We start from the raw sequence: 144,179 nt of genomic DNA, 5'->3' as shown, positions 1-144,179 counted from the left end.
ACATGCCAGCCCCTGTGAGGAACAGAGAGAAGTCAGGAAGATCTGGTGCTGGGATACAGGGGTCCACATCTGTGCCGGCACCACCGCCTACCACAGTGATATGCTTTCCCCTTAGCTACAAACCTTTTAAAGCCCAGACACCCGAAAGGCACAAAAAAGAAAGACTTTAATAAAGACTTTATGAAGCCAAGAAAGAGTGTGGAAATTTCTAGAAAAGAGCTCCTTCCTATTATTATTTCCACAGTAGTGGCACAGGCAGTAAACTTTCAATACCCATTCATGTTCATTTTATTTGGGGGCCTGGAACTCTATAAGTAACCATTCAGGGGCTGGAGCAATAGCACAGCGGGTAGGGCGTTTGCCTTGTATGCGGCTGACCTGGGTTGATTCCCAGCATTCCATATGGTCCTCTGAGCACTGCCAGGGGTGATTCCTGAGTGCAGAGCCAGGAGTAACCCCTCTGCATTGCCAGGTGTGACCCATAAAGCAAAAAAAAAAAAAAAAGTAACCATTCAAATCTTGGTCTCTCTCCTTACCTCAGAAACAAGGTAGTACGAAGAGAACAGCACAAGAGGACCACTCCACCATCCCCAGTACTGTTCACTGGTGAAAGCTGCTTACCCTTCCCATCTGTCTTTCTTTGGAAGGCTGCTCTGGAAAGAAACTTGGTGAATAGGATAAAAAGCCTTTAAAAAAGGAATTTATACCCTTCCACCTGGCAACGTCCCACTGGCAATCCATTAGCAGGATTAAGTCAGAAACTTGGATTCATTCACAAAGATGTTCATGGAAGTTTTATACAAGGTTGTAAAAAAGTTGGCTCCGCCATCTTTGTCTCACAATATGGGAATGGTTAAATAAATTATAGCAGACCCATAATGTGGAATCAACATTTAGACATCATTTCAAGATAGTGTTTTTCAAGATGACTTAATGATGTGGAAATATATCTACACTATAATATTAAAGGGAAAGCTATGGCTATACAAAATCACACATACAGCAAATTATAAATCTAAGTAAAATCATACATGCATGCATTACTAGAAAAAAATCATACATGCATGTAACTAGAAAATGTATATATAATAAAATATGCTTAGTGTCTATCTTTAAATGGCAAGATTCTGGCTCACTTTTACATTCTCCTTTTTCCCTTCATTATTTTTTATATGTTGCCTTTATTAATTTATTATTTAAAAAAACTATCGCTATCGCTATAGCACAGCAGGTTGGGCATTTGCCTTGCACGAGGCTGACCCAGGTTCGATTCTTCTGTCCCTCTCGGAGAGCCCAGCAAGCTACTGAGAGTATCCCGCCCGCACTGCAGAGCCTGGCAAGCTACACGTGGCATATTCAATATGCCAAAAACAGTAACAATGGAGATATTACTGGTGGCTGCTTGAGCAAATCAATGAGCAATGGAATGAAAGTGACAGAAAAAAAAAAACTATTGAAAAGAGACTTCCATCAAAAAGAGATTCCATGTTATAATTTTTCAAAACTGTTGCTGGATCCAAAGCAATAGTGCAGCAATGAAGGCACTTGTCTTGCATACAGCCAACCGGGTTTGATCCCCAGTACCAACTATGGTTCCCTAGCCCCTGCCAGGAGTCACCCCTGAGCACAGAGTCAGGAGTAAACCCTGAGCACTGCCAAGTGTGGCCAAAACAAGTAAACAAACAAACCAATCCATTGGTAGTGTACACTTGGAGTAAGAGAAAAGCTTTCTCTATATTCAGTGCTTTTCTGATCTGGCCTTGAGTCTGCCGAGCCCAGCCGAGGCATGCAGTGTGGCCTCCTCTCTCTTAGTCCAAGGATGAAGTGGATCCTGACTGATGCTGGCCGAAAAGAACAGCGATGATACCTGATTCTTGCCAAAGCAGGTCTCAGAACTGGGGGTTTGGGGCCTCTTTGACAGTCCAGACTGGAATGACCTGGATTGTACGTCTATGTGGATTGGGCTTAACTTCGGATCCTGTGCTGATAGATTCAACCAATTCAACCAATTATTCATCCACCAACTAGAGCAGGGGGTGGCTTCTGGTAAGCAGGAAGCTGGGAATGAACCAACCCTGTTCAGACATCAAAGGACAACTGCAGTGAAGTTTGTGGGGCATTAAAAGATATGTACAGATTTTCAACTGGTGGAGGTCAGCGTCCCTTACAACCACTGTCCCTCACCCCTGCCCACTGCATTACTCAGGCTCAACTGCCCTTGCTGACACCGGAAGTTTCTCTTTTGAAAGTAAAGGGTCAGGAGCAATAGCACAGCAGGTAGGGCATTTGCCTAGCACTCGGCCAACCGGGGTTCTATTCCCAGCATCCCATAAGGTCCCCTGAGCACCACCAGGAGTGATTCCTGAGTGCAGAGCCAGGAGTAACCCCTGTGCATCACTGGGTGTGACCCAAAAAAAGCCAAAAATAATAATAATTAAATAAATAAAAATTAAAATAAAAAAAAGTAAAGAGTCAGGGATAGGTTTAGGAGCCTGAAGGTGCTGACTGTCTCAATATCCACAGCAGGCCCTGGTGCCCTGGGCCCCCACAGCTCTAGAAAAGGGCAGCTCTGCCTTGCTGCTGATAGAGTGCATGGGAGCCCACTGGCCACACAGAGCACAGTCCGGGGGTTTCTGAAAATGGCAGGCTTGGCATCGAGTGCCAGCCCGAAGTCAGTCCCAGTCCACCCCCGTGCCAATGAGAAGGACCAAGCTGCCTGGAGGAGGTCATTCAGGACTCTCTGATTGCCAAGGCAATGGGGAGGGCCGTGGACCTCTTGAGCCCTGTGGGCTGCCAGCACTACAGTGATTCTGTCTGGTCACTGCCCTTCCGGAGGCGGAGTGAGACAGAAAGAGAAGGGGAGGCGAGGACGGGCAGAGACCATCTGTCCTCCCAGGCTGGCCCCACCAGCTGCCGTGGCCAAATCAGACCCCATCCCTCTGACCAGCCCTGCTTTCTCTGGCCAGGGGCTCCAAGCTCCTGAGTGAAGGAGAGCGTATGAGGGCAGACACAGCTCGTCACCCAGGCCACAGGTCTGAGAAGCAGCACCAATGACTATCCCCTGCATGTAGCCAGGTAACACGGGCAGTGTCTCTTCCTGCATGGGTTGATGAGTCTAGACAGAGGAGAGGGATGCCTTCGGGAATCTCATCCACTGGCTCTCCGTCATTCTGGCTCCAGTTCTCCTCAGCCACTTCACTTTCCCCAGTGCATGATGGATGTGGCCTTCCCAGTGCCAGATGCATGAGGGGACCCACAGAGGCCTTAATCCTCAGAGACGTGCTGCGTCCCCTCCCACTCTCTCCATCCTTGCCTGCGGTTTCCTTTCTATGTGTTTATTCACGAATCAAGCAGCATCTACGTCCTCACATGCACAAACCTTATGGAAGCTGTAGAGATTCGTTCAGAGGCCAGAGCACCCACCTTCTTGCTGGGTTCTTACTTCACTCATCCTGGGAGAGGTTCTGAGGTGTGGGATGCCCACATGCCTGTGACGGCAAAAGCGGGAAAGGATCTTCTCAGGAAGATGGGAAGGCCTGATGGTGGAGGCAGAGGAGAGGGTCCACTGGTGGGAGTGGACAAGGAGCTCCCAACAGGCCTAAGAAGAGGGTGCTAAGAACACGCTGGACTTAGGCCCTCACTGTTCAGGCCTCTGACTCTCGGCCTCCATCACCCACTTAGTGTCTTAGGGATTAATTACCCAGTTGCTCCAGGCAGAATCCAAGAGCTTGAAGAAGGCTGCAGGCAATTTGTGGAAGCCTGCAGAGCAAGAGAAGCAGCGTTTGATGCCAAATATCAGTAAATTCCACAGAGGATAGATCTTGATGTTTTAACATTTACTCGAGTGCTGACTGCATCTGAAGTTACCGATCCTCTGACAGAAGCACTTGGCTAGTAGAGGTTTATCAATAGAGAATAGCTGAGCAAGGAAACTACTTCTAAGGAAGCTGCATTCAGGATAGTTTAATGCCAATCTAATAGGTTGGGGTGTGTGTGTGTGTGTGTGTGTGTGTGTGTGTGTGTGTGTGTCTGTCTGTCTGTCTGTCTGTCTGTCTGTCTGTCTGTCTGTCTGTGTTTTAAGTCAAAGTACTTGAGAATAAGGCACATCACCAGTGGAAAACAAAGAAACCATAGGATAAAAAGAAAAGCATCTGAAAAGAAATGGGAGGGGGAAAAAAATCCTTAGGAAAAAGTCAAGGGAAGGTTCCTCTCACATTCTTTGAATTTATATTGATCTGGATTCTGGCCTCTGCATGTGAAAAGGGTCTCAAAAGTGCTTCACTGTCATGCAAAGAGTGATTTTGTCAAGCAAGACTTGAGTAAGGAAAATAATGGAATCCACCATGATGAAGAAATTAGCAAATAGCAATGATAGGAGGAGAGTTCAGAGCTGAATTAGGGCCATAGAGCAAAGGAGAAATCTGGGTTCAGAACAAATCGTCTTTCCATTTCAGATTCAACAGAAGCATTTAGCATGGGGTGCTTTGTTTTCTGAGGAATCCCCAAAACAGCAAATATTGTCTGCATTATCCAATACATCATGCTTTTAAAAAATCCGAAGCTTCTGGAAAAAGTGACTGCAGAGTAAAAACTTGAAGGTCCCTTTACTCACAGTCTTGTCAATGGCTGTTGAGCAACCTTCCAGAACTTTACCTATATATTTGCATACATTTGTAAGAAAAATTTCCCACATGTATTATTCTGCAATTTGAATCTTTTATTCAACTATCTGTCACCAAGATTTTTTATATAATGAGTATGCAATACATTGAGCCAAGGCAAAAAGCAGTTTCTTTTAAATGCTGACGCCACCCCACTATATCTCTTCCCAGATCACTGGGGGGGAAATCACCATTTGCAGGTGCCAGGAGTGTTGGGGTCCTGTCTGAAAGCTGAGGTCGGTTTAGTTCCCATGTGACCACATCAAGCCAAATTACCCATTGACCCCTTTTCTGACCAGATTTTCTCCAACTCAGGTGAGGTAAAAGCAGAGGCTTCCAGTTAGAACCCACACATTCCTCCCATCACCACCCTCCCCCAACTCACACACACACACACACACACACACACACACACACACACACACACACCCCACCACCCCACACTGAGTAGGTCTGAGTGCACTTCTGCCCTTTCAAAATGGAGACCTCACAGTCCTTCACCTCACCCCACACTCCTGCATCTCACCCCACACCCCTGCACCTAACCCCACTCCACATGCACCTTGGCGTGCACCCCTGCACTTCACCGCACATAAGGCACACCTAGCCCTACCCACTGCACTTTACCCCACACCCCTGCACCTCACTCTTCAGCCCTACACCTTACCCTGCACCCCTCACCCTGTATCCCTGAACCCCTGCGCCTCACTCTAGCCCACGCACACACCTCATCCCACATCCCTGCATCTCACCCCGAGTCCCTGCACCTCACCCTGCACAACTGCATCTCACCTGCATCTATACTTCACCTTGCTCCACACATACCTCATGCCACACCCCTGCACCTCACCCCACACCCCTGCACCTCACCCCACAGCCTTGCACTGCATCTCTTGTTCCTGCACAGGGTGGAAGCGAGTGGACCCCCTGACCGGCAGTCACCAGTTCCCCCCACCAACAAAGCCAGGATCAGCTGAAGCTGGAGAGGCAAGACTGCTTTCCAAATCCACCAATTCATGTCTGAAGGAATCAGCTCAAAGGGCATCTCCTCAAACAACCAAAAGGAGTTTGTCCGGAGCTGAGAGATTTGTGAGGGGCTGTGCTCTTTCCATTCCTGCAGCTATTGTCAGGCAAGAACCTCTACCTCAGGCAGTTGCCTTGGGGTGCCCAAGCAGCTTCCTGGCATGGCTGGCTGGGCGTCTCTGAGGGAGTTCAAAGGCGTACACATTCTCTTTTCTCTCCAGATTTCTCCCTGGCCTTCGAAGGCTGCTGGGCCAGCTCCACCTCCCCACCCAGCACACTCCCCACAAATGACATCACACCCCTCCCGTGACTGACTATGAGACTGACACACCGCCTCCTGCACGAAGGAGGCAACACGCCCTCCTGCTTCTGGATGCAGGGCTCCATCCTGTCTCTGTAACTCTTATAACAATCCTATGAAGCAGAAGTCTTCGTTCCCATTTTCCAGAAAAAAGCACAGAAACCCACAGGCACAGCCCATACTCCCAGCCACACCTGTCCAATACCCAGTACTGAACTTGGTCATATACCTAAAAATCTACCCCCTACAGACACAAAACCTACAAAGTCCTGCCAGCCCTCATCCTGTTAAGAATTATTCTGTGTAGGATAACATTGCCACAGGTAGCTTAGGTTTATTTGGGTTACTCCCATCACAGTGCTCCCATTCCTCTGTGTTTATTGGTAGATTCTTTCTTTGTGCCCTGCTGACTTGTCAATATTGTTTTTCTCTTCTCTTTAAGTCCTTTACATAGTTTATTCAAAGCCATGTCCTTTTATATGGGCACAGGAAGACAGTAGTAAATGCTATGCTTTTGTAACCTGGGAGTCATTTGACTCTCCATGATATTTTCCTCCTGGGCATCTGTTCTCTCCCTAAGCCTCAGCTGCCCCTACTTTCTAGCACCCGCAAAGGCAGGGTCCCGACGAGGGATGAGATGGACTCAGGGCAAGCAGTAAGCTATGTGCTACTCTGGCCAAAGTGCCTAATGCTTAACTGTGAGTTAAGAGTTTGGTCGTGGACAAATGCCGTCATGATCCAAAAAGTAATAACTAGATTCGGACCCTTCTAGGGTTAGGAATGATTAATCTGACCTAAGCGCTATAGTCTGAGTCTATGCCAATATGTTCCCAGGAGAGCTGCTCTACAAAGCCTCATTGTATCTCTTACTGTGCCCATATAAAAATACTACTATTAAGATATTAATTAAGATGCTAGAAGGAGAGGAATGCCCCCAGGTGGTGTTCCTGTTGGGTAGTCAGGAAAGGCTTTCTTTGTTTTTTTTTTAATTTTATTGAATCACCATGAGATAGTTACAAGATTTCATGTTTGGGTTATAATCTCACAATTATAAAACACCCACCCCTCCACCAGTGCACATTCCCCACCACCGATATCCCGGGTATACCCCCCTTTTACACCCTCCCCCTGCCTCCATGGCAGATATATTCTCCATACTCTCTACTTTTGGACATTATAGCTTGCAACACAGATACTGAGAGGTCATCATGTTTGGTCCAGTATCTACTTTTGGAATGCATCTCCCATCCCAAATGGTTCCTCCAGCCATCATTTTCTTAGTGATCCCTTCTCTATTTCATCTGCCTTCTCCTCTCCACTCATGAAGCAGTCTTCCAACTATAGGGCAACCACCCTGGCCCTTGTATATACTGTCCTTGGGTGTCAGCCTCATATACTGTTATTTTATATTCCACAAATGAGTGCAGTCCCTCTATGTCTGTTCCTCTCTTTCTGACTCATTTCACTTAGCATGATACTCTCCATGTTTATACATTTATAAGCAAATTTCATGACTTCATCTCTCCTAACAGCTGCATAGTATTCCATTGTGTAGATGTACCAAAGTTTCTTTAACCACTCATCTGTTTTAGGGCACTCGGGTTGTTTTCATATTTTGGCTATTGTGAACAGTGCTTCAATGAATATATAGGTACAGATGTCATTTATACTATGCTTTTTTTGCATCCTCAGGATATATTCCCAGAAGTGGTATTGCAGGGTCATATGGAAGCTCAATTTCTAGTTTTTTTTTGAAGGACTGTCCATATTGTTTTCCAGAAAGGCTGATCTGAAGACCAGTGGAACAGAGTTGAATATCCTTCACAGACCCCCAAGTATATGGCCACTTAATCTTTGACAAAGGAGCAAGAAATGCAAAGTGGAACAAGAAAAGCCTCTTCAACAAGTAGTGCTGGGAAAACTGGATAGCTACCTGCAAAAAACTAAACTCTGACCTCTGTCTAATGCCAGGCACAAAAGTCAGATCAAAGTGGATTAAAGACCTCAATATCAGACATTAATCTATAAGATTCATAGAAGAAAATGTAGGCAGAACTCTCCATGACATTGAAGCTAAAAGCATCTTTAAGGGGGACTGGAGCGATAGCACAGCGGGTAGGGTGTTTGCCTTGCACGCGGCCGACCCAGGTTTGAATCCCAGCATCCCATATGGTCCCCTGAGCACCGCCAGGAGTAATTTCTGAGTGTAGAACCAGGAGTAACCCCTGTGCATCGCCGGGTGTGACCCAAAAAGAAAAAAAAAACCAAAAGCATCTTTAAGGACAAAACAGCACTGACCATGCAAGTGGAAGCAAACATAAACAAATGGGACTACATCAAACTAAGAAGCTTCTGCACTTCAAAAGAAACATTGACCAATATACAGAAAGAGCCCACAGAATGGGAAAGAATATTTACCCAATACCCATCTGATAAGGGATTAATATCCAGGATATGCAAGATACTTGTAGAATTGTATAAGAAAAATACCTCCAACCCCACCAAAAAATGGCGAGAAGAAATGAACAGAAGTTTCCTCAAAATACAAGTACAAATGGCCAAAAGGCGCATGAAAAAATGCTCCACATCAATAGTCATCAGAGAGATGCAAATCAAAACAATGAGATATCATCTCACACGGCAGAGACTGGCACACATTCAAAAGAACAAAAGCAACCAGTTCTGGCGTGGATGTGGGGAAAAGGGACGCTCCTTCACTGTTGTGGAAATGCCAACTGGTCCAGGAAGGGCTTTCTTATGTTGATTTTGCTACCAGATGGTGTGTCCTGGGCCCAGAGGGAAGGGGTGGAGAGACAAGTGGGGAGAGGCCAAAAAGGGGAGTCAGGGAGTCGTTGGATGAGAAGCAGTCATAGCCAGAACCCAGAGGTCAGGGTCAGAGTCAGAATCCAGAGGTCAGATTCGGAGTCAGAATCTAGAGAAAAGAGAGATGGAGTGCGGAGAGATGGGCAGGAGAGACAGGAGGAGACGGGAATGAGGAGCAGTGTGAGACTAGAATGGGGAGCTCAGAGAGACTGGAACAAGAGTTGAATGGAATGGAATAAACAGCAACTGATCAATCAACCAGCTTGTCCCTCATTTTCTCTTCCATTTGCCCATGGCCTGGGCCGCACTGGCTGAGCAAGTGGCCTGGGACCACCCCCAAACCCAGGCGCCCGTGGAGACTTTTTTTTTTGTAATTTTATTGATTTACCATAAGATATAGTTACAAGCTTTCATGTCTGAGTTACAATCACACAACGATCAAACACCCATCCCTCCACCAGTGCACATTCCCCACCACATTCCAGGGAGACCTTTTACAACTCTGTTCCTTCTGTGGAGTGGGAAGAGACACCATCAAAGACAAACGAGCCGCTGCATTCGCTGAATTCACAGTGGCCAATGCATAACCTCTAGAGACTCACTTATTAAATACTTTACTGACTGGATTGTCAGATTGAATGAGCAGGTGAAAAACAAGACAATAAGTGGGGAGAAAAATGAGTCCACTTAAGTTGAAGAGAAGGTCCCCTGGTCACAGGGCCATTTGGTGGCGATGTGCCTGGCTGATACCCGTGTCACCCATCACTCTCCAACAGCGAAGCCAGAGGGAGGTGCAATCTGTATCCAGATGTCTCACTGGTAGCCAAAAAGTGCCTTTGGGTTCTAGGGGGACACATGGGACCATCCACTATCTCCTGGAGGGCCCCATATTCCAGCATGTGAGGAACCTGCAAGAACAGGAGCTTTTGCTAGACTTTGTGACTTTCTGCCAGTTGGGGTAAACTACTCCTATGTTTCCTCAGCCCCTTCTCCTCCTTTGGTATGGTCAGGTGGGATGGGGGGCCCTCAACTCACTGTGGACTGGCCCCAAGAGAGAGTAACCACAAGAAAGTCGAACTGCTAAAACTGCTGCCATCACAGCTGAGTTCCTGTGCTGTATTCTGCCTGGAGTCCTTCTCTGTGGTCTTGAACAGTAACGCATAAATAGCATCGTATGTGCATGTGTACGTGTATGTGTGTGCATGTGTGTGTGTGTTCATGCATGCATGTGTGACTGTGTGAGAGACCGAGAAGGAGTGAGGATGAGAAGGAAAACACTCCCACAGCAGGTTTCAGGTTACAAAGTTCATGTTACAGTGTTCCCAGGTACTGCATCAATCCGTTGCATGGGTCAACATCATCGCCAGTCATAGATCTCACCTCTGTATGCGTGTTCACACTCTATTGGCAGTGAGGACAAGCAGTAGCATCCAATCACAAACCGATGTAGTTCTTTCCAAATGACAATTTCCATCCACTCCCCACTGATAATATTCTCCTCCATGTGAACTCATCAGTGGCAAGTCAGCCCATTTTCCCCTGAGGGTTAAAAACAGAACCCCCACCGAGGTGGCTCCTGGGAAGGCGCATGTGAGAAGGAGCATTTAGAAGGCGAGCCAGGAGGCAGGCACTTGGAGTCATGGCATGATGCATCATGTTTGCTGCATGCAGACGGCCCTCTAAATCCATGTCATTCCACCCTGTGACATTCATGCCACACCCCATGGCCCGACCACACATTCTTACAGCACCGTCATTAAGAAATGGATGCACCTGTGAGAACGTGGGTAGTCCTTGGGAACTGGCTAATCTGTAGGTGCACAGGTAAGAAAACTGGCGGCATTGCCCGTTCCTCTTCATCTCAGGATGAACTACTCTCAGGCCAGAGTCTGTCTATGAGCTCACCCAGAAATCCTGGTGCGTGACTGCTCCACTCCACTGCAGGCCTCCCCTACCAAGAAGCCCAATCCTCTCTCTCCTCCTCCAATCAACTTCCTTGGATCCCCGACGTGATCTCAGGTCCTCATCATCTTCAGTTCTGGCTGCCCTGTCACAGAACAGCAGACACCTGAAGCTCACTGGCTGAAGACAAGCTCTGTCTCCTCAGCTTAGTTTTTCACACTTTTTTTTGTCTGTTTCAGAATAATTTTAGGAAGACAAGGATTATACTCGAAGGTGAACAGAAAGTCAACTTGGAAGTCAATGAGCAAATAGAAAATGAGATCTCTAGCCCCCTCTCCTCCCCACACCCAACCACATCAAAGATAGAAGGGTCGGGCCTGGGGTGTGGCTAAAAGGGGCAAGAACTTGCATGATGTGTCAAGACCTTGAGTTTGATCCCTGCAACCTCTGGGTCCCCTCAGCAGCTCTGGATGTGACCTCTCAAAAAAAGCAAGGTACATATTCCACCACCAAGAATCACAGTATACCTCCCCCCTCCCCCCCCACCTCCCCAGCCCCCCATCCCTCATGTGTAACTGGTAAATTTCGCTTTACTTTCACTTTACTTTGATTACATTCAATATTTCAACAAAAAACTCACTATTATTGATTTGGAGTTTCTCCCCCCTAAAGTCGACCTGCTGAAAAGAAAGCATTTGATAATTTGTTTTCCATTGCTGAGAATGAAGAGATATGAGGTCGAGAGGCTGCACTAGCAGCCGCATGGTTTTGGATTTCTGTATTTTAGAATATGTGCACTGGTGAAGGGATGGGTGTTCGAGCATTGTATAACTGAGACTTAAACCTGAAAGCTTTGTAACTTTCCACATAGTGATTCAATAAAAGAATAAATTAATAAAAAAAAGCAAGGTAAAAGAATAGTCTCAGCATGGAGTTCCACCACTAAAGCCCCCAAGAATTGCCTCTGGGGGGCAATTGACTCTGCCAAGGCATTTTCCTGGGATGGCATAGAAAGGTCTGGAGTCAACTTTGATCCTTATTTCCAACTTTCAGGTGAAATAGGTCCCCCTTTGTGTATGGTCCCGCCAGCAGGTCAACCTGTACCTGTGGGGCGAGTATATCAGCAGCATGATGGCGTCTTCAAGCTTCGTGATACCCCAAAATTGCTGCTGTGCCTTTGGCCAGATCCCAACAACTTGGAGCCAAAAAAAAAGAAAGAACTGTTTCCCCTTTTTCCACACAGGTTTCTTTCTGTCATTTGTTCCACATCTCTCAGAGGTGTGGAAGGCAGGTAAGCTCTCCATGAGGTCCTTACAGAAAATTCACACCCCTATCCCCTAACAGACATAAAGATGATTAACCTGGAAATTGGAGGGATACCAAGCTTCCGGGTCAAAAATTATCTTACAACTTTGACTCTCCCAAAACATGGTGGCTATTTGGTTGTTATTAGCCAGAACCCTCAGTGGTAGCATAGCCAATGAACACAATGTTTGGTATAAGAACTTTCTGCTACGTCCTAAGGCCAGTGTAACTTAGAAAGTAGGAAGAAAATGGGGACTGAGCAGGTAGGGTATTTGTCTTGTGTGCTGCCAACCTGAATTCTATCCCCAGCATCCCATATGGTCCCCAAAGCATCGCCACTGTCACTGTCACTGTCATCCCATTGCTCATCAATTTGCTGGAGTGGGCACCAGTAACGTCTCCATTGTGAGACTTGTTGTTACTGTTTTTGGCATATCAAATACACCACAGGAAGCTTGTCAGGCTCTGCTGTGCAGGCGAGATACTCTCAATAGTTTGCCGGGCTCTCCAAGAGGAGCAGAGGAATCGAACCCAGGTCAGCTGCGTATGTAAGGCAAATGCCCGACCCACTGTACTATAGCTCCAGCCCCAGAGCACCACCAGGAGTAATTCCTGAGTACAGAGCTAGACATAACTCCTGAGCATCACTGGGTGCTCCCCAAACCCCACCCCACCCCCCAAAAAAAGAAATAGTAAGAGGAAATGCATCATTTGGATACATTTATTTATCAGACTGAATTTATTGATGGTTATTGATAGTGTATGTGGATATAACCTGTCTATAGGAAAGTCCCTTATAGAAGAGACCCAGAGTTGTTCGAAGACAAACTAAAGTTACTTGCATCCTCAATAGGCATGATATGTACTACTCCTGTGGCAAAACTGAGGTGCCTTCAGTGGTGTGCGAATTCCTAAGAGTCTGTGGAAAACAGGTACAGCTAAGCCTCTACACCATACCAGAAAACAGCTCTGCGATGACCAAGCATCTCCTGCTGGATATCAGATGTGAGAATGTGGCTCTCCTTATCCTGAGCCCATACCAAAAGCCAATCATGCCAGCAAGGTCAGAAGTTCTAGATGGTGATGCACACACCAACCTCAATCCTAGTCCTAGTAAGTTCCAAGCCAGGACTTTGTTGCTAGGACACACACTTCATGACTTAAAGGCAATTCATTGGCTGGAAAGCTAGCCCAGGAGGTAAGTCATCTGCCTTGCACACAGATGGCTCCAGTTTGATCCCTGGCACTGCATATAGTCCCCCAAGGCACTTCAAGGAGTGACCCCTGAGCACCAAGCCAGGAGTAAGCCCTGAGCACCAGTAAGTGTGCCTCCCCCCCAAAAAAAGACAAGTTATTGGGAAAAAACAGAAATGAATAAGCAGAGCCCAATGATTGGTTGCACTTGAACTGACAGAAGTCTCCCAGTGTTCCATGAAATACACACGCTGAAAATAGAAATGGGATGAAGGCGAGGAAGTAGGTGAAGTCTCATATATAATCCACAAATCCACAATACTGAGCTCATTTTGTAGATCTGTGTTTCTGCAGAGAGCCTATGACTTTATTTCCTCTCTCAAAACCTCCTTTTAAAATTTTGGAAATTTGGATTCAATTTTTCCTACCTCATCAGTGAGAAAACCCACAGGTTGTCAAGTGAAGCTGGTTCCCAACACCTCTGAAGAAGAGAAATGTAGAATCAGTTAGGGAAGAACACTGACATATGGAGCTAAGTGCTTTAGTATGTTCAGACTGTTCTAGCAAAAACACCGTCAACTGAACCCCTCATACACTTGGTTTCTCACAGCTCTAGACACAGGAGTTTAAGATGGCAGCACTGGCAAGTCTATGTCTAGGGAAGCCCACTTACTAATGCATAGTGGGCCACCTTCTCATCATGCCCTCGCCAGCAGCAATAAGGGATGTCTCTAGGGTCCCCGTTAGGACACGAGAGGCCCCCGAGTGGGCTCAGTGGCTAAGCACATGCTTTGCAAGCATAAGGCCATGAGATCTAGTTCCTGTGCCACCCAAATACCTAAGCACATTCCCAACCACTCCACTGCCGGGTCCATCCTCCCATGTCCCGGTAGTGTGTGATCTCTGTCACACAGCCACGTGTGTGCAAGTACAACCAAGTGTACAACCCCCAGTGGGTGAGCACTGAAATTAAAGATGTACGAGCACTTTATGTATGTGGCCAGGAGTCTGGTATGCAGCGAGCAGGTGTGAGCACCACAACAACCCGCAGCAAGCATAAGCATCAGGACACATGTGCGCACCACAGCTGAAGGACTGGCAAGCACTGCAGCTGAGTGCACATGTGCCCACCAGCAGGAGCTACCACCTCATCAAATCTCGATATGACATCATGATCTCCTCCGCAGACTTCCACTCCTAATACCTAATACCATCACCTCAGAGGTGAGGATTTCAATGCAAATTGAATTTTAAGGTGACGTAAGCATTCTATTTAATGTACCAGGCTAGCATACAAAACTGAGACGCTGTGATACAGTGAAACTGTGATATTTGGGGTAATTTTTTTCAGCCAAACATAAACCATATGCATCTTCTCTTGGCAAAAGTTATTTGTGAATTATTCTCTTTAAGTTCACATGTAACCTCATAGAATCTGAGTCCTCGTGAATAGCAAGCAGAAACAAAGGCAAATTTCCCTTGAAACTTCCATAATCCTTGAGCAAACCTAGTAGACAAGGCTTTGTTATGACATTCAATGGACACAGAATCACTCTCTACCCTTTTCTCCAAGTTCTGGGCAATATTTCTTTGTCCTTTTTAGGCCCACTTATGACAATTTGGGGCAGCTTCCAGCAAGTCGACAATGATGTATGACTTTCAGTCACTGGACCAAAACCTGAAACACTAGCGATTAGCCACCAATGATCAACTTCACACCTCTGTGAAAGTGAATTCCACACAAAAAACTAAGCATAATAGCAAACTATTGGCTCCAACTGGTCATGCACACCTGCTGTAGCCTGGTGTATGTCACACGGTCTGTCATATCCAAGCTTTATTTTGATCTTTCCCACCAAGACCCAAAGAGACACTTTAACCTCCCTCTGACAATCTACCACCTATGTCTTAGTGAGTTGGGTTGAGGTTAAAGGGTGAGAGCTGAGGAGCTAGGGCAAAGTCTGCAGTTATGGAGAAAGGGGCTGGCCTGGAAATGGATCAGATACCAAGAGACTTTTGAAAACTGGTGGTGAAATCGTATTTTGAGCCTGAAAGTGTCACTGAACATGTGACCTCTCCTGCAGTCACCAATCTAAACACCCACCCCCATTTACTTTCCTTTACACTTCTGCCTGATGCCAATCCTGTAGCCATGCTGCATCACCACTAGATATGTTTTCCCAGGCTAGACCCTCCCAACACCACTGACAACTAGTTCATCCACTGCACTCAGAAAATGTTAAATGATTTTCAAATTCCACAACTATTGTTGGTCCTAAGGTAATCAGAAAATAAGACCAAATTCTTTGGTCACACCTATTTCCATTATAGAACTTAACTCTTCTTTCCATAAGAGCAAAGATACAATCAACAAAAGCCGTGTCAAGTGGTGGTAAGTGAAAAAAAGAAATACGCACAGTTATCTAAGGGATAAAGAATGATAGAGGATTCTCTTATTACAAATGCTCACAAAATTTCAGAGAGTAACAACCAACCATAAAATATCCTTGTCACAACCAGGGAATCAGCAAAGCGCATGGACTCCTTCTCTACAGGCAAGTGAAGTCAGTAGCAACAACAAAGTGTTTTAATGCTTGGGTGAGTCCCTAGAACAGAAATATTGGTTAAAAGTTTTTCCTCTATTTTGGCATTTTAATATAGACAATATGATCTGGGAATTATTTCTTTGTTATTAAAAAAAAAGAACAAGCAAGGGGTGGGGTGATGTTTCATGCTGAGCACCCCAGGAAATCTTCCATCAGGGGTCAGAGGGAATGAAGAACTGGCCATGCAGAGAACAGAAGGAAAGGGTCCGGGTAGAGAAAGCAATCAGGTCAGGGACCCTGGGGCAGGGACCAATGGGTGTATTCAGGAAAGTCAAAAAGTCGATAGGGAAGAGAGTGTGAGTCAGAGGAAAAGAGGGAGAGAAAAACAGATCGATGGGAAGGGCTTGGGAGGATGCTCTGTGCGAAATAAAAAGCAATCTGATAGTTTGAGAAAGGGGGTAAAGTGAAATTAGCTGATTTAAAGAGACAAACTGCCATAGAGGCAGGCTGGGGTAGGTTAGGGCGGAGGCAAGAGAGATACAGGGGACATTGGTGGTGGGAAATGTACACTGGTGGAGGGATGAGTGTTGGAACACTGTATGACTGAAACCCGCTCATGAAAGCTTTGTAATTGCATTTCCCATTGATTCAACTTTTAAAAATCAATTAAAAGATAAGTATAAATGAGTAAATAAATAAAAGGAGGGCAAGTGTTCGTGACCTCATGCCCTCCACTCGCCAGGCCTGCCTGGCCTCACACCACTCACCTTCCTAGGAAGATCTCCACACCCCGTTCCACCTGACTCCTCCCCACAATATCTCCCAGACGAGCCACAGTGCCCTGGGGCCCCCACCCGCTACACTGCCCCTTACTGCTCACAATGGGCAGCTCCAGCCTCTCCCTTCACAGTCACGAGACGTGAGTACATACTGTCAGAAAACCAATCAAGAGGCCTGTGCCCCTGGTCCTGGCTTCCTCAAGCTCAACTCTTCCCAGCCAATGGGAACTTTGGTGGACTCCTGTCCCTCGTGCTGGGGCTAGTGAACAGACAAGGAGGAGGGCCACCACAGTGCCCCATGGCTCCTCTGGCTAAGCCCGCATTGTCCAGCACCCAGTTTCCTGCTCCTTATGGATAAGAAGCAGGACCCCCTCTGGCGGTCATCCTCCACTTATCAGCATAGAGAGGGGACACCAGGGGTCTACCTGATCCATCCTGCAGCCCTGTGCCAATCCCCTGGGGCAGTGCCTCCAGATGACAGAGCTGAGCCCTCCTCTAACCGTGGATGACCCTAAATTGTAGAGCCCATTTCATGGTCTCAACACAGAAATTACAGTCATTTTGTAAGGAGACCCCGCCGTTCCTGGCTCCTTCTAACCTACTTATTTCAAAGCAGAAAAACACTGCCTGTCCCTAATTGGCTCCTTCGTTGGGGTGTGTCCAGGAGAGAGGTCCCCTCCTGCCACCACAGACCCTGGGATTCAAGACCAAGCAGTGCAGCTCACCAGCTCCTCAAGGACATCTCAGAGCCAGGTCTCAGGGGAGGAGGGCTGCTCAGAGCACCCCAAGGTGGGCAAGGACTTGTCCTGAGACCCTTGGGGTGACAGGGGAAGCTGATACCTCACCCTCAGGGAGACTTGGCGCTTGCAGGGGTCTTCAGGGCTTCCACACACCAGGACAGGACTCCACAACAACAGGACCCCACATGAACAAGGGCACACATGGACAGAAACCCACAAAGATAAGGGCCCCTGGGGACAGGACCCCACATGAATAAGAGACTATGTGAAGAACCGCACATGGAAAAGGGACCACATGGACAGAACCCCATATGGACAGGGGTAAACATGGACAGGACCCTACACATTCGAAGTCTCCATTACTAAGTTCTATCTATCTATCTATCTATCTATCTATCTATCTATCTATCTATCTATCTACCTATCTACCTACCTATCTGTATGTAAGATAGATAGATAGATAGATAGATAGATAGATAGATAGATAGATAGATAGATAGATAGATAGATACATCTCTGTGCAGTGTGGAAGTGCCTTGGATTCTTGTCTGTGAAATCGAGGCCCTCTCACCCCACACACTCCACCCCAGGCCCTCCCACCCCACACACCCCACCCCAATCTCCCAACCAGGCTCTGTGGTGAGCAGGCCTTCAGCATATAGCTTGCGGTCAAACATTCACATAAACAGGTTGAGAAAGCCATTTTACAAGAACCGGAGGACTGGTACATTTTTACAAGAGCAGGATGGTTAGCCAACAGGAACAGATAGATCAGCCTGCTGGATATCTTTTGTTATCTCCCCTAGTTGCCCCAGGTGCCATTACTTACTTCTAGTTTTACCTTAAGGCCATGACACAAGTAGATTGAAACCTAAGCATACATAGTGCGGTGGAGTTACAATTAAGTAGTTTTTGCTTTCGCTCTCCTCTGTGTGTGTGTGTGTGTGTGTGTGTGTGTGTGTGTGTGTGTGTGTCCCCTCTCCCTATCGCTCTCGCACCCTCTCCTCGTGAACCCCATTATCCAGTTCCAAGGGATGGAACAAGGCACAGAAGAATTCAGAGGGGGTGGGCCTCCTCTAAACTGAGTCTAAACGTGAAGCTCCACAGGTGTGTCCTCCACTGAGGCCAGAATCCCCACAACTAAGTGAACTGGGGGTTCCACATTCACCTCAGCCTTGAAGCTGGTAGCCAAGCAGCTCCAGGGCAGTTCTAGGATACATGACAGAGACCAGAACCTTCCCCAGAGTGAGCAAGGTTTCCGAGTAGTCATCAGGCCTCAAGTAGTCTTGCAAACACACACACACACACACACACACACACACACACACACACACACACACACGCATATACATGACACTAGGGGCCTGCTGGCGGTGCACTCCTTCACACAGACAAGGCCCACTCCCCAAATTGGGGGCGGGGGAGGGGTGCCCACAAAAAAGGTTTTGCACCTTGGAAGTGTTGTAGCCTGGGAACTGGGGCCAGGGCTGCCAAAACCCAGGATGCACCCCCCAGCACGCCCCAGGGCATCTCCGTCTTGACAACCAGGCGAGAAGCTCCAGCCCAAAGCCACAGCATCTGGCCCCCAAGGCTCTGTTTTTAATTGGGAGTCAGTTTTCACCAGGTGCGAGACCCAGAGCTGGTGACCCCCAACCAAACACTGAGCAGAAAGCCTGCTCCGCTCCAGACACTTGTCATCTTGGATTTAAATTTGACCCTGCCTGGCCCCACCACACTCGGATAAAGGTCAGGAAAGCAGCCGCCCAGCAAGTCGTAAAAGTCTGCACGATTAATCACTTCCCACCCCATCTGACAGCCACGGATAGTTCTTCCTTTTGCCTCAGGCATTGTCTGCGCACACACGGGGTGGACCGCAGTGCACATGCAGAACGGGCGTAGGAATGCCACATGCACGCTCGGAGCTGACTTCGGAGCTGGCTCTCTCGCACAGTCAGCCAGCATGGGGTGTGCGCGGCTTTCCTGGGAGCAAACCTCTGCCCAGCACCCAGAGTGCAAAACCAACAGCTCCCATTGGGAGGTGCACAGCCCCCTCCTGCCTCGGACTGAGACCTTTAGTGGCACGTCCAGACAAATAACACTCTGGAAAACCACTACAGAGAGAGACCTGGTGCTGAGAAGTCGGGGGAGGGTTTGAGTAGGGGGGCTGGGAGAGGGTGGTAGCAGAGGTCCTGCTCTATGGCCCCATGTCCTGGACCAAAGTGACCATCTTGCCTCCAAATTGGTTCATCCACCTTAGACAATCATTTGATGGTGTCTGCTAAGGTCAAAGCTATCCAAAGTGTGAGCCAGAAAACCCACTCCTGGGTGTTTGCCCAAGAGATGGAAAACATAAGTTTACTTGCACAGGAAGCTCAAGGCAGCATTAGCCACCCACTCCCCAAAACTCAAATGTCCATCAAATGTTGAAGAAGGTCAGATCATGGCACATTTGTGCCAAGCCACATCACCCCAGCAATAGAAACGACTGAAGAAGGGGGTTAAGTCTCATGTAGACAATGATCATGAAAGGAGCCAGGCATGAAACATACAGTTTGATTCCATTTATAGGCAATTCTAGAAAAGACAAAACTAGCGTGGAAAAGAACAGGGGACTTTATGAAGTGAGCATCATGAGGACTTTAGAGTAGGGAATAACTCTAAAGGGGACTTCTTGGGGTGATAGAGTATTATTTTATCCATGGTTATCCAACTATATATCATTGTCACTGTCATCCCGTTACTCATCAATTTGCTCCAATGAGCACCAGTAACGGCTCCATTGTGAGATTTGTTGTTACTGTTTTGTTACTGCCACTGTTAGCTTGCCAGGCTCTGCTGTGAGGGCAGGATGCTCTCGGTAGCTTGCCAGGCTCTCCGAGAGGGACAGAGTAATAGCACCCAGGTCGGCCGCATGCAAGGCAAATGCCCTACCCGCTGTGCTATTGCTTCAGCCCCAACTTTATATAATTACCAAAATTCATTGACTTTCAATAGTGGATTTCACTTTATGTAGATAATAAGATCCTATCTCTTGCATATCTGTCCCTATTCAATAGGCTGTGTCCTATCTGATAGATTCTGTCCTAATCCAGTAGACTGTGTCCTTATCCAATAAACTGCCCTTATCCAATAGACTGTCCTTATCCAATAGACTCCATTCTTATTTAATAGACTGTTTCTTTATCCAAGAGACTCTCCTCTTATTCAATAGACTCTGTACTGTCCAGTAGACTCTGTCCTTATCCAATAGACACTGTCCTAATTCAATAGACTGTGTCCTTATCCGATAGACTGTGCATTTATCCAATAGACTCTGCCCTAATCATTGGGTTCTGTCCTACCCAAAAGACTGTGTCCTCATCCAATAGACTCTGTCCTGCCCAGTAGACTATACCTTATTCAATAGACTGTATTTTTATACAATAGATTCTGCCCTATAGATCCAGTAGACTGTGTCCTTATCTAATAGGCTGTGTACTTATCAGATAAACTCTGCCCTATCCTTGCTGATCTTACTTTCTGTTCACACCTGCTTCTGCAGAAAACTGTGGTTGTATGAACTGAAGGTGGGGACAATCACCCTGGGGTCTTTTTTCTTCTGAAATAGGCTGATCCATCTCAGGGCAAAGACTCACCTTCAGAAAGCCAGAATGGGTTTCAGAACTGTCCCCTAAGGTACACCAGAAAGATCAAATTGTGATTAATCCCTCTAGCCCATAGCTGATGGGCTCCCTCCCTCAGAAAAGGGACCTCCACAGAAGCGAGTATTCACAGTCATTCCTGGTGCAGTATCACTTAAGGCACTGGCAAAGACAGAATAAGTTTTTTCAGTTTCTTAGTGGCATATCAGCCTCAGAAGTCATCCTTGTGAGTAGTTACCACCATAGAAATCTTACCACACTCCTTAGAAATCTGCTGAGAATAACAAGACAGGACAGAACTTTCGGAGCCCTCTGTGGGCACATCTGTAAATAAAGAGAGTCAGTGAAGCTCAGAGGTGTGGGAACCTGACACATATGGCCTCTGGAAGGTCTGTCCAGATTCTAGAAAACCCAAATTCTTTCTTCCTCACCAGGAAACCGACAATGGAGCTGCTTCTTTTGGTCGCCTGTGATGAAGCTCAATGGTATTATTACTGCAGATTTACAAATACACCAAGCCTGGGAAAATTATTGAGCAAGAATCTGAGGCACCAAACGTGGGAACCTGCAGGTCAGCAAGATGACCACACTGCCCACTGCCACCTCTCTCTCCAGGAGCACGCCGAGCAAGCACACAGGCCAGCATGACCACATGACATGCCCGCCGCTGGCACCCATTCCTGTAAACTAACAGAGAAACCTTCACGGTTTCTCTCGGAGCCAAATCCCAGAATAAAACTGATAATACCACAAGAGCTCCCCAATTAAAGGTCGCAACTACCAGGCATGGAAGGCACCCCTAGCCATGGCCCTGACTACACACCGAAGGCTGCCCACTTTCCCAAGTGCAAAAGCCACAGAAGATGCTGGACTCTTGGCAACCAGACGCTGGTGGGTTTGCCTAAAATAGAGGAGACTTCATGCCCAACTCAGCAAAGAGCCTTTGCCTGTCCTAGGGCTGCCTGACAGTGGGCAGATGCAACTTTCTGCTGTTCTCACTGGAGCTGTGCGCCTCTCACTCCCCTGGGTCTACAGCTCCTCTGGATGAAGAAACAGACCACTGTATTCCAACCATGGCGCTTGAGCAATGACAAGGGAAAGACTTAAGTGGCCGAATAAACCGCGTTAGATCATACAGCTTGGGAGAGTCAGCACGGAATCTGCGTTCAATCAGTCCAGCCTCCCCTGCTTTCAATCCCTGCCCTAAAGCTGAGATGCCAGCTAAGCTGCTCTCCTGCAAAAGGGGCTTCTAAAAGGCCAGCAGTTGCAGCTCAAACTGCAGCCGGAGACACCAGCCAGGGTAAAGGGGATGTGCAGTAGGTAAAAGAGGTGAAAAAGGATCATGTCCTGGACCCTCCGTTCGCCTCCAGCCCCTCCATACATACAACTTCCCTCACTCCTAGTCTCAGGATCCATCTCCCCATCTGTAAAATGAGGTGGCACTACTATCACACAGTCCACCACAAAGTCCAGGATGAAGTGGGCAACGGTGCAGATTTCACCCAATGATTATGGCAATAGCCATGCAAACACTATTGGCAAAGTTCATCAAGCAAAGCTGCAGTTGGAGCTGCAGGGTAGAGCCCACACAGGAAAGGGAACGTGGGCACCCGCAGGTGAAAGCTCTGTGTGCTCTGCCCATGCCTGTCCCAGGACAATCCTAGTTACTGGACAGCTGAGCTGACTTGAGCATCTCTGAACTGTGAACATCTCTAAAGGCATTTCACCTTATGGAAATGTCGCTTCAATGAGAGAAAGTGCTTGTTCACTTGCAGCCACCTTCCTCTGGTCAGTCACCTGGATTTCAAATCTCATCAGACTGTCAGGGGAGAGCACTTCTCTCTTTTCATTTTTTCATTTGTCTGTTTGGGGGCCACACTCAGTGGCACTCAGGGATCAGTCCTGATGGGGCTTAGGGGACCGTATGTGGTACAGGATCAAACCTGGGCCAGCTGTGTGCAAGACAAGTGCCTTCCCCATTGCAGAAGATTTGTACTCTGGGTGCACTGGTATAGAGATTAAAAACGGCCTGGGAGCAAGTTCAAAGGGCTGGAGCACAGACTTTGCATGCAGAAAGAACAGATTTGATCCCAGCACTGCATGGTCCCCAAGATTGACCCCCAGAGCAGAGCCAGTAGTCTGAGAATCACTCAGAGCCTGAGTGTGTCCCTCCGAAAATGAAACAAATAAAAACAGAAAAATAGCCACTATCTTCATCTAAGAAATTGATTCTGTAGAAGCAACTGGCAGTAGAAAAGCTTCTCTCTCTCTCACTCTCTCTCTCTCTCTCTCTCTCTCTCTCTCTCTCTCTCTCTCTCTCTCTCTCTCTCTCTCTCTCTCTTCTCTCACACACACACACACACACACACACACACACACACACACAAGCACACACACTCGGGTGTAAATATCAGATCTGTTTTATTTCACACACTCGAATCCCTGTTTAAGCAACTGGGTTGAGGTGCAAGGTCATTCTAAAGAAGTTTAAGGGGAAAGGGATGTTCCCACCTCCTCCTGGGGTAGGAGTGGACCCACGTCAATAAAAAGTGACAAATGAGGTAAAGAGTGATTCCTCCCACCCCTTCCAAAGGAGCAAAATCTAATAAAGCCATTTCCTGAGCACAGCCCTAAGCTCACAGGACTCAAAATATGCACGATGTGATTTTTTTTTTAAATAACCAAATTGGAATTAGTGTGGCCTCAAGTGAGTGGTTCCCGGCCAAGTCTGAGACTGAGACTGAAAGGCTGGCAGGGCCTCCCCTGGACAGCAGAGCCCTTCTGAGGGAAGCCAGCTCACCCTGATGGTGGCCGCTGCCGTGCAGGTCTGGTCCTGATCTCAGGGCCCAGAGTCAGCCCTGGAGCTCTCAGCCTCTCTCTCTCCATGCTGCACCCAGCACAGTGAGAGGTAAACAGACCTCCCAATGTCACACCCTCGCTTCTCTCATCTCTGCTTGAGTGTGGGTCCCACAACTCTTGTCTGAGCACACCACAACGGAAATGAAGAAGAACCCTCCAGAGCACTAACTAGTTATAGAGAAGCTATTCCAGAATTCTCTCTACTAATCATTAATTAGGTTGTTGAATTCTCCTGTTGGTGGTATCAGCTTCGGTGATAGTATCCGGCCCGTCCTTTTGCCAAGGACCCAGAGTAAGCACTTGGCTGATCTGGGACTTGGGTGTAAGCCTTCTCAGCAACATGCCCACAGACACCCCAGAACTTTGTCCACTGACATGTCTCCCCACTTTTGCTTCCCATCTGCTTCTCATTGGTTTGTGTCTGCACAGAATGCATCACCTAGGAAATGCATAGAAATGTTTGGATACGTTAACCTCAGAATTAAAGGTGACCCACAGTGATACAGGACATGGGATCCCAAGAGACTAATGGAGTATCAAAGTATCAGTACTGTGGACAGACACCACAGCCACTTTTGCTATCAAGTAAAAATGAGTTATCGGGCAAAGAATTAACATCCAAGATATATAAAGCACTCGTAAAACTTAACAAAGACCAAAAAATAATCAATTCCATCCCCCAAAGGCAGGAAGAGCTGGATAGAAACTTCTTTAAAGAAGACATACTGATGGTATGTCTACAGATATATGGAAAAAAATCATCAATTATCATCAGAGAAATGTAAATCAAAACAGTGATGAAATATCACTTCACAACATTGAGACTAGTATTCATTACAAAGAACAAAAACAACCAGTGCTGGCATGGATGTGCAGAAAAAAAGGACCCTCATTCATTTCTAGTGGGAATATTGACTGGTGCAACCTTTCAGGAAAGCAATACAGACACTTCTCAAAAAAAAAAAAATGAGTCTTCCATAGGACCCAGAAATTCTACTTCTGAACATCTACCTTAAGGGCCCAAAAACTCTATTCAGAACAGACATCTGAATTCCTATGCTCATTGCAGCACAAATCACAGCAACCAAATTCCAGAAACAACCCAAGTGTCCAAGAACAGATGAGTGGATAAAGAAACTGTAGTACAAAATTACAATGGAAAACTACCCAGCTATAAGAAAATATGAAAACATGCAATCTGCTACTACATGGATAGAGCTGAGAGTATGATGCTGAGTGAAGTTCAAGGGAGAGGGACAGACACAGAATGATCCCTCTCATGTAGGATATAAAGAAACATAGTAAGGAAATAACAGATGCCCAAAGGCCAAGAGTCCAAGAACTGGCCTACATAACTGAGCTCACAATGGCGAGTCAAGGGGGTGGGAGTGGGGTGTAGGTTGAGAGTGGAAACTCTGGCACAGGGTGTGGAACTGGTAAACTGTATGCATGAAACCCTATCACTAGCAGTATCTTAACTCACAGTGCCTAAAAGAGATAACTAAATGTAAATGGTGCGGTGGGACCTGACAGATAGCTTAGCATACAGTCACCCAGGTTCCATCCCTGGCATCACATAGGCTTCTCTGAGCACCACCAGAAGTGACCCCTGAGCACAGAGCCAGGAGGAAGCCCTGAGCACCACCAGGTGTGGCCACAAAACCAAAACAAACCAAAAAAGTACCTGGACTGGGGCTGGGGAAATTACAAAGCTCCCTGAATGTGACTCTTATTGAAGGGAAAAAAAAAAAAACAGCACATGGGCTAAACTATCGTGTTATTGGGTCTCTCAGGAGTCTTGACAGTCTCTGGCCCTGTCAGTGCTTTCCAAGCCTCCCCTGCCTGACCTAGGGCACTGCTCAAAGAAGAAGAAACTCCCAAGACTCAGCCTGCTCCTGTCCAGAGGCCATGAAGCTACGCGCTCAGAGCAGCAGCCTGTTGACACCAGAGGGGAGTCCGGTGACCTCAGCTTAGCCCAGATGAAACTGCGCCAAAGTGTGTCACTGGGATGGAGGAGCTGGACCAATATGTGTCCACTCACATCTTCCATGCAGAGAACATGTTCTCTTCAGCACAACACCACTCTCCTAAGGTATCTGGGTGGCCCTCCACTTAGGAGAATGTCCTAGGGAAAAAAAAAAAACAACTTCATGTTCACTCATCATACCCATTAGAATGGCAACTATCCAAAAGAAAAGAAAAGGAAAAAAGTGGGTGTGGGCAAGGATGTGGAGAGACTGAAACGTGTGTGTCTCCTGGGAACCTGAAACACAGCAGCCACTCTGGAAAACAACAGGGCAGTTCCTCAAAATATAGTTATCCTGGTACCTAGCAATTTCAGTTCCTGTAGGTCACCCCCCCTCCACCACCACCACCACAAAAAAAAAAAAAAAAGTTGAAAACAAGGTCTTGAGAAAGCCCAGACGGAGAGCACGGTCATTCACATTAGGTCAAATTAGCGTTCACCAGTGGAGAACAGATAACAGAATGTGGTGGCAACTTGGTGGATGAAGGTTTGTACCTTTAAAGGAAGGGAAATCAAAACACCTGCCTTGGTGTGGATGAACCTTGAGGAGACTGTGTTAAGTGTGTGTGGAGGAAGGGCAGGGAGTGAGGGATGGGGACATTTTTTTCTTAAAGGTACAGTACTGGGCTGGTAGGGCAGTTGCCTTGCACATGGCCAACCCCGGTTCAATTCCCAGCATTTCATATGGTCCCCTGAGCACCCCAGGAGTAATTCCTGAGTGTAAAGCCAAGAGTAACCCCTGTGCATTGCCAGGTGTGACCCGAAAAGCAAAAAAAAAAAAAAAAAAAGGACAGTCCTGTATGATTCCACTTAGATGAGGCCCCAAACAGAATTCACAGAGAGAAAAGACTGCAACTTTCAGGTTGGAGGCAGAAAGGAGTAGGAAATTCATATCCAAGGGGTAAAGTTTCTATTTTACGAGAGAAAGAGTTGGGGATTGGACAGTGGAGGTAAGGCTACAGCCGTATTAATGCACTTAAGACCACTACACCATCCTCTACGGAGGGGTTAAGGCGCTGAAAGTGCACCTTGAGTGTGGGCACCACCCAGACCCCGGGGAGAAGCAGCCGATCTTCACTGCCCCATTGTTGAGCTGACTCTGCCGCTGCCTCTGCCGGTCTGTTTCTCCTCTTCAGTTTTACCTCCATCTGGTGCCAATTTTATTAGCTGCAGAATGAGATTCAAATAAACTTTCCTCCAGAGAAAGGATAAACCCAAGAAGCAGGCGACTTGCCAAGGACCAAAGAAAAGGATGAAAAAGTCAAAGTCGGTGCAGAAGGTGGGGTGCCCGGTGGCAGCCTGGCCCTGTGGGGGTCTGGCCTGCTGCCTCGGGAGGCTTTTCAGCTCCCCTAGTCTCTGAGGGAATGGGGAGGGGGGCACGGAAGGGGGGCAGTGAACCAAGGGCCAGGTTAATATCTACAAAACGCATTATCATGACCCTTCCGGGTTCTCAGTGTTTCTTTCGATGACTCACAAAGGTTAACTGCGAGACTCTTAAATTAAAAACCCGCAGGCTTTTCCTTTTATAGTCTGTCCTCAGGAGACCTCTAGAGTGTTCCCTCTGTCCTCATCCCCAACTGGCAGCTGCTCTTAGCATGCGTGTTTACAGAAATACCAGTAGTTATTGCATGTTCTTTTCCATGTGATTAAGCATTGCCATAAAGCCCAGACTGGATTAGAAATAGATCTTTCCCTTCTGAGAAGCCCAAGTTGGCCACGTGCAGCTCCTGCCACCTACTGGCCAGTGCTGGGATCGCAGGCCAAGATCCCCAGCCGGTGGACGCGGCTTTGCCAAATGAACCTGCCAATGAACTGCTCGGACCTCTGCACCAGCACATACCCTGCTAGGTAGGTGGCTGGAAACGCCACCCACCAACTGTTCCAGCCCAGAGCCCAGCCCTGCGCTTGGGATCCCAACCCAACAACCTCTGTCATCTCGGTGATTATGTATGGAAACAGTCGGCTTCCTGGCTCCCAGGAGAAGGGCACGCAAGGACAAGGGGACGTGACGTCACAGCAGCCTTCGACACGGGTTTTTTTGACTCTGAGATGAGCAACAAACACTCCCACTATGAGTCGCAACTTCATGGCACTAGTAAGAGCATTTGGCAAATATTTTCTCTGATCCTCATAACAACTGTGTGATTCTATTATTCTTATTTTAGAACAAGGAAACCAAAACACGAAGTTCAAACATTGGGCGTCAAAGCCTTTTTGATGTACGGGGAGAGCAAAGGGATTATAGGGTGGAAACATAACATGACTGTTCTTTTCCCTTTTTTTTTCTATTTTTTTTGTTTTGTTTTGTTTTGTTCTGTTTTTGCGCCACACCAGTGGTGTTCAGGGCTTACTCCTGCTCTGGGCTAAAGAATCGCTCCTGGTGTGGCTTGGGAAACCCTTTGTGGTACCTGGAACTGAATCTAGGAAGCAATGTGCAAGGCACCTTTCCCACTGTACTTTCTCTTCAGCCCCTGTACGTTTATTTTTCAAACAAAAGTCTCAAAATTAAGACTTCTGAATGCTCTCATAACAGTTTGGGTGATCCTGTTCCAGAGTCGCATGAACAGATGAGCAGCCAGGGAAGGTCACACCAGCCTCATGTCTCGGTCCACTTGAACAAACAGGGATGGCTGGATCTCCTAGGTTCTGGAGAGAGCCACCGGTGGGAGGTAATTTATCACCTTCTTGAAAAGGCACCGTTGAAGCCAATGGATTTCTGGTTCTTTCCCAAGTAAAACTCATCTCAAATAAGGAAAATTCACCCCTGCAGAAGATATTCATAGTTTGAATATTCACAACATGGGTTTTACTGCTCCCAAAGTCTCCCATTTACAAGGGGTTTAGAACAATCATGGCAATAAGCATATGAAATTTCCAAGAATGACCACTTCAAATAAGATTACACCGAAGAATGTGTGTGCCCTGAGATGTGGTTTCTGTGTGTGTGTGTGTGTGTGTGTGTGTATGTGTGTGTGTGTGTGTGTGTGTGTAATTAACCAGAGAGATGCAGGGGAAAAAAGGAAAAGAAAGAGAATATGGAAGAAATAGACTAGTCCCAATGACAAATGGTTTGAGTCAGTGTGGGGGTCTATGGTGGGAAGATCAGAAAGGGCCATCCGTGGAGATGGGGAACCAGCAGTGCATGGTGGCCTCAGAGTCCAGGGACATTATTAGTGTGGTGACAAATAAGAGTAAAAGTGGGGCTGGAGCAATAGCACAGCGGGTAGGGCGTTTGCCTTGCACGCGGCCGACCCAGGTTCGATTCCCAGCATCCCATATGGTCCCCTGAGCACTGCCAGAAGTAATTCCTGAGTGCAGAGCCAGGAGTAACCCCTGTGCACTGCTGGGTGTGACCCAAAAAGCAATAAATAAATAAATAAATAAATAAATAAATAAATAAATAAAATAAGAGTAAAAGTGTCTAGGAGACTTGGAAGGACAGTCATAGCGAACGCGCAGGTGCTCCACCATCGTTTGGCACGACTGGGAAAATGAGCCAACAGGTTGCCCTCCCCCCAGACTGGTCCATCTTTAATCTGTATATTTAACATCAATAAAACTGATGAAAGTGTTTTCTTTTTTTCTATATTGTTATCTGAACTTCTCTATGGTCTCTTATAGAATTATTCTCCTCCACTACAGCTTTCTGAAGACATTCAGCAGTTCACCTTTTCCGGTGGTTTTAGGTGGTTCCAAAATCTGCGTGTGGGTTTGGGGATGTGGCTCAAGGGTGAGTGAATGTGGGAGGTCCCATGTTCAATCCTCAGCACTGCAAAAAAAAAAAGTTTGAGGATTCATATGTATTCATAAACTGTTGGTAGAGGCCTGTGAAGTACCAGGAAGTACTTTAAGCAACAATATCTCAGTGAGCAAAGGGATTGAGATGTTTGTCATTAAAAAGTTTGATCTCCAGACGAGAAAGACAGGCCAGAGAGATTGAATCATGCAGAGTGGAGGTAGCGCTCAGCAGGAGCACTTGTTCTTGGCATGTGTGAGGCCCTGGGTTCTTTTTTTTTTTTTTTTTTTTTGCTTTTTGGGTCACACCTGGCGATGCACAGGGGTTACTCCTGGCTCTGCACTCAGGAATTACCCCTGGCCATGCTCAGGGGACCATATGGGATGCTGGGATTTGAACCCGGGTCGGCCGCGTGCAAGGCAAACGCCCTACCCGCTGTGCTATCTCTCCAGCCCCAAGGCCCTGGGTTCTATCTGGGCCCCACGTGCCTCCACACAACCTCAGTCCCTGGGTGTATGTGGGAGAGAGTCAGGTGGGGTATGTGGGAGAGAGTTGGGGGTTTATATGCAATGGGGAAGGAAAAACATAAAATAGAGAAGGAGATGGGACAGGAAGGGAATTGTGACTTTATTTTGCATAGTGTGGTAGGGGTTGGCTTTAAGAGAAAGTCACAATCGTGCCCACTGACTGTGTGCCAGTTTCTCCTTCCCTCCCTGCAGGGTGCTCAGAGGGAGCTGTACACTGGGAGGCATGGGGGGGGGCACTCAGAAGGTGCCAACCACAAAGCTGGGCGCGAGACTGGAGCAAGGCAGACAGAACCCTGTCCAGGAAGTGAGGACAGCCTGACGATGAGCAAACAAGGCAACTCCCCAGGCCTGCCCAAGGCCCAGCCTCAAGATGTGTCTTCTTGAAGACAGGAAGGATGCCGGGAAAGGTGGCATGAAGTGAAGCCTGTGTGGCTCAGCCCCAGGGACAGGGCTCACAGGACTGCCCCAGGGGAGACAAGGGGAGACCCCTCCTTCCTAGCCCCTTGGACTATTTCTCACAAAGGGCCGGTCCCCTTGCCAACATCACAGCTGCCCTTGTCCCTCCTCAAGGACCCAGAGGGAAAGAAGGGGGGGTGGAGAGTGCAGGTATCGTGGGTCAGGAGCTCACTGCAGCCAGATGCTCACACCCGCTGCTTCCTAGAGAGCCTGAGTCCAGGTCTGCGGGGCTGGGGCTCCCCCTTCACGCTGCTCTGAGGCTCACTCTCTGCAGGGTTTGCTGGAAACTCTCCCAGGTCCTCTTCTCTCACCCATGCCCTGGATGCTCCTCCCCAAACCTGCAGAATCTGCTCGGCTTCCTACCTGTACCCCCCGCCCCCTCCCAACACACACACAGATACAGGAACCTGCCCCAGAGAGCTCCGGGCAGTGGGGGCGGGGGGATGCCTCTGCTCTCCCCTGATCGAGGCTTCCTTCCATATGCCAAGCTTTACAAGAGCCCCTGAAACTTAGGGGTGTTTTTCTTCTCGGGAGTTTATTCTGGCTGTCACTGGGGTAGAATTGCTTCTGGCTCCTAACCAGAAACCAGACAGCCGGCCTTGTCTGAAACACTGATGTTTGTGTTTTCATTTCACATCTGCCTGGAGTTCTAGCTGAGGAAATCAAGCCTGCCATGTGCTGTAGCCATTCTGAGAGCTGCGTGAAGCTCAGGTGCACAGCCTCTGGCTGAGAACACACATCTGGCCGCAACCACAGACCACGCATGGGCAGGTGAGGCAATCTGCCCACCACATAGTTTAGAAATTAAATTTACAGGGGGTAGAGCATTTGACTTGCACGAGGCCAATTCACATTCAACCTCCAGCATCCCATATGGTCCCCCAAGCACTGACGGGAGTGATTGCTGAGTGCAGAGCCAGGAGAAACCCCTGAGCACCACTGGGTGTGGCCCAAAACACAGAAGGAAAGAAAGAAAGAAAGAAAGAAAGAAAGAAAGAAAGAAAGAAAGAAAGAAAGAAAGAAAGAAAGAAAGAAAGAAAGAAAGAAAGAAAGAAAGGAAGGAAGGAAGGAAGGAAGGAAGGAAGGAAGGAAGGAAGGAAGGAAGAAAGAAAGAAAGAAAGAAAGAAAGAAAGAAAGAAAGAAAGAAAGAAAGAAAGAAAGAAAGAAAGAAAGAAAGAAAGAAAGAAAGAAAGAAAGAAGCTAGGGAGGGAAGGAAGGAAGGAAGGAAGGAAGGAAGGAAGGAAGGAAGGAAGGAAGGAAGGAAGGAAGGAAGGAAGGAAGGAAGGAAGGAAGGAAGGAAGGAAGGAATGAGAAAGAAGAAAGAAATTGAATTCACAAATGTATGTGCTGAGTCCAAGAACTCCAATATATTGGAAATTCCCTTATTTCTTGAGTAATTAACTGTGCTTCTATAATTATTCATGCACTTTTATCCTTTAAGTTTTCTTCTGGTACTTGCTAACATTTGATCATGAGGCCTCTGACATCCACCAAACTTAACAAATTCCTGTCCTTCCATCGAGCATTTGACTATATCACGCTTCAATGACATAGATACAATATTTTTGTTTGTTGGTTTTGCTTTCCACTGGTTTTAAGCCATGCTCAGGGCTTACTCCCAGCTCTGTGCTCAGGGATCATTCCTGATGGGGCTCTGGGGACCATATGGGGTCCTGGGAATTGAACCCAGGTCAACTGCATGCAAGGTAAGTGCTCTGTGTGCTATACTATAGCTCTAGCTCTAGAGATTATTATTTTCCACACAGATATTTTGCAGCTCGTGACTAGGTCCATAGGCTCATCCATTTCTTTATGTCTCAGTTTCTACAGAGGAAACCAGTCTGTACAAGTAGGTGGAGGCAGTTCCTGTACACAGGACCACTGACTCCGTCCATTGTCCAGCAGGTAATTTTTCAAAAGTATGCAAGAAGAGCATCTCACAAGTCTTGGGACTAACTAAGCTCCTAGTTACCCCCATTTCCTAACTCACAGATATTTCTACCCTCCCCATAACAAGAGATTCTTGTAGCCACTCTCCACCGGCCACACCAGCCTCCCCACAGTCTCAGTGGCCCCTCTGCTCCCACCTGGGGGCCGGGGTATGTGTGAACTGCAGCATCTTGTTGCAGGGCGGGTGTCCGTGGATGGGACCCAGCCTGTACAGAGGAGCCACCGACACCCTCCAGGATGGCACTGAGGGCATCCATTCTCCCAATCCCAATACCCCTCAACCCACCCTTGAAAAAGAAATAAAATTCAATTAAAAAGTGGTGAGTTCTAAACAAGGTCTGCGGCGTGTACACATGTCAATTTCCTGACGTGATCTGCTATTGGTGTAAGAGGAAGGAAATACGTAAGATAAAACTAGAAAGACTAGAAAAATTTCTGAGGACGGGTCCAGGTTACACACCCAGGATCTACAGATGATTATCCTTCCAAACACTCTACCCTCCCCAGGCCTTTCATCACATAAATCTAATGCAGAGTGTTCACACACCCACTAGTAAAGAAAATATCAAAAGAGCCAAATCTAAAGTCAAATCTTAGTCAAAATCTAAGTGCGTCACCTTTCAAGGACTTTCTACTTAGGGATACTCTATACCCCAACCTCCCTGACCTTCTCTTCCTCTCACCAAATAGTTTTTACTGAATTTAGCCATCTTACCCTTGTCCTCTGCTTTCAATCTTCACTGCCTGAGGACAAAAACCTGAGTGTTATAATGATAAATATGGTTATGATGATAAATATGGACTCTAGTTCTATACTACAATTCCCTTTGGGGGAAATTTAATGGATTTATATAAAATCTCTATTATATCTTATAACTCTGTGTATCTATATGTCAAAATATGAAAGCTAAGACATTTGGGGGTACTTGGGGCCATACTTGATGGCATTCCTGTTTCTTTTCTCAAGGGTCACTCCTGGTGGTGCTCAGAAGACTCTGCATGGTGCCACGGGTCAAACTGGGCTGGACAGTATGCAAATGCCTCACCTCTGGACTTTATCTCTGGCCCCCAGACATTTTAATATTATTTTAATCAAAGCCACATAGAGGGGCTGGAGTGATAGCACAGCGGGTAGGGCGTTTGCCTTGCACGCGGCCGACCAGGTTCAAATCCCAGCATCCCATATGGTCCCCTGAGCAACGCCAGGGGTGATTCCTGAGTGCATGAGCCAGGAGTGACCCCTGTGCATTGCTGGGTGTGACCCAAAAAAGCAAAAAAAAAAAAGCTACATACAACCAAAAAGGTTGTCAAAATTACATTATTGGTTCATTACAGATGCAGAATTAGTCGATTTTTACTTTTTTTTTTACAGTTTAGATATATCACTTTCATTTGGATGCATTAATTCATTTAAATACCAGATGAAGGTTAGAGTGGAGATAATGCAAGAATAAGAAGAGGAAGTCCCAGCATTCAGGCCCGGACACTACCATCCTCCCCTGTGGCCTCTCACTGGTGGAATGTGGTGATGTCATCATGACAAAAATTCTGGAATCCAATTTTCTTGTGATGTCAAATGCTTAGCTACCGTGAGCATACTCTTCACTCTGTGGTGAAGCAGATTCTGTGCAAGTGAGGATTGAGACCTTGATAGTCACAAGCTGTTACTGAGGTAGGAATGACCACATGGGCAAAGGAGAGAGGGTAATCTAAATACAGGGAATAGGAGAGAGGAAAACTTACTCTCGCAGAGAACTGGACCATCCAAACCTTGAGAGATTCAAGAGCCATGAGCGCCACCATGGAGAGAAATGAGAACACCCGAATCCCATCTGTAGGGCAGACTGTCCTCAGAAAGGGACGGGGCCTAACGGGACACTGGGACTAAATCAATCAGCTGACTGGAACCACTGTGCCCATATTGCTGCCATGCTTGATTGTCCATTATTTTATAGTGGTTCTTAGGGCTGCTTAAGGCTAAATAATGACAAAATGAGTATGCCAAGTCCTCCACTCTGACCTGGATAGAAAATGTGACTGAAGCCTCTTCATCAAAACGTTGTAGTCCCAAATTCAAAGTCCTGTAGCCACAGTCTAAGAACAAATTCTCCACAAATTTAAGTCACCATTTTCTCTTCTATATATTCGATACGTTATCAACCTTACCTCATGGATCATTCTCAGGATTAACACAATGGTAATGTTCATGAACCCACATTTAAATGTGAGCCACCCCTGGTACACACGGGCATCAGTGTTTAAAGGAGAGCATTTGTAGGCACTGATCAATAGCTGACATTCAATAACTCAATAATCATTATTAATATTGTTATCTGGATTATTATAAGCTGTCTCAAGTGGCAGGTTAAGCAGAAACAACACGGAATTATTTGGGGTACCCTCCTGATTTTGAACGTAGAGAAGACTGGACCCATCTGGGCCCCATTTCGGTCTGCTCAGACATGACCCAAGCCACGAGGGCTCAGCCAAGCAGCAGCTGAAGAAGAGGCATTAATGGAAGGGAAGGCGGGTGCAGTGGTCTGCTCCTCACCTGTGGGGTCTGAGTGAATGACCATGATTAAGTCTGGTAGGTCCAGGGCAAGTCAGAGGGGCCTCCGTTCGGCTCACTCAGGACACTGTTGAAGACCTCTATGGTGAGGAGATTTTTATATTTGTCTCCACAGAGATGTCCTCAGTTCAGAAAAACCCACGCAAAGAAGCACAGGAGAGCAGTGCTTGCCTGGCAAAGAAAGGTAAATGATAACCAGATTCCCACCTCCCTCAAGACAGCCCCCACACCGGAAGGGTCATTCTTCTCTTATCCCTCCAGATATCACATGCACAATCTTCAAGGTGAGGGAAGCCGTTTCTGGGGGAGGTGGGCTTTCTGCTGCCACAAGGCCCCTCTCCTTTGCCCTGCAGCCTGCCTAAAGAGGAAGCGAAAAGAGGAGAGCTTTCATTCCGTGTCTTCTGAGAGTGTCCCTAAGGGGAAAAGCAAGAGGAGGAGAGGCCAGAGGAAGCAGAGGCCCACTGAGGTGAAGGCAGGTATGTGAGTCCAGGCACTGTCCACTTCCTGAGCCCCGAACCAAGAGTGGGTGACTGCTGACCAACCAACCTCTTGTCAGCTTGTCCTCATGAGACAGGTCCATTTCAGAACAGGGGGTGGTGCGGAGAGGGTGGCTCTGGACTGTCCCCTTCCATGTTCATGAGGCAATTTTGCACTGCAGCCACCTCGGAGAGCTTGTCCCTGGCCCCTACCGCTGATTCCTCCAAAGCTCTTCCTGAGACAAACTGCAGGAGGAAGCAGACACATGAGAGGAACGTATGGACTGTTGATCACGTCGAGGGGATGAAGCTCAAGATGAACAAGAAGAAAATACCCAGTTACCGTCCCGAAGACCAGGAAGCCTTCTTCCGACTTCTGGGTGTGTGCTCTGAGCTGGGGTCCTTCTAAACTGAGAATCACCGTGGGGTGGGGGCCTGTTCTTGATTCCCACTTCAACCTCCCTCAAGACTCCCAGCAGACGCCGAGCTGGTGCTGAGGGAGACACATTCTTGGAAGGGGACGGAAAGGAGCGAAGTGACCATGATCGAGATTTTCAGGACCAACCAAGGGTGCATCCTCTGGCCACTGAGATCCACTCATTCACTTCCTCCAGTGTGAGATGAGAGACAGAGGGCGAAGTTGAGCTTGCTGCCTTTGAGCGTGAGATAGGAAGAGACACATACACAAGAGTAGAGAAAAAAGTTTCTCTCAGCCTGGGACAAATAGAGAAGGAAAATTTTAAGCTATGGGGATGTGAGCAAGGGGAGGAGAGTTTTGTAAAATGGGACACTCAGGGAGGGTATTGTGAGAAGGTGATGTCGGGAGCAGAGGCAGGACTGAAGATGGGAGGCTTGCATCCTGTAGCCCTCTGTTGCATATAATTTGAAGTGAATGAAACTTTCTAACTCCAGTTCCTGTCTCACTAGCCACATTCCAATGCTCAGTAGTTAACAGAGCTATTGGCCGCCATATTGGACAGCATCCATCACAGGCAGTTGCATCATCACAGAAACTTCTATTGGACAGTGTTCCCTGGAAGGCCGGCTCCCTGGGGAAGGGCAGGGAGGATGAAATGCTCCCCCACCCACCTGCCCTTCACACTGTGCCAACGCCATTGTCCTGGTTAAGGAGGGCAAGTCAAGCTGAGTGTGGGTTGACTGAATGGCACTGCCAGGTTGCCACTCCAATCCCAAAGAAGTCTTGTCCAGAGAGGAGACCAGGTCAATGTCTTAGTGGAGTAAAAAGATCTAGAATAAGGTGGGGGGTGGGTTATAGCATACCCAGTGCCCCCACAGGCTCTAAAACTCCCCATTACTCACCCAGTGAACTCAGGGATCAGATGGGGTCCAGCATAGCCAGATGACATGGCAAGAGTGTGGAGTCACAGATGCCCCAGGCCACATCCCAGCTCTGGGTTTGAGACAAATTGGTTCAACTTTGGGTTTATATCTGCCACAAAGGCCTCAAAGTGTTAATCTGCCATTAACACCTCCCATCAAGTTGAAGAGTAAATAACCACCACAAAATTCCGTTATACACAGTTGAAATTTACTGCTGGGTCAATGGAAGGAGTGACAGTTGTCACTAATTTGAAACTTCAGAACCTTCCAGAAGCAAAGGGAGCTGCCTGTGCAAAGGAGGGTTCAGGTTTCCATCTTCCATCTGAAACACCCCCCATCCCACTGTTCACTGCACCAGAGGGGCACCCCGGCCCCACTCACTCCTGCTCCCTGCTTCCTCCCTCCACAGAGGACCCCATCATCCAGAGCTTCTTGGAGGCTGACATTTTCCTCAAAGTGTCTGACAAGGTAGCTGCAGCGGCACAAGATGAGGGATCAAGGGGTCTTCAAGTCACCCCCCACCCTCCCAGGGGGGCAGGTACAGAGGATGAGATTTCCGTCTGGGCAGGAGTAGCCCAAAGGGAACCTGCTCTCAGTATCAGAGAGAGGAAAGGATGAGCTGGACTTCTCCCACATCCTTTCCCTTCCCTGGTCTTTTCCTCCGCTCATCTCCACATGCCCAAGGTTCCTGACTGAGACCCTCAGCAAGCCCCACCAGAAGCGTTTTTTTCCTGCCATGGCCTTTGACTGGGAGGAGGACCCAAGGCTCTTCCAGAACATTCTCCCTCTCTTCGCCCTTCACCCTCATCCAGCCCTGTCTCCTCACAGTACCTGCTCTCCATGGTGGTGGAGTACTTTGGCCGTGTCGGGCTGCCTGGACACCTCTACAACAGGATCCACTTCTTCCTGGCCCTGTGAGTGCCGCCTCTGGGGCCTGCTCTCAGTTCTGTCCAAATCCTTGTATTCCCCCCGTCAGGAGGGCTTGTTAAGGGCCACACCCTGGCCCCGAGAGTCTCAGTGATGATTCCCCTTAGCTACCAAGCAAAGCTTTTGGGGAAGGTCACAGGATCATAGAAGCCCACAATCTATCCAGAGCCTGAGGGGTTCTGAGGGAGGGTCCCCTACCCTGGCGGCAGGCAGTGTTAACCTTGGCCTAGTCAGGCATAGCAGGGGTCTGGAAGCTCCCACCGCCCCTTGGAGTCCAAATGACTGCAGAGGGCGCTCCCCATCCCTCTCTCCGGAAAGTACTGCCATGGGCTACTTCGTGGACCTCTGTGTCCTCCTTCTGGGCCCCACCAAGGCCGGGAGGGCTGACGGGAACAGGCAGCTCAATCCCCATGCAGCTACATTGCCTCGGACATGGAGGAGGACAACCCCACCTCCAAGAGGAGCATCTTCCAGTTCCTGCTGGGCAGGGAGCACTGGCCAGACCTTCACAAGGAGTTTCTGAAGCTGAAGATGGAGTTCTTCCATGCCATGCAGTACCGAGCCTGGGTCAGCCCAGAGCTCTGTGAGGAGGTCAGTGGGGAGGCCAGTGGGGTGCTGGGGGCTAGGGACTCTCCTCCAGGTGCTCACTCGCTGTTTCCCCTTTCAGATCCAGGCCCAGAACCCACATCACTGGGCCTGGAGTCGGGTGCGCCAGTGTGCCCCGTAGCTCCCCAGGGACTGCTGCAGGAGTTGCTCATGGTCCAGGTGAGTGGGGGCACCTCTCCGGGCCCCTCTGCTGAACCCCTGGGCTGCGAGACACTGGGCTGGAAGAAGCTCTATTAACTACCCAATGGCTCAGCATAGGAAGGCCCCGGAAAGGAGAGTGATCCCCTGTGCGTCTAAAATCCCTCCCCCCAACCCCAGTTCTTCCTGTGGTGTTCTGGAGTCACACATAATCCAACCCGAGATCTCAATTTGCCTATCAGCCTTTCTTTCTGGGAAGACTCTTTTGTTTTGTTTTGTTTTGTTTTGTTTTGTTTTTGGAGGGGGGCACACCCAACGATGCTCAGGGGTTACTCTTGGCTCTGCACTCACGAATTACTCCTGGCGGTGCTTGGGGGACCATGTTTAGTGCCATTGAACCTATATCAGCTGTGTGCAAGGCAAACACCCCAACTGCTATATTATTGCTCCGGCCCCACTGGGTAGACTCTTAAGGATGACGTTGTGTTTTTTGAGGTGTGTTTTTTTTGCTTTTTGCTTTTTGGGTCACACCCGGCAATACACAGGGGTTAGTCCTGGCTCTGCACTCAGGAATTACTCCTGGCGGTGCTCAGGGGACCTTATGGGAAGCTAGGATTTGAACCTGGGTCAGCCGCGTGCAAGGCAAATGCCCTACCCACTATGCTATCACTCCAGCCCTGAAGATGATGGTTTTAATCATGAAAATTTCTTTAGGGTTTTGGTTCGAGTTGAAAGACTGATGCTGACACTGTAATTTGTGCCAGTCACATCCAAGACCAACGCACCAATGTTACACACAGGCATCGACTTAAACTCTAAGCCCTATTCTTGTACACAGCAGACTTGGGTTTGATCTCTGGCACCCCAGAAACTCCCTGATTCCCCCCAGGAGTGATCCATACACACACGAGAAGTTTTAAACATATGTACATGATAAGACTGAGGTCCTCCTTTCTGGAAAAGAAGCCATTGTAGGAGAAGCTTTGGAAAGAAAATTCCATGTAACCACATGCCCGTGTGTCCACAGAGCATGGTTTCACTGAGCAGGCATGAGGATGAGTACAGGGGCTCCTGTCAGGAGTGGAAGGTGTATCTGGGACTCAGTCTCAGAAAAAATAGGGTGTGGCAGTGTGACAAAGAACCATGACCTGCATTTGTAGGACACCCTGGCCAGCTCTTTCCAATACTATCTTGAGTTTAAATGTAGTTTAATGTATGGATTTACCTGAGGTGGGAGTGAGACAGTAAGAGGGAATAGACAAAAGCAAATCCAAATCAACTCTCACTTGACAGCGGAAATGCGGTTACCAAAAGTGGAGGGGTTGACAGTGCAAACAAACCAAAGGCAGGTGCGGTGGGCCATGGTGGGTGGCAGAGACAAGTGCTTATATGACGAGGTGCTTACATTTGAAGCACTGTCAGGTAACCAAGGTTACCTCAATTTAGCAAGAGGAAAAAAGTTGGGGCCAGAGAGATAGTACAGTGGGTGGTAACTTGCCTTGCATGCAGGCTCAATCCCAGCAACACGTATAATCCCCGGAGCCTGCAGGAGGAACTCCTGAATACAGAGCCAGGAGTAAGCCCTGAGCACCACCAGGTGTGGTCTCAAACCCAAAAGGAAAAAAGGAAAAGAATATCCTTTCCCGGGCTAGCTGTTGTTTGGAACCACACTGTGAGTGCAACCACCTCACCTCACCGCCTGTCATAGTTCAATGCAGAGACCAAGACAAAGAAAGGGGATAGTGAGGAACAGGGCGTGACGATAAACCAAGCTAGTAGCAATGGCCTTTAATTTGGCATGTGTTTATCTGAGAACCAAGAAATATTCTGTCAGAATGTCACATTTCTCCCCACCTCCCTACCCCCACCCACACACACAAGTATCATGCTTACCACAGTAGAAACAGCAAAGACCATAACAGCCACAGGCGCCTTTTGGGGCCAGAGAATTCTAGAAACAACAAGGGACCAGGAGGATGCGGAGTGGACATTTCCCATTCCCCCTTTTACCTCACTACGTCTTTGCTTACAGCTCCTGCCCACCTGGATCCCCACCTCGACCCCACCCCAGCCCCCAAGCCCACCAAGGAAGCGACTGCCACCTGCCAATCCCGTGTCCTCAGTGGGGGCCCATCTCATCTACCTCAGACCCGCACAAGCATGGCAGCAAGGAGCTGGGGCACCAGAGTCCTATTGGCTCTCAACCTTCCCATGAGTATCGGCCACCAAGGCCCCCACGATCCCGGAAGGAGTGACCTGGAGAGGCAGCTGAGACACTGGTGGGCAGAAGAAAAGGGTCGGCACTGTGGGAAGAGAAGAGGACCTCTGAGGAGTAGGAAGTGGAAGAGGAGGTGGAAGGAAAGATGGGAAGACACACAGAGAATGAGGAGGAGGAGAGAGTAGGGGCCTGAGCCACACTCACTGCCAATGTCTGGGAAATGGACAGAGCAGGTTCAGTGACCTAGAGGTGCAGCCTGACCGGGGAGGACACATGGGCCTGGGTCTGAGGCAAAGGCAATGGGCAAGGGGAGGGTCACCGCCTGCCACTGCAGACTCAGAAATCACCAGCTTCTAAACTGAGAGCAAAGGGGGCACTCAGGTCGGGTTTAGGGTCTCACCGGAGCTGGACATGGGTCAAGAGAAGGCCACGGTCAAGATGAGAGGGAAAAGTAATTGCCGTGAAGAGGCTCAGAGGATGTGTGCGCCCCCAAACACCTGCCATCCAAAATGCCAAGAGCAGTGGAAACGACACGTTTTCAAAGAGCAAAAACCGACGCGCTTGGTCAAGTGAGAAAGACACAGAGCCAACGTGATGGAACGGAAGAAGGAAGCTGGTTTGGTCCTACAAGTGTATTTTACTGTTCTGTTTTTGGTTTGGGTTTGTTTTTATTGTTTTGTTGTTCTGTTTTATTGTTGATAATAAATCTTTATTTGTTACCAAAAGGAAAATCTTTCCACATTTTCCCATTGCCCTGTCTGGCTCTGTGGTGTAGAGATAACCCCTCAATCTTGTGCAGGTGCTTAAAATAAGGTGATAGTGGTGGGGCGTTTATCCCAGACAAATATTCTTTTTTTTTTTTTTTTTTTTTTGCTTTTTGGGTCACACCTGGCGATGCACAAGGGTCACTCCTGGCTCTGCACTCAGGAATTACCCCTGGCGGTGCTCAGGGGACCATATGGGATGCTGGGAATCGAACCCGGGTCGGCCGCGTGCAAGGCAAACGCCCTACCCGCTGTGCTATCACTCCAGCCCCCACAAATATTCTTAAATGAAAGTGAGACTTGAGATTTTGCTACCAAGGAAATAAAACCTCGGCCTCAGACTCCTGTGAAACTTGGAATGAGGTGTGTGCTGGGGACGGTGGGTGGGTGGGGGGAAGAAGGATCAGAAGCAAAGACGGGCCCCTTGTTTGAATGGGTTCGGGTCTTATCCAGCTCTCCCGCGAGCACAGGCCAGCATGTGGGAGGCCTGAGGGCCCCACACTGCAGAAACCAAACCCAGAGGCACAACAAAAGGATGACTGGGTTTTAGAATCTGAGTCACTGTACCCTAAGGACCTGACACACGACAGGTTTGCTTAGCAACCTGAGCAGAAAGGAACGGGGGTTCACAGGGGAAGAAGCGCCCCCCCCCCACCCTGAAATTCAGCTGGGCACCAGGTCAAGGTGAGGATGTCATCTTGCAACTGGGAGTGCTCCTTGACCACCTGCTGCCATCACTACACAGGAAAGGGTCTTGCCCAGCTGACCCGGCCACCTAAGGCCACCCACAGGTGTGTCCTCGTACCTGTCCCACAACTGGAAATGGGAAAGAAGGCAGTGGTGAGGATACCCAGCTGGCAGCCATAGAGCACAGGAGATGCCTTCAGATGAAGTCAGAGTGCGGGGACTCAGGGACTCAGGTTAACACCCCTGGCCTGGCTGGGGTGTATAGACATTTCACATGAAGGGTGCAGCCTCATCTCAAGACACTGGGGCAGGGCTGAGCTAGAGTTGCTGATTGCAGTGGATTTGCAAGTGATTTTTTTTTCTTTTTGGGTCACACCTTGCAGTGCACAGGGGTTACTCCTGGCTCATGCACTCAGAAATTATTCCTGGCGATGCTCGGAGGACCATATGGAATGCTGGGAATCAAACCCGGGTCGGCCGCATGCAAGGCAAATGCCCGGTATACCCACTGTGCTATCGCTCCAGTTCTTGCGAGTGATTCTTGACTCCATGCTGGATGCTTTTACCCACAGGGCCTGCGGATGCGAGGTCTTCCCCTCTGCGGTGCCATCAGAGAGGACTGGAACTCAGGATGGCCACATGGCCTGCTGATAAGGCGGCAGATGGCGTTAGAGAAAGGAGCACAACATGACAGTTCCACTGCTTGTACCAAACAGATAAAATCCTTTTTCCTAGGGTCAATAAGCAAGCACAGGATTTCAGGCACCTGTCTTATATGTGGATGGCCACAGTTCCATCCCGGCACCACATACAGTCCTCGATCAATGCCAGGAATGATCCCTGAGAGTCAGGAGCGACCCCTGAGCACTACTGAGTGCAGCCCCAAGCCCCCCAAAAAAATCAATTAAAGGAATGTGTCATGACCAAAAAATAAAAACAAATAACCATAGGCTAAATCCATTTCTCAAATTGCAATAAAATACACAAAGTTTTTGTTTTTCTAGAGATAAGAACATTCAGAGAAGATTTCATTTCTCTGCATTTAAAAGATGTCCCACTCTGCCTGGCATAATGGCCCTCAAACCTACTGGGGTAGGGACAAAGGCAGGAAGGTCCCGGTTCTGGGTGGAAGCTCTGCTCTGGAAACCGGCTTGTTCAGACAGTGATGGGAGTTGGGCAAGCTTGGCCCAGTGCCCCATCTTGCCTACCTCCCTCAACTCCAGGATTAGGGGCAGGGCCAGGGCCCAGCTTGGAATCTTCCATGCTTTAAGCCTGCCTGACCCCAGGTTCTCCTTGGGTGAAGCCTGGGCTCCTGCCTCTGAGCCCCTCACTGCTACTCACCCCAGCTTACCTTCTTTAAAAACATCAGATGGAAGGAGCTGAAGAGATAGCACAGCACGTAGGGTATTTGCCTTGCAGGCGGTCGACCTGGATTGATCCCTGGCATCCCATATGGTCCCTCAAGCACAGTCAGAAGTGATTCCTGAGTGCAGAGCCAGGAGTAACCTCTGAGCATGGCCAGGTGTGACCCAAAAAATCAACAAAAAATCAACATCCGGCGAAGCAAAGCAGGGGAAAGGGAAGCAGGGAAGTTCATTCTGTCCCACAGACAAGAATGAAAGATCCAGTTTCAGGATATTTTTTTTCTTTATTTAAATAAATGGGTTGGAGTGATAGCACAGTGGGTAGGGCGTTTGCCTTGCTTTGCCTTACGATTCCTCCGTTCCTCTTGGAGAGCTACCGAGAGTATCTCGCCCACACAGCAGAGCCTGGCAAGCTACCCGTGGAGTATCCAATATGCCAAAAACAGTAACAAGAAGTCTCACAATGGAGACGTTTCTGGTACCCACTCGAGCAAATCAATGAGCAACGGGATGACAGTGATACAGTGACAGTGATCTAAATTGATATATAGATATATTTTTTTTTAAAAAAAAAAAGAGCTTTCTGCAGCTCTTGGCTTCAGTGAGAGGGAACCAGAAACAGGTCTGAGAAGGGGTGGTTGGTGGTGGCAGCTGGTCTGCGTTCTTTGGAATGTGACCTGCCTTCAGGGTGGCAGATAATTCTTGATCCCACCTCTGCTTGTTTCTGGAGCTGCTTGGTTAACAGAAAACAGGGCAATTACTGAGGAGCCAAGTCCTGTTCCCTTCCCCGAGCTTCACTGGACGGATCTTCACACGGAGGTATTTGCCCAAAAAAAAAAAAGAAAAAAAGAAAACTTGGTATGAAGAGTAGGAAACCAGAGGCGTGCACCCAACCCTGCTTCACTCCTATCTCCTGGTCTGCAGCAGATGCTAGTCAGGCCAGGCCTGCTGCATCTCCCAGTTCCCAGCATCCTCTCCTGACTTCAGCCTCCTCCTGTTCTCAGGAGCTCTGGCCCGGACTTCCCTCAGCACCCAGTACTGCTCTGGCTTCTCCTTGCTTTGGCTTCAAAGCCAAATCTGGACTCCCACACCCAGCCCATCCGTCCACAGAGCACGGTGGCCAACATGGAATGAGCGTGTATGCTGACCATCAAGCTGAGAGGTAAGATCATCCTCGCCGCCTTTGGGGTGCCAACTCCTCTGAACTGGGACATGACCCTCCCCCACCCCCACCCTCGGCGAAGGGCATAGAGTCAACTGCTTTCCTAGACCTGGCTTGACTCAAATCAACTCAAGTGGCACATATTTCTACAGGGCTTAACCCATCTCCTCTGGTAATGTCACAGTCGCCCCAGTTCATGTGTTTGTTCTTTTTTAAGACACAAAGAGGAGCACAGATGTCAACGTTCATCAGGGAATCCGTAATAACATCCCTGTGTGTGAAATGGCACTGCTTCCTAAGTTATGTCCATCTGTGGAAGCAACGATGAGTGTTTCCATCTGGAAGGACAACAGATGGAGGGAGGAATTTAAGTTTAGAACCACACAGGGGACATTCAGTGTTCCTAACATCTGGTGGCCCCCTTCAGGGACACATGCAGGAGTTCTTTCGTGACATGGATGCTTTCGACTACTTTTTGCCAACAGGCTCTGACAGGGCGTAGGGTGTGCCACTCTTGGGCTCCAACCCTTCGGTTGCTGGATGCATTTCTCCAGCTCTTCCCTTGCCACAGAGCTGAGGCAGCTGAAATGTTCTAAAAGCCACATTCTCAAGTTTTTGAGAACCAGTAGAGGGTTGAGATTGATGTCTTTGAAAATCCTAGTGTGTTTGCTTAAGGCCACACTGCCCAAAATATACGCTTCACTCTCTGACAATGAATCAGTAGGCCCAGATAGAAACACTATGCTGTTTCACGATTTCTGATCATAAAACTGATTTCTGCCTTATTGACAGACACTCTCCCTCATACATATGAGAGAGTATATAAATATGAGGGATAAATGTGAGGGTGTATATAATATATGCTCCCTCATATATGAGTATACATATATGAGCACATATATGTGAGTATATATATACTCCCATCATATATGAGTATATATATACTCCCTCATATATGAGTATATATGTACTCATATATATGAGTATTTGAGTAATTTATATGCTATATATGAGTAATTTATATGCTATAAATTACTCTTTTTAGTTATTTATCATAATCAATAGTTATTTACGATGGACAGTTATTTATAAGTCGATAAACATTAGATAGAGCAGCATCTTGAACTCTTGCGAAACTTCAATGAATTTGGTCACTGTGTGGATATGGTCTATCATGCTGAATCCCCTTCGGAACCCGGCTTGCTCGCATGGTTGTCCTTCGTCTAGTGTTCTGCCTATTCTATTCAGGATGACACGAGTGAACAACTTGTAGATGACAGACAGCAGGCAGATTGGGCAATAGTTGCCAATGTCATGGATGTCTCCTTGTACAACAGAACAGTGGTCCTACTGGTTTTCCACTGAGACGGAACCTTGCATTCAGACAGGTAGCATGTGAAAAGTCAGGCCAGTGTATTGATGAGTACTGGCGGCAGATTCTTCAGGTGTTCAGGTCTGACCTTGTCTGGCCCAGGTGCTGGTTCTAGTCTTTACCAGCAAAATGGCGTGTCGGATTTCAGAAGGGAGAACGTTGGGAACGACATATCCATCCTGCGGAATTTGGTATGTGGGCAGGTGGACATGGCTGTCAAAGAGATCCGAGTCGAAGCCGTGAATAATCCTCTCCATTGCCTTTCTGGAAGATGTGATAGATCCATCGGGACTTTGGAGGGCAGTCATCTTGGTCTTGTAGTTGGTGAAGGACAGGCGAGCATTGCAAATACTTTTCCTGGCTTCTGCTGCACTGGCCAACACTGCTGCTCTTCTCTCTTTGAGGTCTTCCTTTATAGCATCTCTGCACAGCTTTGTGAGCTCGGACGTTAGCTTGAGGTTGCCTGAGGCTCGTGCCAAACCACGTTGACGAATGAGAGTTTCCGAAGACTTGTGGCTTTCTCACTCTTGGCATTCTTTGCACAGACATGGAGGTGCTGAACCAGTCGATCGTATTCCTCTTCGATGTTGTCAAGGATGGCATCTTCCCACATTGCTGCAGTAGGGGCAAAGAGCTCCCAGTTGCTGGATATTCTGGGAGCTGCCTTCTTAGACTTAAATTTTTCAGACTTTTCTCCCCACTCTGTGAAGTAGAATTTTGCACGAAGGAGACGTTGGTCCGATCCCATTTGGAATTTTGGAACAACAGCGACATCAGTCAGGCAAAACCTTCGATTGAATATGATGTGGTCAATTTCATTGTGGAACTGTCCACCGGGAGACTCCCATGTCCAGCGTTTAGATTTGGCCTCCTGGAACTGTGAGTTACCATGGATGGTCTGGTCGACATGATGAATTCAGACAGTCTCTCACCCTGATCGTTCCATTCTAGGCCATGTGTCCAATGTGGAGTTCTTCGGGCGACCTTCTCGGACCTATCTTGGCATTAAAATCACCAACAATGATCTTATAGAAGGTGTGGTCTTCTTTATAGAACTTCTCCAGTTCCATGTATAACCTCTCAATTTCTTCTTCATCGTAGTTGGAAGTTGCTGTGCAGACAACGAAGATAGAAACTGCAGGCAGTGAGCCACATCTATTCAAGTGTAATCATCCAATTCGTGTTGTTAGGCATTCGAATGAATCTATGCTCATGGCCAAGTTCATGTTGACAAGGACACCAATGCTACCAACGCCTCTGTTGTTGCATGTTCTGAGGAATAATTCTTCTCCAGTGTTGAAAATGGCATGATGTGATTGATGACTCCTCATTTCGGTCAGACCAATGATGTTATACTTGATCTTCTGCGCTTGCACCATCAGGTCCTAGATGGATGCTTCTGATGCCAGTGTCAGAGGTGGTCATCGAAGCCCTGGCCAAACAGGGCATTCAAACTCAGTATATCAAAATCCTCCGCGAGCTGTATTGTGGATTCACCACCAGGATCTCACCATTCTACAAGGAAGTGATCATTGATGTAAAGAGAGGGTTTACATCAATGGTGAAGGGTGATACCATTTCACCGAAACTCTTCAGTGCTGCCCTCGAGAACATCATGCGACGACTGAAATGGGAAGGAATGGGAGTGAAGATAGACAGTCGGCAATTACACCACCTCCGCTTCGCTGATGACACTGTTTTCATAACACCAAACATTAACCAAGTGGCACAAATGCTGGCCGACTTCGACCACGAGTGTGGAAAGGTCGGATTGCAGCTGAATCTCAACAAGATGATGTTCATGAAAAATGAACTGGTCCCTGAAGCTCCATTTGCTCTCAATGGAACGAACATCTCCGAATGCAGCAGCTATGTGTACCTGGGTCGAGAAATCAACATGAGGAATGACTTGGTGACAGAACTGTGCAGGAGGAAGAGAGCATCGTGGAATGCATTCAAGAGCGTCGAAGAGGTGGTTAAGAGAACGAAGAAACTCCGACTCCGGACACATCTTTTCGATTCCACTGTTCTTCTTTTACTAACATATGCCTCAGAGACCTGGGCCCTATACAAGCAGGATGAGAATGCTATTAGGGTATCCCAAAGAGGAATCAAAAGAGCTATGCTAGGAATATCATGTCTCACTCAAGTGAGAGAAGGAATCCGGAGTTCTGACCTCCGTCGATGGTCAAAAATCAGAGATGCTGTCTCATTTGCCAAGGCATCGAAAATCAGATGGGCCGGTCATGTAATGCGATTCAGAGACTGCTGGACTAGAGCTGTTACTGACTGGATTCCATGGGACGTCAGAAGACCTCGTAGCTGCCCACCAACTAGATGGTCAGATTTCTTCGTCAAATCCCTGAATGAACAATTTGAGGCTCTTCCTGTTCCTGGATTAAGCAGATATCATTGGGCTGCACTGGCTCGAGACAGGGACAAATGGAGATGTTACTGGCGCCCGCTCGAGCAAATCGAAGATCAACGGGACTACAAGTGATACAAGTGAAGTTGTTTATAAATAATTAAGTAAAGGTAGCAGTTGCCTAGATATCTGAGTACCTCTACCTTGGTTCAAATTGGATGCCTGTAATATACCACTTTTTTTCTTTTCCTTTTAATTTGAAGAAACACTAAGTGCCACTTTTGCTTTCCCAGTCAGCCCCTTCCTGCGTTTGTCCCATAGGCAGGCACAGACTCAGGAAGGCATGCAGATGGAAGGCTAAGAGCATCAGGGGAGAACCACTTTGCCTCTGGATGCAGGCTCTGTATTATAAATTACCTTCTCAAAGTAAATAAGTTGTTTTAATATCTTGGCTGTTTATACAGTACTAAGTGTTGTGATGAGTTCATTATTTGCAGGAAGCTATTCAGTTTTCTCAGCACCACTTGTTGCAGAGGTTTTCCTTGTTATACTTTACATTTCTTGCTCCTTTATGAAAGATTAAGTGATCATAAATTTGAGAGTCTGTGACAGGATATTCAACTCTGTTCCATTGGTCTGCAGGTCTGTTTCTAGGCCAATACCATGCTGTTTTGACTACTACTGCTTTGTAGTACAGTTTGATGTTGGGGAAGGTGATGCCACCCATCTTCCTTTCCCAAGGACTGCTTTAGCTATTCATAGGGGGTTATTGTTCCATATGAATTAGAAGTGTTTGTCTATTTCTTTGAATAATGTCATGAGTATCCTGATAGGGACCACATTACAACTGTACAGTGCTTTGGGGAGTATTGCCATTTTGATAATGTTAATCCTCCCTGAGTAGGGAATGTGTCTCCATTTCCTAGTGTCCACTCTTGTTTCTTGAAGTAGTGTTCTGCACTAACACTAGGCACAAAAGTCAGATCAAAGTGGATTTAAAGACTTCAATAATAGACCTGAATCCATAATGTACATGGAGGAAAATGTAGGCAGAACCCTCCATGACATTGAAGCTAAAACATCTTTAAGGATGAAACAGCACTGATGAAGCAAGTGGAAACAAACATAAATAAATGGGACTGCATTAAACTAAGAAGCTTCTGCACTTCAAAAAAAAAAGTGACCAAAATAGAGAGAGCCCACAGAATGGGGAAAAAAAAATGACCCAATGACCCAATACCCATCAGATAAAGGGTTAATATCTAGAATATACAAGACATTAATAGGATTGTACGAGAAAAAAATCTCCAACCCCATCAAGAAATGAAAAGAAGAAATGAAGACGCTTCCTCAAAAAAAGAAATACAACTGGCCAAAAGGCACATGAAAAAATGCTCTACATGGCTAACCATCAGGGAGATGCAAATCAAAACAACAATGAGAGATCATCTGTCACCAGAGACTGGCACGCATCAAAAAGAACAAGAACAACCAGTGCTGGCACAGATGTGGGGAGAAAGGGACTCATTGTTTATGGGAATGCCGATTGGTCCAGCCTTTTTGGAAAACAATATGGACATTCCTTTAAAAACTAGAAATTGAGCTTCCATCTGACCCAGCAAAACCACTTCTAGGATTATATACTGAAGGTGCAAAAAAGCACAGTAGAAATGTCATCTGCACCTGTATGTTCTTTGCAGCACTGTTCACAATAGCCAGAATCTGGAAACAATCTGAGCGCCCGAGAACAGACTTCTGGTTAAAGAAATTTTCATACATCTACACAATGGAATACTATGCAGCTGTTAGGAAAGATGAAGTCATGAAATTTGCTTATAAGCGGATGGTCATGGAGAGTATCATGCTAAGTGAAATGAGTCAGAGAGGGACAAACATAGAATGACTAAGTTCATTTGTGGAATATAAAATAACATGAGACTAACACCCAAGGACATTAGAGACGGGGCCAGGAAGATTGCTTCATGGTTGGAAGCCTGACTCATGAGCTGGGAGAGAAGGAAGCTGGGATTAGAGAAGGGATCACTAAGACACTAAGTGATGGTTGGAGCTCAGGATGGGAGACGTCTGCTGAAAGTAAAGGACCAAACATGATGGCCTCTAATTATCTGTATTGCAAACCATAATACCCATAAGTAGAGAGAAAGGTAAATGGTCTGCCGTAGAGGCAGGGGGAGGGGGAGGACAAGGGCAGGGGAAGGATACTGGGAACATTGGTAATGGAAAATGTGTACTGGTGGAGGGATGGGTGTTTTATGACAGAAATAAACATGAAAGCTTTTTAAATGTAGTTCATAGTGATTCAATTAAAAATATTTTTTTAAATTATGATGACACTTCTGGGCTTCCTAGTTTCAGATGAGCAGTGTGCCATCCATCACCCCGTATCTTCTGAGACAGGTATTTTCTTTGTCTTGTTCCTCTTGCAAGATTTCTTTTGTGTTTAGTGTTCAGAAATCTCATTGCCATGTTCTCTGGACATGGATTTTTTTGAAGGTGTTATGTTTGGGGGTTTGCTCAACTTCTTAAAAAATTCTTATTGTTCAGGTTGCATCTTTATAATGTCAATGCATATGCAGTTACTGCACTTTTCTCACCACCAAAATGTCCAAGACCCTCTCCCCTCAATGTCCTGTGTTATTTCCAGCCCCTGTCCTTCTCCACCACTGACTCCCACTTACTTGCCAGTCTCGGTTCTATAGTCAGACTTAAGGGCTTCTTACATAACATTGTCTCTTTCCTTGTTTTGGTTCTCCGTATATCACAGATGAGTGAGAACACCTGCTATTTGTCCTTTTCCCTGACTTCACATAACATGATGCCCTCTGGTTCCATCTAATTTGTAGTGAACAGCTAGATTCCGTCTTTTTTTTTTTTTCTTTTTGGGTCACACCCAGCGATGCTCAGGCGTCACTCCTAGCTCTGCACTCAGGAATTACCCCTGGCCGTGCTCAGAGGACCATATGAGATGCTGGGAATCAAACCCGGGTTGGCCGCATGCAAGGCAAACGCCCTACCCGCTGTGATATCACTCCAGCCCCTAGATTCTGTCTTTTCTTATGGTTGTACTCCCCTGGGTATATATAGCATGACTTCTCTGTCCATTCATTTGTCACTGAACATTTGATGTGTGTCCATATGCCGGCTATAAGTGTTGCAATGAACACAGGTAGGTATATATTCTTTTGAATTAGTCTTCATGTTTGGAGGATAGATGCCAGGAAATCACTAGGTAACACAGGAGCTCTACCTTTTTTTTTTTTTAACATTTTCTTTCAACATATTTCCTTGGGGGATGGGGACATGACCACCGATGCTCAGGGTTTGTTCCTGGCTCTGCACTTGGGGAACCATAGGTGGTACTGGGGATTGCAACGGTGTTGGCCATGTTCCAGACAAGCACCTTACCACCTGTACTGTCAGGCCCCTATTCTTTAAAAGAAGCCTCCATATTTATTCCACAGAGGCCGAACTAAACAAACAATAGCGAAGAAGGATTCCTTTTTCACCATGCCACCAGCCCTGGTTGTTTCCAGACTTTTTGTTTTCTCTATTTTTCATTTTCGTTTCCAGACTTTTGATATATGCCCCTCTCACTGGTGTAAGACAATATTTCATTGTTTGACTTGCATTTCCCTGATAATAAGTGGTGGTGAACACTTTTTCACATGCTCACTGCTGGCCCACAAAGGAGAGGAGGCAACTGCATCTAAGGACACGCTGTGGATCCTTCTGTTGCTACAGAACGGCAAAGTTTACGAGAGCCTCTCTGATACCCTGGCACTTCTCAGTTTTGTGTCACTTTCCCTGAGTAACCACATCTGAAAGACTTTCGAAATAAACACCTGAGGCTGGAGCAATAGTACAACAATTAGGGCATTTGCCTTCACATGGTGGAACTGGGGTTTGATCCCCAGCACCCCATATAGTCTGGATACCACCAGAAGTAATTACTGAGCACAGAACCAGAAGTAACCCCCTCCCGAGCATTGCTAGGTGTGACCCAAAATTTAAAAAAATTTTTTTTAAATCAATATCTACTCAACCCACCTGTTTTTCCCTGAAGCCCCAAATAAGCAATCAAGAGTTTTGAAAACAAACCAAAAAAACTTTATTTACAAAGTAAAAGTTAACACACTATCTTATAGAATGTTAATGCCGACAACAAATGAAGTCTCCAAAATCTTTAAAACACTTTGACTTTTCTGGTCCATGGAGATTTGCACAGCCCCACCCCGCGCCACACCCTACCCCCCTTGTGCTGCTGTAAACCCATCACTGCCTCCCTCGCTGGGTGCCTTGGCCACGCTCGCAGCAACACTGGGGCTCGGTGAGGTCACCCCGCCAGGATCACATAACCATTGGCTGCGGATTCCCCAGAAGCAAAGGGGCCAGCCTCAACAAGGCTCGCACCGGCATTTTCAGCTGCTTGAACTTGAAGAGGAGCTCAGCAAAGCTTGTGCTTCCTACAGAAAAAAAAGGAAGGGGAAGAAAAGGTCACCTTGCAAAATAAACTCAACCAAACAGTCCCTTACAAGGAAAGCAGCAGATAATTCTATGGCAAGCTATTTTCTTCCTTTGAAAACAATAACCCAAAGATACTAGGTAAATTATGTATTTCTCTGAGGTGCAAAGTCTGACTTGATATGAAACTATACATGTTTTCTGTACTTTTAAAAGCAAACCTCCAATAACCTGGGAAACCATCACTGTTTAACGATATTCTGCTTACATATAAATAATAAATGCGCCTATCTACCTTTATGTACCATAATCCACCCACTGAATATTTTAGTAACAGGATGAGAAAGTGAAGTGACTGTGAGGCCACTCTCTTTAGGAGGCACTCATTTCCACTGCAGTCCCAGAGACGCCCTAGCCACTGCTGAGGAATGGGTTGGAGGGGTCAGAGCAGGAGCACCGCCAGGTGATTCCAATGTTCCACCGAGGTCAAGACCACTGACTGGACAGAGAGGACCTCCGAGTTCTAGTGGAGCACGCCCTTCCCTTCACCCCATCTCCACACACCCCTCTTGCCTTTGTGCATTGCAGTTGGGATAGGTTATGCTGATGCCTGCATGCCTGCATTTTATTCACAACTGAAAATGTAAGAATGCAGTTAGGGAGAGCACGCCTTCCTGGCTCTGCCAGTCTGGAAATTCCCTGAAGGCAAACAGGAGGGTGGGGTTGGGGGCAATCATGGCTAAGAAGCCACTATTCCAAGGGCACTGTCCAATTATTGCTGCTTCTGTTTTAGACAGGCGAGTCAATCAGATTCCTATAGTCAAAAGGGAAATCTATGCTTTTAACTGTTTCCTCTTCTGCCAGCATCAACTTCACTATGATATGACTAAGTGTTGTATTATGAGTATCAAGGTTTGAAGACCATCATCTATTTTTCAAAATTACTAGTCCCATCTCGACAACTACTACCCTGATCTCATTTCCTCACGCCTCTTCCTTTGGGGCGGCAACTACATGCATCTTTAAAGTCTTCCTTGCGTTCCACCTGTCTCATATTCTATTCTGTTTCTTTCACACATTATTCTGTGTTCAATCTATTTTCTTCACACCTATCTTCCAACTCATCTGTCATATCTAATATGCTAATTAATCCATATGCCAAATTCTTGGTCATATTTTTCCATTCTAGGATGTTCATTTAACTGAGTCCAGACTTCTTTTTAAATCATCTTTGCCTCCATTTCCTTGGATTTGAGTCATTTTTATTTAGAAGTTCAAGCCTGATAATGCTAATATATGGTCACAGAGAATTATTTTTTCCCTTATCAGATATTAACTTTTATTCAGTGCTGAATATTGTGTATTAAAAATCATCTAGATTCTGGATTTACATCTTTCCTCCTAAAATGGTCAAATTTTCCTCTGTCAGGCAAGCAGATCTCAAGTTTGGTAGAGGCTAATTCTGGACCTGGTTATTTGTGTTTTACCTTCTCTCCTAAGCTCGGTTCTGCCACTGCTTCACTGGGATGGGCTAAAGCACGCCAGCCTCAGGCACTCCTACATTACCCATCTGACACTGGCATTCCAGCGCCACCCTCTGTCCGCTTTGTACCACTGGGACCTAAGCACCTTTTTTACACCACTAACCTCTGCTAGAGTTCTTGCAGGCTAGTCCTGTGTAGAGCAAGCTAAGATTTATTAAGTGCCTCGAGGCGAGCATGCAACCAGATCCCAGAGTAGTAATTCCTCTATTTCCTCCTACTTGGGTTCCTGCTCCTCTGCCTCTTGTTCAGTCGTAAACCCAACCTCGGGCTCTCTGGCCAGTGCTGGTTGCTGCTTTCTTGCTGATTGCACTGCTTGTGCTTGAACCAGGGCAATTTTAGGGTAAAGGGGGACTTTCCACGACAGGTTTCCTTTCCTAGGACTGAGCCCAGCCAGCAGGACTGTTACCATTTACCCTCAGCAGTGGTTTTATGGCGCCTACATGGCTTTTACACTTGTTTTTGAGAAAGACTAAATCCAATAAAGCAATTCTGTCACAGCTATTACTAGCAGTCTTAAGATGGCGTCTTTCAGTCTGAGGTTTTCACAACAGTAATAAACTAGAAATGACATTCAGCTTTAAGTTTAAATGATCAAACAAAGTAATCTTAACCTTCCTCAAAAGAATTTTTTTTCCGCCTCAAGGTACTTAAAATTAACTGTATAGAATGATTCCATTTACTGGAAAAACTTCCTACTTGAATCTACATCCTGAAAAAAGTCAGATACTAATATTTTAAGTTCCCTCTTCTGAATTTTTTTGAACTTTATTTAAATACCATAGTTGTTCATAATACAATTGTTTCATATCTTCGATGTTCCGACACCAATGCCACCACTAGTGTGACCTTCCCTCCTCCTGTTACTAGTTTCCCACCCAAACTCCTAAGCCTGCTTCCTTAGCAGGCACAAAAATAATTTAATATTGCTTGCTACAACAAAAATGACAAATGGAATTACAAAAAAAGTAGTTCACAGAAGAAAATTTGTGAAAATTGTTCTCACACTGGTGTCATTAAAGTCACTGTCTGAGGATTTACTGAGTTGTTTGCTGCTAGCTTTGCCTTCTGTGTTACTGTCTTTGCGCCTTTATTGGACTAAGATGCTACTTTCCCATCTAATTTGCTGTGCTCTTCCTGGGCAGTCGATGTAGTGGAATTTGGAGGTGTTGTGCAACTGCAAATGCAGCCACATGTTCCCAGAGCACCAGGAGCTGTGGAACCTTTTCTGAAAATACTTATGCATATACAGAATTAAGGATCTGTACACTTTATAAGCACCACACTCTAACCAACTGTTCACCTTAGCATTTTTTAATCACAGAAATCAAGATTATATGACTAAAGGAACAAGAAGTACTCATCCTGAAAACACAGAGAATATCTACAGTGGAGTTTTGATCCCTGAAAATAAAAAATCCCTCCTTTTCTGAATAGAAAGAAATGCGAAAAGTTCAGTGAGTTTTGGCTAGGAAATGTCCTCAAAAATAACATCAAACACGTGTGAAGACAAAATCTAAGGAGAGAAAATATCTCCCTAGATATTCCTCCTATCACCGGCCTGGGCACAGACAGCAGAGAGGGGTGTGGTTACCTTCGAGTCCGAGGGAAGGCAGATGCCGCGGGGTGGGCACCGAGTAGTAGACGAGGAAGCAGGCCAACATGCTCAGCTGCGCGTCCTCCCAGGGCTGCCCGCTGAGGTAAGCCTGCACACTCGCATCTCCCCCAGCTGCGAGAGAAACACAGTCAGGACGGAACGGAACCACCCCACAGCAGACAACAGACCTGAGAGCCTTCATTACTTGATCACAATAAAAGAGCTCAGTGAGCACACAGCCCACACCAGGCAGGCCCCGCTGGGCATGCAGACTACCGTGGTAAAGCAGGGAGCGGCAGAAGCAGTGTAGAAGAGAGTGAGATGACACAAGTCCAACGCCCAACAATTCCCACAAAGCTTCGGGGATCCCCCAGATCCTTCTCTCTGGGATGGACACGTGGAGAATGACCTCAGCTCCCGGCCTGGGGTCTCATGAGGCTGGGCAGCGTCTCAAACTCTGACACACACCAGAATTACTGGGGTGAAGCACAGATGGGTGGCTTCATCCCGAGTTTCCAACACAGTTGGCTCAGGGCAGCATTAGAGAAATCACATTTCTACCAAGGCCCGGGAGAGGCTGCTACTACTCCAGGGAGCCCAGGCTGAGAACTGCTGGTCTAGGACAATCAAGGCAAGGCTGGGTAGGAGTTTGGTAGACAAAGAAGGAGAGGAAAAGAACAGGAGTGACAGGCCCAGGGAGAAGGCCTGTTCCTTTGGGGAAGAAGATTCAGGGTGCATAGTTTTTGAGAAACAAATGATACGCAAAGAGCTGAAGAGGAAAAAGGTCACACCTAAACAATTATCAGGCATACGTGGGCTGATGGACATGTGGTAGTTTTCTCCCTCCACCCCACTCCCCAAATCCCCCAAGTTCCAACTGAATCAACACTTCCAAAGACTTTAGGCAGAGGATACATGGGTTTACTCTTCAGAAGACCATTCTGTCAGCTGGGAGGGAGATGAGATTAAAAGCAAGACATTTTAGGAGTCTAAAGAGGCAGTGCAGGCAAAAAAAAAAAATAAACATGATTTGATTCTAAGAAAGAAGCAACAGAATGTGATGGCCAGTAGAGGAGGGATGAAGGAAACTTTGAAAGAAAGGGGCGGGATGACTCCTAGAGCAGTCAATGAAGAAGTGAAGGTGAAATAATGATGGCTATTGAGAACAATGGCAGAGGTTAAAAAACACTGGAGGGCAGGGGTGGCTAAGGAGACATTACAGCAGGGAGGGTATCTAGCTTGCACCTTACCAACCCAGGTTCAATCCCTAGCATATATATGGTCCCCTGAGCACTACCAGGAGTGATCCCTGAATGCAGAGCCAGGAGTAAGCTCAGAGAACCATCAGATGTGTCCCCACATCCCCAAAACAAGCCTTGGCAGGGCCCAGTGATGTGGCTCAGGAGCAAGTGTCTTCCTGGCAGGCACAAGGCCCTAAGTTTTATTCCTGATCCTGGCCCTTGCCAAGTACAGTTCTTGAGGACTGAGTCTCATTCATCTAACTGGAAACATGAACTACAGATATTCTGGCTTGGAATTACGATTTTACCCACACACCCATGAAAAACACAGGCAAGCAGAAAAGTCCCAGTGTACCCCAGGGCACAGGCTTGATGTTATTACCTTGTAGCCACTGGTCCAGGGTATTATCAATGGTGCATTTTACAACAGGGAGGAATTCAGAATTCATGAAGATGCCTCGCTTTGGGTGGTTCTGCAGCCGCTCCTGATGGCTTCGGGAGCTGAAAAACTCTAACACCAACTTTATCTGCCAAAGTTCCGATGTCTCAGACATTTCTCTTCTTCCTAGTCGTCTGACAGCCTTGAACACGAACAGCAATCCATTAAATGAAGGACAAAAATTGCTCTAACTATGCCTTCCTCAGATGTATATACTAGAGCATTCGGTATTTATTTTCTTTTACAAGGGTCACCCCCAAGGTGTGAAGGTGCTACACTACTGACTATAGCCAACAGTGTGTTTACGTGACAGGGATAAAGCTCAGAGTCTTGCACAAACTAAGCATGAGCCCTTCCATCTGAACTAAATCCATGGCCCTCTTATTGTTTGCAAACATGAAGCAAGAGATCATTAAGGACAGAGGGGGAACGTTCTGTTCTAACGCCATATCCCCACAGAGGCACTCTCACCGGGGACAGATACACAGTTTGTTTCAATATGGTCCCAGGCAAAAGGCTTCAGCCAAAAACAACAAAGATAAATGTGCTTATTCTTTGCTAAATGGCTCTGAAAAATGAAAACCCAATGGGACTACAGCTAGTTATCACTTGGGAATCCCATGCTGGGTACGATGACAGGGCCAGGATCAGACTGGGGATCCCAGAATCACAAGGCAAAAACAGTTGTACTGGTAATACTGTGCCTCGGCTCCATTTGCAAACTCATCATAACCACAGAATAACCATGGCTGAAGAGAGGAGACGAGTCTCAGCCAAGGACTGAGGGCTGCCCAGAGGCAGAATATGGGACACTGCCCATGTGAAAACCATACAACCATAAAACCATCAACTTGAAACTGGGGAGATGGGCCTGAGTAATAGCACAACGGGTAGGATGTTTGCCTTGCACGTGGCCGACCCGGGTTCGATTCCCAGCATCCCATATTGTCCCCCGAGCACCACCAGGAGTGATTCCTGAGTGCAAAGCCAGGAGTAACCCCTGTGGATTGCAGGCTGTGACCGAAAAAGCAAAAAAAAAGGACAGGGAGAGATGTCAAAGAGTGATGGCATTGTGGGCCTGCTTGGTCATACTGGAACTAGTCTTTTAATTAAAGTTACTGAACACACTGCAATTTTCAGGCTTGTTTTTTTTTTTTTTTTCAGTTTTTAGTAAATTACCCCCTGCCTAAATGTATTTTATCACTCAGTTTTTACTATATTATTTTGCCCTGAGAAATTATTTTCTTAGAGTATAATGTAATAAAGGGCGGGGTGCCTGTATCACTACTGACCCAGGGCTTAGGGAGAAGGACAGAGAAGGAAGAAATCACGGGGGGAAGAAGATGAGAAAGTAATGGGGGAGGAGGGGCCGGGGCTTCAGTAATACCAGTAATGTGGATAAGTGGTTATATTCAAAACAGACTCAACAACACTGAGAGCATGACATCTACTGTAACCACCAAGCTTTGTAATGTGCCTGTCAAGGTGGAAGGGAGGGGGGTGGGGCAGGGTGGCAGGGTACGGTATAAAGTTTGGGAACATTGATGGCGAAAAGGTGACAGTGGTGGTGGGATCCGTAACTGTCAATAACTTTGTAAATCACAGTCCTTTTAATTTAAAAAAATTATAATAAAAAGAAATTATTTTCTTTGTTTAGATGGAGATAAACTCTTACCTATGAACTCATCATATTTACTTGACGAGCTATTTAAATTAGATCCTGGACCTCATCCAAGAAACTGACTCAGGAGACAGGAAACATGATTTGAGAACCTACATTTTGAGGATTCCCCAGGTAAATTTTAGCAACAAAGAAAACCACTGGCTTGACTTCATTGCAAATATGTATCTAGGAGAAGAGTATTCTTAAAAAGAATGCTTTTTAGGGGCTGGAGCAATAGCACAGCAGGTAGGGCGTTTGCCTTGCACGCAGCCTACCTGGGTTCGATTCCCAGCATCCCATACGGTCCCCTGAGCACCGCCAGGAGTAATTCCTGAGTGCAGAGCCAGGAGTAGTCCCTGTGCATCGCCAGGTATGACCCCCCCAAAAAAAAAGCAAAAAAAAAAAAAAAGAATGCTTTTTAAGAATTATGTACTACCAAGAAGCTATAGTGAATAACAAGTCTGACCCTTAAGGAGCTGTCTGGCATCATTCCCTGTGTCGCCCATCTTAGGGGTCTGCTCCGGAGAGAAACAGCAAGAGTGAGGCTCCCCAACAGAGCAGGGGATTGAACTTGGGGTCTCTTGCAAGTGCCCCCCCCCCCAACTCCTTTTGTTTTAGAACTTTAAAAACAACATAAAATGAATTTCAACTCCATTAAGTCCCCACACAGTGATGCTGTGATCTCTTACAAGCCTAACCATGCAGGTACAATGCACATTTACTGCCAGGGCCCTACGCACTCACTCCTCATCTGCAGTCTTTCCCCGGAAGAGGGTTTGTCAGGGGAAGGTGAGAGACCATGCAAGGATGCAGGGGGAGAGAGGTGGGAAGATTCTCTTCCTCTCCAAGTTCAGGAGTGAGGGGGAAAGGGCTTAAGAATGGAAAAGTCAAGTAAGACAGCCTGGCAAGACACACTCAGAGATCTCAGGCGTTCTGGATATGTATATACCGTCAACTCTGATAGGGTTCTCTGTTGAATTCCCGAATGCAAATCAGAAACAAATAAAAAAATTGATAGGTAGAAAGGGCGAAGAGAAAGTACAGTGGGGAAGGCGCTTGCCTCGTCTGCACCAGAACCGGGTTGGATCTCTGAACCACACATGGTCCCCTGAGTCGAACTGGGAGTAAGCCCCAAGCACTGCTGTGTGTGGACCTCCCCCACCTACCCCACTCCTGCCTCAAACAAAAGGTAGAGAAGCTTCACAGTTGAGTATGTGATCTGGATACAGAATAGACCTCAACAAACTGAGTAAGTTCTTTGAGCCATACCTGATCCATCGCTATGTACGCAGGTAACATCTCTGGCGTCTCCTGAGTAACACATTCATACAACACAGAAGAAAAGAGACCCAGAATTTCCTGTTTCTGTGAAAAGTAAAAAAAAAAAAAAAAAAAAAAGATTTATAATTATATATACAGCAATGAAGTGAAGATTCCAAAACCAAGGAAGAATTACTGAGTGCCTACTTTGGCCCATTGTTTAAGCTCTATAGGATAGAAAACGGGAGTGGTGGTGCAGGGCGGAGCAACAGTGCAGAGGGGAGGGTGCTGGCCTCACAGGGGGCCAACGCAGGCTCAACTCCCAGCTCCCTATATGGTTCCCTGAGTTGCCAGGAATGATCCCTGAGCACAAAGCCAAGAGTAAGCCCTGAGAGAGCTGGATGTGTCCCAAAACAAAACAAAATAAAAATTTAAAAATTAAAAAAGAAAAAAAATCCACCAAACCCAACCATGTAAAAATAATGTTCAGTCGCTTCTTCAATCAAGGTTGAAAGTTACTAAATTTAACTTTATACTACGGGAAATCTGATTCTGCCCAACTCCAACTATCCTGTCACTGGGGTAGGACATCTACCTCAAAGGTAGATATAGACACAAATTTTTGTGGTGGCACCCACAGAAATAACAAATTCTAGTCCCAGAGCTGAGCAGCAAACCATGTAGTGTATACCTGGCCCATGTTCACAGCAGGTTTACAGAAATATTCAGCAAAGGAGAGAAGAGCTGGATCAGACGTGAAGGCTGAAATCGTTTCAGGCTGAAACAAAAACAATGATAAATGTAAGATAATTAAGATTATTTCCTTATTGCTTACATTGTATAGTTTTAAGAAACCTACTTTCTTTTCACACAATCATCCCATCAAACCCAAGGTTCTACAAACTTAGAAGAACCACATCAACTATTCTGCCAAGAAACTTTTGCACACAGTAACACGAGCTACTGATTAATCAAAAGGCCAGTATTTTTTTTAAAGTCTTATGCTAGTCAGTTGCCTTTAAAAGATTCCCCCTTCCAACAGTTTACATTAAGTAAAATGTGAAATATTAGAATTGCCTTTGGAACAGTAAGAGGGAAAATCTATCACTCAAATAAGACAGTCACAAAAGGATAAGAATTCTGGTAATTCCCCTTCATTCGATGTACCAAGCAGTCCACATCACAGACACAGAAAGTTTAAACAGGGGCTGCAGAGAGCTGGGGAGCGAGCGGGATGAGGGCTATGACTAATGAGTACCGGGCTTGGGCTTTGGGAGACTTAAGGCTGAGACTGAAAATGGAGTACTCTGGCACTGCCAATTTTCCACATCCAAACTCACATCTTAAAACCTATTTTCTTACAAGCTGAATTAGGATTTTTGAGATGAGGGCCTCAAACTTATAAAAGAAGCAACAGTACTAACTTAATTTAAAATTTACTCAGGGGCTGGAGCAATAACACAGCAGGTAGGGTGTCTGCTTTGCACGAGGCCAACCCAGGTTCGATTCCCAGCATCCCATATGGTCCACTGAGCACTGCCAGGGGTAATTCCTGAGTGCAGAGCCAGGAGTAACCGCTGTGCATTGCAGGGTGTGACCCAAAAAGCAAACAACAACAAAAAAAATAAAATAAAACTTACTCAAAAATCCTTCAAAACTATTTCATAGTCAGCCTTTCAAATACTGTCTAACAAAATTCACTGAGCCCACTGTCTATTTATACCATGAACACTAGATGAAATGCTCAATCCTAAGTGACCTAAAAGGAAAAAAGGCAACTGGGGTAAAGAGAAAGCTCGAACTTGTACCTGCAAGGCCCGTCTGATCCCCTTTCTGCACATCACATCCCATCCACCGGCCACCACTGAGTGTGGCACTCTCGACCCTAGCACTGAACTGTTTCAGGTCTGCAAAGCAAAGTCAAGTCCTGCCAAGGTAACCACCATGTCTCAGAGTACCACTGAGCATCCCTGACATGGTTAAAACAGCCCTGGGGATGCAGCACAGTGGGAGAAGGCATGTTTCACATCCTTGGCACCAAAGAAATAAAACTGCTATCTCCAGAGTAGGAAAAACCAAAACAGTTAACTCAGTCCTAGGCCATTCACCACATTTCAAAAATCTAACATAACTAACATTTAGACATTCTGACTATGGGGGGAGAGATAGTAAAGTGGGTAGGGTACTTGCTTACATACAGTTGACCAGGTTCGATCCCCAGAACCTCATATGGTCCCCTAGCACCACCAAGAGTGAGAGTCAGGAGTAAGCCCTAAGCATCACCGGGCATGGCCCAAGAACAAAATTAAATAAAACAGATACACTGACTACTTCAGAAATCACATCTCAAGGTGTCTTCAATAGGAATACATTTGCTCACGGAATTCCTGAAAACCAAGGCTAAGTTCAGAAACAGGAGAGAGGTCAGAGTATACATTCCTAGGACTGGAAACGCAGTCTGATATCAACAGAGCAGACCCAAACATACACTAGCCCTCATGAGAACGAGACTGTGTGCTCCTTTAGCGATGTATTTTTTTTTTTTTTGCTTTTTGGGTCACACCCAGCGATGCACAGGGATTACTCCTGGTTCTACACTCAGGAATTACTCCTGGCGGTGCTCAGGGGACCATATGGGATGCTGGGATTCGAACCTGGGTCGGCTGCGTGCAAGGCAAATGCCCTACCCGCTGTGCTACCGCTCCAGCCCCTTAGCGATGTATTCTAACTATGATGTGCTATTGAACTACAAAAAAATAATGAATGCACAGCATAGCTGGGCCATCATTTCATGCTTACCAAGTGTAATCAACAAACAGTGCTTTAAAAATGGAGGGCGCATAGCCTGGTGGCAGGGTATGAGGCCGTGGGTTGGATGCCTGGTGGCCCCCTAGAGTCCAAGTTCAATCACAACACAAGCACAACCTCTGACACCACAGCATCAATCACAACCACCAAATGCAACCAGTGAGTGAGTGCTACCGAGTAAAAGCCCTTTCTTATTGCTTTCACAAATTAAGTACATCTTCACAGGTTAGAGTAAGTACAATTTTTAACATGATTTTTTTTGGGGGGAGGAGGATAGCATTAAGCTGGATGTTCCTTCACTAAATGTTAAGAGAAATGGCCACAGCACGTGTTCTATGGCCACCACTAAAGCAGTCAAGAGACCCATCGCCTTTGCAATACACAGCACTGGACAATGCAGCTGCTCCTCGGTGACGCTACAGATAAGCGGGAAGGCCAGTGGGCCCTGGAGCCATTTCTCCTCCTTCTTCAGCATACATTGATCAACACTACCTTGAAAGCCCGAGCTTCCGAGTTCCTGTTTGCAACAGTCTGGGCCAGGAGACTCTGCCACCCCATTGGATCTTCCTTGTAGGAGAGCTGACCCGCTCTGAGCTTCACATACAAAACCCCATCCTTGGAAAGGATGGACCTGAAAGAAAGCACGCAGGGATTTAGTGCGAGGTCATCTGGGAAATTCTCATCTAGGAAATCCTTGACTGGAAACACAGCACTTGCCCAAGTCACTTCAGAGAATGAGGACTGAATAAAAAAAAAAAAAAATGTTTCTCAATGAATATAGTTATTTGGGATTTGATCTCTAAAGTTAAATGTTCGTTTCCTAATACAAACTCTCCTTCAAAGATCTAGACTGCTTTATTCTCAGCCCCACTCAAAGTCTACATAACATCGTGGGTAAGATTAAAAACTGATACCAACCATTTCCAGTGACAACGCACACCCAGAAAGATGCTTCCGGGGGTAGGGGCTTGCACACAGCCCACCCAGCAACCCATATGATCCCTGAGTGCAGAGCCAGGAGGAAGCCCATGTGTGGCCCCCAAACAAACAAAATGTAAATACAATCCTCTCTTATATTCACTTCAGAGATACATCTGAAAAACTCAGTGTACTTACTTCAAGTGCTGGGTCCCCTTGCTCAGGTCTATAAGCAACTCCCAGTACCGTGGACCTTTAACTTTTACCTGCCAGATAAAGGGAAAGACACTAATTCAAAAGGAAGTGCTGAGTACATACAGACACAGAGACACACACAGACACACACAGACACACACAGACACAGACACACACACAGACACACACACAGACACACACACACAGACACACACACACACAGACACACACACACACACACACACACACAGACACACAGACACACACACACACACACACACACACACACACACACACACACACACACACACACACACAGAGCCCATGCTTCTCAGACGGAGAAGAGTCAGAGGCCCAGACTGGAATAAGACATTAGGAAGCAGCAGGAAGACTCACAGGTACATCATATCCAACTCACCTGCTTTAGAAGATGGAGTTCTGGAAGGAGGGTGGGAGCCATCAGCTCTTCTTTGGTTTGTTCATACCACTGTGTGCCCTTTACAAATGTGAAAGAAGAGACTCAGAGCAGCAACACATAAGAAACTTGCACTTCGGACGGAAGGTAGCACACCAGGCTGGCACCCAGGCTCTGCATGCAGGAGGCTCAGGTTCCCTCCCCACCACCTCACAGTTCCCTGACATATAGCCAGAAACAACCCAGAGCACGGAGCCAGGAGGAGCCTCTGAGCATGTCTGGATGTGGTCTCCAAACAGAAAATACAGATTACACTGGGCTTCCCCTTCTCTGAAGCTTACAACTCCTCTCTGACACTCAGGACTTAAGGATCCTACAGTCCCGTTTTGGCCTTGCATCACCCTCTTCCACTTCAAGCCCTCACAGCATGGTCAGCTGTACCAGAGAGCTGCACACCCAAGGCCTGCTGTTTCTGCACATGCTCAGCAGCAGACACACACCCCACTCAGCTGGAAACCCCAGCCCCAATATCTCATCTACTGTGCTCTATTTAAGAGCGACAATGCTGGGCGTTAGAGCAACAGTACAGCTGGTAGGGCATTTGCCTTGCACGCGGCCAACCCGGTTTCGATTCCCAGCATCCCATATGGTCCCCTGAGCACCACCAGGAGTAATTCCTGAGTGCAGAACCAGGAATAACCCCTGTGCATCGCCAGGTGTGACCCGAAAAGCAAAAAAAATAAAACAAACAATAAAAAACCATCGGCTCTTTAAAGCAATTTCCTAACCAAAGAATAGCTAAAACCCAATCTGTTCCCAAGAGCACGGAATGTTAACAGGGACATTTTTAAACTACAAGCTCTAAGGGCCAAAGAGCAACTGATGGTCTCCAAAACATGTCAGCCCCACCGGTTCAGTGAGTCTAAATAGCCTGGGAGAACATACGATATCACTGCAGTCTTCGTTTTAGTGAGAGTTTGACTTAATGCTATCATCTTTCAAAGAGCCACACCTGAGAAAATAGTGCCAAGAGAGATTCAAGTAAAAGAGGCGAGAGGAGGCTTACTTTGTAGGTAACTTCTAAGAGGGCATAGCAGGGCGTGTTTGTATCCACATCCACAGGTACCAGAAGTCTCGGCTCGGCAGCCAGCACGTACAGGTGCCGGAGAGCCTGGAGGTGATACCTGGGCAGGAAACACAGAAGAACTGACAAACAGGTCCCAATCGTTGGCGTCTGTCTCCACTTTGCTGTGAGTGCTGAACCAGCACAGAAGCTACAGTAGTCTCTCCCAGTGACAAAAGCCCTCAAGGAAGATGAAACTCGATGGAAAAGTAAAGGAGAAATTCTCTTGGCTTAGCAATTCTTAAGTTTTCTCCAATATAGGATTAGAGGAAAGATAAGTTCTCCAGTAGCTTTTCTCCTCAATGTAGGCACGTTCTAATGAACTACTAGTTTATTCTTTCTTCTTGTTGTTTTGAGCAGGGAAAATAAGAGTCAGTTTTTCTCCAACACTCCTATCTATCAATACATATACCCCCTTAAACAGTACAGCAAAAATTAATGGGTAGGACTTTAACGATATTTTTCTTTCCATGTGCTTTTTAAGCTTTGAAACAATGCTTTTAAACTCATAATTTTTTAACCTCAAAATTTAAATATACATTTATTACATTTTTATGATTCCATGAAAGGAAAAAATAAGACTTCTAATTTTGTTATCTTTATTTTAGTTAGTTAGCTCTTGCCACCCAAACCTACCCAGTTCTGTGTACCTAGCAAAAATAAAATCAACAAAGGTCAGAAATACCTTTTTTTCACTTTATGTAAAGATTTTTAGTGCTTATCACCGAACTGTGCTGTTGCAAATAGCCAAGGCAACTGCTGCTGTGATCACCAGTATACGAACATGATTGTCCTGCTGTACCCACTAATGAATAACCAACTTCAATGACTCAGAACATCTTTTCTAAGCTGACAAGCAAGAGACCACAAGTCAGTGACATGAAGTTAACAGCCTCCAGTGCCGCCCATCATCAGGTTTGGAATTCAGGTCAGGCTGCTTTTGCAGAAGAGCAATTTTCCTTTTATCACTGGATCTGTATCATGAGCGTTTAAACATGATAATCTCATCATGGCCATGGGAGCCCCACATGCTGGCAGGTGGTCAGGGCTGTCTCAGCACAGCACTATGGTCACTGTAACCTACAGGGTGACGGTCTCGCTGTGGTTCTCTGCGATCTACAATGCAGAGTTTCTGGACTCTCATAGACTGCCTCATTTCTGAGGTTCTACCTCTCACGGTCACTTCTGAATTAATTTTTTTTTTGCTATACTCAGTTTTCCTTGTCTCTGCTTGTCATTTATGAAATCCTTAAGCATTCATTAGAAGGCGGAAAGCAAAGGGGTCTGGAGCGATAGTACAGGGGTTAGGGCAATTGCCATACACACAGCCAACCCAGGTTGAATTTCCTGGTGTCCCATATGGTCCCCAACTACTGCCAGAAGTAGTTCCCGAGCATCGTCAGGTATGGCCCAAAAACAAAACAAAACAAGGGGGTGGGGGGGAAGGATTCACGAAGACACTGACACTAAATCAGACAAACTCCTCTCTTGGACTGAGACAATTCTATTACAAAGCCTCTTGTCTTCGATTCCCTTCTTTTGGGTTGTTTCTTTGCTTCATAAACTTTCCCCTAAAGACATCCTTGTTCGACTGACTTCTGTATTTAGAGCAGGTCTGCTCTTTGGAGACTGATGAAAGGCACGGAGGTCAGTCGATGTCCAGGATTCTCTTCTAGACTAAAACTTTGCAAGTGGAACTTTTAAAAAGGCTTATATTTAGCCAGAGAAATAACTAAGTGAATACAGCTAAATCAGAAACAAGTCCCCAGAACCGAAACACGATCAAAGAGTCCCTTTAGGAACTGAAGCAAGAGCAACTCTGAGGCAGACACACTCACCGGTTGTCAGTGCTGTGGGCCGGGAAGTGGGGGTACAGGGCACACAGGAGAGCGGCAATGGAGGAGTTGGACGTGCTCAAGGAGTACCTGCAAAACAGAGCAGGGGCAGCAGATGGGACCCACCAGGCAAACTCTCAAGGCGGTCATTCTAGAACCAGGAAACGGGTCCTGGGCAAGGCATGCTGAGGAAGTGTCTTGAAGCAAATGTGCTAATGATGTGAATGTTTCACTTTCCAGTTAGCCCTTGATCCTACTTTTTCAAAAAATAAAAATTACTTACATGTATTTTGCCACAAATAAAACTGAAAAATAGATGATATAGAAGTGAGTAGAATAAACTTTTTTATTATACTACAGAGGTATTAAAATTTTGTATTATAAGAAAATAAAAATAAAAAGAGTGCTTCAAAATAAAAAGAGTGCTGAACATAATGAAGGAAATAGAAATAAAAATCACAATGAGAGATCATCAGTTGGGAAAATTAAGAGTATAATACCAAGTACTGACAAAAATGGAGAGCAAATGAACATTCTGGTTCTATTTAGTGGGTGTGGAAAATCCTACAGGCACTCAGGAGCATTGGCGGTACTATTTATCAGTGCCAGGGATTGAAACTGGGTCACCCATAAGCAAGGCAAGTGCTCTACCCACTGTACGATCCCTTTGCCCCAAAGCCAAAGAAGTGAGGTGTGGTCAGAAATTGGAAAGCAAGTAAAGTTGTGACTGATATTGTTCATGGCCTTTTGGAGAAAGCGGTAAATGGAAGGGTCAAATCATTAAACAGCAGGGAGCAGGGGGTGCTGCACCCAAACACTGATAAACAGGACAAAATGGAATTTAAAAAGATAAATCTTTCAGTGTTAACAGTATCGCTTGCTAGTCAGAATGGAAGCTTAGTGCCTCTTCAAGATGAAAATGTCACACTGGCAGGGAAAAGGCCCAGCTTTAAGACTGTTCTCAGAGGGACGGCGGCAAGTGAGGTAGGCCAGGCAGGCCTGGCGCCTGGACCTCTGGAGCTAGGCAGGATGGGGGCAGACCGAGCCCACACCCCGCCAAAGGTCCAGCACTACACCCACCCGCATTCAGCTCCCATGGCTGCCAGAGAAAAGGCCCAGCTTCAGGAATGATCTCACAGAGGCCAGAGAGACAGCGACAGCTGATCAGCCCAGTTCCAAAGCCCCCGAAGCAAACAGCCGCATATGCGACCACAAAACACCTCTAAACTTCACAGAGCTAACAGGCTAGAAGAAACAATCACATCAGCTGGGAACACTGAGCAGAAGCCCACTAAGCTTAGTCAGTGAAACCAATTAAATGTACAGAAGGCCCAACTCACACCTAACAGCTCAATAAGTCCTCAGGCCATGGCTTCAGCAACACCATTACGAGATGTATGTTGTAAGAATGAATATAAAATGAATTAATTAGAACCTGTTAAAGCAGCAGGACTGGAGGGGTGGATGGGAAACTACGGACACTGGCAGAGGGAAGGGCATGTTGGAGGTGGGACTGGAGTCAGAATACTGAATCCTGAAACAACTACATTGTGAGCAACTGTAAATCACGATGTTTAAATAAAGCTAAAAAAATTTGTTTTAAATGTCCCTCCAGATTCACCAATGAATCTCCAACAGAGCAGCTCACTGCAGCGATGTCTCCGGACCTGGCGCCAGGCTGATTTCACCGGGGCGCCTCAGATGGGAGCAGGCGTTGTCCCTCCACCTGCTCCAAACCCCGGCAGCCACAAACCTCCAGAACCCAATCACCACCGCACTCAGGACTGATCTCCACAAGCTCGTCCCGAGCCCCCCACGCAAGGAATGAACCCACTAAAAAACCCAGGTACGCAGGCCCAGTGACCGAAAACTCCAGGCCTCAAGAACTGGGAATGGGCCGCCCATCCTTCCAGTTCCTGGCCGTCATGCCCATGAACTGCCTCTGGGGCCATTTAGGCACATCAACAGCCATGATCCAGAGACTCACAGAAGTATCTACGAACAGAGCAGTTTCCTGCAGAGATGTCTCTGATTCTAATTATTTAAAATTTTAGAATTCCAGAAGCATACTAATTTTTTTTAACTTTTTTGATGAATCACTGTGAGATAGATCCTTACAGACATCTCATACTATTCATAACAAGCATTACAAAACAATAATGGTGGTCGGAAGGTGTAATGGTAGTGGGACTGGTGTTGAAATATTGGATGTAGGGGCTGGAGCAATAGTACAGCGGGTAGGGCGTTTGCCTTGCATGCAGCCAACTCGGGTTCAATTCCCAGCATCCTATCTGGTCCCCTGAGCACTTCCAGGAGTAATTCCTGAGTGCAAAGCCAGGAGTAACCCCTGTGCATCACTGGGTGTGACCCAAAAAGCCAAAAAAAAAAAAAAAAAACCAAACAATTATTGGGAACAACTTTATGAAATAAAATATAAATACATAAACAAATGAGACTCTAGTGAATCTTGACATAAAGTTATTTGAATATATAAATAATTTGCTTACCTTCCTCCTCCCAAAAACAGAAGTCCAAGGGCCATGTGGTGGGCTAAGTGGAAACCGTAGTTCATTTCACCACCTGTTTTCATGTGCAAAAAGCGACAAATCTGCAAAACTTTCAGGTTCCCTGAGCCAGCCATCACCATGGCAAGAGACAGAAGCACCACACTCAGACAGGTTTCTAGATTGTAAGGTCCTGTCTGGAAATGAAAAGAAGATGATTATAAATGAAGTGGATAAGTGAAAGATATAACTGCTGTTATCACACTTCTCTTTATCATCAAAGTAAATCTGCAAGCTAGAAAACATCAAATATTTGTAAATGTTTATGATTTATGAAAATAAACTACTTCTTCTGAAATAAATACATATTCAATGTAGAAAATGCAGAAGAAAAGTATCAGAAAGAAAATAATAATCACTTGAAATACTATCCTTCAGATAGAGGAGCCGTTAACATTTGGCTTTTTTTCTCGCCAAGTCATTTCCTGTGTCTACTCTTACATCAAATAAAATTATACATTATTTTTAACCTTTGGAATCTATATAGGAAAAGTCATAAAAATTCTTTTTTTTTTTTTTTTTGGCTTTTCAGGTCACACCCAGTGGTGCTCAGGGGTTACTCCTGGCTCTGCACTCAGGAATTACTCTTGGTGGTGCTCAGGGAATCATATGGAATGCTGGAAATTGTACCTGCGTCGGCTGTGTGCAGGACAAACACTCTACCCATTGTGCTATTGCTCCAGCCCCATAAAAAATTCTTAAAAGTACACGATTCTCTACAGCTCCAGTGTAGTTCCACTGTACAATGACACATGATTGTGCCATAATCAAGTCCAACAACTTTTAGACAAAATATTGCCAGAGTGGCACACCCAAGTGCTACCAAGGGCCAGCCCCTGGCAGTGTCGATAGGACCATAGGGTGCCAGAGATAAACTGTGGTCAGTCACATGCAAAGTCTGAGCTTCAATGTGCCTTAATGAACCCCTGCACTATCTCTCCAGCACTACTTTTAGACTTTCTGATGTTACTCATTTTTTTTAATTAATTTTTTTTTATTTTAAATCTTTTATTAATGAATCACCATGGGGATACAGATACAGGTTTACATATTCTCGTGCTTGTGTTTTGGTCATATACAGCTTGAGTATCTATCCCGCCACCAGTACCTGTTCTCCACTGTTAACCCCATCATCCCTCCCACCCCTCCTACCCCATTCCCCTCCCCACTCCGCCTTATTGGCAGAGCATTCCCCTCTGTTCCCTCTCTCCCTTTGGGCATTGTGGTTAGTAATAGAGGTCTTGGGTGGCCAATGTGTTTGGTCTATAGTCTGCTCCATACACGCCTCTCCCATCCCGAACGGGTCCTCCCACCACATTTTTGCTTGGTATTCCCTTCTCTATCTGAGCTGCCCTTTTCCCCAGCATGTGAGGCTGGTCTCCAAGCCATGGAGCAAATGTGGTACTTATTTCTGTTATTCTTGGGTGTTAGGCCTCCATTCTGTTGTTTTATATTCCGCAGATGTGTTACTCATTTTTTTTATGTTACAAATAAACTTTGCAGAGATCTGTGTGGTTTTTACCAAAAATAAAATATTGCAATCTTTCTATCAGAAAAAAAAGCTCAAAAGAAGTTCCAACTTTACTAACTACTACACATTTCTCAAAAGCATATTACTAGTCTTCAATCCTGAGAAAAAAAGAATTACATTTGGAATGATGGCCTGTCTTTCTTAAGTATCCTCCAGCCACAAGAAGATGTTACCCTTGTACGTCAAGGGCAATCATATGAGAATATGATTAAATATCTGGGTTAATTTAATATCCCAGTACAAAAATGCAAAGACAAAGCTTTCAATTTCCCAAATTTAAATCTAAATTCAAACAGCACAGATATTTGACAGTACAGAGGTGCCTGAATTAGCAGTGAATTATTTTTACATTTACTTTTCTACCCAAGGAAAATCATAAAAGACTTACTACAGAAGCATTGGGTGCAGACAAATACGTCATAAAATCTTTTGCAAATTTATGCTGGGGGGGGAGAAAACAGACAAAATTACAAGTTATAAAGGCATGAAAACATTTTATTAAAAAGATAAAGCAGTAAACTAATCCACTTCTTACCAAACAGTTAAACGCAGATAAATTCTCTGACCCAGCAAACCGGAAGCCCAGAGACAAGCAGGCTCCCGCAATAATGTAGACGTGTGCTTGTCTGAAAAAAGATTCAAGATTCATGGTCACAATTCTGCTTCATGATTTACCATTATTATCAAAATCTGGGGACAAAATTAACAAACATTCCGAGCCTCTCAACGAATCTGTACGTTTCTGGGAATGAATATCCTGTTGCCCTTCGACTCACTAAGCAGACATGGGTGCTGCGCTCACCAGCAAAGGCACCATGTGCCCCTACCCATCAAGGGTGCCACCTGCCTTCGTGATTCCATACACAGCAGAAAGAGATGACTTTTAAAACTCAAAACTGCCCGGGCCTTTAAACAGAAATATTCAATCTCCAAAATTATTCCCTAAACATCTGGCAAATAGGGGTTAGAAACTAAAAGGGTCAGAATAATCTCAACTAACTCACATTAAGGACAGTACTTCTACTGAGTAGAAGACAGGACAGCATACCAAAGTCTGTCTACACTACTGTGTAGAAACAAATTTCAGTTAATCTTAGAACTATAAGGACAATGATTTGTATTAGCTGTATGACTTACGACAACGTTTCCAAATTCAAATCCTCTGAACAGGGCAATTCAATTTCACTGAGAGATATGCTATTTTCTCTTATAATCTGTCAAGATAGAAAGTGAAATCTTTAAATATTAATACATGAGTTACAAGTAGCGTATCATCACTTAGAGAATAGCACTGTCACACTGTCATCCCACTGTTCATCGATTTGTTCAAGTGGGCACCAGTAACGTCTCCATTGTGAGACCTGTTGTTACTGTTTTTGGCATATCGAATACGCCATGAGTACCTTATTCGGAAAATATCATAGTGTTTATTATGGCAATAATTTAAATTTAACCCACCCTTTCTGACTGGGTGATTTTGGACCAGATTTTCTTCTTTCACAGAACAACAATGTACTTAGCTCTAGTTACTGTTGGCTAGTTATTAGGCATGAAAGATGAAAAAGGCATAAAAGATGATTCTGAGTTCAAAGTCTAATAAACACACATATAAATCATCAAAAATACTAAGTTTTGGGGCTAGAGAGATATTACAGGGGTTAAGACACTTGCTTTGCATTTGGCCAACCCAAGTTCAATTCCCAAGCCTTCCAGGAGTAATCCCTGAGTACAAAGATGGGAATAAGTCCTAAGCACCTACCAGGTAAGACTCAAAAACAAAAAGAAGCTAAAAAAGCAAAACAGAAAAATAAAATATATATATAGTAATTTTTCCCACTCATACAGAGAAGGCAATACTTGAACAACTTACATTACAGCATTGCAAAAAACTTCTATGAGAGATTTCTCTTTTCTTTTTTTTTTTTTTGCTTTTTGGGTCACACCCTGCGATGCATAGGGGTTACTCCTGGCTCAAGCACTCAGGAATTACTCCTGGTGGTGCTCGGGGGACCATATGGGATGCTGGAAATCGAACCCAGTTCCACTGCGTGCAAGGCAAATGTCCTATCTGCTATGCCATCTCCAGCTCCTGAAAGATTTCTATGAAGGAAAAAGTGCTAGAAGATGATGCTTGGTATTATAACACACCTTAACCTGAAACCAACAACTTATAAAGTGAAGCCCCTTTTGACTCAAGTTGTTCCCTGCCACTAGCTCTGCTACAGAATTCATTAAAGTGTAGAGAAACTAGAAGAAATGTAGGTTGACAAAAATATCACCGACTAGAACTGTGAACTTGCTGCATGTGCTATTATCAGAAAGACCCTATTTTCAGTGATTTCAGTCTGAGTGAAAGAAAAGTCACAAATGTCTACACTAAATGTCAAAGGACCACACTTCTCTAGCAGTTGAGATGGCGGGTCAAAGGAGCCCCAGGACTGAGCGCCTGGCTACCAGGCAGACTAGAAGCCATGACAGCAATCCCCTGCACCACCCAACACACGCTGTGCTGGGATCCCCATGCCACCATGAAGTGTGTGCTCACTGGGGCACCACAACCAAGTGTGAGCACAGAGAGCACTGCAGCCAACCGCCAGGAGCACCTCGCCAAGGGTATCTGCAGAGAACCCACCTAGCAGATATTTTAAGGCCCTTTAAAAAGAAACACGGTGGGGCTGGAAAAATAGTACATACATCGGGGAGAGTGATTGCCTTGCACATGGTTGACCCGGCTCGGCCCCCAGCATCCCACATGGTCCCCTAAGCACTGCCTGGAGTAACAACTGAATGGAGAGCCAGGAGGAAGCACTGAGTACTGCCAGGAGTGGTCCCAAAAACAAAACAAACAACAACAAAAAGTGTAATTCTAGGGATCTGGGGCTGAAAAGGGAGGCCATGGTCCATGTCAGCACAATCTTAAAAATGAAAGTTCCAGGGCACGAGGCAGACTCTGCGCGTTCACGCAGGAGGGACTCCCGGGCAACGAGAGAAGTAGTTCCTCAGCACTGCCACGTGTGACCCAAACGCCAGGTCCCTGTGTTTTCATATACACAGGGGTTTCTCCTGGCTCTGCACTCAGGAATCACTCTGGGGACTATATGGATGCCGACACTGCAATAATCAACTTGGCTCTCCTAAGAAGACAGTTTTGGAAAATCTCCCAAGAAATCATCCTGATTTTATGCTATCAAAGATACATTAGCATTTATTATATAAACTTACTTGAGGAACGTTGCTATCAACCCACTTAGAATTTGGCAAGATGTCATCCCACAAAATCAGGCATCGAGCAAGAGTCTTAAACACACAACACAGGTGAAACTAAGTTAGAGCAGGCAACATTTACAAATTTTCTAACAATGACAGTATTAAATAGAACAATTCAGGAATCAGTTTCCAATAGATGAAAGATTCAAAAAATAAAAAATACTCCATAAACCCAAGCTTCTCATTAAAACAAGCAGAAGTTGAGATTTTAACACACAAAATGTAAAACTGAGCCAACGATCTTATAGGACTTTTAAAAATTTATTCCATGAAAAAAAATCATAAGCAAGATCTACTTAGAAAGGGTTTTTTCTTCTTTTTTTATTTTAGTTTTCTTTAATGTTTTATTAGAGAATCACTAGGATGTACAGTTACAAACTTACGAACTTTTGTGTTTGCATTTCACACAGTGATCGTTTAATTTAGAAGCTTCTGTACAGTAAAAACACGTAAGCTCTCATTGAGAAGAGAGGCCAGAATGAGAGGCCCTGGCACTGCATGGTGCTCCCTCCTCTCCAGCACCACTGAAGAGCATCCCAGGGGCCCAGGACACGGCATGATATGGTCTCTCGAAAGGGAAGGGGATGGGGCTGGTGTAGAGGTGAGGGGAGTGTGCCTGGCACGCACAAGGACGCATGATGGATCCCAGCATCACATGACCCTGAGCATTGTCGGGGGTGGCCCTGGTGGCCCCCAACGCCACCAGGGCAAAGCAGGGAGGCTCAGGTGGCACAGCACTGCCAGGTCAAGCTGAGCACTAAACAGTCTGGCCCAGTTGGCCAAGATAAATATGAGAATTTAACTAGGAATGGCCGCAGGCACCTGAGCAATGCTAATTAGACCAAATGTTATTTTTTGGAGTCTTACCAAAAACGTGATATCTGCAAGCTAAACATGAGAACCACAGATAGGCCCCTTCCCCTACATATTGACAGAACTGAAGAACTGCAAAATATCATACCCTAAGCAAAAGAAACTCTGGTTTCACAAAGTCCAGCAAATACATGGTATCAGGTGCTCGGAGCCAATCTGCAATGGATCTATTGATGGGAAAAAAACAAATGAACATTTGGAGAAGGCAAGATAATCCCAAGACATCGCAAGAGTTCAAAACATATCTGTCCATTCCTCTGTGTTTTTCATAGACTTTAGCAGCCTCTAATGTAATATTTATTGTATGTATATATATGAAGGCAGGTGTTTTCACTTTTGTTTCATTCACTAAAATATCTCTAGTAACATGAAAGAACAGACACACTTATCCAAAGAATAGGACAGTAAATATATTTTTCACCTCTTTGCTGTTATCACTGTATCACTGTCATCCTGTTGCTCATCGATTTGTTCAAGCAGGCACCAGTAACATCTCCATTGTGAGACTTGTTGTTACTGTTTTTGGCATATTGAATATGCCACGGTTAGCTTGCCAGGCTCTGCTGTGCAGGCAAGATACTCTTGGTAACTTGCTGGGCTCTCCGAGAGGGGCGGAGGAATCAAACCTGGGTCAACCGAGTGCAAGGCAAACACTCTGCCTGCTGTGCTATCACTCCAACCACTTTGCTAATTTTGTATAATTAGCAAGTTACACAAAATCTTCAGTGTTGAAGAATTTACAACACTGAAAAATGTCTTGACGCTGGAGAGATAGTATAGAAGGTAAGGTGCTTGCCTTGCATCTGGCCTACCAGGGTTCAATTCCCAGCACCACTTATCGTCCTCCAAGACCTGCCAGGAGTGATCCCTGAGTGCAGAACCAGGAGTATGCCTTGAGAACTGCTGAATGTGGCCCAAAAACAAACAAAAATGTGGCATTCCTAGATTTAAAAAAATCTTTCTAGTGCAGCATGGGGAAAAGAGTATGGGATGTAATACCTATTGTTAGTCTTTAAGTAGATCATCGCCAAAGCTAGAGTGGCTCCTGGACAGGTTACATCCACATTGATGGTATCTCCTTCCTGTTAAAATAAATCGGAAGAGAAAAAGACTAATAAAGAACTTTGATTAATATGATTCTTCTGAAGATCAGTTTGACTTAAAATCAATGTATTTATGAAAGTTGGTGTGAAAACTATTTTTGAATTAACTTCTTAGCATCCTGAACTTTGATCTGTTCCTTTGACTGGGACTTACCTTGATTTGGTAGCTTGGAGATTTATGCTTCTCCCTATGCATTCCTGCTTGAAAACGTCTATGACCTCCAACCATGTACTGATACAGCTGCTCAGGCACATTCAGATCAGACATACCTATCAAATTACTGCCATGCTAAAAGACAAAATAACAGCTACATCAAAGCAAATCTAAAGAAATATGATCCACAATGCATACTATGACAAAAGAATGAACGAACGGTATAGCAGGGCATTTTTGGTTCTGAATTTTTTTTTCCTAAATTGGATTAACACTTACTGAGTTAAGAAAACAAAAACTATTAATAATTATGATTACAAATTACCACATACATGCTGAAGCCAATATTTCCATAAACTACATGAAGGTTTCAAAAAGCTACTTTACTAACAGTAAAAGGAAATATTGGGTATGGAAAAGTGAATACTGAGTATGATCCTTTCACTACTGTACCTGTGAACTACTCCAACAATAGCAACTATTACAATAAAAATAACTTACTTTTTTCAGCATCAAGGCACTACAACATGCTTAACTTGGACTACACTATTTGTTCTGACAACTTTGTCAGCAAGTTCCATTATATAAATAGGGCAAGTGGGGCACAAAGTGATAAGCCCAAGGTTACAGCCAGTGGCAGAGGTGAACATAAGACAAGCAGTCTGGTTCCAGCCTGTGGAGCTGCTTACCCACCAGACAAAACAACAATTAAGTGCCATGACTCACTAGATGCAGACTTCAATGCACTTCAAGTATTAAGTTTGTCCACTGTACCATCTGCCTCTTTATGTGTCAAACGGAGAGACTCAAAACTCAATTTCATTTTTAAGGGAGTCTGGGGGACATACGCAGCAGTGCTCAGGGTTTACTCCTGGCTCTGTGCTCAAGAATCACTTCTAGAAGTGCTCAGGAGGACATATGTGGTGCTAGGGACGGAGCATGGGTCGACCACATGCAAGGTGAGCACCCTGTCTGTTGTTCTATCTCTCTGGCCCAACAATTCTCTTCATACTAGTTTTAATAGAATACCGTATTAGAGCGTCTTCAAGGGACCTGCACTCTAGCTGACATCCTCCTAATGAAGAAACAATTTTGGTAATTCTACGCTCTGGTTCTTGAAGAAGGCTAAAGATGGGTCAGAGAGATTCTGTAGTCCCTTACAAAGTAAGTGCTCTTGGAGCAACAGGTTTGCTTCAGAGATAACCGTAAGCAGCAAGGAGTCAACAGAAGGTTCTGGTTTACGTCCAGCAACTACTACACATTCCCCATCATATGCACATTTTCACTAATTTCTATTTCCTGTCTCAAGTAGACTATTACTACATCTTTTGTTTTGACCCCATTCAAGAAATTTCATTCTCTCTATTCACAGATTAACACTTTAAATTATGAGGAAACTTTAATGCTTCATTTTCCCCTATAATCTCCTTCCATTCCCAAACCTGACACTCTGAAAAATATCCAGAAACAGTTAAGGGGGCCGAATTGATAGTACAACAGAAAAGCTGTGCCTGTACACAGCTGACTGGGTTCAATCCCAGCAACCCGTACACTGAGATCCAGTAGGAGTGATCCCTGAGCCAGGAGTAGGCCCTGTGCCCAGCTGGGAGTGGCCCCAGACAAATAAAAGAACAGAGTTGAGAATGGTGTTGAGCCAGCATCAAGTGAAGTGTGAAAGGTATCGGTAGCAGATAAAGCACAGAGCAGACTTACCCCCAGGCAAACCATGCCCAGGGCCAGGCCAGCAGCCACCGAGTAGGACTCTCGGTCCGTGCAGTATTCCATCTCAGGGCCAGGGGGCCGACCTAGAAAACAGAGCAACGAAGTCCAAGAGGGCATTTTAAAGTTACAGCCTGCAAAAGTTAGAGAATTAAACTGCTGGTAAGCTGCATTTAGAAAGAGTCTGCAATATGATCTTACTCAGAAAGATAGAAAATTTAAAAAAAAAAAAAAGATACCACAAACAGTATCTACAACTGTCAATTTAGATAATATAAGGTCCCCAACAGTTATTTTACTTGGTCAATTTGAAAGCAATGACTTTTAAACATTGAAGCCTTAAATTTATTTTTTTTTCTTAAATTTATTTTTAATCACCAAGAAACAGGACACTGTTAAAGGAAGGAATGTTCAAAAAACAAAAAAGTCAATCTCTTGCTTTTGTTTTTCTTTGGTTATTTTTAAACCCACAGATAAGTGGTAAAAAACATGCTGAGGGGCTGGAGTGATAGCACAGTGGATAGGGCATTTGCCTTGCATGTGGCTGACCCGGGTTCGATTCCTAGCATCCCATATGGTCCCCCAAGCACCACCAAGAGTAATTCCTGATGGGGCTGGAGTGATAGCACAGCGGGTAGGGTGTTTGCCTTGCACACGGCCAACCCGGGTTCGATTCCCAACATCCCATATGGTCCCCTGAGCACCGCCAGGGGTAATTCCTGAGTGCAGAGCCAGGAATAACCCCTGTGCGTCGTCGGGTGTGACCCAAAAAGCAAAAAAAAAAAAAAAAGCTGAAATACTAAAATATATAGAAAAGATAGTTCCTTGGCATATCAGATATATTTCCAAACATTTGGGGAATACTGCTGAGTACACAGCAGTACTCAGGCTTATTCCTGGCTCCGTGCCAAGGATCAGTCCGGATACTTCTTGATGCCAGGGGTGGAACCAGGGTTAACTGCATGCAAGGCAAGCACCTTAACCCCTATAGTCTGTCTGGCTCCCAAATATTTATTTATAGAGATCATTTATATAACAATCTCTACTATTTGAGATATGTACAATATATCAACACGTATATTGATCCTAAAAGTTTAGGGGATCAGGGGCCACTCCTGGCACTATCTGGCCCAGCAATGTGGATCTGGCCTTTGGGTACTTCTGGGGTGCAGTAATACTGGGAACCACAAAATCTGCACCCAAGAGGGATCTTCTGGGTGATGGGGGCAGTGGTTTGTAGGCCCAGGATCAAACTCACCCTCTGAGCCATCTCCCTGCCCCACAAAATTCCAATATTTAAGTTATACTGCAACTCAAACCCTATGCAGAAAAATGTATTCTCTCTAAAAACCCCACCCTTCAAAAGGAAGTCCACACTCCTGGGATTTCATCCCCAGGGAAAGAATACAATCAAAAATTATACAAAGGGTATCAATGTAATATCTAAGTGTAACACAAGAATCAGAACTAGCCTTAAAAGTCCCATAAACAGGAAAACAGGCAATTTATAGAACACCAAGTGTACATAAATCCAGATGAAATCTTCTATATACAAAATGTAAAAGGTTTGCTATATATGTGATACATGACATTATTAGATGTTATAATGTACCCCCAATATATTAAACTGCCTTGAAGATAAATACACAAGTTTTTCAAACCTTGTCAATCTTGAGTTTCTTCTGAATAATTAGCCAACCACTTACAAGACTATAAATATTTTAGTAACAAAAAATTTTCAGTTCTTTGCATACTTTATTTCATCACTGTAACAGAACTGCTGGACTCAATTGTTTGATAGGATATTCTGGGAGATAGGAGGGGGACGGGGGGATGGTCCCTCCAAAGCAATGGTCAGGGGGTGTAAGTGTCACTCCAGGTGATATACTCAACCAACCAGGCAAGATATTTCAAAGGTTTGGGCTGGTGCTTTGGTGCGCTTGAGTTCAAGTGGTGTTGGGGGCCACCAGAGCCACCTCAGCTCTGGGGTTACCTAGGGAGTAGAAGGTGGAAATGGCATATGGAGCTCAGGATCACATCAACACCACCATGTGCTCCACTTTGAAATATGCCCTCTCTCTGCAACCCTGTACCAAATACCTCATGGCCCTATAGTGCTTGTATGTGCATTTATGTCCAGACACAGCATCATGTAGACTTGAACATGCAACCAACTTTGACCAGGCATCTTAAGTAGCATAATTTAGTAAGCACGTTTCCATTAGTTGGTTCTCCCTTCTGCCATTATCGCATTACCATAAAGGTGACCCCACTAGCCTAGGTCCCAAAATAAGGTATTTTGAGCAGAGTCAAAGCAGCAGACCCACAGGGCTACAGCCTCTGCTGCTTGGAGGCTGGTTGTCATGCACCATTCCTGAGGCAACAGCTGACTGAAGCAACCCTCCAAGAGAATCGTTCACCATCAGTAAACACTGAGATACATGGATCTCCAGATCTAGACTACTAAATTACCAAGTACACGACTAATGCCAATAGCAATTCCATTTATCAGAAGAGAAAATAAAAACATAAGACAGATTTTGAAAAGTTGAGGTCCAACTATAAAACACAGAAAATGCATTTGATGACCAACACACCCACCAGCACACAGGAAGAGAGCAAAAGTCAATCACTTCAACTTTAACTGACTTTAAGTGGCACATGACTGCTAGGCACTGCCTGTGAGGAATGAAGCAGGCAAGTGAGCATCATAATGATAATGTGTGACCCTGGGCAGATTCATTACACGAAGTCATAGGAGTCCAACACTGGGTATCCAAACAAATCTGCAGACATTATCAGATTATGTACCTGCATGCCATTATCAGCTTTGAAAAATTACTTGTAGGTTTCTGGTTGGGATTTTTTTTTTCTTAGTATCAGATCATTCTGCGCTCACTAGCAATACTTTTGCCTTACTTTTTTTGGCAATTTTCCTACTGTGTTACTTTGGTTCCCACAGCCTGCGAAAAGTATGCTTAGGAAGACACAGCACTGTTGCTACTGTACCTATTTCAGCGAGCAGAACTTCTGCTGTATGTCTGTGAGCTGTTCCCTGATAGACGAGGCCAATGCCAACCACCGCAGCCACCTGGACATTGTGAGGAACGTCCAGCTCCGTGGATGTGGGGGGCAAGAGAGCAGGAATGTGAATGCTGAGAAGTCGGGTGATGGACATATCCATGGTGCCTAGTTTAGCAGCAGAAACCCCAAGGAGGAGTCCAATGCTTGTCATTTCATGGCCCTAAGGCAGAAAGGAGAAAGTCACTCCAAAAATAAATACGCAGTCTTCAATACTGCCAAGTACAGTGAGAAGCATCAAGAACACAACAGCCAACAGAACACACAATGTGCTCATGAAGTTAGTGCCCTACTGGAGGAGAAAAAGCGTCTGAGGCGGGCTCAGGAAGACCAGTGCCATTCCCGGCAACACTCAGCCCACTGAGCGACAGTTGCAAAGCGCCTACTTGTGAGCATGAAATCAGTATTCATTATGATAGTCATATCAGTAATCAATACAGGAAACGAGTATTAGAAACCACTTAACTCTAGACTTTAAATGAGTGCTTATGCACGGAAGTGGAAGTGGTTATGCCAAGACCATCAGAAGACCTGGCCAGCCATGAAACTAAACAGCTAGTTCGTAAGGTGGGAGTGTGTACAGAGAAGAGCAGTGAGCAGGCGCACGGGCTCCGGATTTAGGAGGGGCAGATCTGACACAGCTCTGACCAGGGAAGAGACACACTTGAATCCTCAGGGCAGAGAGGTCCCTCTGCTGTAAGAATGGATTCGGAGAGACAAGAGTGAAGGAGAGCCAAGGAAGGATGAGAGGCAGCGACAAGAGACCAGGCGAGCCACAGCCCCAGGTCTCACCTTGGTCAGGTAGTCGTGGATGTTGAGAGTAGCCAGCTTAGTGAGGTGGCCGTTCAGGCCCAGGGCCATGAGGAAGCCTGCGTACTCGTTGGCCAGCTCAGCGTGCTTGGGCTTGTTGTACACAATCCATGCGGAGTCAATCTGGGAGGCAGGCGCGATCTTGAGGCCGGCAGCAACGCCGTTGTGAAAGCTGGCCCAGCTGGTCATGTTTGGGGGCACATCAATGTTGCCACTGTTGAGGTCCACCGTGGTGTTGCGAGGAGGGGCCCGACCTATTGAAGCAAACAGAATTCACAAGTGAGAGACGGGAAATTCATAAAACTCAGGTGGTCAGATTTAAATTTGAGAGAACAAAGAGAATTATTTTCTAACACTCAAACCCCGTATTTCCATAATACCTAAAATGATAGAAGGAAACCAAAGGACTTAACACTTTGGAACATATGTAAGACAAATTTGATACAAAATAGGAAAGCACAACTAACTAAAATCATTGTCACTTCTGTTAAAATACACAGAGCTATAAGAAGAAGGTGGGAGAGGTATACACTGGGTAAGGTGTTTGTCTTGCACACGACTAACCTGGATTCGATTCCCAGGATCCCATATAGTCCCCCAAGAACCACTAGGTAATTCCTGCGTGCAGCCAGGAGAAACCCCTGAGTATCACTGGGTGTTACCCCAAAAGCACAAAAATAAAGATAATCAATTTAACTTTTATATGCATCAAATTAGGACACACACTATTTTTAAATCTTTCTTTAAAAGAGCAGGAAAATAATTTTAAAATACAGAATAACTGTATTTGAAAATTATCTGAATTAAAATTTCTAAAAATGGGGGCTGGAGCAATAGCACAGCGTATAGGACATTTGCCTTGCATGCAGTTGACCCGGGTTCAATCCCCAGCATCCCATATGGTCCCCGGAGCACCGCCAGGAGTAATTCCTGAGTGTATGAGCCAAGAGTAACCTCTGTGCACTGCTGGGTGTGACCCAAAAAGCAAAAAAATAATAATAATAAAATTTCCAAAAATGTAACTGACATTGATAAATTCAAATATGCCAGTCGAAATTTTTTTTCTAGACACTAAAGAAAATGACACTGTATCTCTCTTAGTTTCTCTCTTTCTGTGTGTGTGTGTGGGGGGGCATGTCCAATATTGTTTAAAAACAACAAATCACATTAAGAGAGAACTCACTAAATTTAGTTTTATACAGTCTATTTAAAGTCTATAGAAAGTCTATTTGACTGGAGCAATAGCACAGCAGGTAGGGCATTTGCCTTGCACGCAGCTGACCCAGGTTCGATTCCTCTGTCCCTCTTGGAGAACCCGGGAAGCTACCTAGAGTATCCCGCCCACAAGGCAGATCCTGGCAAGCTCCCCATGGCGTATTCAATATGCCAAAAACAGTAACAAGTCTCACAATGGAGACGTTACTGGTGCCCGCTCAAGCAAATCGATGAACAACTAGACTACAGTGCTAAGTGCTACGAAGTCTATTTAACAACAATAAATAAATGTTCCTGATACAATTTTCTCTTTGAATTCCTTCCCCAGATTCTTTGGGTTTTAATCTACAATGTCTACAGGCAAACACTGAATTCTTACTACAATCACAAAATTCAATGGTAGCTCAAATAATAGATGACAGTTTAAAAGTTATAAAAAAATTTTAACATTAAGCAGAGACATACTATCTGATTTACAGTACATACACACATGTATAAACGCAAAGATATAAGCATAAAGTAAAATGCTGTCTTTGACATTTGTTTGAACCTAAGAGTTAACTCAAATGCTGAGGCATGACAGCAAACTAGATGACAAGTAAGTTCATGAATTGTAGAAGGCAAAGAGATTAACATTAAGGGAAAAGAATTAAACTTTCTAAAGCAATTGTTCATCGTATGCGTAAGACATAATCCTGATACACAAGAGGAAATGAAAAGCATAGAATAAAGCACATCTCTTCAAAAACAAAAACATACAGAGTCAGGAATACAGCTCAGAGCAGTGAACATACCTCACATGCTCGAGGGCCTGAGCTCAACTCCAACACCACACACACACACACACACACACAGTAACAACACACAAAAGTAGCATACTACAGCAATACAAATTAAAGAGCTATTTGAAGTATTTTTTCCAATATTATTATCATTAAACAAGATGAACCTTTCTAAAAGATCTACCAAGATAAAACCTTGAGTAAAATAAATACACTAAAATAAAAATACACGAACATAAAGACCTCCGAAACCCAGCCACAGCCATGCTCAAGGCCACTCTCCACATGCTTGGACGAGCCTCACACATCAATGAACTGGCAGAGGAACCCAGGTGTGCAGGACCCAGGGCTGAGATCCCCAAGCCTGCTCGGATCGGGACTAGGCCTCTTCTGCCAGATCCCCCATTTTCCAGTAGCTAGGCAGTCACACCCACAAACTGCCCCCAGTGCCATGTAATGGCCAACATCCAGAGACTATAAAACCAAGCTCCCGGAAGCACACACAGCCGCAACATCTTATAGCCTAGTTCTCCCTTTCAGAGAACCTGGCAAGCTACCGAGAGTTTTCTGCCCACATGGGAGAGCCTAGCAAGCTCCCCCTGGTGTATTCATATGCCGAATACAGTAACTATGATGGGTCTCATTCTCCTGACCCTGAAAGAGCCTCTAATGCAGCACTGTTGGGAAGGATAAGTAAAGAGAGGCTGCTAAAATCTCAGGGCAAGGACGAATGGAGACGTTACTGGGCCCCACTCTAGCAAACCGACGATCAATGGCACAACAGTGATACAGTGAAAATAAAGATATCTCACCTCATCCCCCCAAAAAATAAATTTTTCCAAACATTTTTACATACCTCAAAATCCTTTTATTCAAGGACAAATTGATAATGGGCTACATTCTACTTCCATCAATGCTTTGACCTATTTGAACTCTAATAATGAAAATAGCTGTTATAATATTTAAAATCAACTAGGAATTTTTTTGAAAAAACATTTGACTTTAACAAAAAGAATTCAAAGCAATACCACAAAAGAGAATTCAACATACCTGTCAAGTTCAATTTAGGAATAGGCAACGGTTCTGTAGGAACTGGGTGATAAGAAAATAAGGTAAACATTCCTCGTCCCACTGGGAGGGCCATAGTTCGCTGACACAACTGAAGCAATCTAAAATTAAAATTTTTAAAAAAATGTGAGAAAAGTGTAAGCAAAACCAATCAGCGTATAGTCTGCAGGCAAATGTTTCAAAAGAAGGCATGCTGTGTAAGATGAGGTCACATCTAAGCAAACCCATGCAGAAACATCTGTGAACCATCCCAGTATAGTGATGCTCATGTTCAAACTAAAGAATCCAAGAGGCGCACATATTTCCTTCTATTTCATAGCTGCTTCAGATGAAAGTCAGCTAGTCTATTAATAGCCAAGCTACTCCTCAACTTGTTCTAGGCATTCAAAAGGGATAATCCCGGGGCTGGAGCAATAGCACAGCCAGTAGGGTGTTTGCCTTGCACGCAGCCAACCCGGGTTCAATTCCCAGCATCCCATATGGTTCCCCGAGCACCACCAGGAATAATTTCTGAGCGCATGAGCCAGGAGTAACCCCTGAGCATCGCCAGGTGTGACCTAAAAAGGAAAAAAAAAAAGAACCCTGAAATTCTATTCTGAATGATATAACTCTCTTGCAGGAAAATATTTCCTTTGAGCGTCCTCAGTGTTTTGTTTTCCAGCTACCTGATTTCAGTACTTGTGGCATTATTCTCTTAGCTTTTCTGGTCACCACAGCCCGAGAAGGAGCATTTCCACGCCCTTTACACACTGACGGGAAAGCAGCCCCACTCCAGAATGAGAGGGGGTTTTGAGACACTGCCAGGGGAACACAGAACCAGTGCACTGACACTACGGCAAGGAGCTGCAGCCCAACAGCAGGATACACCAATTATATTCTGGGAGAGACAGCTTCTGTGCAATGCACTATGAAACAATACACTGCTCGAGCTTACTTCTTAAAAATCAAATAAGCAAACTTTGGGAGTAGGAACACCTTTCTTTAACTAGAAAAGCATAAGCTCTAGCTAAAGACAAAGATACATCTTTTTGGAGTCTAACATTTCTGTGCAAACGAATATATTCAACAATATATTTTTGTTGTTGTTGACTGAATTTTTCTTTCTTCTGACTGAATAAACTGAATAAACCTACAGCTTCTTCTCGAACTCACTAGGGAAGAAAACTCTGCTGGCCCAAGATTCATTGTGAACACTATCAAAAGTTATTCTTTAGGTCCCACACTGGGAATCAAGAAAATCCATGGCCAAGGAGCTGTATCCCATAAAAATTTTTTGGCAGAAACCTTATATATGTGAGCCATAAAATTGTAACAATGAAAATAATAGCATGTATCCCATTCCACTTGGAATACTAATGACAATGAGATTCGTCATTATTTCATGATAATAAAAATAAGGGAGACATGTCAATTAAATCTACTGACCAAAAAAACAATACTCTGATTGTAGAGACAAAAGATATAGGGCAAGAGTGCTAGTACAGCAGGTAAAGAATTGCCTTGCATGCAGCCAACCCAAGCTCAATCCTCAGCCACTCAAATGGTCTCCCGAGCCCTCCAGGAGTGAGCAGAGCCAGAAAAGATCACCACTAGATGTGACCTCAAAATAAATAAATATAAGACATAGTGTCACAGACTTTATGAATTGTATTAATACACTGAGTTTTACTATTGGGCAATATTTTAAGCACTAAATAGAACTTACTCGACACACGCTCAGTGAGCTTACAAAGTATTACCCACCATATTAGGAAAAAATTACAGATGAAAATGTAAAATGTCCCATAGGAAAAAACAAAAACCTCAAATTTTCTCACAAAAGAATGAGTCCAGGGTATATGAGCTCTGTGGATAGGAGCAAACGGTTTCAGATTCACGTCTTCTAAAAAGACACACAGATGTATTTCAAAAGGTAGAGGCTCTGGGGCTGGAGTGATAGCACAGCAGATAGGGCGTTTGCCTTGCACTCGGCCAACCTTGGTTCAATTCCCAGCATCTGATATGGTCCCCTGAGCACCGCCAGGGGTAATTCCTGAGTGCAGAGCCAGGAGTGACCCCTGTGCCAGGTGTGGCGCGGAAAAAAAAAAAAAAAAAAGGAAAGAGGTAGAGGCTCTAATACCTACTGGTGTTACCAAATGCCAAAGTTTTAAAAACCTGCATGTTTTTACTGTGGAAGAATGAAAGCTTAAAATGCTTGGTACTTATAACTTATAGATATCTTTTTAGAGTTTTAGAAAGAAGCAAAGAAGGAAAGAAGAAAAAAAGGGAGGGAGGGAGGGAGGGAAGGAGGGAGGGAGGGAGGGAGGGAGGGAGGGAGAAAAAACGTGAAGAGATATGAGCTTTTTCTACCTGTTTTCTTTTTCCTCAATGAACTCATGGTCACTGAGCTCTGGGTACTGAACTACATTGACGCGCACCGGATGTGCACTCTGAAGAAGCCTTCTCACGTCCTGCACCCTCAAATCTTCACTCCATATTAGTGACATGACCTCCTGATTCATGTCGTTCATGCCATCATCTTCCTCTTCCGTTTCTGTTCCTGAAGGAACATCTGATGAGAGCACCTGAGTGACAGACTTGATTGTAATAACAGTTTAAACCCTGTCAACCTGCGCTACTGAGCATGAGGCTACAAAGGACGAAGTGCCGTGCCTAGAAGAGCAGACACAAACTATATTCCACAGCAGGGCCACCTCAGGCTCCACTGACTAGTGGGAGTTCCACCTACAGACCTAGGACTCTGCAACTGAAGACGTTTCAATTTAAGACAACAAAAACAGGTTGATCCCACTGAACATTTCAAGTAAACTGTAAAATATATGTATATATATATATATATATATATATATATATATATTTACTCTATTGGGACAGAGGCAAGGCACTTGCCTTGCATGCAAATAAATCCAGTTTGATCCCTGGCACCACAGATGGTTCCTGAGCACCACCAGGGGTCACTGCTGAGCACAGAGCCAGGAATAATCCCTGAGTACTACCAGGTATGGTCTACTATATATACCCTAAACATTTTTTAAAAGAAACTGAATTACTGCAAGCAGAATATTAGCTGTACTATTTCTAAAGTACCCACCTTAATTTACCTACTGTCTCTGATTAATAGATGCATCAGAAAACCTGGGTGAACGTAACTGAGGGTTGAGGAAGTTAACACTTTGGGGGAAGGTTGGAAGGATTCTCAAGTAGTGTTCAGGAGACTGAGGGGTCACTTCCAGTGATCCTCAACCCACATTTCAATTCTAGAGTCCTGCAGCTACTGGGCAACCAGGCCATCCCCGCTGTGCTCAGGGACCAAAGGGATCCCACTCAGGGAAACCTTCATGTGTGCCTGACCCACAGCCTCAAACAAGGCTTTCTCAATCTGGTAACTTTGTTTAATTTTATATCTTGGTGCTCAGGGTTTACTGCTGGCTCTGTGCTCAGGGATCACTCCTGGCAGAGCTCAGGGGACCATACGGGATGCCAGGGATCAAACCCAGGTCAGCCATGGAAAGGCGAGCATCCTACCTGCTATATTACTGCCCTGGCCCCACAATTTGGTGCTTTAAATAGAATAAATTGAAAGGTTAGTTTTTATATTCTCCTAAATTGTTGAAACAAACAAACAAAAAAATTAAAGGGATTAAATGCAACAAATCAAGGGGAAAGAGTTTAAATTCTTTTGGACCTCTCTAATCCAAATAACTCAGATGTGAGTAGCACAAAACCACACTTTTCCTCAGTCTTAAACTTCTTGAACGTAAGACTAGTTTCCTCCTAGTTGAAATGCTAAACTGTCAAAACATGTAATATGGAGGCAAAAATAGCTTAAAAAAAATTGGCATGGAGCTGGTACAGGGGTTAAGGACTTCCCCTGCATGCAGCCGACCCTGGTCTGATCCCTGGTACTCCAGGGAGCCATGAGCATCATCTGGTACAGCTCTGAAGTCCCTGTGTACTGCCAGGTGGCTGGGGAGGCTCCTGAGCACCAGGCAACACAGGTAATCCCCAGCCCTGCAAGGCCCTTGAACTCTCAGCAGACCAAGAAGAGAGGTGAGAGGCCTCCAAGTCCTTGGGAGGACGCCCTCTCACCAAACCCCCATCCTGCCAAAAAAACAGAAACGAATGCAGAGGCCCAGGGCTAGAGTGGTGAAAGGGCCTGTGTGTACCTGTGAGATCTGGAGTCTGATCCCTGGTGCCTCCCACAAGAGCCCAACACAGTCCCGGAAGGTCCGCCGTTGGGGCACCCCCACACCACAAGAGTGTGAAGTCTGCCGAGAGCACTGTGAGGCCTCTGCCCTTCACAGGTTTGAGAGTGACTAGCAGGTGCAGACCCCGTGGCCTCAACAGCAACGGCAGAGAAAAGGAGAAAACAGTGGCCACAGCTCTGCCTCCGTCATCACTCTCAGTTCACACAGAACCCACTGCTGGGCCAGGGAGACAGCACAGGATGGGGGGAGTCTGCTCCACAAGCTGAGGACCCCATCGCACGCCCGAGCAGCACTGGGTGTCGCCCTGCAGGCTTCCGAGCACCACACAGCAACACATCCTGGGGCCTGAGCACTGAACCATCTAGTCAGCTGGACAAAGTGTCACTGGGAGTGGCACTAAGGTCCTCTGAGCAGTGCTTGGGGAGGCCCCATCAGCACCACCAAAATTAATCTAGCGCTACATGTTTTTGGAGCACCTCATTCTAAAATGGAAGAGCATGCTACAGGCCCTAAGTTTGGTCCCCAGCACTACATTCTCCCCCAACCCCTCCCCCAAACACCTCTGATCATAGCCCATCTGGCCCCAAAACAAGAGCAACACTGGGTGTATCCCTGGGGGCCTAACCACAACTGCAATATAATATAAAAGACAATGGGATGGGGAGTAAAGAGACAGTAGAGGGAAGACTAAAGGGGGGGGGGGGCGCGCATTTGCCTTACATATGGCCAACCCCTGACTCAGGTTTGATCTACCATGTATGGTCCCTGAGTACCACTAAGGTCACTCCTGATAGCCCCTGAGCACTGACAGGTATAACTGAACACCCTCCTCTCCTCCACCAAAAATAGATCAGCTGATGACCTGGCCAACCTGGTCTCCTGAGCACTGTGCTGGGTGGGGGTGGCACTGATCAGCGCAGGATGTGCCCATCCCTGCCCTCCCCCCACATACTTTCAGAAAGACTCAAAGGAAACTGAAGAACAGAATTCTACCTTGGTATTACTGAAGGTATGGCTGAATTCTGAACGTCCTTCTGTTAATACTCACAGATTTTCCTTTGGGTAAGTTTCCTTCGCAGGCCTGTTTGGAAAGATCCTGACGTCCAATCAAGAGACAGACAGCTTCGGGCCAGTCTGAAGCAGGCTGCTCTCGACAGTGATAAATTGCATCTCTGATGGGTATGGCAATTCCAAACGGAAGAGTTTCCAAGTCTCTCAAAGTGATACCTTATCAGGAAAGGAAGGAACATGGTCATCTGGACTTGCCACTGTCCTGATTATCCTCTGGCTGGTAAACATCTACCTTTGCATATAAGAAACTAATTTTATTCACCTAGATAAATGTCTTAACCAGGGGATTAGCATAAAAAAATCTCTTCAGAGAACTCCTGAAAGTCTTAAGAAAAAACAAACCATTACTGAAAGAACATCTTTCATATGTAATGAGATTGAGGAATGCAAACTTAAAACATTAGTAAACAGAATTTCTTACTCCCCTAACAATACTAAAGTCATCGACATCAAATGCTGGCAACTAACTACCTAGAGCAACAATGATGCTCACCCACCTCTGAGAGATAGATAAACTGGTAGGGCCACTTTGGAAAACTTTCACATATTTAGTAAGGTTCGTCCGCTTTATTAGCATCTATGGGAATGTGCACCAAGATTACTCCAATAATATGCAGCGGCCCTCAGGGTCACGTCAGTAGTGCCAGGGGTCCCCAGGGCCACCTCAGTGTTATGCAGGGTACATCAGTGTTGGATAACATTGGGTTGTCCTTGTTCCTCCCACAGGGAGCTTAAGTTTATTGAGTTACTCCCACCACAATGCTCATCTGGGGTTTCAGCACTCTAGATCCACTAGGAGACCTGCTTAAAGGCAGGATTCCATCCGAAGGGTGTATTGCTTCTCCTTTCCTGAGCTAGTAATCCATTTACACGATCATACTAAATTTACTTCTTACTAATAATTCTAGTCATTTTGTATGAACACAGTAAGAGATATATTAAGTTTAAAGGGTGCCTCTTCCTAGGGACATCTCGCTGTAGGTGCCAGATTACAGTCCACTGTCCAGGTTAGTCTTTCCTAACCCCAGCAGGGTACTTAGTTACTTCTTTTGGGGTCATGAGAGTTTGTTCCATGACCATGCTCTTAACATTATTCTTATAGCCCTTAGCTTGTGCGTTTTCGATGCCAGGGTAGTTTTCAGCTTGTCCCTCGCCGGGACCTTCTTTCAGGGGCATTAGGAAGTAAGGGCAACTGAGGCTTAAGTCAAGTAATTATGATGGATGCCCAGAAGTAAATATTATTTGGAGTTAGTTAACTCCCATGTTACAACAATATAGCATTAACTATCTCTCTGTGTCTGTACAAAAAGGACGTTTCTAACGATGTAAAGGACATAAAGGAAAGAGAAAAGCAATGTAGGATTAGAAGTGCCTGATGGAATTGGTGTGGTACCAGGGATTACAACAAGTTCAGCTGCATGCACAGTATACATTTTAACTCCCATACAATCTCTCCAGCTCTCAGCCTCCTTTTCCCTATATCTTCACTTAATACATATATATATATATATATACACACATATATATATGCACTCAGGAATTACTCCTGGCAGTGCTTGGGGGACTATATGGGATGCCGGGGATTAAACCCAGCTCAGTAGCGTGCAAGGCAAATGCCTTACCCACTGTACTTTCGCTCCGGCCCCAAAGTAATTGTTTTAATTTTGCTTCTTGTTAGTTATTTGCAGGGGGAAAAATCCTTCAGGATTTCCTTAATAAAAAACGAGGAGCACAGGTCTGAAATGAGGCAGAGACTCTTTCCTTCCCTTCCCCTCTTTCCAAAGAAACCCCTGCCTATAGTCCTCAAAAGCTTATCCTGAAACATTTAAAAACCGTTTTGAGACTGTACCAGAAATACTCAGAAAGGCACCAAGTTTGAGCAGTGATCCTTTTCTACCCAGGTGCTCCACTCTGGAGTTTGTAAGGTATGTAACCGATTCCAACCTAAGGTATGTAATTTCTCTTCCTTTATTTTGTGGACTCATACTCTCTACTCTGTTGTTTCCTAAATAAGATTACTTACTCCACATTTTATTCTTTAAGGGCAGAGGATATGGCCCAGCAGCAGAAAACCTGTCTCTGCATGTGTGAGACCCTTGGGTTTAAACCCTAAGATCTCACACACATTCACTCACACACAAACTCTGTGCCATCCTGAAGTCAGTTAATACCAGCCGAAGCCTAAACTGATATAGGTGAAATGCAAATGAAGACTTTTTTACCCACCAAGCTAGTATACCAAAAGTTGTGAGATTATCACTGAACGGGAAGAGCCCTAATTTCTACCATATGGAAACCTTTCCAAAAATGAGAACACTCCCTCCCCTCATGCCTCCCAGACCCGCTCACTCTAGGGCCTCTTTAGGAAGGACAGGTCCAGAGAAAGCATGAGGTTCTCCTAGCAATTCAGACATTAGAAAGTAAAAATTTGACAAAAAAGACTACCTTACCTTCATCAGTCATCCAGACAACTAATTTTTCAGCTAGACTTGAAACTGATGTAGAATGACTGAAACTAAGCCTGTAAAAGAGAGAGGGGAGATAAAAGAAAAAAATAGAAAACAAAACAAAAAAGGAGAGAAAGAGAGTGTGAAGGAAAAAAAAAGAACTAAACATTTAATAGAAAATCAAAACACAAAATTGTTTTGTATTTTTAAATTTATCCCCCACAACCATACTTTTTAATTTTTAAAAAGCACAATCTGAGGGCTGGAGCGATAGCACAGCAGGAACGATGTTTGCTTTGCACGCCATCAATCCAAGGTTCAATTCCCAGCATCCCATATGGTCCTCTAGAACCACCAGGAGTTATTCCTGAGTGCAGAGCCAGGAATAACCCCTGTGAATCACCGGTAGTCACCCAAAAAGCACAATTTGAATAAAAGTCACCTGTTTTCCTCTTGCTCTGCTTGTAGCTTCTGGGGAGCTAAAAGGCAACAAAATTAATTAAACGTTATTTTAATTGCTATCACACATAACATGAAGGCGTCATTTGAAAATAAAAATTCACTAACAAGTAATGTTTAAAAAAGAAATAAAATAAGTGGTAATCTGACAGGGTGGGAAGTATAATCATCTGAAGCTAAAACAATACTTTCAATGGTCCAAAAAGAAACTGAGAAAAGCCATCTGCACTTCTATGCTCATTGCAAACTATTCACAATAGGCAGAATCTGAAAAAAAAAAAAAAAAACCAGAGTGCCTGAGAAAAGACAACTGGATAAACTATGGTACATCTACAAATGCAGTCATTAGGAAAAACGAAATCATAAAATTTGCTTATAAAGGGATAACATGGAAAGTGTCATGCTGAGTGAAATGAGTCAGAGGGAGAGGGAAAGACATAGAATCACTGCACTCATTTATGGGATATAAAAGAACACAATATGAATCTAATACCCAAGGACAGCAGAAATGAGGACCAGGCAGACGGGTCAGACCATGGTTGGAAGCTTGTCCTGGGTTGGGGGGTGGGGGGTTCGGGGGAGGGCTGGGGGAGCAGTTAGGACAGAGAAAGGACCATTACCAGTATGACAGTGATAGTGAGAATTGATCACTCTGGACAAGGACTGAGTACTGAAAGGAGGTAAAGAGATAAACATGATAACCTTCCAGTACCTGTATACCTGTATTGCAAACCATATTGCCCAAAAGAGGGGTGCAGGAGACAGAGAGAGAGAGAGAGAGAGAGAGAGAGGAGAGGGAGTGGGAGAGGGAGGGGGAGGGGGCAGAGAGAGAGAGAGAAGAAAGAAAAATGCCTGCCATATTAGTAGGCTAGAGGGTGGGGAGGGGAGGTGGCGGGAGGGTAACTGGGGACACTGGTGGTAGGAAACTTCCACTGGTGAAGGGTTTGGTGTTAGAACACTGAAAGACTAAAATGCAATCATGAACAACTTTGTGCATCTCACAGTGATTCATAAAATAAAATGATCTTCTCATGCTACACCAAAAATATATCTTGTTAAATAATAAGTAATCTCTGACAATCAGCTGTGAACTGGAGACTAGCAGAGTAGAAGAACATCACTCTAAAATGAGATGGACAACCTCTCAGCAAGTACTTAGAAAACAGGCTTCCATCAACTAACTCTGAGAGGGACGTTTCTAAGCTGTTTCAAGCAGCCACACAGTACAATGACTTACCAATGGTCACTCTGGATAAATACTGGGAGGATTCCTCATACACGGAGTTCTCATCACCCAGTATATACAGCGCAATACTCTGTGAAGGAGAAAGGAACACTGCTTTTAAAACAGCGCAGAGATGATCACGTTCAGCATGTCCCAAGTAACGCTGTTTCACTCAAGGTCATCAGGATCTTTTTCCTTCCTTATCAGTGTTAAAAACGAAATGATGTTAGGGGCCACAGAGATAGTACAGTAGGTAAGGCACTAGCCTTCCATGTGGCCAGCTCAATCCCCAGCATCCCATGTTTTTCAGGTCTCCAGAGGCCACTACGGGAATGATCCCTGAGCAGAGTCAGAAGTAAGTCCTGAGCACTGCCAGGTGTGGCCCAAAAAACAAACAATATTAAAATATTTTAAATATTTTAAATAAATTAAAATCATGACAAATTCAAACACTGAGATGAACACAGTGAAACTGATTCTCTCACACATTAAGGGTGGGAAATTTAAAATGGTATATAGTTACTCTGAACAAAATCAACAACTGAAGTGGTTTTTTGTTTGTTTGTTTGTTTTTGCTTTTTGGGTCACCCCCGAAATGCAGAGGAGTTACTTCTCGCTCCGAGCTCAGGAATTACTCCTGGCGGTGCTCAGGGGACCACATGGGATACTGGGAATCAAACCCAGGTCTGCCATGTGCAAAGCAAATGCCCTACCCGCTATGCTATCGCTCCAGCCCTTGAAGTTTAAATACATACTGAATTTGTGACTATCACCCCATCTCTCAGTCCCTATGCTAGAGAAACCACGACCACACAAAACCCAAACCTGAATATTTAAAGTTGTACTCATAACTACTAAAAACTCAAACCAACCCAAATATCATCAATAAGGAAGGAGAACCATGTGACATATCCATACACACTGGTCTAGCAAACAGCAGCGGAATGTAACGATCCGCTGTGACAGACAACACCCTGAGAATCGAAATGCACATCAGAAAGTTAGGCAATACTCCAAATACATACCATCACTACCAGCCGGCTTCGTTCACAGATCCCAGGGAGGTAAGGATAGGGTGGCGCTCCCTCACCCTTCAGGCAAGAACTCACCCACTGGTAAATACTTGGTGGCTCAGAAGTAAAAAATGATGGGTGCTGCATAAATCCTGTCTGATCTTTCAAATTAGAGAAAGATGCAAGAATAGATTAAGATACAAGTATTTCTGTCTTTATAAACAGTGGTAAAGGAGCTAGACCAATAGTGTAGAAGACAGTGTTTGCCTTGCACATGCCCAACCCAGGTCTGACTCACAGCATCCCATATGATCCCCCCAGACACCATCAGGGATCATTTCTGAGTGCAGAGCCAGGAGTAAACACTAAGCATCGCCGGGTAGGGCCAAAACAATAAATGAATAATGATTACAGTGAGCCAGAGCAATAGTACAGAAGGCACTTGCTTTGCACATGGCCATCTGGGTTCAATTCCCAATACCCCAAAATGGTCCCAAACCCTGCTGGATGATCCCCGAACAACCCCAGGTGCGGCCCCCAAAACAAAAACAAATAACTAAACAAAACTAGCAACTTCATTCGTACACAATCAGAATAAATTTTTTTTCACATGTTCCAAAAGCTTCACATTTCTGCCACAGTAAATAATTTGACTGTTATTGTAATGTACAGAATTTTAATAATTACTATTTTTATCCCACACTGGACAGAAATCTAGCAAATTCTTCTGTTCAAGTCATATAAACAATTAAACAACACTTATGCCTAATCAGAAAACAGGAGCGAGAACCAGATTCCACTTTCCTCTAATAACTGGGTTGGTCCCTCAGTTTAGGTTCTACAACAGAACAGCAGAGGTGGAAATGTTCTATTATCTGTACTGTCCAATATGGAAACCAACAGATGCAGGAGTGGGACCAGTACTACCAAGAAACTGAGTTTTTAACATTAAATTAAGTAATACCTGTTTAGAGATTACTTATTCAACAGCACAGGAGTCTAGGGCAAAGAAGCCTTAGAATGTCTGAGAATGTTGGAAATTCTTTCCACACAATGAAGACATGGCTTTACTACTAATCAGATAAAGAACTACAAACTAAAATCTGCCTGGTGGACGAACACTGCATCCAGTCAAGAGGCACAAAAGATATAAGGAGATGTCACGACATTAATAGCACGAACACTTACCTGGATCAATTGTACACACTTGGCCAGCAGCTCTGACCAGCGTTGGGTAATCTCTGTAGTAATGATCTACATAAGGCTCCAGTTTTAAGTCCCTAAAAACATATTTTAAAAAATAATAATGTATAGCATTAGCATACACAATAATAAAAGTCTCCCTAATGCTGAACTTTAAAAAGTGTCTAACAAAATGTAAAGCATTATGCAAATGTTACTTATCTCAGAGAACCATGTTCATCTGGAAAGATTTTTCAGTACAAAATAATTTTCATGAGTTATGATAGTAATAAGAAAAGTTGACCATTAAAATAGTAATGTCTCAGAAAAGAACATCAATATCCTGAGAAAGATGACAGAAATGAGAATATATACTCTGATCTTAACTCAGAGGTTGACATGTAAGTTCAAATTCAACTTTGTATACCACCAAGGATCTTGGGGACACAAGCAACAGCATAAGGACAACAAATAAATCATGCTCAAAGGGCTGATAAAACATTATGAGTGGGAAAATATTACTGTGGATCCACTATTAGAGTCTGGGTAAGAGGCTTTTTCCATTCTGGAGATGCCCGTTTTCTCTCTTGATCTATGTAAGGCTCCAGTTTTAAGACCCTCTCTCTTTCTCTCTAACATTTCTCTAAGTGAATTTTCTTAAACAAAACTAGTTTACTTCACTTAAAAAAATATTTTAAAGTCTGGTAAAATAAGCAGATTGTCATAACAAAAACCAGTAAAACACCACAACTAGCAAACACTTCTATTGCGCTTGAAAACAAACTTGGGCAAGGTTTTTTCTCATCACTAAAATAAGGTTCAAAAAACCAACCTTGTTTGACAACTTATAAGTGCCAACTATAAAAGTATCTTTACAAAGTAGCAGGTTAACCTTATTAGACATAGGTGTCAGGGGCTGGAGAGGTAGCACAACCAGAAGGGTACTTGCTTTATATGTGGCCAATCCAGGTTCAATCCCCTGCACCCTTTATGGTCCCCCAAACCCTACCAGAAGTGATCCCTGAGCACAGAGCCAGGATTAAGGCCTGAGAGGCACAGAGTGTGGCCCCAAAACAAAATAAACAAGACCCAAGTGCCAAGAGTATGGATGCCTCTACATGCATACATCCTCAGTTTGATCCCCAGCATATCACACACACAAAGGTGAGAAAATTTCCATCACAGTACAGCCAGTCATCTTATCAAAAGATAAGGCTGGACAAGTCATTCAGAGTAATGAATATACTTTGTGACTAGACCAAGTCAAAGCATAGAAACCCCAGTACAGCCCACCAGGTTGATACATAGCCTCGACCTTCAACTAATTCCGTAGTTTACTGAAAATTTAGGCTTTCTCAGCTAGATTTCAGAAATTTATTTTCCAGGTTCTCATAGTACATTAGGCTGGTATCAAGTCATCTAAGGACATCAGGCAATTTCTTATCTACAAACAATAATTACCTTGCCAACTGAACAAGAAGGTCAACAAGAGAACGAATTCCTTCTCCCATGAGAGTATTCAACTTAAATTCCTCATAGACAAGGTGCAGAACAAAAAATATTGCAGGTATGTGAGCAAAAAGAAGTGTAGAAGAATCCAGACTGAGACTCTGTGAAAAATCCTCATCTTTCATCTGTGAAACTTCCAGGGGATTCAAACATAAAGATCTATTCAAAAGATGAGACTCAACATTCTGATGGTAGTCTGAATTTAGTAAATATTCCCAGTCCTAAGAAGAACAGAAAGGATGTTAATTTTTATTTATTTATTTATTTATTTTTGCCTTTTGGGTCACACCCGGCGATGCACAGGGGTCACTCCTGGCTCATGCACTCAGGAATCACCCCTGGCGGTGCTCAGGGGACCATATGGGATGCTGGGATTCGAACCCCAGTCGGCCGCGTGCAAGGCAAACGCCCTACCTGCTGTGCTATCACTCCAGCCCCAAGGATGTTAATTTTTAAATAACACCTCCCAGTGTCATCATTAAACAGAAATCCGTATTCATTTAAAACAATTCAAGTTCCATTTTGGTATTAAGTTGATCTGCACTACAGAAAAAAAAAAAAAAATCACAGACTTCCTCTTCAAGCACAGGTTCTCCCTCGAACACGTTGCTCAGCTGCTTATTTCTGTCTCTTTGTTTGTTCCATTCTGGGGAGCTGGAATTCTCTTTTGGACACGTAATTCCTCTCTTTCTATCCCCTCACATCTTTCTAAGTAGCACTGTAGCACTGTCGTCCCGTTGTTCACCGATTTGCTGGAGCGGACACCAGTAACGTCTCCACTGAGACTTGTTACTGTTTTTGGCATATCGAATATGCCACAGGTAGCTTGCCAGGCTCTGCCATGCAGGCGGGATACCCTCAGTAGCTTGCCAGGCTCTCCGAGGGGGACGGAGGAATTGAACTTGGGTCGGCTGCATATAAGGCAAAAGCCCTACCCGCTGTGCTATCGCTCCAGTCCCTTTATAAGTAAGCTTAAATAAAAATTATTTTGGGGCAGGAGCTATTTTGCAGTCAGTAGGGCATTTGCCTTGCATAAGGCTGATCCGGTTTGGCTCCCCCACATCCTAGGAGTGATCCATGAGTGCAGAGCCAGGAGTAAACCTTGGGCACTGCTAAGTGTGGACCCAAAAACAAACAAATAAATAAACTATTTTTTTATACACCACACACACACAAAAAAAAATTACAATGCTTAAATATCAGGACTTACATCAAAACAGCTAATCAACTGCCAGATGCCAGTATTAAATATCAAGAAAAGTCAACTTCAATCCCACTGGAAAAAAAAATTGGGCAATCTCAAACCGAGCAGCTCGCTGCAGAGACGTCTCTGGACCTTGCACCAGGCCCATTTCACTGAGGTACCTCAGACGGGAGCGGGAGTTGTCCCTCCACCTGCCCCTAGGAATCCCGATGGTGAACTTCAAGAACCCAATGAAAAACCCAGGTACAGGAGACCAGTGACTCAGGGCCTCAAGGGCTCAGAGAGGGGCCACTCCTTCCCATCTCCCCGCCCCTACGGGGTCCTGGCTGTCATGCCCTTGAATTGCCTCCGGGTGGCATTTTATACCCATTAGAGGCCAGGATCCAGAGACTCACAAATGAACCTAGGAACTGAGCAGCTGGCTACAGAGATTTCTATCACCCTAATTATCAAAATTTTAGAATTCCAGGAGCATATGGCTGCCAACAAGTAATACAAAATAAACTATCTAGTATCTGCCTGTTGGGCAGGCTTGAGTGGTAATGGGAAAATGAGAAATAATAGTGGTGGGAAGGTGTAATGGTGGTGGGGCTGGCGTTGAAATATTGAATTTAATCTATTATTGTGAACAACTTTATAAAAATAAAATTTTTTAAAAGGGGGCATGGGTTATAAAAGTGTACATCTGTCAAAATTAATAAGAGACAGACTTAAATTACAAAGTCAAAATTTGAGCATTTCCAGTGCTTAAACTGAACCTCAATTTAAAAAGTTTTAACTACTTAATAATACACATGGAATCCAGGGGCTAGAGCAATAGCACAGTGGGTAGGGCATTTGCCTTTCACGTGGCCAACCCGGGTTCGATTCCCAGCATACCATGTTTCCCTGAGCACCACCAGGGGTAATTCCTGAGTGCAGAGCCAGGAGTAACCCCTGTGCATTAATGGGTGTGACTCAAAAAAAGCAAAAAAGAAAAAAAACATGAAATCCAATACACTTAGATCCTCAACTATAGAAATACACACACACACACACACACACACACACACAAGCACGCACACAAAGTTATCACTTTATGTGAGCACTTGGAAATAAAAGATAAACCCAAATTTAAATCATGCACTGTTTTGTGCAGTCATTATTAGGTGATCATTAAAGACAAAAGTAGCTACTGAAAATATCAGATACTACCCTCCAAAATGGGCTGGAGCAATAGCACAGCGGTTGGGCATTCGCCTTTCACGTGGCCGACCCGAGTTCGATTCCTCCACCCCTCTCGGAGAGCCCAACAAGCTACCGAGAGTATCAAGCCCGAGCGGCAGAGCCTGGCAAGCTACCCATGCGTATTGGATATGCCAAAATCAGTAACAATAAGTCTCTCAATGAGAGATGTTACTGGTGCCCGCTCGAACAAATCGATGAGCAACGGGGTGACAGTGACCCTCCAAAATAGCTTAATATTAAAAGGCATAAGAATTATACTGAAGTCAACAGGAATTCTGCAAAAGGAGGAGGTTAGTAACTAATAACAATAAATCAATTTATGTTAGCAAGAAATTTTCTGAGGGGCCAGGAAGATAGTATCGGGGAGAGGGTGCTCGCCTTGAATGCAGCCTACCCAGGTTTGATCCTAGCACTACATATGGTTCTTCTGAGCACAACCAGGAATGATCCCTGAGCACAGAGTCAGGAGTAAGTCCTGCACACCACTGGAGAGAGCCCAAAGTCCCCTCCCCCAAAAAAGGAAGAACAAAAAATGTAATGCTTACATCATCAGATCCTGTTTCAGAAGGTCTTGCTTTTTTGGGTGCAATGACTGGAGAAAGTGATCCTTCAAAGTCAAACTGGAAGATGACATCAAGAAGAGAAGACAGACGCATATAAATTTATCACTGTCTGCTGACCAACTCTAAGGATTCAAAAATCATTTCTACCAATTATGGAGACCAAAGAAAATCATTAAAACTCATCTTTCCACCTGGGATAACAAGATACAAATCCCTTTCTTATAAGGCAGTAGTGAAGAGTAAATAAAAATTATACGGGTCAAGTACCTCATACAGTGCTGAGCTTGCAGGTATTGAGGTTTCCTTTCCTACAATAACGTAACACATTACTCTCTTAACAGAATAAAGACCATCAGCCATATCCAAAATATGCCAAGTCTCAGAGAATTAACCCAACAGTTAGTCATGTGTCAGCAACAAGCCAAGATTTAGTCCAGTAAAGAGTGTAACAAATGCTATGTCAGACAGAGGTAGCAATTCTTCAAAACCTTTTGTTATTATTCTCCCTGAATTCACAGCCAGCCTACACAGCCACTCCATTTGGTGTCATGCTTGGGCCAGTGTCTGTGAAGCTAATTCAAACCTGCTACGCTTCCAGGCATGAACACCTCCATGCTTACTTTGAGGCCTCATGCTGAAGACAGCAGTGAGCTCAGGCTCACATCTCTGAATAAGACTGTGACCCGTTTACCTGCTACACACTGCCCCGGGAACAAGAGCAAATGTCTCATTGAGTGTAAGCAATATGTCTCCAGAGAAATGTAAAACATAACAATGATTTTCTGGAAGAAATACCACTCCAGTGAAACTGCCAGGTACACAGGCCTTCAGGCTGAGAACTCTGGGGCCTCCCTGGCAGATCAAAGAACTGTCCCAGTTCTACACCTCCTAGAGTGCACAGCCACATACGCGGCCACATGACACTAACAGCCAAGAGGAACACAGCAAAAATTTTTCAGATGGGAAAGTAGCAAGAAGCCCATGTAACACAGATGGCTCAACTAGCAATAAACTCTGTAAATCCTCAATGACTTTAATAATACCATTGTGAGCTAAAACATTTTCACAAACTTTCTTTTACTAAACTATTTTTTTACAATACCATTTGTTGTTTCATTGCAGCAATTAATTTTAAACAAATTATTTTTGTGCCTGACAAAGGAGCTGACTGGGAAGATAAGGGTAGGGGTAAACTGGGGACAATGCTGAAGGGAATGTCACAACGGTGGTGAGATTAGTGTTGCACACTGAATGCCTAGAACAACTGCATTATGAGGGGCTGGAGAGACAGTACAGTCGATCTAGATATCAGAGACCCAGAGACTCACAAATGATCTCAGAAAAGAGCAGCACACTGAAGAGCTATCTCCGGACCCCAATTATTTAAAATTTTGGAATTCAAGGAGCACGTGGATACTTTTACAGCCACATAACATCCCATACTATTCATAACAATATAAAATAAATTATTCAGCATCTGAAACATACACACACACAGAAAACAAAAGACTATCTGGCAATAAATAAGTCAGACAGTCACGTCCTTCTTCATAAAAGAAAAAAAGAAGAATGGTGGCTTTTCTACTGAACACTGCAAAAGGGTCATGGTTCTCAGCTAGAAAATGGGACACAATTGTTCTGCAGAACAGTTACATAGAACTATGAAGAGCTGAAATGGACTTACTATTGAAATCCTCAGTATTTATAAGGCTCCAATTTTTAATACCTAATTAAGGGAAACTTTGGAATAAGGCAACACTCATGAATTGTTGTAAGTAAGAAAACTGTCTCTATTTTCAATTCCAGAGGACAAGGGCTGGTGAGAGAGTACAGCAGTAAGGCTCTTGCCTTACATACAGCTGACCCAATCCCAGGCACCCAGATGGTCCCATGAGCCTGCCAGGAGTGATCCCTGATCACAGAGCCATGAGTCAACTCTGTGAAGTATGTGTGGCCCACAAACAAAAACAAAAACAAACCCCTAAAATAATAAAAAAAGAAATCTCCGGATTATGATCACTTTGATTCAATTTCTTCACCAATAAAAATCATGAATACTACTAATCCTCGTATAAATTGCAGTCATTTTATAAAAATGAAATAACATGCTTTACAAATTTATAAATGAAGTAATTATATACTTTATATATTATTATACATATTATAGTGTTGTTTTGTTAAACAAGGCATGCCTAGAATTAAACTCATCTATTATATACTCTGGTGTATAGAGAATTATGTAAACAGTATATTAACAAAAAAATAACCAGGAAGAAAAATAATTGTATGTACTTACATTTCGGGTCCAGGCTAAGCGATCTGTGTTATAACCCATCAAGTTCATGAGACAAGTTACAAATAAATTCCACTCTGAGTGATAGCTGGGTCCTCCTGGAGCACTGTGGACACTGTACCACTTGACGAGCATCTGAACTGCTATTTCTTTAGGCAGGATAACCTTAATTGCTTGCAAACACATTTGTACTGTTGAAAATCAAGACATTCATCTCAGTGTGTATCCATATGTGCATTTCCCTCCTCTTTTTAAATAAGGCAATTGTTTAACTCCCACTACATGAAGGCCGATTATTCTGTAAAAAGAACTGTCTTTCTTTGGTGCTCAAGGAACCTGCGGTGGGAAACGGGCCCTGCTCCCTGCAATACTCAGCACGGCTGTGCAGACCTAACAGTTTCATACTTGGGCCCAGCAAGGAGTGCCAGGGGGTCATCAGAGTTATAACCAACAGTGCTCAGTGGCCATGTGGTGCCAGGACCTGCACTGCAGCCCCTGGAGATAGCTCCCGGGCCCAGCAAAGAAAACCGTCATTAAAGAGCCAAAGGATGAGGCCACAATAGAGCACCCTAAAGGCCAATATACATTTTCCATGCTAGACTCTGGTTCTATCCTCAGCACTGCATGGTTCTGAAATACTAAAATGAACAAGCTTTGCAGGCAAGCAAGGCAGCTTTAAGTTCATGAACTCCAGATCAGAAATAAGGTATCAAATAGCCCAATTTACCTGAGATGATTATGATTTACATCTACTGCACAACAAATTATTAATAACCTTCCATTTCACTCTGAAATGTCATAATCCAGTCAATAGCTTTTTAAATTTCTCACCAAAAAAATGTCCTAGATTGGTCAACAAATTAAAGATCATTCTCTCAAAAACAACCACCACGTGAATTTTTGCTTGTGTACTTTATGCTTATCTGATAGCCAATGTATGCAATTTACATTTTTATGGAAAAAGCAATTTACCTTTCCCACAGTGCTGGGGATTGAACCCAGACTCTCACACATGTTCAATCACTGAATCACACCCTCAACCGCACAACAGCAAACCTTATTGGCGTTAAACAATATTTCAAATGAGTGAACTACTGTTAACTAAAACTTCAGAATCTTTATCTGACATTACATTTCTAAGATGTTCAAGATGTTCTCTGACTTAAGTAGATCCAAATCAAAACTGCTTAACTCATACCTTTCTGACTCGGTGTCGTTAATATGGATCATCAGTCATGTGGCTACATGTCCTTGGAACCCCCCTCGAGGGCTCGGGCTTCTGCTATGAAAAGACAGGTCTGCTCTAAAAGCTACAGGGTCTAGGACCATGGTGTTGTTTTGTTTTTTTAATTTTCTTTTCTTCTCTTTAGAGAAATCCTTCCTCAGAAGCCTAGATTTTTTTCCCCTCATCTATCTGCTACATATGCACAGTTAGCAAATGTTAGATAACACTTGGAATAAAGGTCAGAATATGAAAAAAGGTCAGAAACCCAAATAACCAAGTCTGTCATGGACGAATCCAAAATAAGTATCAACCAGATGTTACTTAAGGGAATGAGGCAGCCTTCACACAGAACACTCATAAACTAAGTGACATCATCTTACTGTGAGAATAAGATCCTATTTTGCTTGTAATTATCTTACTTAATCCATTATTTTTTTAAAATACGTCTTATTTAGGCTTCTACTTCCAGGTACAGAGCCTGGCAATTACTCGCCTTCTAGAGAAGCAAGGTATTCCCATGCCAATTCAGAACATTATTTACCACATCAATGAGTCATACCCTAAAATTAAAGTCATTTAGTCTATTTACTAGGTTCCAGGAACCACACAAAATTTCCAGTGCCTAGAAATTTTAAAATTCATATGCCATAACTTTTCTGAGATCGTGTAGGCATTCTTTTCTTGGCTTTTATTTGCTATAAATTCTTTACATTCTAAAAGTTTCCTTTATATCTTATGCTTAGAGATGAGACATGCTACACTAGTACTGGGGTTGTGGCCAGATGCACAGTGCTCAGGGCTTACTTCTGGTGACTCTGGCGACCCAGGATGGAACCGGGTACCCAGCACTGAACCACGGTGAGTCATGTATGTACAAGGCAAACATCATAACCCCTCCAGCCCATTCCACTAGCGTTCTCCAAACTATACCAATTAAAACAGACTCTAGTTTCAGCCAAATGCTTAACTACATTTTGATTATAATACTTAGTTTTAATCAGCTACAGCAATTTTTTTAACTTCTCCATTTCTCTGAAACGAAGAGATTTAAGATTAAAAACTATCAGATATGCCAAAACTAGTTGCTTAGGTTTTTTTCTCAGAGGTAACACATTTATTATACCATAATGTGATTATGTTGTACATATGAGAACTCCCAAAGCAACAGAGCCAGCACAAACTTGAAGGGAAGTCCGGTCTTGAGGCTAACAGAGACAAGACAGCTCAAGGCTCCCCAGGGCTCACGGCTTCTCTAAAAGCAAAAAACCCCATTTCAAAAACTGCAAATACTGCCTTTACTACCCCAATTACTAGTGTAAGCCAGCAATTACTCTAAATTTTATCAACAAAATTGAAAATGCACAGAAGCCAATTCTGATTTTTCCATCATACCTAATTCAGAGGTGGCAATTTCAGGAATGGTAATTCTAACCATGGAGCCATTACTCAGTTCCTAGAGAAAAGGAGGGAAACAAATTAAGACAAGAAGAATCTGCCATATGTTAAAATGTTGAAATATCTTAGAATCAGCTGATGCTTTCAAGACTTTGCCTGTCAAAGCAAAATTCAAAAGTGAAAAGTACTTTTCAAACAAAACCAAATACTTTCAAATTTCAGAAATCATAGATGTGCTTATCTGTAAATCACTTACAAAAGTTCTTGTTTTAATAAAGTGCCTCAATCTTAGATACTAACAGTTACTGAAAAGAAACTTATTTTCAATGACGAACAAAAAGGTATGTCAAAATACAATTTAACAGCATAAGTTTCATTTTCAAAATTAGCTTAATAGCTGTGAATTTTTTTTTTTTTTTTTTTTTTTTTGCTTTTTAGGTCACACCCAGCGATGCTCAGGGGTTACTCCTGGTTTTGCACTCAGGAATTACTCCTGGCGGTGCTTGGAGGACCATATGGGATGCCGGGGATTGAACCCAGGTTGGCGGCGTTCAAGGCAAACGCCTTACCTGCTGTGCTATCACTCCGGCCCCAATAGCTGTAAATTTTTAACAGAAATATAAAGTAAAATACTATATAAGATGACACAAGAAAATTTTAAGATCATAAAAAAATGTTTTCATTTTACAAACAAAATCCTGCATTCTGAAATCTGAAACGATAGATATATTTCTCAGAAATATATCTTTTCCAAAATAGTCTATTGTTTCATTTCCTTATCTGTCAGGGCCACACCCACCCATGTTCATCCAGCAATGCTCAGGTCATGAGGAACCAGAGGTCAATCCCCAGTCACAAGTACAACTCCCAACCCTCATAAAATCATCCTTGAAAAATAAATACACTTACCAGGGTTACTCTATTATGGACAGGGTCTCTTATAGAATGAATGTAAGTTCCAAGCTGCTGGAAAGTACAATCGTCATTATAGAGAGAATCATGAAGTTTTGAAGAATCCCGTAGTTCTGGAACTGGAGACAACAGAACCACCTATAAAAAGGAATTAATACCACACATATCAAGGATTCTCTGAGAAATTAAAGATAAAGAAAATTTAACAACTGATCTCTTGCCAATAGCCTAACAATTATACAGAGCAGTCTAAAAATCTCTCTGCTCTAGGTGCAATGAGGCAGCAGACCAGATCGTCACCAGAACCAACCAGGAAAAGTGGGACAAAAATGTGATGAATGGCACCAGAGGACCTGAGGGGACCAAGAGATAAGAGACAGAAGGGACAGAGAGGCAAGTGGCCCCAATGCCCCACTCTTTTTCTTGCTTTGGGCACTTGCAGGGGAGGTTTAGTGGGGGGCTTAGGAGTAGGGGCGGAGATGAAGGAGCACACGGGAATACATGCAAACTGGGAACGTCCAAGGAAAACTGTGGTTAGAATAAGACTTTGCCTTAACACTCTGGGCTTCTCACAAGGCTAGTGCGAAAAACTGCCCTTTGAAGTGGCCAAGGCCGTCAACAGCCATATGGCCCTGATGACTCTGGAATGGTCAGAGCACATACGAAGGATAGGAGTGAGAAACAAAGAAATGAGATGCAGGGGTGACTGGAGTTGGCACGGGGCAGTGTGGAGCGTCTTGGGTAGCAGTGAAGGTACAGGAATTTGACACATCAAAACCATGAAAGTTAATGCTCTTGTAAACATGTCCCCTGAATGACAATTTTGGGATCTTCGAGGATTCTGTTGATTTGGTTTTGGACTCAGACTGGGCAGTGTTCAGGGCTTACTCCTGGCTCTGTGCTCAGTGATCACTCCTGGGAGGGTTTGGGGGAACACATGGGTGGCAGGGATTGAACCTAGGTCAATAACATGTAAGGCAAGGGCTTTATCTGCTATACTATTGCTCCATACCCCTATAACATTTTTTTAACATTTAAAAAAAAAAGACACTTCCCATAGAGGCAAATGTTTTCCCTAAAAATGCATGTACATATTTGCTCAACTGTAGACTCACAAAAATTCTACATGATCATAATTACGACTTACATGCAGATCGCTCCCATTTTAAACCTAATCATGACCACCAACTCTCTCTGTATTCCCATCATTCAATTTCTAGGACAACTCTAAGTAAATGTCTTGTCGGCAGTGGAAGCCAAGCAAACAGGAGATGTCATCATTATTCCAAACCAGCTTCTGCTCCAAAAGCTGACCAGGGAAACTGTTCTCCACTGCGCCTGCAGCTCAGCTGCAACCTATCAAAGTGACGGCAGCGGCCACGTCAGCCTTCAGTGTCCCTATGAACTCCCGCCTAGCACAGCCCAACACCAGCCACCCTGCACTATGGAGCTCTCAGGAAGCAGAGAACCATTCTAGTTATAAAAAGAAGTCACATGTCACATAAACCTCAAATACTCTTCTAGCACACCTTTTCAAAGCTCTGCAAATGGGAAAGAACTCATGTGTTTTAAAAATAAATTCAGGGGGCTGGATCGATAGCACAGTGGGTAGGGCGTTTGCCTGGCACGTGGTCAACCCGGGTTCGATTTCAGTATTCCATTTGGTCCCCCAAGCACCACCAGGGGTGATTCCTGAGTGCATAGCCAGGAGTAACCCCTGTGCATCATTGGGTGTGACCCAAAAAGCAAAAAATTAATAAATAAATAAGTTCAGGTCTAAATATTATCTAAGACAAGTGCCAATACCAGCCTTACTAAGGGACTATTGTCTGAAACATGTCTACAATTATTAGTGCCAAGTTCCAATTCTACCATTTTACAACTGAAGGAACCATCATTGAACCAAGCTCCTTGAAAACATGATTCATTTTCAACAACACCGACTCCGTGACTCACCTCATCCAAGGATCCAAGTAGTTTACTAAGAGGCTTGGGAGTACCAATGCCATCCAGGGGCGTGCTCGGCCGCGGCATCGTGTTCGACATGGTCAGGGAAGGAGTTGGCAGGCCAGGGATAAAAACCTTTCCCACCTTTAAGCAAAAAACAGTTGAGGGAAAGAGGGGGAGAATGATTGCTCTTACTGTAGTATATTCTTCAAAGGTACCCCCACCCATGAAATCCCAGTCAATCAGGCCATAGGGTCAAAGCGTGGGCTGGGGGTTACCCAGGTTATGGCCAGAGCTGCACCTGGTGGCACAGAAGGACTCTGTGGTGCCAGGGACTGAACCAGGAGATGTCTGGTTCTGAGATCACTGAGATGGGATGAATGACAGAGATGCATGCCTATCTCCCCTATTCCCTTTCCCCGCCCCCCTCAGGGCAATGGGGGCTGACAAAGACAACTCCCTCTCGTGCAGGAGCCTGGGGAGCACACCCCAGCACCAAGAAGAGGGAGCCTGAGCAGTACTAAGGGTGGCCCAAAGAGTAACAAAGGTCAACATCCAACATCATCCAGCTACCAATATCTTTGCTCCTGATGCATAAGAAGTTTGGAGACAGGGAGAAGGAAAGGGAATATAATACCATAGGCAAGAGAGTATACAGAATTCTGGGTGCAATGAGTTTTTCCACCTTACTGGCAGTAAAGATAGCAGGGACACTATCTTTACCACTGAAGAGTTCAGGGCCTATAAGCAACAATCTTGACACCCAAGTCTCCAGGCAAAGGAAAAAGACATCAATTAGTCTGAGTGGCTGCAAAAATGAGGCAGATTATGTTTCAGAAATTAAATCCAACCTAATTCAAGTTGTGCTCACTAGCTCACAATTTCAAATACATCTCAAAAATCTATCAAATACTCTCTCAAATATTTCTTTAAAAAATTACATGTTGGGGCTAGAGTGATAGCACAGCGGGTAGGGTGTTTGCCTTGCATGTGGCCTACCCGGGTTCAATTCCCAGCATCCCATATGGTCTCCCGAGCACCGCCAGGAGTCATTCCTGAGTGCAGAGCCAGACGTACCCTGAGCATTGCCAGGTGTGGCCCCAAAAAGAAAAAAAAAAATTACATGAAAACTCTCCAAGAATGAATTGATGACCTTCAGATTAACCATCTCTTATGTTAGCTATCCACAGGATTTTTCTCAGAAAGATTCTTATATAGGTAGCTGATAGGGAAGGGGCGGCGGGGTGTTGGAGGAAAGTTGACACTGGCGACAGGATTGGTGATAGAAAATTGTATACCTGAAACTCAACTAGGAATAATTTTGTAAAACACTAAATTCTGCCTCAATTTTTTTTAAAAAACTAAGTTTTTTCCATTTTCATTAGGAGCAGAGAGATAGTACAGTGAGTAGGGCATTTGCCTTGCACATGGTCAACCAGGGTTTGATCCCGGCATCCCATATACTTCCCCAGAACAGCCAGGAGGAATTCCTGAGTGCAGTCAGAATTAAGCCCCAAGCATTGCTGGGTGTGGCCCAAAAACAAATCTTATCTATACAGTGGGAGGGTTAGGGGGTGCTCTGACAAGGGCCATCTGAATATTTATAACATCTTTCACAGGCTGTTCATATAAGCTAATGGGCTGCTGGCAGCTGATGAGAAGCACATGAGTCTGTCAGGTTTTTGTTTTGGGTTTGTTTTTATTTTGGGGCCACACCTGGTGGTAATCAGAGTTTACTCCTGGCTCTGTACTCAGGGATCAGTCCTGGTAAGACTCAGTGGATCATATATAGTGCCAGGAATCTAACACAGGTAAGCTATGCAAAGCAAGTGCCTCACCCACAATACTATCTCTCTGGTCTCAATACATTAAGTTTTCAATAAAGCTATTAAAAACCTCCAGGTCATATTAGTGTTGGAATTATGTGCCGTTGCTAACAATAAAATCTCAATTTTTTTTAAACTTAAAAAATAAGAGAATCTAGCATTAAAAAAGTAAAGATAAAACCCTGTCAAATGTAGGCTAGAGTGACAGTACAGAGGGCAGGGCATTTGCCTTGCAAACATTAAAATAAGGGTTCAATGCCCAGCACCCCATTTGGCCTGAGCCCCACCAAAAATAATCCCAGAGCACAGAGCCAGTAATAAGCCCTGAGCACAACCAGTGGTGGCCCCAAAACTAAAAATAAATAAATAAATAAAATTTTTAAAATTGCCATACATATCAATACACCGAACATAATGAAAATACATAAAAAATTTAGGAGTTAACAAGACTACCCACATATCAATTTCAAAACCACACTCTTGAGGGAATCTGTTAACTTTCTGCAATCTACCATTGCTCCATTAAAAGTTCCCCCATCAAGGCCACAGGCTCTGGCTTTGCACATGGCCAACCCAGGTTAAATCCTGGGCACTTCATATGGTCCCCCAAGCACAGCCAAGAGTAATTCTTAAGTGCAGAGCCAGGAGTTACCCTAAGTATCACCAGGTATGACCCAAAAGACAAAAAAAGAAACTTCCCCATCTGTGCTGAGTTCCTACTGCCGGTCTATCTAATGGCAATGAATCCTAGGCTTCCAAATTTAAAAAATTTCTACCAACTGCTACTGCCAGGAGATAACAAAGTGAGTAGAGGGTGTGGTTTGACAGTAGGAGGGGCTCCCTAAGTAGTGCTCAGGGAAACCAAGGCGTCACCTTCTGTTACTCAATCTAGCTCTGCAGGGCTCACCTGAAAATGCAGAGCTACTCTGACCTGCAATGCCAGGGGGTCACCAGAGCCACACCCAGCAGTGCTCCAGGTGCCATGCTGAGCTGGGGATCCAATTCAACGTCAGAGAACTCGAGGCAAGTAAGTACTCACGGCCCTTCAAGCTATCACCATGGCCCCAGAAGGTAACACATTTCAAATACAAAACTAAAGTAACATTACAAATATTATCGACGGCCAGGGATAAAGTTCAATGACAGAGTACATACTTGGCAAGGTGGACTCCCTGGGTTTGACCCCAACACCACAAAAACAAAAATAAATTAAAACGAAGGTGGAAGCCTTAGAAAAACTCTTTAACTGCATCACTTACCCGAACCACTCCTGTGTAAAGCACCAGGTTGCCGCTGCCTTCCAGGACCAGCATGGTATCTATCTTCAAAAAAGATATTGATAATAATTTTCCAATGTGTGCAAGTTATGAAGCTTCAAGGTTTTCAACTTCTCAAGAAATGTGTCTGCACTTACCTCCACGGGCGCCGCATCCTTTGCCTGGATGTTGGTGACAGAGCCGAAGATGAGCTGGGTATTGTCATTACTCTCTTGAAACTTTACACAGCTGGAGAGTAAAATAAAAAGGAACAAACCATTGCTCCATATAACAACCTACATGAATCTCAAGATTATTACGGTGACTGAAAAAAGAGCCAGTCTACAAATATTATAGTCATTATAATTTCATTTATGTAACCTTTCCAAATAATAAAACATAAAGAGTCAGAGAACATATTAGTGGTTGGCAGACGTTAGATACAAGGCTAAAACAGACTACAAGAGCACAAAAAGGCAGGCCTAGTGCAACAGCACACTGGGCAGATCAGTTGCCTTACACATGGCTGACCTGGGTTCGACCCCCGGTACTCCCTTTGGTCCCCCAAACCCCGCCAGGAGTAAGTCCTGAGCACTGCTGGGTATGACCCAAAAACAAAACCAAACCCCAAAAGAGTACCAAAAAAGAAGCATGAAGAAGATTTTTGAGGTAATAAGGAAGTTTAGTATTTTGATTGTGGTGTCTGCATAAATTAGCACATGAAGAGAAACTTCCTGGGATCATATGTACACACACAAGCAAGTAAATGTGAAACTGATAAAAAGTGTAAGGTTCATAACTGTGAATAAAATGAAAATTGTGCAAGAAATTCAAGTTTAAGGTCTTGAGATAGTACTATAATTTCCTCTTTGAATACTGCCTGTGCTTATGGAAGGTATTACCTCTGGAGAGAGAATGCTGGGTACACAGAGCCCCTCTTCTATTTTGCAGTTCCCTATGACTTCAAATTTTGAAATTCCCTATGATTTCAAAACAAAAAAATAATTGGACAAAAGACTTCAGTACATGTTTCACCGAAGAAGGCAAAGCAGGTGAGCTGATGCTCAACATTTTATTCTAAAGCAAATAAAAGCCAGGGACCACCCAGAGAATGGCTACAGAGTGACAATCTCCCAGTTGTCAGAGGTGGAGAAGCTAGAAGCCCCAAGCTGCTGGAGGCCCGTCTATGTCAGTTTGGCTTATCTATAAAAGTCCAACATTTGACTCAATAACATCACGCCCCTCTATTTTCCCAATAAGAAAATCCTGATGGGCCAGAGTCAGCATGGGGGTAAGGTGCTTGCTTCGCTTGCAGCCAACCCTAGCTTGATCCCCAGCACTGCACATGATCCCCCCAGCACAGCCAGGAGTGATCCTTGGGCAGTCAGGAGTCAGCCCTGAGCACTACTGGGTGTGGTACCAAAGAAAAATAAACAAAACCAACCAAGTAAGTCCACACAAAGACCTCCATTTCAATGTTCATATAACACTCTATTTTATGATCAAAAAGTGGAAACAAGCAGAATGTTAACTAATGACTGGATAAACGAAACACAACATCTCACTGCAATGGATTACAATGCAGCCATATGAGCCAAGTATTCATACATGTTCTAACAGAGTAGATTCTAGAAAAGCAGTGATAACTGAAACAAGTTAGACAGAAGAGTAGGCATTGTATGATTCTGGAAATTCCAGAAAAGGTGGAAAATCTATGCAATGACTGCTAAGATTTGGAAATGAAAAGAAATTGATTGAATATCAAATACAAAGGATCTTTCCAGGTGATAGAAATATGTTAAAATTGTCTCTGATGCCGGGTGAATAACTACTAGAGAAACACACAACTGCACACTTACAATATATCCACTTTACCTTATGAAGGGTTTTTTTTCCCCAACAAAATTACTTAAGATCACTATTGCTACCACACCACCCTGCTCTCCTCTCCTCTCAAAAAGTAGCCCCAAGTTTGTTATTTACACAGAATCAATGGGACATACACTTACCGTAACTGGAGCTGAGACTCTACCAAAAAGCACAAGAACTTCTGCCCACATAAGTCAGATGTTATGAATACCTTAGAGGCTTGTGAATTTTTCTCTCTGCAACAGATAAAGAAACTGTTAGCATTGGTTCAAAAATCTATCATGATCGCTATAAGTCTTCAAAAACATTCCACAAGAAATTTTAAAAGCTATTGGGCCAAGCCCTTACTTTGAAGAAATAAAAACACATCTAAGCTTCAAAAATATTCCACAAGAAATTTTAAAATATTCCACAAGAAATTTTAAAAGCTATTGGGCCAAGCCCTTACTTTGAAGAAATAAAAACACACCTAAGCTTCATGATCTCTAAAACTCCGTTAAGCTCTTTGATTCTGAGCCCAATACATGGCTTTTTGGGGGACTTATTACAATAAATTTGTCATCATCAATTGACTTTTTAATCCATATTGTATGTCACCGACTCCAAACTTGAATTCTTATTCCTGAGGGCCTTATGGGTCACACTTTATGATTTCTCCAATCTATCCTCTCTCCTTCTCTCGGCTCTACTTCACCCCTTTTTCAAACCGTGTCTCTAATTCCCAATGACTTTTTTTTCTAGACCAGGAAATAAGATGGTATTTCTGGGGCTGGCAAGATAGTGCAAAGAACTAGAGTACATGTGTGTAAGACCCTGAGTTCAATCTCCTTCACTGGGTGCTCCCCACCCCGCCACCACCACCACCCAAGCACCAGGATGCCGGGCAGCATCCCCACCCCCCAAAAAAAATAGGTAATTCTGTAAAATAAGGATATGCAATACATTTACCCACCAACAAAGAATTCAAAGATTTCTTTTTTACTGCAGTGCCATAATCCAACCTAGGTTTCCTAAACGTAGCTTTCATTTCACAAATGCGCTGTTACCATTAAGTCACATTCCTGGCCACTAAGTGTAGGAATTTATATTTGAGGGGTGATAAAAGTGAATTCTCCTTCAACTCACAGCTCTACCTTCCTTAATCCATCTGTCCCATTCCCCCTGTCTACAAATAGCATTGTTCTATTTCAAAGAAAATAAGCCTGTTAAGCATCTATCAGATAACCATCAACTACTCTCCCAGTGACTAATCTCTCCATCTATGCTCCTTTATTTCCTTGTTTAGTCAATATCCTATCTCCTGTATTTTCAATGCTTCCATCCATTTGGATAATCCTGTGGCCTATTCTCTCACATTAAAATAAAAGTCTCGGGGCCTGAGTATAACAGGTAAGGGAGCTTTCCTTGCACGTGGCTGGACCCATCACACTTCCCAGCATGATGGAGTGATGCCTGAGTGAACCCTGAGCACCATCAGGTAGGCCTCCAAAAACCAAAAGAATAAAAATAATTTTAATCAAAGTCTTGGGTCATAGACCACAGGGGTTGAATTGCTAGTCTTGGCATACCCCAGCTTGATCCCCAGTACCCCATGTGGTGCCCTCAGCACTGCCAGAAGTGATCCCTGAGCACAGAACCAGGAGTAAATCCTGAACACAGCCAAAAACAAAACAAAAGCCTGTTCAATAAAACCATAACTGGGGCTGGAGCAATAGCACAGTGGGTAGGGCGTTTACCTTGCACGCGGCTGACCCAGGTTTGATTCCCAGCATCCCATATGATTCCCCGAGCACCACCAGGAGTAATTCCTGAGTGCAGAGCCAGGAGTAACCCCTGTGCAAAGCCAGGTGTGACCCAAAAAGCAAAAATAAATAAATAAATAAATAACTCTTAAAATATGACTTTGTAAATGTCATACAGAAATGGAGTAGCTCTCAGTGTGCCCTTTGCATGTAAAAAAGTATCTTTCCACTACTGACAAGATGAAAAAAGAAAAATAAAACAATATATATATATACATTTATATTATGAGAGACTGAACATATAAAGCACTTGTTAATTTGGTTGGGTATGAAAAAGGTGCTGTGGTTAGGTAAAACATGTCCTGACTTTTTAACAGATACAATGAGAATCTGGGACCATAAATGAAAACTCATTTTCTTTAATTTAATTCAACAACAAAATTCTCCCTTACTGGAGAAGCCCCTTAGCCAGGCCTGTGTCCTCCCCATTCTAAGGCAGACTCCTCAAGATGCGCCATCTGCGGGTAGGGTTTTGCTCTGTCTACACTCACCCCTCAGACACACACCTCTACGACCCCATCCCACTGTCCGGACAGTACCCACTAAGTGTCTTGATAATGCCAACAGTGAACTCGGGGCCAAGCCAGTACTGCCTGCCTATCAGCTCACCTCTCAGCTTGCCTCTAAGGCTCTTTTCCTCTGTACCATAATACATATTTTTCTGCTTCTCTCAACTGTTCTCTCTCACTTCATCTCTCTGTAGTACCTTTGTCTCTTGTTTCTAGTATTTAGTCCCTAGCCCTCTCTAACTCTGTATCACAACTCTGTATCACAGACTGTGTGTGTGTGTGTGTGTGTGTGTGTGTGTGTGTGTGTGTGTGTGTGTGTGTGTGGTTTGGGGGCCACATCAGGCAATGGATCAGGGCTTACTCCTCTTTCTGCACTCAGGAATCATGTATCACAGACTGTGTGTGTGTGTGTGTGTGTGTGTGTGTGTGTGTGTGTGTGTGTGGTTTGGGGGCCACATCAGGCAATGGATCAGGGCTTACTCCTCTTTCTGCACTCAGGAATCATGTATCACAGACTGTGTGTGTGTGTGTGTGTGTGTGTGTGTGTGTGTGTGTGTGTGTGTGTGTGTGTGTGTGTGTGTGTGTGTGTGTGGTTTGGGGGCCACATCAGGCAATGGATCAGGGCTTACTCCTCTTTCTGCACTCAGGAATCATGTATCACAGACTGTGTGTGTGTGTGTGTGTGTGTGTGTGTGTGTGTGTGTGTGTGTGTGTGTGTGTGTGTGTGTGTGTGTGTGTGGTTTGGGGGCCACATCAGGCAATGGATCAGGGCTTACTCCTCTTTCTGCACTCAGGAATCATTCCTGGTGGGGACTGAAGGACCATATGTGATACCTGGATCAAGCCCAGGTAAACTGTGTGCAAGGGAAGTGCCCTATGTATTATACTATTGCTCCGGCCCCACTGACCACTAGATTTTTAACTACCTGGATGTTATGAATCTCTTAGAGAATCCAATGAACGCTCAAAGCCTCTCCCAGGGCCTCTATGCAGACTTACACATGATTTCTGTACATGGTTTAAAGGGTCACCAGAATCTGACACTCCTTAAATTCCATGCACCTCTTGCCTCCGTCACCACATGGGAGCCAACAACAGTCCCACCTCACTGCCCGGCAATTTCCCCATGTTTAATGACCTGTAAGAACCTGTAAGAGCGCCCATGAGAAACAAGAGCCTCCAAAGGACAATCTCTCCCAGGCCAGCTCCTTCTCTTCCCGCCTCTGTGCCAAAGTGATACCTGTCAGTCCCTAATGATACCTACACCCTCACTTTTTTTTTTCTGGCTTTTTAGGTCACACCCAGAGATGCTCGGGCTACTCCTGGCTCCACACTCAGGAACTACTCCTAGCAGTGCTTGGGGGACCATACGGGATGTCAGGAATTGAACCTGGGTTAACCACGTGCAAGGCAAATGCCCAACCCATTGTACTATCACTCTGGCTCTATATTCACTCATCAACCAGGAAAACCTACACACCTTTCTAAAGCCCTAAAGTAGATACCTTCGGTTTGCCAGCCTTCAACTTATTTCTGAAGATCACTGATTTAGTGGCCTGTCTCTCACAGCCCCAAGCAATGATTGGCAATGAATGAATGGATGAATTATTAAAGAGAACATAAAAAGGTCACACAGAATAGAGCTATATTCCCCAGAAGAAAACAGAGCTGACATTCCCAGCTGATATACAACTCACAGAAAGATTAAACTTAAGAATTAAATGTAAAAAATTTCAAGTTCCTGACTCATATAAATTATTTCCCCATAAAGTATCAACATTTGACATCTGAGAGATGTTTCACTACTAAGGAATAAATAACCAATGAAAAGAGGGTATTTTTCTGATCAATTTAATACGGACTACTAAAACTAGCACGGCCTTAATTTAAATCACAGTATTTTTTATAAATACTAATAACCTGTTATCACTGTATCACTGTCATCCCCTTGTTCATTGATTTACTCAAGCGGGCACCAGTAACGTCTCCATTCGTCCCAGTCCTGAGAGTTTAGCAGCCTCCCCTTACTCGTCTTTCCCAACAACTGGAGGGTATTTAAGGGTCAGGGGAATGAGACCTGTTATTATTACTGTTTTGGGCATATCAAATATGCCACGGGGAGCTTCGAGGCTGCGCAACACATCATGATAGAGGGAAATAACTTGTTATACGAAACAGAAACTTTCAGGCAATAATATAAGTTCTTCCTACAACTTTTGGCAACATTTTTCTTTGAATATAAAAATACATACTCCAAACCTTGTATTAGTAATCGATTCTGTCCATAAATGATCAATACACAGTTCAGGAACAATTGGTTCTGTCTCTGGTGCAATAAAAGAACTATTAGAATTACTACTTGGAGAATGAGATACACTCTGTCTCTTTGGAGACTGATTATGGCTTGAAAGGTTGAATCTCTGCACTCCTGAGAAAGAGTGCACTCCTAAGGCAGGCGAATGGGCACGGCTGCAAAAGAAACAAGACAGAGGGTCAGAATCACAAGCCAAGCTGACGAAAGATGTGTTTTAGTGACAACTGCCAAAATTCTAAATAGACATTATTCGTAGAATTATCTCAGTCAAAAATACAACTGTCTTTTAAAGACCAGCTATTAGAAAAGATTCGTGTTATCATACTTGAGTAAATTCTAAAGATTTTATTAGAAATACTTTTCTCAACACTGAATTAAGTTCATTTTCTGCCTCTGGAAAGGAGTTGCTGATATTATTCAAAAATGCCTATAACACTTTCAACAGGAGAACCATGATAATGCTTATTTTCCAATTAAAAAAAAAGAAAAAAAATTGAGTTGACAACAAAAATTTGAATGTCTTCAATACAGAAGAGGAGGTTTAAAAGGAAGTCTTTTCCTTGGGCTATCTTATTTGAAACAAGAAAATCACATTCACATTTAATTCTCACCTTAGAGCTGCCATGTTGGAAATAGAAGGTGAGCGCGAGTGTAGACTGGGTGATGAGGCCGAGCGACTCTGGCTGTGAATGGAGGAATAATTCTGGAAAGGGGACGTTACTGGGGACTCTCCTTTGGAAAGGCTTCTAAGATGTGCCGTGAGGGAGCTGCTGGTGGCCACATGCTGTGGGGTGCCCCCCTGTTCTGAGAACTTCAAAACAACGTTCTCTTCCTTAGGTCAAAATGAACAGGAGGAGGGGATAGAGAGCAATGAGATTAAAAGGGCACTGTCCAGAGCTGGAGAGATAGTTCAAAGGGCTGCAGCTTGGGCCTTGCACGCTTGAGGCTCTAAGTTCCACCTGGGACATTGCCTGGTCCCCTGAATGTCACTAGGTATCACCCCGTTGGACCTCTAGCACAACAGGGTGGGGCCCTGGTGACCTCTGGCATGGCTTCCCTAAGCAGCACTGCATCACCAGGCCCAAATACTAAACCATCAGGCCTGCACAACTGCCTAAGTTTTCACCAGGAACAGCCTGAAGACCTCTGAGCACCACTTAAGAGCCTCCCCAAAAACTATAAATTTGAAAGAAAGGCAATTTCCTGGTGAAAATGCAGAGGGAGCACCAGTTATGAAATATACAGACAGCATTTTTTGCTTTCTAAGAAGCTCTATTTCACCTATAATAGTTTCAAAATTATTCCCAATCGTTGAGAATGGCTGAGCCTCGCAGACTAGGTAGTCACTTGGCATCCCCCTTACCTCTGTTCGGACTCTCTGGAGTGTCCACACTGAATGCAAACTTTGAACAGTGTCATAGGTCATTATAATGGAAGGGTCAGTACTGAGAAAAACTATTTTCATTGCATGATCTACAACATATTGTACCCGAGATGAACCAAAAAGACCTTAAAGAGAAAAAAACAGATGATCAGGTATATATAAAACAAAGGACTTCATAAAACTATTGTCAATGAGGTAACTTCTTGCAATTCCTAAAGACAAAGAGAAACTAAACCAGTTTTAAAGAAAGAAATCCAATAATATATTACAAACTGCGTTGTTCTGTTTTGTTCGGTTTTGGGGTTTAGGGTTATACCTGGTGCTGCTCAGAGATTACTCATGGCAGTGCTGAAGAGTTGTGCTGATTCCCCATTATATTCATCAATCATAAGCAAAAGAAGTCATGACTCCTCCAATAATTGACATATTTATAAATCGCAATCAACCATTCTGCAAAATTTTATTACAATATCTTCTGTACAAAATCTGCCTTCTTTGATAACTATTCTAACAGAGCTTCACAAACACTATTATATTATGCATTTTAAATCACACATGCAAACCAAATTTCTTCCAAGGAATTATAACTTTTTCATAACATAAAAAAAATTGACCTTTACAACCTTATTTGATGGTGTACTATGTTGTGTTTCCCCCTCAGTTAAAACATTGCAAAGTAGAAACATATCTTTTCCAAGTAGTAAAGGATGGAAAGACAGTACAACATGCAGGGCACATGCCTCGCATACAGCTGACCAGGGCTCAATCTCCAGCACCACATACAATTCCCTGAGCCTCACCAAAGTGATCCCTGAGCAGTCAGGAGTAAGCCTTGAGCACTGCTGGGTACTGCCCAACCCTCCCCCTCCAAAAGTAAAAATATATCAGTTAAAATTACTCATAATTCCATCTCAACGTATAGAATACAAACATGATATTTTAATTCCAGTTCTTTTTCCATTACTATACAATATTTTAGGTTTTGATAAAATTAGAATACTGTATTTAGTTTTGGGCCGGAGCAATAGCGCAGCAGGTAGGGTGTTAGCCTTGCAAGTGGTTGACCAGGGTTCGATTCCTCCGCCCCTCTCAGAGTCCGGCAAGCTACCGAGAGTATCTTACCTGCACGGCAGAGCCTGGCAAGCTACCCGTGGCATATTCGACATGCCAAAAACAGTAACAAGTCTCACAATGGAGACATTACTGGTGCCTGCTCGAGCAAATCGATGAGCAACAGATGACAGTGACAGTGATACAGTGATACTTAGCTTTATATCTTAAAATCATGGGTAAGCAATTCCTGAAGTCATTAAATAGGCAAAAACATGATCAAAAAATGGCTGGATACCATGAGTTTTAACATGCAATGCTGATTCAAGTGCCTGCAAGATTTTACCAAAACAGAATAATCAACAAAGTCAAAGAGGAAACAGTTATGACTTTGTGGACTATACTAAATATGACTTTTTTTCCTACAATCCTTGTTCAAAACACTTGAAAAAACAGGAGTTGGCTACACTGACCACCTGAGTTCCAGCTTCCCAAAACCTGACAGATGAAAACATGGGCTGTACGTCAGAATATGTACTTGGAACAGTCTTCTAAAGAAAATGTTGGTTAAAGAACTAAATATTTGGGGCTGGAGCAATAGCACAGTGGGTAGGGCGTTTGCCTTGCATGCGGCTGACCCGGGTTCAATTCCCAGCATCCCATATGGTCCCCTGAGCACCGCCAGGGGTGATTCCTGAGTGCAGAGCCAGGAGTAACCCCTGTGCATTGCCAGGTGTGACCCAAAAAGCAAAAACAAAAAGTAAGAAAAAATAAAGAACTAAATATTTTCAGACCTTAATTCCTCACTATTTATGACATCTATCGTGCTTAATAACATGTAAATGTTTAAAGTAAGCACCTCCAGATGTCAAGTTATAAAAGTGTGCACTGAAAAGTTCATTATAAAACAAAGTGACCTCAAGAAAATTTATTATGAAATAAATAAGCATTTAGAAATACCTATAGAACATACTAAAAACTGGTACCACTGTACCACTGTAATCCCGTTGCTCATCAATTTGTTCAAGCAGGCACCAGTAACGTCTCTCATTGAGAGACTTATTTTTACTGTTTTTGGCATATCCAATACGCACGGGTAGCTTGCCAGGCTCTGCCGCACAAGCTCGATACTTTCGGTAGCTTGCCGGGCTCTCCGAGAGGGGCGGAGTAATCGAACTCGGGTCGGCCGCGTGAAAGTCGAAAGCCCAACCGCTGTGCTATCGCTCCAGCCCTTACTAAAAACTGAACATAACATTATTTTTAAACTTTTCTTAGGAAACTATTTTATTATGAACAGAAAAAAATGAAATATTTACAACATATGGGCTTAAGGCACTACATAGTTTTCCTTTTATTTATTTATTTATTTATTTATTTTTGCTTTTTGGGTCACACCTGGCAATCTACAGAAGTTACTCCTGGCTCTGGACTCAGGAATCACCCCTGGCAGTGCTCAGAGGACCATATGAGATACTGGGAATCAAACCTGGGTCGGCTGTGTGCAAGGCAAACACAGTACTATTGTACTGTACTGTAGTACAGTATCTGTACTATTGTTCCAGTCCCATAGTTTTCCTTTGAAAAAACAATTAGGGGGCCTGAGCAATAGTTCAGTGGTTAGGGCATTTGCTTTGCAGGCAGCCAACCCAGATTCAATCCCGAGCACCCCTATGGTCCCCTGAACACTGCCAGGAGTAATTCCCAAGTGCAGAGCCATGAGTAACCCCTGTACAATGCCAGTGTGGCCAAAAAAAAAAAAAAAAATTAAATTCATCTACTATTTAGTTACTACTAAATAGAGTACAGTCAGGATTTTTCCTGAAAGATTAACTCTGAAAAACAACTATTGTGGAATTCAGTATCTTACTTAAATATAAATTATGTTGTAAAACACAATATATTGTTATGAAAGTCAAATTTTCATAAGCTCCCTTATTTTCTGCTCCCTCAAAACTCAAAAGAAAGCATAATTGAAAGAATGATTAAAAAGCAAAACAAAAAAAACACACTTACTTCCAGATTTACACACAAGTGGGGTTATTTCATCTAATGGGTGCAGCATGCTGAACATAGTAGGTAAAGGTTCTCTAGGGAAAACAAATAATCATAAGATAACTTCATATGTGTACAGATTCTGTACTTTCCTTTACAAACAGAAACCTTCTGCAGAATAACAAGCAACTAGAATCTAACCATCTCAAAAAGCAACCCTCTAAATTTAGAAAATGCTTTTCACCATTACCATCTATTTTAATCCTAAAAAGATCTCATCTTATGTGGGATGATTCTATGAATATAAACACAGTCAGAAATCAGTACAATCTAGGGATTAACTATAAAAGCAGTTGTCACATAGAATGAATGTAGTGGGGGCACAAAGTCATCCTCTTATACTGTTTTAAATGCTTAGCATTGGGGCTGGAGTGATAATACAACAGGTAGGGCATTTGTCTTGCATGTGGCTGACCTGGGTTTCTTCCCCGGCATTCCATATGGTTCCCAGAGCACTAACAGGAGTGATTCCTGAGTGCAGAGCAACAAGTAACCCATGAGCATGGCTGAGTGTGGCCCCAAAATAAGCCAATAAATAAAAAAACAGCATTTTCATTGCCTGTATTTTCATTGCATAAGCTACAACATATTGTAGGAACTAGAGAGGCAACACAGTAGGCCGGGCACTTGCCTTGCAAGCAGCACACTTGGGCTCAATCCCCAGCATTCCATACGGTGCCCAGATCTGACAGGACTAACGCCTGAGTGCAGAGCCAGGAATAAGTACTGAACACCACCAGGTATGGCCCAACGCCCACCCAACCCCCCCAAAAAAACCCAAATCTTTAAAAAAATCTTTTTAATGCTCACTGATAGTGTATCTATTGAAGCTAAGAAGAAAAGTTCGTTTCCTATATCAATTTACAAAGACATGCACTTTTTAAAAAAGAAGCATCTCAAAATGGCTATATATTTTTTAAGGAGTGCTGAAAGGAAAAACACAGGCCATCTATCTAGTATAAAAAGAAATTAAATTATTGGACTAGTGCAATAGACCAATAGGTTGGGCACTGCCCGCCATGAGACTGGCCCGGGTTCAATTCCCCAGCATCCCATACGTTCCCCCAAACCCACCAGAAGTGATCCCTGAGCACAGAGCCATAAGTAAGCTCTGAGTACAGCTGGGTGTAACCGAGAAACAAAAAAACAAGCACAAACAAATGAAAAACTTAGTATGTGCTGCATATACCACACTATGATATAGGTGATATGCTTTTGCCCCAACAATGAACTCTCAATTTACTGACGCATCTAGGTAAACATACCACCAGTAAGTAATGACAGTATTAATGTAACAGATAAATAAATTAAAGCTAATGAAAATAACTAATGATCTGTTCAAAGTAGCATAATGAAAAATGGCAGAACTAAGAATTGAGTCTTTTTCAAAGTGCTTATTAAGTTTTACCATTCAACTGGGGAAAAGCTGCAAAGTACCAAAGAAGTCAAACTCTAAAGTGCATAAAAGTGAGTTGAGAGAAAATGCTTGCATCCATGCTGTTAGAACAGAGAGTACATCTCAAGCTTCCAAGTAAATAATTTAAATAAGCAACCAATATCTAAAAGCCCAAACAATAACAGCCTGAGCTTTATTTGATTAGATAAAGTAAGTACCTGGGTGGACCTGGGGGTACATCATGTGAAGAACTGCTTCGTTCAAATAATAATCCATATTTGGTGGGCCAAACATTTGCAACCTATCAGATGAAATGACAGGAAAATATAAAAGTAAAATAAACACGGTTTTAAAAAACATTAGAAGGTATTAGAAATCTTTTTCCATTTTAGTAAGAGCTTTCCAAAGCAACAGGATCGTTCATGATTTGTCCTCAAGCAATAAGCAAGTCTAAGACAAATTAAATCTAAGAGATCAAGAGTTCAATCTGAACTAACATAAGTCCAAAAGGACAATATGATAAAATTTTAGCAGTAGCACAAGACATGAAAATAGGAAAATTCCAGGTTTCAAAGGCTTTAGTATGACCTTAATTATTATTTAAGCTGAAATAAAAACTACCAAAAGATTTTATAACTCATTTCATTAAATAATGTTTTAATGTAAAAGAATGGACATATGGTAAGTCAGTACTGCTACAAAAATTTAGCTGAACTGAGTAAAAGTACTGAGCTGGAGACACAGTACAGCAGGTCAGATGCTTTCCTTGCACATAGCCAACCTGGTTTCCATCCTGGCAACCCATACGGTCCCTCCCGGCCAGCCAGGACTGAGTGAAGCATAACCAGGAGTGAGTGCCCTGAGCACCATCAGGTGTGGCCCCAAAGCAAAACAAAACAAAAAGTATTCCTCTTGATAATTAGAAAACATGAAAGTGGCACTATTTCCAAAATCAATTCTATTTTCCAACAGAATACAAGAAACATTGAAGCACTCAAATTTACCTGAAAAGGCAAAGAAGCTATGTAATCTTTTCCTTCTATGCTATGCATATTAATACACGAGCTTTGCAATATACATATGCATTTTTCTACTTCATCACTACCTGGAAAGACAGGGTACAACAAGACAAACATTTCTCAAAAACAAACAAAAAAAAAGACACAAATTGCAATTTCTAACTTCATAAATTCAACATAAAATATTCGGAGACGAGTTAACCAGTACTTTTAGTGGTTACTTATTTTAAATTAGAAAATAATAAAAATAAACATTTAGAATTACAGGGTAAAATACATTTTCAAAAAGAAACTTACTATAGGCATTTTCAGACTTATCCTCTGATATAATGAAGTCACACCACAATGCCTAAAATTGAAACAAAATGCTTAGCAAAGAAAATTATATCAAAATAACCTATTTAACTAATAGTATATAAGTAATGACACTACATACTAGATTATTAGACCAGATAACAGACTGGTTAATGGGAAACATAAGATGCTCTATTTGCAAATGGATTTTAGGGACAGAGAAAGAATGAAGGGGAAAAAATATCACAAAACCTACTACATCAAAAAGCCTTGAAGCAAAAGTGAATTCAAATTGTGGTTCAACCAATATTAAACCCTGTATCCTATGCAGAGTATTATCAAAATAGCTGAAAACTGCTGAGCTGTTCTATAATCTTACCGAAGGCCTACTTAATGATTTTATATATGCTTTCTGAAGAATAACCTTTAGAAACACTAGCATTTCCCCTTCTTTTCCTTTAATCGGGGGCACTAAAACGAATAAGCAGGCTGCAGGTGGGAGGTTCTAGTGCGTGGGGTGGTACCGGTGGAGGAGGCAGGCAGTGCTGAGGACTGACCTCAGGAGTGACCTTGGATTGCTTCCACCTGTTCAGACTGCTGCTCTGAATGCTGATCTATCTGGTTCAGCCAATACTTCCAATTCTTTTCGTGGAAATAACTACCTTTGAGTAGAACTGCTGGATTATCCGGTAATCCTATGTCTGACTCTTTGAGGAATCGAAGTTTTTTCACCATGTACTTTCAAACGTTCCCATCAACTATACACAGAGTTCCAGTTCTTCAACATCCCACCAGCACAAGCTGCTTCTCATTTTGCTAATAATCTAATCGGTATAGACTGCTAATACTATGGTTTTGATTTGCATATGATTGATTCACACATGTGCTGCTTGTCTGCTCTCCAGAGAAATTTCAAATATTCAAGTCCTTCACCCATGACTGAACTGACTGTTGTCATTGCAGTGTTAATCTGTAGACATTTTGATGACATTTTGGCAAATGAAAATTCAGAAAAAAAACAAGCATCAATGCTACACTCCAATATAGAATGTCCAACTCTACACTGCACCTACAATAATCTCAATTTCCTTTGAAGAAAACCCAAACTCAGACAGCTGCTTCCGTGCCCAAGAGTTCGCATCTCACAAAAGGAGAAGACCCTGTGGGTGACCCCAGGTGACCATGGCTACCTAAAACTTGACAAACGAACAACTACACACCCACATCAAATGGGAAACAGACACCATTCTTTAGAATGCAGGTACTGTGATCTTGGAATTATTAAAAAAAAAAAAAAAAAACACAATGAGCGTTAGGGCTGGAGCAATAGCACAGCGGGTAGGGCATTTGCCTTGCATGCAGCTGACCTGGGTTCGAATCCCAGCATCCTATATGGTTCCCTGAGCACTGCCAGGAGTAATTCCTAAGTGCATGAGCCAGGAGTAACTCCTGTGCATCACCAGGTGTGACCCAAAAACCAAAAAAAAAAAAAAAAAAAGAGCAGCTCCCAGACCAGCAGGTGGTAGCCTTTATAGCATCAGTGCAACACAGAGGCAGAACTGTCAGCTCAAACTCGTTATCTCACCCAGGTGGCCACAGAGCAGCCCCATGAAGGCTCCAGCTATTCTTCAAGAAATGACTGCCAGGTGGCCCTGAAGCCTGTGGACTGTGCTTGCCTCAAGCTTGACACCTGTGAGCAGATACTGGAAAAATAGACCACAGACACAGGCCAAGAACTTGGTGTCCCCGCTTTACCCCAGGACAGAACCTGGAGGCCTGTATGATGGGGAATAGGGGCGACCATGTCAAGTCCAGCTGGTCAGAGAATATGAAGACAAAGGACAAAAGGTGGGAATGGGAAACAAAGACCAAGCTGCCCAAAATTCAAAAGAGGACATGAGGAACTGGAGAAGGAGAGAAGGGGGGGAAGAACTGGGGAGGGGGGGGTTGAGAGAGAGTAGAGAGAGAGGGGGGGGTTGCCTACCATAGAGGAACATGAGAGAGGTTTGAGGGGGGCAGTGGGACGGTAACTGAGGATGTTGGTGGTGGAAAATGTACACAGGGGTTGGAACATTATGACAAATCAAATCATTAACTGTGTATCTCACAGTGACTCAATTTTTTTTTTAAATTGATTTAAAAAGGGGCCGGAGCGATAGCACAGCGGGTAGGGCGTTTGCCTTGCATGCGGCCGATCTGGGTTCGATCCCCGGCATCCCATATGGTCCCCCAAGCACCGCCAGGAGTAATTCCTGAGTGCATGAGCCAGGAGTAACCCCTGAGCATTGCTGGGTGTGACCCAAAAAGCAAAAAAAAAAAAAATTGATTTAAAAAATTAAGACAATGACAGCAATTAGGTTTTCTCCTCCCTCCAACAATAACTATAAACCCAATATTTACTTATTCAATACTTTTGCAATATATTCATGTGTTCAAATATTCTTGTACCTTTACTACCGTATAAACTTTATAAAAAGCAAACTGAATTCCTCGAAAAGTCTTTTAAAGAGTATCATAAAATTGGTAAAGGGTAAGATGATAACAGAATTTTAATTTTCCTACCATTATCTTTACTACATGCTAAAATGTACACTCAGCTGCTGGGATCATTATAATATGTTGTTATCATATTTGTTTAATTCTTAAAACTCCTCTTAAATGCTTTTTAGAGAAGACAAAAAGGGGTAAGGGGCCAGAGCAATAGTACTATGGGCATGGCACATACCTCACATGCAAGTCATCTGGGTTCTGGTCCCAGCAACTCATGGTCTCCTGAGCCTCACCAGGACTGTTCCCAGAGTGCAGTCAGGAGAATGTCCTGAAAACTGCTGGATATGGCATCCAGCCTTGCCATCCCTCAAAAAAAAGTGTTAATCATTATGCTAAAATTCAAATGAACTCACCTGTTGAACAGGACTGTCAACTGTGAATGCTTTATACACTGCCAATGCCTGGCTTTTACTTCCTTTGCTCCAGATCACCATATTTCCAGCCACATAGAGTTCTTCATCATAATCCACTTCTTCTCCAATTTCGCTTACACCTTTTCTTAACTGCCAGCTTTCCTTAAAAATTAACACACGTAAATCATGTTCACTCTTTTTCCCTTTTTTTTAAACAGTATGGAACAAGATATGCTCATTAAATTGATCATCTCGACCAAAAGACACAAGTAAGCTGCTCTCTTTTTTTACCTATAGAGTAAGACTCCATCTAAATCTAAATGCTAGGATGTTCGGGGCCGGAGAGATAGCACAGCGGGTAGGGCGTTTGCCTTGCACGCGGCCGACCCGGGTTCAATCCCCGGCATCCCATATGGTCCCCCAAGCACCGCCAGGAGTATTCCTGAGTGCAAAGCCAGGAGTAACCCCTGAGCATCGCTGGGTGTGACCCAAAAAGGAAAAAAATAAATAAAATAAATAAATAAATAAATGCTAGGATGTTCAAAGGCACTAATAAAAAAGTGAGATGGTGGGTACGTATATTGTATCTCTTAAAAGATTTCATAAACATGAAGTTATTCAAGAATTCTATGTATATTAAATGTTGCCTATTACACAACTATCATTTTACCTTATCTAGAGATCAAAAAAATGAAACTAACATGTTTGGAGGGACTAATACTGAACATATGTGTAAAACAGAGATAAGGCGGTGATGCCTAAATAAAATTAAAAATATAAAATTTTAATTTAAATAAACAGAAATACTATCTTACCTACTTAGGTGAAATCTTTTCTCCCTTGCAAACATTTAAGCTTTTGCAAAAGGAAGCATTTTTTTTTTAATTGCATCACCATGAATTACAAAGTCATTCATGACTGAGCTGCACGTATACATTATTTTCTTCTAGGAAACCATTTCTAATTCTACCATATAATCAATAAACAATAGGAATTCTGAATTCAAGCCCCTAAGTTTTAAGTGATGAGACAGAAAAATGGACCATAATCAAAGTTTTGAACTTAATTCTCATCATAGGCTAGGTAACATTCAAGTGAACTATTATGAAATCATAGTAAAATTAAGTCATTATTTTCACCTTGACTGATATTACCCAAGTTCGATCTTAACCTCAAGCCCAGAATTATAATCACTTTCATTTGTTGGCTATATTTGGGTAAATTTTAGTCATAAGTAGATCACTACTGCATCACTACACACTTCAAAAAAAAAAAAAAAGGGGACAGTGAACTTAATAGAACCTTTTGTTTCTCGTGGATTGTGACCTCCTGTAGGGATCCCACCAAGCCAGCAGCACCATCAGACGACCATAATTCAGAGGCTGGCTGCAGCTGGCGAAGCTGAAGGTTCAAAGCATTGGGGTGGTGCTTGCAGTGGTCTCGACCAAAAGGAACAAATTCCTGCAAATCCCTGGCTGCAATCATTGTTGCCCTTTCTTCATAGAAGTTCGACATGGGTTCCAAATATCAACATTATTTCTGTACAAATTCAAAACACATCCTGATCAACTTCTAGTGCCAAAAACCAGAAAACACCAAAGTTTATAGATGAGTCATTAACCCTTAGAGAAATGTAAAATAATTCGTTATAGAAGTACCAAGTAATTATAACATTAAAGGTTACCCCCAATCTGACATAAAGGTAATTAAGTTATTATATTTTGCTTGCGGACCATACAATAAACATTTATCACTGAACTGAAACAAGCATGTAAGTCCCACATCATCTATAAGTTTCCTTCTATTATACTAATTTTTCCTCGCTTCACACATAAAGTATTTTAGTCTAGTTATGTTTTTTTCATTCCGTTTCCCAGGTTTTAAAACCATTTCTGGGGCTGGAGAGACAGTACAGTGACTAGGGCACTTGGCCAACCCAAGTTCACGACCCTGCACGAGCCCACCTGAAGTAATCCCGGAGCACAGAGTCAGGAGTAAGCCCTGAGCTTTCAGCCAAGTGTGGCCAAAAAAAAAAAAAAGGAAAAAAAATCATTCTCTTCAAATGCTGGATGCTTATTTGAAAAACACATCTAATGGATTAATTGCATAATGAAACAAACAACAAAATACATTATTTCTTCTAGGCCACCGATAGTTAAACTAGTGCTCAGAGTAGATTTATCAAAAATAATCTAACAAAGTATCAAATATCAGCGGCAGTTCCACAATCAATTCCATTTTGGGGTCAAATCCAAGGAACCAAGATATGAATAATTCTGGTCATGAACAATCATGCTTGTAGCAAAGAGTCCTAATTTCAATGGACAGATTATTTGTCACTACGTTACTACAAAGATGTGTGGGCATAAATATTTCTTCTAAAAAAAACATTTCTTCTTCTAATATGTGGACAGTGAAACTCTGACACTGTATAATATATAAGAGAACATCAGTTGTCTCTGATGCAACATGTGCATTTAAAAGTGGATCTTGGAGGGAGGGTCAGAAGGCTGCAGCACCTGCTTTGCTTACAGGGGGTACAGTTGCAATCCAGACAGAACATGGGCCTCCTGAGCAACATTTGAAGTAAGGCACCAGCAACTCAACTGCCCCCTACACACTGAGCCAGAGGTAGCATCTGAGCTTGGCCAGATGTTGCCAAAAAAAGAAAAACAAACAATGTCTCATGGTATCACATTTAAGCTGAAATCAAGGTGTCTTGTTTACATCAGAATTCAGCCCTATAGGTAACCTGTGGGATGTTTGCAACAGTTGGACTGAACTTGACTTAAGATTCATCTGGATGAGGTCTTCTCTAGCATCTGCGGTTTGGGTTTTTTTGTTTGTTTGTTTACTCCATTACATTAAAACCCCTACAGTTCTGAAACGGCTCCTCTAGCATTGCCTTATTCTGTTGTGAATAAACTGCTATTCCTGAAACAATCCCTCAGCCACGGCACTTTCCCTTCCCTCCTGCTAAGTCCATAACGGAAAACACTTGAGTTTGGAACATGCTTAAAATAACGCCCTATGAAATTCACCAGGAAACAAAACCCCGTTGATGATAGTCGTCAATTCCAGCCAACTCTATTCCATTTCTCTAAGATAGCGGAGCTTAAAAGAATTGACTTTATTCCACCAACCGTACAATTCTGAAATGCTACTCTATAAAAAGCAGAACAGTCTAAGAGTTATCAATTACAGAATTAGTTCAGAGGAGTTTCTTTCTCTACTGATGATGGCCACATAGTTAAAAAATTTTACAGTGGCCCAAATTTCATGTTTTTATTAGAGTTTACACAAAGGGATATTTAATAGTACTCCGTCAAACTGATATGAGTAAATAAAAGTATCAACACTGGTTTTGTCCGCTTGGTTTTTGGTTCTGGAGTTACACTTGACGATGCTCAACCTGACGATGCTCAGGGTTTACTCCTGGCTCTGTGCTCAGGGATCACTCCCCGCCGGGCTTGGGAGACCGTATAGGGTCCCAGGGATCCAATCTGACCGATCTCGTGCAAAGCAAGTGCCTCCCCCGCTGTGCAATCTCTCCCGCCCCGAATGTCAGCGTCGCTTTAGTAGGGCCCTGCGGTGACCACGAAACTGCTTGGAGAGGAGACCTCAACACGCAGAAAACACGTGTGTGCACCCCGCAAAGCAGCGGTTCCGAAGCCCCGTTATGGTTCGGCCAATACCAACAGGCCAACAGCCCGGGCTTCCAAAGAGTGTCCTGTCCACGGGCTAAGGGTGAGACCGAGGCTGCAACCCGCAGCCCCGCGTCCAGCTCGGGAAAGCTGCACCGGCGCTCGCACCCGTAACCCCGGCCCACGAGCCCGAGACTCCGAGGCTCCCGACGGCGCTCAGGGCCCGGCCCGGCGACCTGCCTCTCCGCGGGCCCGGCCGCGCACCGGCGCCGAGGGGGACGCGAGGACAGAACCCGCGGCCAGGCACCGGGCTGCGGCCCCCAAGCCACACCTGTGTAACTCGGGACGCGTCGAGACGCGGCGAGCCCCGGCTGCTCCCGGAGGCGCGGGGGCCGAGGGGGCCCGAGGGCAGCGAGGGGGTCGGTCGCGGTAACTCCTCGGCCGCTGCACCTTCTCATTCCCTCTTCCTCCCCTTTCCGGAGGAAGAACGGGCGGCAGCCACGGGCTCGACGGCTCACAGCAGGCGGGCGTGCGGGCGAGCCACCCAGGTGAGACGTTCAAATGGACGCGTCCATCTTGACTTTCCCGTCCTGCCCCGCGCCGGGACCGGGCGGGGCGCGGCCGAGCGAAGGGCGGAGCCGAGCGCGGGCGGGGGCGGGGCCGAGTCCTGGCGCCTGCGCAGAGGCGGGAAGGACGCCGGACGCGGGGACCCGCGCTCTCTGGGATGTCCCAGGTTTCCCTGCGCGGCGCGGAGCCCGGGAGCTTGACCATCCTCTCCGCTAGGGTCTAAGAGCATCCGCCCCGGTTCCTGCACCGCCGCCTGACCCCGAAGTGGCGGGGGGGCAGGGGGGGTCTCTGTGGCTCGCTTCCCTCCCGCAGGACTGTCGTTGCTCGCTGCTTCATTTCACCTTTCCTGGATTCTGTTTCTGGGACAAAGCATTCACCAGACTTGCCCCCCCTCCCCCCGGCTGTCTGAGCCGGGCACCTTTATTTCTTTCTTCTTTCTATTTCTTTTTCTTTCTTGCTTCTTTCTTTTCTTCTTCCCTTCTTTCTTTTATCAGTACCAGGGATCAAACCCAAGACCTCGCACGTGGAGAGCAAGTGCTGTATCAGTGAGCTATATCCTAGGTCCTCATTCATTGTGCTTAGTGTTGCCCAACCTGAAAGTGATCATTCACGTCAGGCTTTCCTCCTCAAAGGGAAGGACATCATTGAACTATGTTAGCTAAGAGTCGGGGAAATCTGATTCATTTCTAAATGAACTCTCCAACCAATCTTCTCAGTTGAAGCCACCTCTGTGTTCACACTTCGATCGAGGAGTACCAAATGCTCTATCAATTTATTTCAGGGGCATATACCAACTACGTGACATCAGTATCAATGTTGGCTGCGATCACCTGGCTAAGGGTAGTATTTGTAATGCTTCTCTGCTTTATTTTTGCCTTCCCCTTTCCCCTACTGTACTCTTGTAACAAAGGCAGTATGTTCTCCTTTCAGGTGTGGAGCCAACTGATTCTTTTCCCCAGGAAGTTGCAAAAACAGTTCAACAGAAAGAAGAAACTTTTTAACAATTGTGCTAAAAGAATTGGCTAACCCGGGGCTGGGGCGATAGCACAGCGGGTAGGGCGTTTGCCTTGCACACAGCCGACTCGGGTTCGATTCCTAGAATCCCATATGGTTCCTCCAGCACCGCCCAGGTGTAATTCCTGAGTGCAGAGCCAGGAGTATGCCCTGTGCATCACCAGGTGTGACCCAAAAAGAAAAAAAAAAAAAAAAAAGAATTAACCTAACCATCTGCAAAAAGCAAACAACTCCTTGAGCCTTTATCCATACCTCACACTGCTAAGTGCAGCATTGATCAAATGCTGAAAGGAAAGAGTGAAACTATGAAATATATTTAGAAGAAATCATTGTCATCCCATTGCTCATGGATTTGCTGAGCGGGCACCAGTAACGTCTCACAATTTAACATCTCCATTGTGAGACTTGTTACTGTTTTTGGCATATCGAATACGCCACGGGTAGCTTGCCAGACTCTGCCGTGTGGGCGAGATTACTCTCGGTAGCTTGCCAGGCTCTCCAAGAGGAGTGGAGGAATCAAACCCGGCTTGGCTGCGTGGAAAGCAAACGCCCTACCCGCTGTGCTATCGCTCCAGCCCATTTAAAAGAAAACAGGTATAATTGTTGTGACCTTAGAGTAAGCCAATATTTTGTTGTTCTTTTTGAGCAATGCTCAGGGGCTACTCCTGGTTCTGCACTCAAAATTACTCCTGGTGGACTGGTGGGGTTAAAGGTACCATATCAAATGCCAGGGATCAAGCCTGAGTCTGCTGCATGCAGGGCAAGAACCCTTCCTAACCACTGTACTATCTTTCCAGCCCAATAAGCAATAATTTCTTAAAAGTGGCACCTAAAGTTCAAGCAAGGGGAAAACAGATGATAAACTAGACTTGATTACTAAAATCTTATGGTTTGCAGGGAGGGGTGCGGAGAAACAGTAGCAGGTAAGGCACTTGCCTTGCATGCTGCTGACTTGGGTTTGATCCCCAGCATTCATATAGTTCCTGATCCTCACCAGAAGTGATCCATGAGTATAGGGCCAGGAGTAAGCCCTGAACACTGCTGGGTGTGGCTCCAAAACCAAAAAATAAGTAATTATGGTTTTGTTCTTCAAAGGATGCTAATCAAGAAAGTGCAAAAGCGGTTCATAAAATGGGAGGAAATGGTTCAAGTCTTTACTCTGATAAGAGTCTGTTCTCTAGAATATTTAAAGAACTCTGACACTATGAAAGGACAAATGGGGAAAGGATTTAATTTTTTAGATATAAATATTTTTTAATATTTTTATTCAGCTGGATACATAGTTCAGCAGGTAGGGTGCTTGCCTTACCGACCCACGTCTGATCCCTAACACCCCAGATGATCTCCCAAGCCCTGCCAGGAAGGATTCCTAGCACAGAACCAGGAGTAAGCCCTGAGCACCACTGGGTGTGGTGCAAAAACAAAACAAAAAATTAAAACTAAGAAATGAGCACGATATTGAATAGACATTTCTCAAGAGAAGGTAAACCAATGACAAAAAAAAAAAACCCTTGAAGAGTTGATTAGTTTCGGAAAAAGCCAGGCGTTCTGGTGAGCAACGCTGCCGGAGAATGCTCCGGACCCGAAACCGGGCCAGCAACACCAGGGATCCAGACGGAGGAGGTACAGCTGGTACACCTTCTCCAGATGGAGCCCCGGCGACAATGAGCAGCAACTAACACGGCTTCGGGATGCAGGACTGGGATAACTCCAAACCGTGCGGCCGCTAACGTGACCACGCGACCTTTTCTAAAAACTGAAAACATACAATCTTTTAATGGAAAACTAATTATCAAATGCTTCCTTGGTAGTAGGGCTGTCTTTCTTGGGGGGAAACTCCAACAACAATAGTGAGTTTTGTGTTGAAATATGGAACATAATCAAGGTGAAGAGAAAATGAAGTGAAATTCATCAGTTATACAGTTGGGAGTGGGGGCGCGGGGGCGGGGGGTATACTGGGGTTTTTGGTGGTGGAATATGGGCACTGGTGAAGGGACGGGTGTTTGAATACTGTATAACTGAGACATAAACCTGAGAACTTTGTAACTTTCCACATGGTGATTCAATAAAAATTTAAAAAAATAAATAAATAGTGTTAGAACATGTCAAAAAAATTAAAAAAGAGTTGATTAGTTTCTAGGGAAATAAATGCAAAGCAAAACCACAATGAATATGATGATGAGAATGTAGAAATATTGGACCCCTCAGATATTACTGGATTGCATTTCTATGCAAAACTGTGTGGTGACTTGGTATAACAGTTTGGCAAATCCTAAAAAAGTTAAACCTGGGGCCTGAGTTAACGTATAGCGGGTAGGGTGCTTGACATGAATATGGCTGAACTGGGTTCAATCCCTGGCACCCAATATGGTCTCCTGAGCCTGCCAAGAGTGATCCCTGAGCTCAGAACCAGAGGTAAGTCTTCAACAATGCAGGTGTGGCCCCACCCCATTTAAAAATATTAAACCTAGAGTTAAACCTAGCGTTACCACATGAACCAAGGATCCTAGCTCTAATTGTACAACCAAGATATTAAAAACATAGATTCAGAATCAGGGCTGGAGTGATAGTACAGCGGGTAGGGCATTTGCCTTGCACGTGGCTGACCCAGGTTCGATTCCTCCATCCCTCTTGGAGAGCCCGGCAAGCTACCAAGAGTATCTCGCCCACACGGCAGAGCCTGGCAAACTACCCATGGCGTATTCAATATGCCAAAAACAGTAACAACGAGTCTCACCATGGAGACGTTACTGGTGCCCGCTCGGGCAAATCGGTGAGCAATGGGATGACAGTGATGACAGTGAGAGTGATAGAGGATTAAAGAATTTGTTCAAAGGGATAGAGCACATATTTTGCATGTAGGAACCCCTCATTTGGTCCCCAGCACTGCATAGTTTCCCACACACACACTGCCCATACACAAACACACACACACCCCTAGCACCACTGGGAGTGACTTCTAAGCACTTGGATATAGGTTCCCCCTTCTCTCCTCCAAATTCACATCTTTATAACAAGCACTTTTACATGAATGTTGAAAAGCATTATTCATAATATCAAAAGAGTAGAGACAACTGAAATAACCACAACTGATGAATGGATAAACAAAATGTGGTGTATATGTGCAATGGGACGTCATTTAGCTATAAAAAGGAGAGAATGAAGTATTGATACAAGATAAAGTGTGGGTGAACCTTGAAACTAGCATTTGGGATGAAAGAAACTAGTCACACATGGCAACATATCACATGATTCTATCTTGTCTAATGCTGGAAACGGACAAATCTTCTGAGCCCTGGTCTGTTGGAAGATTTGGGGCCTAAATCAGGGTGGAAGGAGAAAATGGGGAAAAAAGAAAATGACTGCTAAAAAGCATGAGGTATCTCTGAGAATAATGAGAATCCATCTAATTTCTAAAATTAAATCATGCTCTTGGTCACACAACTTTGTGACTATGTTAAAAACTGCAGAATTGTTTTCTTTAAAGGAGATGACATAAAAATAAATAACAGGGTGAATATTATGCCATAAAATATATCTGAATCAATCTTTTAAGTTCTTACATAAGTCATCAAAAGTACAATTCATAAAAGAAAAAAGTGAATTGTACTTCCTCAAAAGTAACATTTTTACCCAAATAAGTATCAGAAGCCATAAGTAAGTAAAAGACAATCCACAGACTGGGAGAAAGTAAGGCAAATTACATAGATGACCAAATAGCTTTTCTCTCCAGAGTTAAAAAACTCAAATGAAAAAACAATAACCCTGTTCCTCAATAAAGCTCTTGTTAGACTTAAACGAGATCTATATCGTGATCATAAGTACTGACTGGTTAATCTAGTTGTTTCTTCATAAGAGACAACAGATTATTATTGAAACTACAGTATAACTTTTTATGATCTGGAAAAATGAACTGGGTAGAGATACTTTGTATAATATTTTATATAATATTTAGCTAATTGGTATTCCATTATTCTGCTGACTTTAAAACAATAATAACCAATATATGCCTTGATCACTACAGAATAAGTATGTGTTTTTATTTCTTTATTAGCTTATAATCTGTAGTAGGATTGCTTATTCTGAATTTTGATGGGCGACTTGGACAAAATACAACTTAAAGGATATTTCGTTCCAGTTAGAACAAGTACAGCAGTAAAAATGATGACTAGAGATAAAGAATAGAAGCTCATTACCAACAGAATATTGTTCCTAATTAAATCACAGTATGCCTTGTGGCTCTTATGTTAAGCATCACTTTAATGAATTTGCTTGTTTCTAGGCACAAGAGTCTGAATCTTTCCTTGGTTCTTTCCTCTGGGTTGAGTGGGCAGTGCCAGGTTATTCTGGAAAGTCTGTCTCTATGGTACAGTCCCCAGATGTCTTTTGATGTCACCTCTAGAAGACCAATTACTCTTGGGCAAGTCAGTACTCTTACAAGTTGTTAATTGGTGGGTAAAATAAAGCCAGCTACCTCGTAACATGGCCTTTGTTATGGTTCTTGTCCAGGCACATTGTGGTTCAAGTTAGGGGCATGGCTTTTAAGATTTAATAACATTTTATTGTGGGTGCCTAGAGCTCTCTCCTACTTATTGAATTGCCTCGTGAATATTTCTGGGATTGCCCTATTTTATTTTGGAAGAAAATAGAGAGAAAGCCAAGTTTTCTAAATTCTATAGACTTCCCAAAAGAACTGGAAACCCAAGAAAGATCAGAAACAGAGGTCCAGTTATCCACACCACACAAAACTCTCTAAGCATGTTTACCATTTGCTCTTTTAATTATATAAAACCAGTTGAAAATAATTCCTTCAGTCATGACACGTATTTTTCTCCTCCTACCAAAGGAATCAGATTTGTTGTGTGTGTGTGAGGGCACATACAATAATGAGTTTGGATTTTTTGTGTGCGGGGGGCGGGGGATTCATATGCATTACACTTGGGATTGCTCCTGGCTCTGTGCTCAGACATCATTCCTGGTGGTGCTGGGGGACTATATGTGGTATCTGGTGCTGGGGATTGAACCAGTGTGCCATATGCAAAGAAAGTGCCTTAACCCCTGCACTGTCTTTCTGACTCCAACAATGATAAGTTTTTATGACCTATTTATTCCCCCAAATTTCAAGAGATAGATACAGACTTATAGACAAGTCATTGAAAGATTAAATATTATACGTGGCTTTTGGGGCTGGAGCAATAGCACAACGGCCCAAGTTCGATTCCTCTGTCCCTCTCGGAGAGCCCGGCAAGCTACGGAGTGTCGCGCCCGCACGGCAGAGCCTGGCAAGCTACCTGTGGTGTATTCGATATGCCAAAAACAGTAACAAGTCTCACAATGGAGATGTTACTAGTGCCCGCTGGAGCAAATCGATGAGCACCGGGATGACAGTGAAAGTGACAGTGACAAGGCTTTTTTAAGAAAGGAAGAAGCCCCAGCGCCCTTCCCCCCCACACACACATTTAAATGTAGAAAAGAGCTACAGGAGTAGGTTTGAACATTTCAGCTGAGGCCTCTGGAGCAACAGCATAGTGGAGAGGGCGTTTGCCTTGCACGCAGCTAACCTGAGTTCAATCCTCAATCCTCGGCATCCCGTATGGTCCCCTGTGCACCGCCAGGAGTCATTCCTGAGTGCAGAACCAGGAGAAATCCCTGAGCATAGCCGGGGTGTGACCCAAAAAGCCAAAAACAAAAACAAAAATTTCAGCCATGGGTCCAAAGGAAATACAAAACTCAAAAACTCACCCATCCATGCGCGCATGTGTGTGTGTGTGTGTGTGTGTGCATGCGCGCACGCATATGTGCATGTGTGTATGTATACAAAGTTGTATTCCTGGTGGCAAGGCAAGCAAGGGAACCAAACAGCATAGAGAATGCCAGGAAATAACAGAGTATCCAAGACAAAGAGACAATCAAACATTTTGTCAATCGGATTTTCTATTGTCTATGACCTGGCAGATCCCCAGATTCCCAAGGAACTGTGAACCCCAGACCTTTGTAATTTCACTACATTGTGTAACTAACAGAACCTTTTCTATCTATCATCCCCCATTTCCCAACAAACTGTAAGAAGTAGAGAGTTCTTATTTCCAGAAAGATTTTGGCAAGCTTGGAATTTTTACACACACTATGTCCATTCCCCTAGAACTACAAAGGCAAAGCCTTCAAAATACTAGCATTTCCCCTATAACTACAAAGTCAAAGCCCTCAAAATACTAGTATTTTGTTCAAGAAGCCAAATGGAGAGACTGATGAGGTGGCTCAGTAGCAAAGCATGTATCTTGCACATATGAGACCTGGGTCTGATTTTCCAGTACTGAAAAAGAAGGAAAAGGAGAGGGAATAAGAGGAAGAGGAGAAGGGGGAGGAGGAGGAGGAGGAGGAGGAGGAGGAGGAGGAGAAGCTAAATTAAGTTGTTTTTAAGCTTTGTTTGCAATTAAACTCCAAAATCTAAACTTTATGCTAGTAATATGTTCTTTATTGAACCAAATAGTCTTCAATAATCACCATCTGAATTCTCCTGAACTCACTGCACACTAGTTCTTTCAATCCAGTTTTGAGATGATTTAAAATTCTACTATGGGCCATTTTAGTGACAGGTTACTAGATATTTGCACATCCCAGGCATTGTCCAGCATGATGAACAACTATTTTACCAGCATTATCACAAGTTTCCAAAAACTGCAGGGGAGAGGCTGGAACAATAGGACATCAGGTAGAGCCCTTGCCCTGCACAAAGCCAATCCCCCATACCACATATGGTCCCCGGAGTACACCAGAAGTGACCCCTGTGACAGAGTCAATAGTAACCCCTGAAAGCTGCAAGTGTTAAACGCACATTTCTTCCAGTGTATGGTTCACTTTCTCACTGCACCACCATTGTACTTCCTGTATGCTGATAACCATAATGATTTGACTCCTTTAAACCCATAATCTTTATATGTCCATTAACTCCCTATACATGAACATTCGCATGTGTGTGAGTGAGTGCACACACACGTGCGTGCACACACATACATGAACATGTGTGTATGCACGTGTGCACAAATGCAATCTGTTATTCAGCTATAGACAAGAACTCTCAGATGTTCCATTATGATACTTCAACCAACTCAAGATTTGGTATTTGAATGTCTAGTGTGTTTTTATAGATATGCTGGATAAATATCTGACATGAATTTGTTTTAAAATATGTAAAAATAAAATATGTAAAACTTAGGGGCAAAGAGATAGTACCACAGGCAGGATGCTTTCTTTGCATGCAATCTAGGTTCAATCCCTGGCACCTCATATAGTCCCCTGAGCCCTGCTTAATGATCTCTGAGTACAGAGCTAGAAGCAATCTCTGAACATCACCAAGTATAGCTAACAGAACCAAAAACAACAAGCAAACCAATTTAAAAAAACCTACAAAATTAATTTTAGCATGCAGGATAGATGATATTCAAGACCAGAATTCTCTTAGTTCCATTAACAGGTTGTGAAAGCAGAACTTCTACTGAGCTCTTTTGACTTGGTTTTGGTTTTGGACCACACCCAGCGATGCTCTGGGGATACCCCTGGCTCGGTAATCAGGAATCACTACTGGCAGAGTTGGGGGCCAAAATGGGATGCCAGGGATCAAATGCAAGCTGGCCAACGGAAAGGCAAGCACCCTACTGACCGTACTCTGTACTCTTGTCCCCACTCCCTTTCGCCCACTATGATCTTTAAGCATGGTCAAAATATACCATCTCATTCTTATAACAAATTGTAATACTTCCAATAAATTGTAATGCTTACATGTTTGCACTTATACTTTGTCTAATATATTTAGTTACATGAACATCCTCACTCCTTCCAACAAATTACCAGTATCTAACAAATATCCTTTAACACATTGTTAAATACACAAAGGAGCATCTTTAAACAGCACTATCTCTTTTATGGGATAAACAAATTTTATTTTCAGTAAGTTTTTTGGCCTCTTGAGTGGATTCTCTTGCAAAAGAATCCAAGAACAAAAATAGAAAGAAATAGTTTCATTCCACTATAAGGCTTGCTGAGTTGCAAGAAAACTTTTACTTGTATCATTTAATTTTGCAGGGACTATTTGTTGTGAGGGCTGATTCTAATTTATTTTTATTAAAAACACCATATTTACAAAGTGTTCATTATACACCATTTCAGGCATTTAGTATTCCAACATCACCAATGTGAACTTCCCTCTACCTACTCCCTTAGGTATATAACAAGTTTACTTTCTATTAGTTGTTCCAACAAAACTTTAAGAGATGGCAAATAAAATGATCAGGAAATAAATCAGTAAGCGCCAATTTGTGATTGTTATATAATTTTAACCTATGTAAATAAGGAAAATATAATGCTTTTATACAACATAATTAAAGGCTTATTCTTATTTACATAAGTAAATCTCAACTCTGGAATCTTAAGAATACTGCATTAAATTTTATTTTACATTTGGATCACATTATGGTAATAATCATGTCTTACATGTCTTTAATGCACTGTAGCACTGTTGTCCCATTGTTCATTGATTTACTTGAGTGGGCACCAGTAATGTCTCCATTGTGAGACTTGTTGTTACTGTTTTTGGCATATTGAATACACCACGGGTAGCTTGCCAGGTTCTGCCATGTGGATGGGGTACTCTTGGTAGCTTGCTAGGCATTCCGAGAGGGACAAGGGATGGAGGAATCCAACCTGGGTTGGCCGTGTGCAAGGCAAACGCCCTATCCACTGTGCTATCACTCTAGTACCTGTCTTTAATAATAAAACTTTTTTTTCTCTTTGCTTTTTGAATCACACCTGGCACTGCACAGGGGTTACTTCTGTCTCTGCACTCAGGAATTACTCCTGGTGGTGTTCAGGGGACCATATGGAATGTTGGGAATCAAATCTGGGTCCAATACAAGGCAACACCTGCCCCACTGTGCTATCATTCCAGCCCCTAATAATAAAACTTTTAAAGAAATTCTGGGCTAATTGGAGTTTACACAAAACAAGTAAGGACTACTAATGTAAATTTTTCCGTCTGTACTTTATATAAACTGTGGTTTGCAAAGTTATTCATGACAATTTGTGACTGACATTCAATATTCCAACACCAATCCCACCACAATTATCACTCCACCATTGTCTCCATTTACCCAAACACCCCTCAACCCTGCCTCCATAGCAGGCTTATAATAACTTATCTTATATTGCTTGTAATCAATAAATTACTAACAGAATGATCAAAAAGATTTCCTTAGAAGAAAA

At 44.1% G+C, this 144,179-nt stretch overlaps 1 protein-coding gene across 2 annotated transcripts; it reads right to left on the bottom strand.

Moving 5' to 3' along the window:
* Nucleotides 1-52,569: 52,569 nt before the first annotated feature.
* On the bottom strand, nt 52,570-133,932 carry ANAPC1 (anaphase promoting complex subunit 1). Of its 2 annotated transcripts, XM_004609246.2 has the most exons (48): nt 133,672-133,932; nt 130,999-131,235; nt 129,697-129,858; nt 126,797-126,848; nt 126,485-126,585; nt 125,699-125,781; nt 124,046-124,119; nt 120,962-121,107; nt 120,210-120,430; nt 119,544-119,753; nt 115,114-115,209; nt 113,263-113,353; nt 113,108-113,170; nt 110,032-110,166; nt 108,073-108,213; nt 107,161-107,221; nt 104,547-104,734; nt 102,233-102,307; nt 99,209-99,477; nt 97,754-97,845; nt 96,578-96,726; nt 95,565-95,643; nt 94,311-94,347; nt 93,872-93,942; nt 91,399-91,577; nt 88,492-88,706; nt 86,125-86,243; nt 83,060-83,331; nt 82,196-82,430; nt 79,181-79,272; nt 77,468-77,602; nt 77,210-77,292; nt 76,299-76,377; nt 75,293-75,367; nt 73,208-73,284; nt 72,606-72,696; nt 72,459-72,512; nt 70,483-70,676; nt 67,979-68,065; nt 66,084-66,201; nt 65,021-65,098; nt 64,606-64,673; nt 63,982-64,120; nt 61,373-61,459; nt 60,691-60,786; nt 57,702-57,900; nt 56,076-56,210; nt 52,570-52,942 (listed from the first exon to the last, which is right to left on the bottom strand). In XM_004609246.2, exons 2-48 carry the CDS (start codon nt 131,209-131,211, stop codon nt 52,827-52,829), a joined length of 5,832 nt encoding a protein of 1,943 aa, XP_004609303.2. In that variant the 5' UTR covers nt 131,212-131,235; nt 133,672-133,932; the 3' UTR covers nt 52,570-52,826. The 2 variants fall into 2 exon arrangements, with proteins under 2 accessions (XP_004609303.2, XP_054977906.1); XM_055121931.1 differs by lacking the exons at nt 126,485-126,585; nt 130,999-131,235; nt 133,672-133,932 and having other exon boundaries at nt 129,697-129,790.
* Between the last annotated feature and the right edge of the window lie 10,247 nt (nt 133,933-144,179).

This window comes from Sorex araneus, chromosome X, assembly GCF_027595985.1.
Source record: "Sorex araneus isolate mSorAra2 chromosome X, mSorAra2.pri, whole genome shotgun sequence".
NCBI lineage: Eukaryota > Metazoa > Chordata > Mammalia > Eulipotyphla > Soricidae > Sorex > Sorex araneus.
The sequence above is the reverse complement of the archived record's forward strand: the minus strand, read 5'-3'. Positions and strand labels throughout refer to the sequence as shown.

Bases quoted from the DNA above. Each gene is read 5' to 3' on its own strand.
- ANAPC1 (XM_004609246.2), bottom strand. From the start codon at position 131,211: ATGTCGAACTTCTATGAAGAAAGGGCAACAATGATTGCAGCCAGGGAT. The intron at 119,754-120,209 runs GTGAGAATTAAA...TTTCTTTTGCAG, and splicing joins TCCAACATGGCAGCTCTAAG to CCGTGCCCATTCGCCTGCCT. The intron at 57,901-60,690 runs GTATGGCTCAAA...TTCGTGTTCAAG, and splicing joins CGTACATAGCGATGGATCAG to GCTGTCAGACGACTAGGAAG.